General features: G+C 46.1%; 1 protein-coding gene across 1 annotated transcript; it reads right to left on the reverse strand.

Annotated features, from left to right (window-relative positions):
- Positions 1-21588: 21588 nt before the first annotated feature.
- On the reverse strand, positions 21589-99436 carry LOC138674665 (beta-1,3-galactosyltransferase 1-like). The gene is made up of 2 exons (XM_069762479.1): positions 99245-99436; positions 21589-22679 (listed from the first exon to the last, which is right to left on the reverse strand). The coding sequence occupies exons 1-2, from the start codon at positions 99434-99436 to the stop codon at positions 21723-21725; spliced, it is 1149 nt and encodes a 382-aa protein (XP_069618580.1). The 3' UTR covers positions 21589-21722.
- Between the last annotated feature and the right edge of the window lie 44743 nt (positions 99437-144179).

The following is a 144179-nucleotide window of genomic DNA, read 5'->3' on the forward strand; positions in this document are numbered from 1 at the left end:
GTGTATAAGAAATATAGGATTCGGAGATATAATGGAGCTGATAAAACATGATCAAAGGTTACCTGAGTCGAGAGGATGGAAAGGAAAGCAGCATAAAGATGTAATTGTGTCAGTGTCCTGCGCCGTTTCGCGTTTACCGCTTCTTCATAAAGGGCGTTTTGTTAATAAAATATTGTTATATTTTACTAATTCTTGCATCACTTCTTACTTTATTAGGTAAACTTTGGTATTTAGATAGATCAGGTAGGGAAGGTGGGCGAGATGAAAGATTATTAGTTAAGATTTGTCCACATTGAGTTTGAGGAAGCGAGAGGAGAAGGAGGATATGGCCGATAGACACTGGGATTCTGGAGAGCAGAGAGGTGACATCTGGGCCAGAGAGGTAGATCTGAGTGTCATCAGCATATAGATGGTACTGGAAGCCATGGGACTTTGAGTTGTCCCAGGCCGAGTGTATAGATTGAGAAGAGAAGGGGTCCTAGGACAGAGCCTTGAGGGACACCAACAGAGAGAGGGCGAGATGAGGATGTAGTGTGGGAGACGCTGATGTGTTGAAGGCAGAGGACAGGTCTAGAAGGAGGAATATAGAGAATTGTCTGTTAGCTTTGACTGTTAAGTCGTTAGTAATTTTGGTCAGGGCAGTCTCTGGAATGCTGGGGACAGAAGCCAGATTGTAGGTTGTGGAAGAGCGAGTTAGATACAAGGTGAGAGGAAAGTGCTGCTCAATGAATTTGGGAGCAAAGATATGGGGCGATAGCTGGACATAGCTCTCTGGTCAAGGGATGGCTTTTTGAGGATAGGTGTGACTGGCATGTTTGAAAGCAGAGGGGAAGGTACCAGAAGTCAGATTGAAGAGATAGGTTAGGGATGGGATTAGTGCAATGGTGAGGTTGGGAAGGAGGTGGGATGGGGTCAAGTGCACAAGTGGTGAGGTGTGATTTGGAGAGAAGATGAGCAAGCTGTCCTTCAGTGATTTTGAAGAGGGAAGTTATGGGGTTTGGGCATTGGTCTGGTATACAAAGGGGTTGTGATGGTCAGACAACGAAGACTTGCCTTGTTTGGTCTATCTTATTTTAGAAGTGCATGGCAAAGTCCTCGGCAGAGATTAGGGAACTCGGAGGGGGCAGTGGTGGGCGGAGGAGGGAGTTAAGTGTTGAACAACTGTTTGGGGTTGTAGGATAGGGAAGATACGAGGGTTGTGAAGTAGGCCTGTTTAGCAGAGGTGAGAGCTGATTTGAATGCGAGTTGCTTGTTTGAGTGCAGTGAAATCATCTTGCGAGTGTTTTCTTCCAACGCCGTTCTGCAATTCTGGATACTTCCCGAAGCTTTTTAGTGATGTTATTGTGCCAGGGTTGTCTACTGATTTGTCGCACTCTGCTGTGAATGACAGGGGCGACCGAGTTGATGCCTGATGCGAGAGTGGCATTGTAGAAACTAGTGGCAGTGTCTGTCGTGGAGTGAAGATATGGAGGACAGCGGTAGGAGAGCGACAGTGCGAGTGTCTAGGGGTGTGCATGTTGCTGGACATGGGTGACAGGTGAGAAGGACAGTGATGAGAAAGTGAGCAGATGGTGGTCAGATAGAGGGGAGGTTGTGAAGTTAGATAGGGAGCAGAGACTGGTGAATACCAGGTCTAATGTATGTTCGTCTGGGTGGCTGAGGAGGACCACTGAGCAAGTCCAAAAGATGAAGTAAGGGACAGAAGTTTGGAGGCTGCAGACTGGTGGGTGTCAATGGGGATGTTGAAGTCACCCATGATGATGGTGGGAATGTGAAGAAGCCAGGTGGAGAATTGGTCAATAAAGGCAGTGGTCAGGCCTGGAGGTCAGTATATGACGGCCATTTGGAGGGAGAGTAGATGCGCACAGAGGGGAGGATAAGGGAGGGTAGAGGTGGGATTGGGTTAAAGGTGCAGTTTGAAGAAAGGAGAAGGTCCACTCCTCCATTTCTGTTGCCAGGGCGAGGTGAGGGTGAAGTGGAGGCTGCCATAACATAGCGCAGCAGGGGAGGCTGTGTCAGAGGGTGTCAGCCATGTTTGGTGAGGCCCAGGAAGGACAGATTACGAGAGGTAAAGAGGTGAATCACGTGGAGTTTATTGCAGACGGAGTGGAGATGGAGCAGGGTGGTGGGCATCAAGGGCACGGATTTGAGGTGGGCAAGACTTTGGGTGTTTATATTGGGTTGGGAGCGATAGAAGGGGGTAATAATGGGAGGTATGAGATGTGGGGGTCCAGGATTGGGAGATATGTCACCAGCAGTGAGGAGAGACAGCAGGTGGGAGGAGAGTGGGCGGCTTGTTTTGTGTTTTATTAGGAGAGATCTGAGGTTGAGGAACAGGTCAGGTGGGGAGGCAGGAGAGATTGGGGGGGTTTAAATAGATGGACGGTGCCAACACTGATCGTGGCTGATGCAGCAAGTTGTCGAGTATAGTGCACAGCCGACAGCTGCTGGATTGTCACCTGTATGGGGATGTTATTCTCTTATATCTCAGGTCAGTAAAAAGACATTGATGGTCATTAAAGGGGTTAATATTCCTCAAAGGGGTCCTGACTCCAGTTCCTAATGGACACTTCGGAAGAGGATTCTACTTCCCTCTTTTTGAGGAGGCAAGTAGATTTTTGTCTTCGGATTATTGTAAACCGAAATTAGTTAAATCAGTTTCTAAAACCTTTCAAAAATGGAAACTAAAGTGACATGTAAAAGTTTGGGTACCCCCGGTCAAAATTATTAGTATGAAGGTGAACCAAGTTGAAGATGAAATTAACTCTAAAAAGGTCTAAAGATAACACCTCTCCTTTGAAATTTTAGGCAAAATATATAATTTTTTTTTTTTTAACATAAAAATTACAAAAAAGAAAATGGACTGATACAAATGTTTGGGCACCCTTGGAGATTGGGTTGCTCATAACTCTTACCAAGCTTACAGACTTTAACCCCTTTCCGATGTTGGGCGTAATAATAGTTTCACAGAAAAACCCCCAAAAATACTTTAAAAAAATATCTTTATTAATCAATTAATTAAAAACCTAGTGCATACAAAACCATCATCAGATAATTGACACTTGAAAATAGAAAAAGAACCTAGGGAGGTGCCTATCCCTAATAGCCTATCACTTGTAAATACCCTACCTGCCAGCGGAGGTTGGCACCCTAAACCTGCGCAATGGCGCCCCCGTTCACTGTCGACTATCCCTTCTGTCCTAATATTCCCTATATGAGAAGGGAGGAAAAGGTGTATATGTGTGGTCCTGAAAGGTAGGAAAAAATGGAAGGTGGAAACTCCCTTGAACTCACCCTTCCTACCAGCGGAGGTTGGCACCCCCCCCCCCCCCCCCCCCCCGCTCCTCGATGGCTGTCCCAAAAATGATTGCCCTATTGAAAAAATATATCGGAGCCTTTCTGTTTGCACTGTAGGGTACTGAAATGTGAGAACGTGGTGAGCCAGGGGGAGAAAAAAAAAAAAGGAAGGGGGTGGGGTTTTGCAGAGGATGTAATAATCCACAGAATCACTATATTATCTCATTATGATCTGATTTTAGACAGTCCTGGACCTCAATATAAGAAAAAGACACAGGATGCCGATCTAAATAAAGGGCACTCAGCCTCAATGATATAGAATATATTGCACAATACCCACAGTATTAATGGAACAAATCCCAGATTACATACAGATACTCATACATAAACAATAAGGCTACTTTCACACTAGCGTCGGAATCTCCCCGTCGCAATGCGTCGGGGAGAGATTCCGACGCTAGCATTTGCTGCATTGCACAATGGGTGCAGCGGATGCATTTTTCCGGCGCATCCGCTGCCCCATTGTAAGGTGCGGGGAGGTGGGGGCGGAGTTCCGGCCGCGCATGTGCGGTCGGAAAAAGCGGTCCGTCAGGAGAAAAAAACGTTACATGTAGCGTTTTTTGCTCCCGACGGTCCGCAAAAGCACGACGCATCCGTCGCTCGACGGATGCGACGTGTGGCAATCCGTCGCAAATGCGTCGTCAATACAAGTCTATGGGGAAAAAACGCATCCTGCAAGCACTTTTGCAGGATGCGTTTTTTCTGCAAAACGACGCATTGTGACGGATTGCAGAAAACGCTAGTGTGAAAGTAGCCTAACTGCATCCCAAAGATACCTGGTTGAAACACTTTTTCTCAGTGGGGCCATGAAACAAACAGATATGTCTCTCAGACTTCCAAATTCAAAGACCTTCAATTGATCATAAAGAGACCAATCTCTCAGATTTGACAAACTTTAGAACTCACATTTCAATGGCTAGGCATAGAATAAAGAATACAATCAGTCTCATAACTCTAACTCGACGCGTTTCTCCTCCCTGAGGAGGTTCATCAGGAGTGTATTCAAATGATATCAGAGACCGTTACTTAGCTTTACGATGTCCATCACGATGCAGGACACCATCACCTGGTATATACCTTCCAGATAAAGTGCCTATGGTCAAGTGTCTAGACTGCACCATATAAAGACTCAATTGATTGACAGATGGAATGCACCTGAACCTCTCCGTGTGCACGCACATGTCCGAGCAAAGGGATCCGCCATATTCAAAGGGTACTCCGCCCACTGTAGCCACTCATTGGCCAGCGTATGTATCCTCTGTCGGAAGCATTCCCTCAAGTCATGCCGGTACATTCGTGTTTCATATGGCGCAGGCGCATTAGAGTTCATTTGCGTCTCATACCGCGCAGTCACCTGATGGCGCTGGTATACAAATATACATCTGTGTTTCATCTAGCGCAGGCGTATCAGAGTCAATTTGTCTCTCATCCCGCACAGGCGCTTAATAGCCCATTCCAGTCAGCCTAGCGCAGGCGCAATGAAGTGGATTAACAACTGTTCCCAAGCAGGCGCACAGTGGCATGTTCGAGTTCGTCTTTATCCACTTCCGTGCACGTGCACAGAGGTTCCCCTGTTTATGATGCCTCCCACAACGTCAGAGATCACTTGAGTGTATCAGAATGCGCCGAAGCACGGAAAAAACCGCCATGCACCAATTGGCGCAGGCATAGAAAGATCCATCACTATCCCATTCAGTGCACCTATACGGAGATCCCTTTTGCACCTTATATTACCCGCATCCTCCATAATTTGGTATATGTGTTAGACATCAAAATGTCTATTTTACATGGGGCTAGCATATATACAGCCAAATAGATGTGGGGAAATAGATCTACCAGTAATGTTGCATATGCTAACCACGTTATATATGTAGAAACGGCAGCCCGTTCTACTGAATACCAACATACTCCCACATTATGTACATTTAGATTTTTTTTTTTTAAAATAAGAATATAATATGTATCAGAAATTATCCCTTCATTTAAAGACATGTAAAATTTCCATAATTTATCTACAGTTAGGGCCAGAAATATTTGGACAGTGACACAATTTTCGCGAGTTGGGCTCTGCATGCCACCACATTGGATTTGAAATGAAACCTCTACAACAGAATTCAAGTGCAGATTGTAACATTTAATTTGAAGGGTTGAACAAAAATATCTGATAGAAAATGTAGGAATTGTACACATTTCTTTACAAACACTCCACATTTTAGGAGGTCAAAAGTAATTGGACAAATAAACATAACCCAAACAAAATATTTATATTTTCAATATTTTGTTGCAAATCCTTTGGAGGCAATCACTGCCTTAAGTCTGGAACCCATGGACATCACCAAACGCTGGGTTTCCTCCTTCTTAATGCTTTGCCAGGCCTTTACAGCCGCAGCCTTCAGGTCTTGCTTGTTTGTGGGTCTTTCCGTCTTAAGTCTGGATTTGAGCAAGTGAAATGCATGCTCAATTGGGTTTAGATCTGGAGATTGACTTGGCCATTGCAGAATGTTCCACTTTTTGGCACTCATGAACTCCTGGGTAGCTTTGGCTGTATGCTTGGGGTCATTGTCCATCTGTACGATGAAGCGCCGTCCAATCAACTTTGCAGCATTTGGCTGAATCTGGGCTGAAAGTATATCCCGGTACACTTCAGAATTCATCCGGCTACTCTTGTCTGCTCTTATGTCATCAATAAACACAAGTGACCCAGTGCCATTGAAAGCCATGCATGCCCATGCCATCACGTTGCCTCCACCATGTTTTACAGAGGATGTGGTGTGCCTTGGATCATGTGCCGTTCCCTTTCTTCTCCAAACTTTTTTCTTCCCATCATTCTGGTACAGGTTGATCTTTGTCTCATCTGTCCATAGAATACTTTTCCAGAACTGAGCTGGCTCCTTGAGGTGTTTTTCTGCAAATTTAACTCTGGCCTGTCTATTTTTGGTATTGATGAATGGTTTGCATCTAGATGTGAACCCTTTGTATTTACTGTCATGGAGTCTTCTCTTTACTGTTGACTTAGAGACAGATACACCTACTTCACTGAGAGTGTTCTGGACTTCAGTTGATGTTGTGAACGGGTTCTTCTTCACCAAATTAAGTATGCGGCGATCATCCACCACTGTTGTCATCCGTGGACGCCCAGGCCTTTTTGAGTTCCCAAGCTCACCAGTCAATTCCTTTTTTTCTCAGAATGTACCCAACTGTTGATTTTGCTACTCCAAGCATGTCTGCTATCTCTCTGATGGATTTTTCTTTTTTTTCAGCCTCAGGATGTTCTGCTTCACCTCAATTGAGAGTTCCTTTGACCGCATGTTGTCTGCTCACAGCAACAGCTTCCAAATGCAAAACCACACACCTGGAATCCACCCCTGACCTTTTAACTACTTCATTGATTACAGGTTAACGAGGGAGACGCCTTCAGAGTTAATTGCAGCCCTTAGAGTCCATTGTCCAATTACTTTTGGTCCCTTGAAAAAGAGGACGCTATGCATTACAGAGCTATGATTCCTAAACCCTTTCTCCGATTTGGATGTGGAAACTATCATATTGCAGCTGGGAGTGTGCACTTTCAGCCCATATTATATATATAATTGTATTTCTGAACATGTTTTTGTAAACAGCTAAAATAACAAAACTTGTGTCACTGTCCAAATATTTCTGGCCCTAACTGTATATAGGATCTTCAATCACTAACCTATAACCACAGATATATAAACCCGTTCCCCAGAATAAAGGTCAAAAGAACTAGTGGCCAGAGAAAGGAGGAGATCCTCCCACGCCATAAATGTAATCTATTCATATGGTAAAAAAAAAAGGTTTTAAGTCAATATTTGAGTCGGAAGTCATAAAAGATGTTTATCGTCACCAGGTAAGAGTGCCTAGTGAACATACAATTTAGTTGTTCCCCACAATAGAGGACGATCGATGTTACTTAGCCTTTTTCGGCTGATAGCAAAAAGCTTAAGATCTTACAGGGAATCACACAATATGGGATTCATAGGAAGCATCCGAAATTCATCTGCTCATTCAAGCCCATAGGTGAAACAGTGTTCATCCTATGTATCCACCTCAGCTCCTTTTGCAGAATCCTTTTATCCAAATTTCCTCCCCTTATTGATGGGTTAATAACTTCAATGGCACAAAAAGAGAAGGATTTAAGGTCACCACCATGTATCTCACGTATATGTCTTGATATAGGGGTATGCCTTGCATGTTTAATATACCCGATGTCCTTGATGTCTGTATCTGCCAATAAAATATCCCAATATCTAGCCAAAATATCTATAACTTCTGATGAATGATCATCATAGTTCCCTATAAGTCTCAATAGGAGATCAGTATCATTACTAGGTTTGGGTTGAAGAAGGTTTGTCCTTGATAGGGGCTCAACTTGCTTAAAAGCATCATGTAAGATGTTCCTTGGATAGTCTCTCCCTATAAATCTATCCTTGAAGTTACGTGCCTAATGGTAAAAAGTTGTGTCAGATGAACAGTTTCTCTTAACCCTCAAGTATGACGAATCTTCCTCCCCAAAAATAATGGTGTCCTCCCACCAGCCCAGGAGCAGGTTGGCATAGGTGGGGGCACAGGGGCTGCCCATTGCCATACCCCTGAGCTGGTGGTAAAACTTACCGTCAAATAAAAAATAATTATGGGTGAGTATATAGTTAAGTAACTGGACAAGGAACCGGTTATGCTCCTCAAAATGGGTCCCTCTAGTCCTCAGAAAAAAATCAACAGCCCTCAATCCCATATCATTGGGAATACTGCTGTACAACGCTTCAACGTCGATGGATGCCAGATAGGTGTTTTCCTCAACGACAATGTCCTCAATCTTTAGCAGTAGATCAGATGTGTCAAGTATATAGGAAGGTAAGGCGGTTACAAATTGTCTCAATATTTTATCAATATAGATGCCGCAATTTTGAGAGATTGAGTCATTGCCTGACACAATTGGCCTACCTTTTAGTGGTGAAAGACCCTTGTGTACCTTTGGGAGGGTGTAAAACACTGGTATTGTTAGTGTATTCTGTACCATAAAGTCCCTTTCGTTTTTAGATAATAGTCCCCTACTGTATGCATCTGATAGTAAATCATTTAGTTCCATGTTGAATCTTTCTGTAGGCTATAAAGGCACAGATGATTGGCCTCGGGGAGACCACAACATCCAACACCGCGGAGACACCATCACGTGTTTCTCAACGCAGTGATTCCAGAATCTTTCTGTAGGGTCAGTCCGTAGCAAACCATAAGTAGATGTGTCCATCAGAATTTTCAATCAGACATCTCTATATTTCATATAGTCCATAATTACAAGGTGACCACTCTTGTCAGATGGTTTTATTACTAGCTCCTTTTTTGTAGACAGAGTATCGAGAGCCCTCCTCTCATCATACGAGAGGTTGGATTGTCCTGCTTTCCTTTTACCATTAAGTTTCTTTAGGTCATTGACCACCAGTTGAGTGAAAATGTCAATGCTAGTATTCATAGACAAGGGTGGCATCCTAGTACTGTTTGGTCTCAGCTCAGTAAATGGACCAACCCTCATTGGTCTAGAATTCTCATTCAGTAAATCTGTCAGGATCCTTACATCCGTGAGGTCCATGATGTCAATTCCCAAAGCCATACATTCAGCTTGGTCATGATTTTTAAAGAACTTTTTCCATTTCAGCTTTCTTGCAAACAGATGTACATCCTTGATCCAATCAAATTCATTGAATCTAACAGTGGGTACAAACCCAAGTCCCTTGTTCAATTCTGATATTTCAAAGTCAGAGTATATGATGAAAGATTTATAATTTTATTATCATCATGTCCACTAGTTAATATCTTGTAGTCCCCAATCTCTCCCTTAACTGATAGGGGAAATTCCTTCTCTCTTAAAAAGAAGAGGATGTAGAGGGCACAGAGGTGGTGGGCGCCCCGGGTGATGACATTTGGTAGCCCAAACCTCCTCTCATCTGACCAAACCTTCTTCCAGACCTTCCCCATCTTTCTCTCTGTGGTCTATTCCCCTGGTAAGTATTATTGACACTCAAACTCCTTAGTGTCACTTTTCTCACTGTCTGAAACTTCCAGATCAGAGGAAGAAATATTCAAAACCTCCCCTGTCCGATTAGGACCCTCTTCAAACAAGAAGCCAAAAACCTGATTTTCCTTAAAGTCCCGACTATCCTTACTGAATTGTTTGTGTTTTCTGTATTTTATGTCTGCCTGGAATCTTTCTATATTCATTTGTAGAGATGATTCACGTCTACCAAGTGGGAGAAGGAGAGTGGGCGGCTTGTTTTGTGTTTTGTTAGGAGAGATCTGAGGTTGAAGAACAGGTCAACGGAGGAGGTCAGGAGGGAAGGAGAGATTAGGGGGGGTTTAAACAGATATGGACGGTGCCAACACTGATCGTGGCTGATGCAGCAAGTTGTCGACTATAGTGTACAGCCGACAGCTGCTGGATTGTCACCTGTATGGGGATGTTATTCTCTTATATCTCAGGTCAGTAATAAGACATTGACGGTCATTAAGGGGGTTAATGGAGCGCCCCCAGACACAGGGCCACAGGTCACTCGGTACCGGTCCCTTCTGTCTCAGTTCTGGGGTTGTCACGGTGGCTGGACCCGGTCCGTGACCCTGCTAAGGGGCGTCCAATAAAAGGTGATAGGAGTCTGTCAAGGTTTCGTGACACCACCTGTGGTGTTCGGTCAGGGTGGCCGACGCTGCTGTGGGGTCCGCTGGGGTGATGGAATGGCAGCTGGATGGTGTACCTTCCCACAGGTGAAGTATGTCCCCAGGGCTTCCCAGTAAGGTGGATGGTGATGGTGTGAGGTACAGACAATAACGAGGACACAAGGTTGCAGTCTCTTTACCTCTTTACTGAAGACTTCAGGATCCGCAATCCAGAGCACAGTTAACAGGGCTATCTGAGACCGGCCGGTCCGAAGGCACATCCAGAGTTCCCTTTGCAGGTGGAAATCGTTGCCTACCAATAGTGCCTGTGTGTTGTAGTACTACCCTGCTGAGCATTTCGGTATAGTCCTCACAACTTCTGTTCTAGTTCATTCGTTCATTCTTTCTAGTTCTTTCTCTTTCTTTCTATTTCGTTCCAGATGTTACTAGTTTCTCGTCCCCCAGGTATGTTATGGCTAGGACGCACCCGTATGACGGGAAGGCTCGGAGCTCTTCCGGGACCCTAGAGACGCCCCTCTCCACGTGTTGCCCCCTATGTCTGCGTAGGAAATTTAAGGTAGACAGCCAACCTATAATTAACTGTCCTGCGGAGTTTGAAGTAAGGCATAGAGTCAGTTACTTCCTCGGTGTTCCGGCCACCGGCTACGCGCCTCAGTAGGATGTTGCCGTTCTCAGGGCACGACTCCTACTGGCTCTCCTTTGTGCTTGATCTAGTTTCTCACTGTTCCACAATATCCTTCGCTTCGTGTTTCTTTCTTAGGATACCGCCGCAAGGTAGTGCAGGCGCAGTTCCGTAACGTTCTGTTCTGTTCGCTAGGTACCTGCCAGGTTCCCACGCCTGACAGGGACCCCCCTGAATCTTCTCCCTGCAACACCCCATGCCTCGGGATGTTGCCTGAATCCAACCCAGTCAGCTTCTGACTAACTTCCTATCCAACCCCAAGTTTTACCAGTGTGAGGAGTGGCCCAATAAATAAAGCCTTTTTCTCCCCCTAGTGGCCGGAGTGTGTAGTGTAATGTGTGCTGGTGATACCTGGTCAGTAGAATTCCTTCATTGCCATCAGACGTACCATCACTCCCCTTAGCGGCAGAGTGTCATACTGCAACGACCAGATCTCTGGGGTGCTGCATTAATATTCCTCAAAGGGGTCCTGACTCCAGTTCCTAACGGACACTTCGGAAGAGGATTCTACTTCCCTCTTTTTGAGGAGGCAAGTAGATTTTTGTCTTCGGATTATTGTAAACCGAAATTAGTTAAATCCGTTTCTAAAACCTTTCAAAAATGAAAACTAAAGTGACATGTAAACGTTTGGGTACCCCCGATCAAAATTATTATTATGCACAGTGAAGCAAGTTGAAGATGAAATGGACTCTAAAAAGACCTAAAGATAACACCTCTCCTTTGAAATTTTAGGCAAAAAATATATATATATTTTTTTAACATAACAATCACAAAAAAGAAAATGGACTGATGCAAATGTTTGGGCACCCTTGGAGATTTGTGTGCTCATAACTCTTACCAAGCTTACAGACTTTAACCCCTTTCCGACGTTGGGCGTAATAATATATCCATGCTGGACTCCAACATGTACTTCCGCTAATTGTGCCGTAAATGCGCCCACCGGTGCCCCGTCACGTGATTGCAGGTCACTGATGGGTTGGCATGACGAAGAGAGGTCTCCTGCAGACTTCTATGGTTGTCACTGCCGGATTGCTATGAGCGCCACCCGGTGGTCGGCGCTCATAGCAAGTGAGTAATTCTACTACATACATGCCTGTATGTAGCAGAGCCGATCGGGTAATGGTGGCTTCTAGTCTCCCATGGAGACTATTAAAGCATGACAATAGTAAAAAAAAAAAAATTAAAAAAATATAGAAGTTCAAATCACCCCTTTTTGCCCCTTTCAAAATAAAACAGTAAAATAAATCAAACACATTTTGGTATTGCGGCGTTTAGAAAGGATTAACCTGATCGCTAAACGCCTTAGCACGAAAAAGTCAAAACGCCAGTCTTGCGTGTTTTTGTCACCGCGACATTGCATTAAAATGCAATCTTTTGATTGCCCGTTATTGCATCTGCACCAAAATGGTATCATTAAAAACATCAGCTCGGCGCGCAAAAAATAATCCCTCACCCAACCCGAGATCACAGATAATGGAGACGCAACGGGTATCGGAAAATGGCGCTTTTCCAAACTTTGTTAAAAAAAAAAAAATTCACCACTTAGATAAAATTGCAATTTTTTTGCAATTTCACCGCCCTTGGATTTTTTTTTTCTTTCTGTTTTTGAGTACACGACATAGTTAAACCAATGGTGTTGTTTGAAAGTACAATTCGTCCTGCAAAAAAAAAAGTTCTCACATGGCTATTTTGACTTAAAAAAATAGAGTTATGGCTCTGGGAAGAAGGGGAGCAAAAAAAAGAAAAGACAAAAATACCTCTGGTCATGAAGAGGTTAATTAGCCTGATAGGGTTATGGCTTGTTCATTATTATCATTAGAAAAGGCCGGGTGATGCAAAATTCCCAGCTTTATAAAAAAACAGCCTCTAGCCAAAAGTACTGCAGATGTGGGTTCTTCTAAGAAGCTGCCTAACGTTATGAAAATGGTAGAGGCCTACAAAGCAGGAGAAGGCTATAAGAAGCTAGCAGAGCTTTTTGAAGTTACCCTTTAGTTCAGTGTTTTTCAACTCTAGGCCTCAAGACCCACCAACAGGTCAAGTTTTCAGGATATCCTTAGTATTGCACAGGTGATGGAATCATTGTCTGAGGAGGTACTGCAATTATCACCTGGACAATACTAAGGAAATCCTGAAAACAGGACCTGTTGGTGGCTCTTGAGGACTGGAGTTGAGAAAAATGACAGGTAACAGGAACAGTGAAGGTCAAGATAAAGTCTGGAAGACCAAGAAAAGTTTGTGAGCTGCTCGTAGGATTGCTTGAGAGGCAAATCAGAACCTCTGCTTGACTGTAAAAGCTCTTCAGAAAGATTTAGCAGACTCTGGAGGTGTGGTACATTGTTCTACTGTTTAGAGACAAATGCACAAATATGGCCTTCATGGAAGAGTCATCAGAAGAAAACCTCTCCTGCGGCTTAGCAAAGGAAATGTGTCATCTTTAACTTTAACCCTTTTAGAGTTCATTTCAGCTTCAACTTGCTTAACTGTCCACAATAACAGTAATTTTGACTAGGGGTGCCCAAACATTTACATGCAACTGTATAGGCTGAGCAGTAAAACTAGTTTTTTTCCAGGGTGCTTCATGGCCATGGTCAGATCTCTAGGATGCCTATTTTGTGCCACTTTTTTTGGACCACCAAAATTATCTGAGGGTGGCAGTAAATATTTAGGGGTTTTACTTCATTTACAGTTTCAGGCCGTACTTTTCATCTTCTCCATTACCCTAAAGGCATTTACAAAAGTAGTGGCAGAAACTCAGCACCTGTCAGAGGGTAAAAAACTTTTTTGATAGTGTGAAAAATTGAATGCAGTTGGGCGGTAAACCAGGTCTGCGATATTTTGACATCTGTGTATGTTGGCTGAATTGAAAAAAAAAAAAAAAAGATTCCTGAGAACACATTTTCCTGGGTATCTTTTTTTTCAAAAAAAGCAATCAATGCTGTATCTGATCTTTGATCTTGTCAGGAATCACATAATTTCCTTAAGAAGAGCTATATCTGTATTAGGAGTCCTAAATAGTGCGGAGCGAACGTGCCAGTGTCTAACATTGTCTTGAGTTTGAGTCCCGGAGGCTGCATGTCTCGTGCCTGTTTGACAGCCGCAACCCATGCAGAGATTTTCCTGTTTGTTAGACATTCCTTGCATGTGTTGTGGCTGTTGAACAGCCGTGAGATATGCAGCCGAGGGGACTCGAAACCTATTATTTGAGCACGTCGAAGTCAGTCCCTACCCCAGTTATTAAATTAACTCTGGATAAAACTTTAGATTTGTTAACAGACTTTGGCTGCCTCAGTATCTATTATGTATTCAAAAAATGTTAAAAAAAACAAACAAAAAAAAACATTATCTGTGATATACTGATGCAATGTCTTCAATTTTTCAAAAATGGACACTTCCGTATCCGGAAGTTGTGTTTCTTTGTTTTTAGTATGTAGATGATTTATTGCTTTGCAGTTCTGATGAAATATGTCAGGAGTCCTCTATCTTCCTTTTTTGTTTCATAGCAGAACAGGGATATAAGACTTTTTACCTAGGACACTGCCTGTCGCGAGGCACCAAACATCTCACAGAGTTTAAGGATGGTCACAATATAGCAGCTTAAGTTACCCCAACATCATGGTCTACAAACAGAGGTGTCAAACTGCATTCCTCGAGGGCCGCAAACCAACCGTGTTTTCAAGATTTCCTTAGCATTGCACAAGGTGCTGCAATCATTATGTGTGTAGGTGATTAAATTATCACCTGTGCAGTACAAGGAAATCCTGAAAACATGACCTGTTTGCAGCCCTCGAGGAATGCAGTTTGACACCCCTGGTCTACAACAAAGACCTGTGGCTTATTCTTCAGCCAGACTGGACCCAGTTACCAGGGGTTCAACCTCTTGTTTCAGAGACAGTGGTGTACCGCTTCCTCCATCATTCTCCCTCTTCGATCTGAAATCTCGGCGCATCATGTGCGATGACATCACTACAAGGCGCCCATCAACTGTGTGAGGGGCACTTTTTGTCGGCATCATACTTTTTGGGGTGCAATGCTAGGAAAATTACTTTGAAATGGCAGCAAAGTTGTGAGATATGCTCCTGTTACCCGGCCTAATATATATATATATATTTTATTTTTTAACTACTGTTATCGGGCCCCATGATTTCTATGTATGCCCCTGGTTAGAGCCATTTCTGCGGTTCAAACCTTTTTTTTGAGGATGGATCCAGATTATAAGATGCTGGACGATTCTCCACTGGATATACTGTGATGACACCAGATGAGGTAATAAAAGCTGAACTACTCTCTCCTCTGTGGCATAGGGGGCAGAGATTAAGGCATTGACTGAAGAATGTAGAGTGGCAAAGGGTAAGATGGCCAGTGTGTATGCAGACAGTAGATCATTGTTAATATATGAGAAACCTATAAAAGGTGCAAAGAACATAAGGGCCTTGATGGAGGCTCTCCTGACTAACATAGTAACATAGTAACATAGTAACATAGTTAGTAAGGCCGAAAAAAGACATTTGTCCATCCAGTTCAGCCTATATTCCATCATAATAAATACCCAGATCTACGTCCTTCTACAGAACCTAATAATTGTATGATACAATATTGTTCTGCTCCAGGAAGACATCCAGGCCTCTCTTGAACCCCTCGACTGAGTTCGCCATCACCACCTCCTCAGGCAAGCAATTCCAGATTCTCACTGCCCTAACAGTAAAGAATCCTCTTCTATGTTGGTGGAAAAACCTTCTCTCCTCCAGACGCAAAGAATGCCCCCTTGTGCCCGTCACCTTCCTTGGTATAAACAGATCCTCAGCGAGATATTTGTATTGTCCCCTTATATACTTATACATGGTTATTAGATCGCCCCTCAGTCGTCTTTTTTCTAGACTAAATAATCCTAATTTCGCTAATCTATCTGGGTATTGTAGTTCTCCCATCCCCTTTATTAATTTTGTTGCCCTCCTTTGTACTCTCTCTAGTTCCATTATATCCTTCCTGAGCACCGGTGCCCAAAACTGGACACAGTACTCCATGTGCGGTCTAACTAGGGATTTGTACAGAGGCAGTATAATGCTCTCATCATGTGTATCCAGACCTCTTTTAATGCACCCCATGATCCTGTTTGCCTTGGCAGCTGCTGCCTGGCACTGGCTGCTCCAGGTAAGTTTATCATTAACTAGGATCCCCAAGTCCTTCTCCCTGTCAGATTTACCCAGTGGTTTCCCGTTCAGTGTGTAATGGTGATATTGATTCCTTCTTCCCATGTGTATAACCTTACATTTATCATTGTTAAACCTCATCTGCCACCTTTCAGCCCAAGTTTCCAACTTATCCAGATCCATCTGTAGCAGAATACTATCTTCTCTTGTATTATCTGCTTTACATAGTTTTGTATCATCTGCAAATATCGATATTTTACTGTGTAAACCTTCTACCAGATCATTAATGAATATGTTGAAGAGAACAGGTCCCAATACTGACCCCTGCGGTACCCCACTGGTCACAGCGACCCAGTTAGAGACTATACCATTTATAACCACCCTCTGCTTTCTATCACTAAGCCAGTTACTAACCCATTTACACACATTTTCCCCCAGACCAAGCATTCTCATTTTGTGTACCAACCTCTTGTGCGGCACGGTATCAAACGCTTTGGAAAAATCGAGATATACCACGTCCAATGACTCACCGTGGTCCAGTCTATAGCTTACCTCTTCATAAAAACTGATTAGATTGGTTTGACAGGAGCGATTTCTCATAAACCCATGCTGATATGGAGTTAAACAGTTATTCTCATTGAGAATAAGCATGGCATAGTGAAACGTAAAGCTCACACTTGAGCTGATATCAATGAAGCCAGTTGAAATGCAGATTCAGCCACCAAGGAAGCAGTGAGGAGATCTAGAGTCAAAAGTTTAGTACCAATGCAGATCAAGAACAGAAGGAGAACTCCTACAGAAGGAGTGGGAGACGCGGGGAGCCCAGCTCTATGTGGAAGGTTTGTGGAAAAAGTGTGATAAGCTTTGTCTATCACAAACTCTCAATGATGGCCCAAATATCTCATAAGTAACACTACATGTGGTCACTGGTTTCACCTTACGAGACATCTCCAGGTTGGGACTGATGATTAGAAAATAGAAACTCCTCCAGAACTCCTAAAGAAGGAGTGGGAGACGCGGGGAGCCCAGCTCTATGAGGAAGGGTTGTGGAAAAAGTGTGATAAGCTTTATCTATCACAAGCTCTCGATGATGGCCCAAAATATCTCATAAGTAACACTACATGTGGTCACTGTTTTCACCTTACAGGACATCTCCAGGTTGGGGCTGATGATTGGAAAATAGCTGAAATATGGAAGAAACTGGAACACCATGCAAAGAATCACGGTGAGAGAAAAATTCTCTATCCTAAACCAGCCAATTGGTTCCAGATTCTAAGCATGCGCCTCTCAGGAAGCAAACGAACCTGAATGTAACTAGTATTGTGCTATGCTACATCCAAGACCTAAACTAATTTACCTATAATTGTTTTTTTTTGTCTTGCTCCTTAATGTAACAAATTTTATTTTTTTGTTTGTCCTTGGGTACCAATGGTGCTTTCCCAATCACTTATGACTAAAGTGAAAAGAAAATGGCAAAAGTTTGCTTTTATGGTCAGGACATTGATCATTTGAAATCTATCTTTTCTCGAACATTAGCAAAAAACGTGCAACGTTCTGTAGACCGTGAGAAGCTTATGGAAATACGAGAACTGTCGATAAATTAGTATAAATACAGGATCCTTAATTGTCAATTTCTGTTTGTGTTACAGTTGATACATACCTGCATTTAATTTAGATGGCATCTAGAGGTTGTAAGTATCCGGCGGATGCATTTTGCTGCATTTGTGGCAAATATATAAAAACACAAGCTAAAAGATACAACATGGCGGCATCTTCTAAGATGTGTGAAGCCTACAGAGCCTACTTCGGCATGCCTGTAGGGGATCAAGACAAACCATGGGCGCCTCATTTCGCATGTGAATACTGCAAGAGAACTCTTGAGGGTAAGGTGAACTATTGTTGATGGCTAAAATATCAAGATTTTAATTTTTTTAAATTCCTCATTACAGCTTAAAAGAACTTTTGTTAAAATAAGTTCAACATTTTTTTGCTGCTATAGAAGAACATGTATAATTGTATATCATACAGTTCAATAGACTTATATATTTTCAGGATATAAAGGACTTTGAACGATGCGACCAAGGACAGTATAACGAGAACATGATGGGAGACTATATTTGGGGGTTGATTCGTGAAAGTGATTTGCAGTATAATCGTAAATCGACAAAAGCTACTCACTTCTAAACCGCTCTTGCTCATCTTGGCCAATATTAAATGCATATACAATGTTTTTGTAAAAAGAAATGATGAACATTTTCGATTTCCCTATGCACATACGTAAAACTGAATATTTCATTGTCCTGGTCACAAAAGCAAAGTCTATAATTAAATAGTTTTAAGGATGGATCCAGATGCCAAGATGCTGGATGATTCTCCACTGGATATACTGTGATGAGGTCATAAAAGCTAACTCCAGTATATATTCCAGGATATATATATATTCCAGTAACTGGAATTCAGCACTTAAAAGCTGGAGACAAAAATTGTGTTACATAGTGTTATTATTTTTTGCTCCTATTAAAAAAAAAGTTGCATGATCTGTTAAAATATCACGCACAACACTTAATGTTTGAACACAAATTTGACAGGAAAATAAAACATCCGCCATCACACATAATGCAACCATCCGGACTACAAAAACCATGCCTATGATGACAAGCAGAGATGTTGGGGTGGTAGGGAAGTTAAAAAAGACAAAATAGAATTCTAATAGCCACATTTTAGAAGAATTTGGTGCAATGTAAAACAATCAATCTTCATACTAAAAGATAAGCAGAAAAATTATCGCAAATGAAAATTAGACTTTTTTTTCCCAGTATGTATGTATGTAAATGTAGAGAAAAGCAAAATCTATATGTTGACTGTAAGTCACATAGACAATACCACTATAAATTATATATAACAAAGCATAAGTGGAAAAAATAAAACGTAACTTTTATTGTAACTAAAGCCACACAAAAACAAAACCAAACAAAACACCCAAGTGAATAAAAATTGGGACAAAGTCTCAATCCAGTGGTATGGTAACCATAGAGACTGGTTATCCCCTAACAGGATTATATGGTTTCACCTATAAGATATTAGTGAAATCAAATTAAACTAGGTTATAACCTGTAAAGAAGCTGAAGTCAGGAAACCATATATAACACTCAGCATCATATACCTAGTTACATGTAAAAACAATGGTTTGCCAGCAGTAGAAGCATATGATATGGCCAGTACTACTGGTGGCTATATGTATGGTACAAAAAGGAACAATCTCACCAGTTCCAAGGTGTAGGCAAAGGAGCACCGGATAGCCTCTGGTCAGGGGATGATCCGGAAAAGAAGAGACGACAGCCCCATAGGGACTGACATAGGGACTATCAATAATCTATCCCCAAAGCTCCTGCCCTTACAAGGGCAGTCCACAGCTACCCCTGTATAATTGGGTGGACATAGTAAGGACTTAGGCATGATAAGATAATACTGACTGTGTCACACCAAAACGAGGACGTAAAAACAAAGGCGAAGGGGAGTAATTCAGATGAAGCAGCTATAATTAATTTGATCATTCAGGCCTTGTGGACTCACTGTGTTCAAATAGAAAGTCCACTTGGCCTCGCGTTGTAACAACAGTTGATCCCAGTCACCTCCCCGTACAGGTTTTGTTACCTATTCAATGGCCATAAATTTAAGATGTCTGGCCTGGCCATTATGCATGGTGTTGACATGCCGAGAGACAGAAGTATCTCTCCCATGTTCCACGTCACCAATGTGTTCCAAAACTCTTCTGTTAAACTCCCTGATGTTCTTTCCAACATATTCAATACCACAGACGCAGGATACCTTGTAGACCACCCCCCTGGTGCTGCAATTCATGAACTGATTAATTTTGTAGCTTTTACCCGTGACGTTACTCACAAAATTCGTGCCTGTGCCAATATATTGGCAGGCCGTACAATGACCACATTTATAACAGCCCGTTACATTGCTTCTAAGCCAGGTCTCATTAACAGGACTAACAAAATGACTGCGAACCAGTCTGTCATTGAGCGAACGGGCCTTCCTGTAGGTAATAGCGGGGGTGTCACTGAGGTAGTTGGAGGTGTCAGAGTCCATTTGTAAAATGGACCAATGTTTTTTAATAATCTCCCTTACATGCATAGCCCCATTGTCAAAGGTAGTGATAAAACGTACTGCATCATTATCCTGCGTCTTGGTAGTGGGATTCAAAAGTACTGTTCTGTCTCTGCTCCTCACCTCATGGTAAGCCTTCTTAAGAATTGTGGATGGGTACCTTCTATCTTGAAAATTGCTCCTCAATTCCCTTGCATGGGCCTCAAAGGTTGCATCATCCGAGCTCAGAAGCAAGGGAATTGAGGAGCAGAAGAGTGAGTCCACAAGGCCTGAATGATCAAATTAATTATAGCTGCTTCATCTGAATTACTCCCCTTCGCCTTTGTTTTTACGTCCTCGTTTTGGTGTGACACAGTCAGTATTATCTTATCATGCCTAAGTCCTTACTATGTCCACCCAATTATACAGGGGTAGCTGTGGACTGCCCTTGTAAGGGCAGGAGCTTTGGGGATAGCTTATTGATAGCCCCATAGGGACTGACATAGGGACTGTCGTCTCTTCTTTTCCGGATCATCCCCTGACCAGAGGCTATCCGGTGCTCCTTTGCCTACACCTTGGAACTGGTGAGATTGTTCCTTTTTGTACCATACATATAGCCACCAGTAGTACTGGCCATATCATATGCTTCTACTGCTGGCAAACCATTGTTTTTACATGTAACTAGGTATATGATGCTGAGTGTTATATATGGTTTCCTGACTTCAGCTTCTTTACAGGTTATAACCTAGTTTAATTTGATTTCACTAATATCTTATAGGTGAAACCATATAATCCTGTTAGGGGATAACCAGTCTCTATGGTTACCATACCACTGGATTGAGACTTTGTCCCAGTTTTTATTCACTTGGGTGTTTTGTTTGGTTTCGTTTTTGTGTGGCTTTAGTTACAATAAAAGTTATTTTTTTTTTTCCACTTATGCTTTGATATATGTATGTAAATGTACCTGGGTACTTAAAGGTAACGTCCAGTATTATAAGGGTCTGGTTTTATTCCAGGGGCAGTTCTGTGTAGTCTCAGGTATTGTCACTTATCTCTGAGTGTAATGCTTGGACTAAATGTGGTAAGACTTATTAAATTCCTGGAAACTTGCACCAAAGTTGTTTGGACACTGGGTTTGTTCTTGACTTCTATATTATAGTCTCTCTTGTCATCCGATCCAACTATCGAGTGTGACAAGATGAAGTGTGATTTTTTTTTTCAATGTTAGTTCATGACTAGTGAGCAAGTGTGCTCGTTACTCGAGTTTTCCGAGCAGCTCGGGTGTTCTCCGAGTATCTTGGGCATGCTCGTAGATTATATATGTGTCCCAGCAGCTGCATGATTTGCGGCTGTTAGACAACCTGAACACATGCACGGATTGCCTGTTAAGAAATCCCCACATGTATTCAGGCTGTCTAGCAGCCGCAAATCATGCAGCCGCGGGGACTCAAACATAATCTACGAGCATGCCCAAGATATTCGGAGAACACCCGAGCATGCTCGCTCATCACTATTCACGACCACAAGGTTCTGCTCAATGCATGAAAATGATGTTCCACTACATCTGCATGCCTCTTGTGTTATAGTGAGGCATCAGTCCTGGAAATCTTTTTTTTTTTTAATGCTGTATTAGGTATTGTACCTCATAAGAGCCATTCGATGGCACACACAGTTCTCATGGGTATGGGTCTGTCATATGAGACCTCTGCAGAGGATATATCTATGTATTTGACACAGTGATTTGCATGAAGATCAAGTCAATTCTTGCTACAAGTCTCCACTGCTACCGAAAAATCAGGCCAAATGTTCAACAGTTCCTTTGGAGTAAAGCGGTGGACGGTGACGAGCCTCGTGAACTTACACCTGTCATAAGAAACGCTTTCTCCTATAAACCATTTTTCTGAAAGTTCAAAGATTTTGACTCCTAATTTTTGTAAACACATTCCTACGAAAACATCTTCAAAAGGGAATATCTGCATACTTGCTGCCGCCAAGTATATCTTTTTTGCCATGTCCCCAGAAAAAACATACCCTGTTCCCGAACAGAAGGGTGGGTAGAACTTTTTGGAGTAGGTTTTGGTGGACATGTACCATTTATTGTCCTTTTCTCTGTGCGGTAAACCATTATGCACAATCATCCCCGTAAAAAAGTTTTTCTTGGGTGAACTTTGAGGCTGCAAGATTCTGTCCACTAGAAACCAAGGGTTGAAGAACATATCTGAATCGATTTTCATGATGTAATTTACTTTTGGACACAAACGACTGGCCCACTCTATGCCCATCAAAGTCTTGATTGTCAAGTTGTAGTAAGAGTCCAAGAAGTCTTGCATTATGATGTCATGAAACTGGTGACTTTCTCTGATCACTTTCTCATCGTGACTCTTCGACCTTCCCAAGAGGAAAAGCCTAATGATATGGACATCATTGACCAAAGATTCATTGGCCCAGGTGTTCCGCAAGATGTTTCTGGTGTGGACCTCTTGAGGAGCTGAAGGAATGAGCAATAATAAGAATGGTGCCCCTTCTTTACATTTCTCCTTTTCTTCTAAGACATACGGATAAAAGGGGGTGATGGCCCTCTGAGGAACCCTGGAGTAAATCTTTTCATCTTCAGTCCTCCAGTCACATGTATATGCAAGAATTAATACAACCAATGTAACAGATAAGAAGACTATCTTCGAGCAGACAGGAGGAATGGGCAACTTGGCGGCTTCCTGTGAAGAATAATGGATAGATCAATTAGAACTTCTCATTCTTGGAGATATTTCAATCATCCCATAGTTCACATCATCAATGAACCAATACATCCAACTCTACTACATAACATAACTCTAGAAATATTTGTCTTGATTGGCACTGCTTTCCCATAATGGCATGGAGATCTCTTTGGACTTTATTGTTTCTTTTCTCTAATTAGATGATCTTCATCAAAAACGGGCAACTCAATTCCAACCTGAAATATGTAGCAATCTTACACAAATAAAAAAAAACCTTTTGATATAGAGATCTATCACCTCACCGTCATTAGGAAACAAAAACCCATTTTTTTCCTATACTTTTTAGATGTAGGGTTCTCCCCTGAACCCGGATGGGATAACAGGAAACATTTAGTGTCCCACTTTCCTCCTATGTATCCTGATCTTTTCATTTAAGCACAATTATAACCAACTCCATGCTGCCACATAGTGCACAGGTAACAATGCCCAGTTAATAAACCCAAGGGCTGTACAAAATTTATTTCAAAATTTCATATAAAAGTATTGAACTCCAACCTCAATGACCTTCAAGGACCTTTTTGTGCTGACCTGGAATGCTGGCTGTGAATCAGACCTTTTCACTAGAAATGAGTGAACCAGCTCAAGGCAATCAAATTTGTCCTACATTTTGCAAAAAAATTGCCTGAATTCAAATTTTTTTAATGATGGCGCTGGAAGGGGATTATGTGACTTTATGACGTCGGCGCTAAAGGGCTGTGCTGCAGGGAAAAGGTGAGGGCCAGGTGAGGATAATTTTTTTATTTTATTTTGGTTTTACTAGTTTATGATGCTGCGAGTCTCTCTAGCCATATTCTAAGGCTGCGTTTACACGTCCGTTTACGGATCACAGTGTACTGACCAACTGTGGAACTCTGACCCAAACTAACAGTCTCATAGGCATACAGTGGCTTGCGAAAGTATTCACCCCCTTGGCTTTTTCCCTAGTTTGTTAGAGCCGTAAAAATAAAAAATCAAATTTTTTCACAAAAATGATCTTTTCGCCCCCAATTTTTTATTTTCTCAAGGGTAACAGGAGAAATTGGACCCCAAATGTTTTTGTCCAATTTGTCCTGAGTACGCTGATACTTCATATGTGGGGGGGAATCACCGTTTGGGCACATGGGAGAGCTCAGAAGGGAAGGAGTGCCATTTGGAATGCAGACTTTGATGGATTGGTCTGCAGGCCTCACGTTACATTTGCAGAGCCCCTGATGTACCTAAGCATTAGAAACCCCCACAAGTGACCCCATGTTGGAAACTAGACCCCCAAGGAACTTATCTAGATGTGTTGTGAGAACTTTGAACCCCCAAGTGTTTCACTACAGTTTATAACGCAGAGCCGTGAAAATAAAAAATCTTTTTTTCCCACAAAAATTATTTTTTAGCCCCCGGTTTTGTATTTTTCCAAGGGTAACAGGAGAAATTGGACCCCAAAAGTTGCTGTCCAATGTGTCATGAGTACGCTGATACCCTATATGTTGGGGTAAACTCCTGTTTGGGCACATGGGAGAGCTCGGAAGGGAAGGAGCACTGTTTTACTTTTTCAACGTAGAATTGGCTGGAATTGAGATCGGACGCCATGTCGCGTTTGGAGAGCCCCTGATGTGCCTAAACAGTGGAAACCCCCCAATTATAACTGAAACCCTAATCCAAATACACCCCTAACCCTAATCCCAATGGTAACCCTAACCACACCTCTAACCCTGACACACCCCTAACACTAATCCCAACCCTATTCCCAACTGTAAATGTAATCCAAACCCTAACCCTAACTTTTGCCCCAACCCTAACTGTAGCCCCAACCCTGTTGTGAATTCTGTTGTCAAGCTCCCTCCTGTGGTCATGAATGGTACTTCGGCTGGTTCTGTCCATGGGCTTCCTCTGGTTGTTGTGAGTGGAGCTGCGGCTTCTGAGTTTCCTTCCACAGGTGACGAGGTTAATTCGTTAGCTGGCTGCTCTATTTAACTCCACTTAGATCATTGCTCCATGCCACCTGTCAATGTTCCAGTATTGGTCTAGTTCTCTCCTGGATCGTTCTTGTGACCTGTCTTCCCAGCAGAAGCTAAGTTCCTGCTTGTTTTTCTCTGGTTTCCTATTTTTCTGTCCAGCTTGCTATTTTGATTTTTGTCTTGCTTGCTGGAAGCTCTGGGACGCAGAGGGAGCGCCTCCGCACCGTGAGTCGGTGCGGAGGGTCTTTTTGCGCCCTCTGCGTGGTCTTTTTGTAGTTTTTTGTGCTGACCGCAAAGTTACCTTTCCTATCCTCTGTCTGTTCAGTAAGTCGGGCCTCACTTTGCTAAATCTATTTCATCTCTGTGTTTGTAATTTTCATCTTTACTCACAGTCATTATATGTGGGGGGCTGCCTTTTCCTTTGGGGAATTTCTCTGAGGCAAGGTAGGCTTTATTTTTCTATCTCTAGGGCTAGCTAGTTTCTTAGGCTGTGTCGAGTTGCATAGGGAGCGTTAGGAGCAATCCTATATTATTAGTAACTATCAGAACACCACAGGAATAGATCAGTGTACAAATGTCCAGAGACTGACACTAATAGTAAATGCAAAAGTTTATTAAACATATACAAGGGGATCAATAAATAGCACACATGGAAACAGGGGTAACGGACACTCCCACAAATAGCACTGGCAGGGAAGGGGCATGTAAACCAATACAGAGAGACAGTAAATATTTATACCCAAGCGTAAAAAATATCCATATTGCACAGTGGCCAAGTCTCCAGTACCATACCTTATCGTATCACAGGTTCACATACGTGTTCCCGCCCTCCCCGACGCGCGTTTCGGAAGCGTGGAGACTTCCTTCCTCAGGGGGCATGGGACCACAAAGAGCCACCGCCAGATAAAGGCATAAACCGGAAGTGTGCGCCGGCCGGCCAGAGAGGCGCCGCCTACCCGCGGCCGGCGCACACTTCCGGTTTATGCCTTTATCTGGCGGTGGCTCTTTGTGGTCCCATGCCCCCTGAGGAAGGAAGTCTCCACGCTTCCGAAACGCGCGTCGGGGAGGGCGGGAACGCGTATGTGAACCTGTGATACGATAAGGTATGGTACTGGAGACTTGGCCACTGTGCAATATGGATATTTTTTACGCTTGGGTATAAATATTTACTGTCTCTCTGTATTGGTTTACATGCCCCTTCCCTGCCAGTGCTATTTGTGGGAGTGTCCGTTACCCCTGTTTCCATGTGTGCTATTTATTGATCCCCTTGTATATGTTTAATAAACTTTTGCATTTACTATTAGTGTCAGTCTCTGGACATTTGTACACTGATCTATTCCTGTGGTGTTCTCTTTGTGGACTTCAGTGTGTCCGTATACGTCCTGTTATATACTATGGGTTATGTCGATTACTATGTGGTGTACTAACATGATGTCCCATAGTTGTTTGTGGTTCCTTGCTTATTATTAGTAACTATCAGGTCATTCCGTGTGCTCTTAACCACCAGGTCCATTATTGTCCTTACCACCAGGTCATAACAGTACAGGTGGCCCAAAGTATTAATGCATCTCAATAGAGGGATAAGAGAAGTTCTGAGACCATTTTTTTTTCTATGCAGTGTGTTTTGTCTCTCTTTTCCCCTTTACCTCTGGGTGGTTCAGGATACAGGTGTAGATATGGACATTCAAGGTCTGTCCTCTTGTATATATAATCTCACTGCAAGGGTACAAAACATTCAAGATTTTGTGGTTCAGAATCCGATGTTAGAGCCTAGGATTCCAATTCCTGATTTGTTTTTTGGGGATAGATCTAAGTTTCTGAATTTCAAAAATAATTGTAAATTGTTTCTTGCTTTGAAACCTCGCTCCTCAGGTGACCCTGTTCAACAAGTGAAAATCATTATTTCTTTGTTACGTGGCGACCCTCAAGACTGGGCATTTTCCCTTGCGCCAGGAGATCCGGCATTGCGTGATGTTGATGCGTTTTTTCTGGCGCTCGGATTGCTTTATGATGAACCTAATTCAGTGGATCAGGCAGAGAAAATCTTGCTGGCTCTGTGTCAGGGTCAGGATGAGGTAGAAATATATTGTCAGAAGTTTAGGAAGTGGTCTGTACTCACTCAGTGGAATGAATGTGCGCTGGCAGCAATTTTCAGGAAGGGTCTCTCTGAAGCCCTTAAGGATGTCATGGTGGGATTTCCCATGCCTGCTGGTCTGAATGAGTCTATGTCTTTGGCCATTCAGATCGATCGACGCTTGCGTGAGCGTAAAGCTGTACATCATTTGGCGGTATTATCTGAGCATAGACCTGAGCCTATGCAATGTGATAGGACTTTGACCAGAGCTGAACGGCAAGAACACAGACGTCGGAATGGGCTGTGTTTTTACTGTGGTGATTCCACTCATGCTATCTCCGATTGTCCTAAGCGCACTAAGCGTTTCGCTAGGTCTGCTTCCATTGGTACGGTTGTTATGAATAGGTAATTCAGAACCACATTGGACCTTGAAGTTCAGAGCACACAAAGTGACCTGACAATAAGTAAAAAACATAGGACGAGCTCTGAGACGTGGGAACTCTGCTGACCGCAATCCCTAATCCTATCACACCACACTAGAGGTAGCCGTGGATTGCGCCTAACGCTCCCTATGCAACTCGGCACAGCCTGAGAAACTAGCTAGGCCTGAAGATAGAAAAATAAGCCTACCTTGCCTCAGAGAAATTCCCCAAAGGAAAAGGCAGCCCCCCACATATAATGACTGTGAGTTAAGATGAAAGTACAAACCCAGAGATGAAATAGATTTAGCAAAGCGAGGCCCGACTTACTGAATAGACCGAGGATAGGAAAGATAGCTTTGCGGTCAACACAAAAACCTACAAACAATCACGCAGAGGGGCAAAAAGACCCTCCGCACCGACTAACGGTACGGAGGTGCTCCCTCTGCGTCTCAGAGCTTCCAGCAAGCAAGAAAAACAAATAAAAGCAAGCTGGACAGAAAATATAGCAACAAAAGTAACACAAGCAGAACTTAGCTTATGCTGAGCAGACAGGCCACAGGAACGATCCAGGAGGAAGCAAGACCAATACTAGAACATTGACTGGAGGCCAGGATCAAAGCACTAGGTGGAGTTAAATAGAGCAGCACCTAACGACTTAACCTCATCACCTGAGGAAGGAAACTCAGAAGCCGCAGTACCACTTGTGACCACAGGAGGGAGCTTGATCACAGAATTCACAACAGTACCCCCCCCCTTGAGGAGGGGTCACCGAACTCTCACCAGAGCCCCCAGGCCGACCAGGATGAGCCATATGAAAGGCACGAACAAGATCGGCAGCATGGACATCAGAGGCAAAGACCCAGGAATTATCTTCCTGACCATAACCCTTCCACTTAACCAGATACTGGAGTTTCCGTCTCGAAACACGAGAATCCAAAATCTTCTCCACTATATACTCCAACTCCCCCTCCACCAAAACCGGGGCAGGAGGATCAACAGATGGAACCATAGGTGCCACGTATCTCCGCAACAATGACCTGTGGAATACGTTATGGATGGAAAAAGAATCTGGAAGGGTCAAACGAAAAGACACAGGATTAAGAACCTCAGAAATCCTATACGGACCAATGAAACGAGGCTTAAACTTAGGAGAAGAAACCTTCATAGGAATATAACGAGATGACAACCAAACCAAATCCCCAACACGAAGTCGGGGACCCACACAGCGTCTGCGATTAGCGAAACGTTGAGCCTTCTCCTGGGACAAGGTCAAATTGTCCACTACATGAGTCCAAATCCGCTGCAACCTGTCCACCACAGTATCCACACCAGGACAGTCCGAAGACTCAACCTGCCCTGAAGAGAAACGAGGATGGAACCCAGAATTGCAGAAAAACGGCGAAACCAAGGTAGCCGAGCTGGCCCGATTATTAAGCTGGTCCGATTATTAAGGGCGAACTCAGCCAACGGCAAAAAGGACACCCAATCATCCTGATCAGCAGAAACAAAACATCTCAGATATGTTTCCAAGGTCTGATTGGTTCGTTCAGTTTGGCCGTTTGTCTGAGGATGGAAAGCCGAGGAAAAAGACAAATCAATGCCCATCCTAGCACAAAATGCTCGCCAAAACCTCGAAACAAACTGGGAACCTCTGTCAGAAACGATGTTCTCTGGAATGCCATGTAAACGAACCACATGCTGGAAGAACAACGGCACCAAATCAGAGGAGGAAGGCAATTTAGACAAGGGTACCAAATGGACCATCTTAGAGAAGCGATCACAAACTACCCAAATGACCGACATTTTTTGAGAGACGGGGAGATCCGAAATAAAATCCATAGAGATATGTGTCCAAGGCCTCTTCGGGACCGGCAAGGGCAAAAGCAACCCACTGGCACGAGAACAGCAGGGCTTAGCCCGAGCACAAATCCCACAGGACTGCACAAAAGAACGCACATCCCGCGACAGAGACGGCCACCAAAAGGATCTAGCCACTAAATCTCTGGTACCAAAGATTCCAGGATGACCAGCCAACACCGAACAATGAACCTCAGAGATAACTTTATTCGTCCACCTATCAGGGACAAACAGTTTCTCCGCTGGGCAACGATCAGGTTTATTAGCCTGAAATTTTTGCAGCACCCGCCGCAAATCAGGGGAGATGGCAGACACAATTACTCCCTCTTTGAGAATACCCGCCGGCTCAGGCAAACCCGGAGAGTCGGGCACCAAACTCCTAGACAGGGCATCCGCCTTCACATTTTTAGAGCCCGGAAGGTACGAAACCACAAAGTCAAAACGGGAGAAAAACAGCGACCAACGAGCCTGTCTAGGATTCAACCGTTTGGCAGACTCGAGATAAGTCAAGTTCTTGTGATCAGTCAAGACCACCACGCGATGCTTAGCTCCTTCAAGCCAATGACACCACTCCTTGAATGCCCACTTCATGGCCAACAACTCTCGATTGCCAACATCATAATTTCGCTCAGCAGGCAAAAACTTCCTGGAAAAGAAGGCGCATGGCTTCATCACCGAGCAATCCGCACCTCTTTGCGACAAAACAGCCCCCGCTCCAATTTCAGAAGCATCAACCTCAACCTGGAACGGAAGCGAAACATCTGGTTGACACAACACAGGGGCAGAAGAAAAACGACGCTTTAACTCTTGAAAAGCTTCCACAGCAGCAGAAGACCAATTGACCACATCAGCACCCTTCTTGGTCAAATCGGTCAATGGTTTAGCAATACTAGAGAAATTACAGATGAAGCAACGATAAAAATTAGCAAAGCCAAGGAACTTTTGCAGACTCTTCAGAGATGTCGGCTGAGTCCAATCATAAATGGCCTGGACCTTAACAGGGTCCATCTCGATAGTAGAAGGGGAAAAAATGAACCCCAAAAATGAAACCTTCTGAACACCAAAGAGACACTTTGATCCCTTCACAAACAAAGAATTAGCACGCAGGACCTGGAACACAATTCTGACCTGCTTCACATGAGACTCCCAATCATCCGAGAAGACCAAAATATCATCCAAATATACAATCAGGAATTTATCCAGGTACTCTCGGAAGATGTCATGCATAAAGGACTGAAATACTGATGGAGCATTGGCAAGTCCGAATGGCATAACTAGGTACTCAAAATGGCCCTCGGGCGTATTAAATGCAGTTTTCCATTCATCGCCCCGTTTAATACGCACAAGATTATATGCACCACGAAGATCTATCTTGGTGAACCAACTAGCCCCCTTAATCCGAGCAAACAAATCAGATAGCAGCGGCAAGGGGTACTGAAATTTGACCGTGATTTTATTTAGAAGGCGGTAATCAATACAAGGTCTCAGCGAACCATCCTTCTTGACCACAAAAATGAACCCTGCTCCCAATGGCGATGACGACGGGCGAATATGACCCTTCTCTAAAGATTCTTTTACATAACTCCGCATAGCGGCGTGCTCAGGTACAGATAAATTAAACAGTCGACCCTTAGGAAACTTACTACCAGGAATCAACTCGATAGCACAATCACAATCCCTATGCGGAGGTAGGGCATTGGACTTGGGCTCATCGAATACATCCCGGTAATCAGACAAGAACTCTGGGACCTCAGAAGGGGTGGATGATGAGATAGACAGAAATGGAACATCACCATGTACCCCCTGACAACCCCAGCTGGACACAGACATAGATTTCCAATCTAATACTGGGTTATGGACTTGTAGCCATGGCAACCCCAACACGACCACATCATGCAGATTTTGCAACACCAGAAAGCGAATATCCTCCTGGTGCGCAGGAGCCATGCACATGGTCAGCTGGGTCCAATACTGAGGCTTATTCTTGGCCAAAGGCGTAGCATCAATTCCTCTCAATGGAATAAGACACTGCAAGGGCTCCAAGACAAACCCACAGCGCCTAGCAAACTCCAAGTCCATCAAATTCAGGGCAGCGCCTGAATCCACAAATGCCATGACAGAATAGGAAGACAAAGAGCAGATCAAAGTAACGGACAAAAGAAATTTCGACTGTACCGTACCAATGGTGGCAGACTTAGCGAACCGCTTAGTGCGCTTAGGACAATCGGAGATAGCATGAGTGGAATCACCACAGTAGAAACACAGCCCATTCTGACGTCTGTGTTCCTGCCTTTCAGCTCTGGTCAAAGTCCTATCGCACTGCATAGGCTCAGGTTTATGCTCAGATAATACCGCCAAATGGTGCACAGATTTACGCTCACGCAAGCGTCGACCGATCTCAATGGCCAAAGACATAGACTCATTCAGACCAGCAGGCATAGGAAATCCCACCATGACATCCTTAAGGGCTTCAGAGAGACCCTTTCTGAAGATTGCTGCCAAAGCACATTCATTCCATTGAGTGAGCACAGACCACTTTCTAAACTTCTGACAATAAATCTCTATCTCATCCTGACCCTGACACAGAGCCAGCAAATTTTTCTCTGCCTGATCCACTGAATTAGGTTCATCGTACAGTAATCCGAGCGCCAGAAAAAACGCATCAATATTACATAATGCAGGATCTCCTGGCGCAAGGGAAAATGCCCAGTCTTGAGGGTCGCCACGTAATAAAGAAATAATGATCTTAACTTGTTGAACTGGGTCACCAGAGGAGCGAGGTTTCAACGCCAGAAACAGTTTGCAATTATTTTTGAAACTCAGAAATTTAGCTCTATCTCCAGAAAACAAATCAGGAATAGGAATTCTTGGTTCTAACATAGAATTCTGAGCCACAAAGTCTTGAATATTTTGTACTCTTGCAGTGAGAAGATCCACACATGAAGACAGACCTTTAATGTCCATCACCACACCTGTGTCCTGAACCACCCAAATGTCTAGGGGAAAAAAAGGCAAAACACAGTGCAAAGAAAAAAACATGGTCTCAGAACTTCTTTTTTCCCTCTATTGAGAAGCATAGTACTTTGGGCCTCCAGTACTGTTATGAATAGGTAATTCAGAACCACATTGGACCTTGAAGTTCAGAGCACACAAAGTGACCTGACAATAAGCAAAAAACATAGGACGAGCTCTGAGACGTGGGAACTCTGCTGACCGCAATCCCTAATCCTATCACACCACACTAGAGGTAGCCGTGGATTGCGCCTAACGCTCCCTATGCAACTCGGCACAGCCTGAGAAACTAGCTAGGCCTGAAGATAGAAAAATAAGCCTACCTTGCCTCAGAGAAATTCCCCAAAGGAAAAGGCAGCCCCCCACATATAATGACTGTGAGTTAAGATGAAAGTACAAACACAGAGATGAAATAGATTTAGCAAAGCGAGGCTCGACTTACTGAATAGACCGAGGATAGGAAAGATAGCTTTGCGGTCAACACAAAAACCTACAAACAACCACGCTGTTCTGTCTCCGCCATCTAATATTGTTACCCTGATTATTTGCTTGCATAATTGCAGTTTCCTCAGTATACAGTATTGATATATTCATGCCTTTATTCATCTGTGATGCTTTGGCTCCCTCTAGCGGTCAGAGTTATGTTGGCAGTTCAATCTTGTTTTTGTATTATCCATGTCTGATTCTCCTCCTCCTTTGCAATGCATTATGGTAGCTCAGCCTCCATTTCCCTCCATTTTTCCTTTCACTTTCTTCAGTCTGCCTTCAATGAAAGATGCTTCACTTCATCCCCCTTGCGATTGCATTGCCGGTATGTCTTTATGCTTCCTCTAGATATTTCTGCTCCATATTAGCCTAGCCTAGCCAGTTGTACTCCCAGTTCAGTTTCTAGCCTTCTAAATGTTATGCATAATGTATATCATGTGTATTATGTATCTGTTCTATACCATGCACTGATACTATGTATATCATTGTTCACAGTTTCACCGCATCAATATACCACTACGTTTAATAAAGCACAGACTCAACCACAGTCTCCTTATTGGACCCCGGTATAGCGGTTTAGCTGACTGTATAGCTACGTATGAGCCTGCCTCAGCTAGTGAGGACAGAACAGTGAAACGGCAATCATCCAACTGGTGGGATTCATCAGTGAAACGGCAGCCATCCAACTAGTGGGATTCAAGTCACCGGCTACTCAGAGACTAAATACAGCTACGGCAATCTCTGCACAGCCAAGCACTTTCCCAAGACACCATGTCTCACAAATCGCATAGGACAAGATCTGTTACTTCCGTCTCCTCAAAGACAACATCCATCAGCAGCGCTGTCGCCATTGCCCGCGCAAATGCTGAAGCTGCCAAAATACAAGCGAGCTTTGCTGACCAAGAGATGCAACTTAAATTAGAAAAAGCACGCATAGATGAAGAGAGAGCCGATCAAGAGAGAAGGTCGCGCTTAGAGAGAGCCGATCAAAAGAGAAGGTCGCAGTTAGAGAAGGCACGTGTGGATGCCACCTTAGAAAGCCTAGCTGCAAAAAGGGAAGCTGCCGCAGCCCTCGCCGAAGCAGAATCGCTAGAAGCCGCGCAAAATCCCAAGCTGCATAGCCAAAGCAGTACGTCGAGTCTGGAGTTTCCACTGCAAGACTCACCACAACGCACATCTCAGTATGTTAATGACCTTCCTGATCCAAACTATAACCCTGAACCAGTACCAAAACCAGAATACGACACCTCCAGCAAAGTGAGCGAGAGTCGTCACGAGGCTCAGGACAGAAACAAACTCGAAAATGTGAGGCAAAACAACTCTGCTAATGACTACCTTGCCCCTCGTCAGGTAACCAACGTGGATCACCCTGCTGACACACCGTACATCAGGCCGAAGCAATACGACACCGGCTGGCGCCACCATGAGGACACTAACAGGTACGAACGCACCTCACATCACTATCAGGGCGACCCATCACCAGTATACTCTGCTGACAACCGGTTCACGACAGAATTTGCCAAGTTCTTCACACGACGTGAACTGGTTGCCAAGGGACTCATGAAATTCACTGACCGAGCTGAAGGTTACAGAGCTTGGAAAGCTTCCTTCCAAAATGTCATTAGAGACTTGGGGCTACAACACAGGGAAGAGATAGACCTGTTAGTCAAATACCTGGGAGAAGAGTCAGTCAAACACGCAGTAAGGATCAGAGACATTAATATAAACCGCCCTGAGACTGGCCTCAAAGAGATCTGGAAAAGGCTGGATGAGTGTTACGGCTCAGCAGAAGTAATAGAAAGAGCCTTGTTCAAAAGAATCGATGACTTTCCTAAAATATCTAACAAAGGTCTCCAGAAACTTAGAGAGCTAAGCGACTTGCTAAAGGAAGTCCAAGTTGCCAAATACGAGGACGACCTACAGGGACTTGCATTTCTCGACACAGCCAGAGGTGTTAACCCTATAGTCCAGAAGTTGCCCTACAATCTACAGGAGAGGTGGCTCACACATGGTTCCACGTACAAATACAAACACAGCGTTCCATTCCCTCCCTTCTCCGTTTTTGTTGACTTCATACACCAACAAGCAAGAATTAGAAACGATCCCAGCTTTGACTTTGCAATATCATATGCCACACTGTCACCACCTGCAAATCCACGCAGAACATCTGTGGAAGTACACAAGACTTATGTTTCTTCTCCAGGTTCTAATTACAGGTCTGCTGGCTGCTCCCAATCAGAGACAAAGGTGCAGGACCCTGACAAGCAGTGCCCACTTCATCAGAAGCCTCATCCTCTCCTGAAATGCAGAGCCTTCAGAGGAAAATCTATGCCAGATCGCAGAAGCTTCCTGAAAGAAAACGGTATCTGCTACAAGTGCTGCTCGTCCACAGCTCATCTCGCCAAGGATTGCAAGGTCAGTGTAAAATGCACAGAATGTGGCACCACAGATCATAACACCGCTCTACACCCTGGCCCAGCTCCATGGAGTACACAAAACACGCCAGCTGACAGTGAGCATGGCGGGGAGGAAAGGAACACTGATACAGCTACGCCAGAGATCACTTCACAATGCACCGAGGTCTGCAAAGGGACAATAGACAGTAGGTCCTGTTCAAAAATATGCCTCGTCAAAGTATACCCGAAGGGCCATAGAGACCAAGCTGTAAGACTGTATGCTATCTTAGATGACCAAAGTAATCGATCCTTGGCTAGATCAACGTTCTTTGACCTATTCAACATCAAAGGGCCAAGCACTCCCTACTCCTTAAAGACGTGTGCAGGTACTGTGACAACAGCAGGCAGGAAAGCTACTGACTACCAGATCGAGTCTTTAGACGGACAATTCTGCCTACCACTACCTACGATCATCGAATGTAACCAGATCCCAGACAACAGATCTGAAATCCCTACGCCAGATGTAGCAATCCATCATGCTCACTTAAAACAAATAGCACACCTCATACCGGAACTCGATCATCAGGCCCAGATAATTCTGCTGTTGGGGAGAGATATCCTACAGGTTCATAAAGTGAGACGTCATATCAACGGACTCCACAATGCTCCCTATGCCCAAAGGCTAGACCTAGGATGGGTCATAATTGGCAACGTATGCTTGGGACGCATGCACGCCCCATCTTCTGTGACAAGCATGCTGACAAATACATTGGAGAAAGGACGTCCATCTCTGTTTCAACCTTGTAACAATGAGTTCCATGTCAGGGAACTGCCACACAGCATCCAACTACCTGATCATTTAATAGACTTTACTCACGACAGCAGTATAGTGTCGGGAAGCTATGAGGATCAGTTAGGGGGCACAGTCTTCCAGAGAACTAAGCAGGACAACCAAGTGGCAATGTCGGTAGAGGACAAGTTGTTCTTAGAGGTAATGGTCAAGGGACTCGTTAAAGATGAGACCAACAGCTGGGTCGCACCTCTTCCCTTCAAAACCCACAGACCACGTCTACCGAACAACAGAAATCAGGCATTACAACGTTTCTCCTCTCTCATTTGTAATCTGCAAAAGAAACCAGAGATGAAAGATCACTCCTTCATGTCAAAGATTTTTGAAAACCGTCACGCAGAACTAGCTCCCACTCTCAAAGACTCTGAAGAATGCTGGTTCCTACCCATATTCGGAGTATACCACCCTAAGAAACCAGGCCAGATCAGAGTCGTGTTTGATTCCAGTGCTAAATTTAATGATGTCTCCCTGAATGACGTTCTGCTGACAGGACCAGACCTCAATAACAAACTACTGGGTGTACTTATGCGCTTCCGTAAGGATTCCATTGCCTTCATCGCTGACATCCAGCAAATGTTCCATTGTTTCCTTGTGAGAGAGAGAGAGACAGGAACTTCCTAAGATTCTTCTGGTACAGAGACAATGATCCTACTAAAGAAGTCACAGAGTATCGCATGAGAGTGCACATCTTTGGCAACAGTCCTTCACCTGCAGTCGCCATTTACGGACTCAAAAGGTCAGCTCAGGAAGGAGAACCAGAATACGAAGCAGATGTCAGACAATTCATAGAAAAGGACTTTTATGTCGACGACTGTCTAAAAGCCATGCCTTCAAATGAGACTGCCATCAGTCTTCTCAGGAGAGCTCAGGACATGCTTGCCTGCTCGAACCTTAGGCTTCATAAAATAGCCTCAAACAGCCAAGAACTCATGGAAGCGTTCCCTTCTCAAGACCTATGTAATGGTCTCAGAGACCTGGACCTGGGGTCAGACCCCGCACCAATGCAACGCAGCCTCGGGCTTCTCTGGAATCTACAATCAGACACTTTCACCTTTCAGGTCAGCCAGGAAGAAAGGCCTTTCACACGTAGAGGCGTCCTGTCTACCATCAACAGTCTGTACGACCCCTTGGGTTTCGCAGCTCCTGTTACTATACAAGGCAAGGCCCTACTAAGAGACTTAACTAGGGAAACATCTGACTGGGATACACCTCTGCCACCTGATAAGAGGATCCAGTGGGAAGAGTGGAAGAACTCGTTAGCGGCACTCTCCAACTTGCATATGCCAAGACCATACACCCCTGTGCCATCTACTGAGATACAGAGCCAAAGACTGTACGTATTTGCAGATGCTTCTGTCAAAGCAATTGCCGCTGTTGCCTACCTCAAAACTGTAGACTCCAAATGTCAGTGCCACATTGGTTTCGTCATGGGAAAGGCCAAACTCGCACCACAACCAGAGCACACTATACCCAGGTTAGAGCTTTGTACCGCAGTCTTAGCCGTTGAGTTAGCGGAGTTCATCGCATCCGAAATGGATATCGACCTGACACAAGCCAAGTTCTACTCAGACAGCAAAGTAGTCCTGGGATATATCCACAACGAAACCAGGCGATTCTACGTTTATGTCAATAACAGAGTGCTACGAATCAGGAGATCAGTTCACCCACAGCAGTGGCATTACATACCCACAGACCAGAATCCCGCAGATCATGCAACTAGAGCAGTTGACGCAAGTCGACTAGGAAGCACAACGTGGCCCTCTGGACCAAAACTATTGTACATTGAGGAATGTTTTCCAGACACCTTTGAACTAGTAGGAGAGGACTCAGATGCTGAAATCCGCCCTCAGGTGTCTACACTACATACAATGACCTCTGTTATCCAGCTTGGATCTTGCAGGTTCGACAGATTCTCAAGTTGGAAGTCACTTACTCGAGCCATTACCTGCCTGACTCATATAGCTCGCTCATTCGGGACCACCAGAACTCGTGACATGGAAAAATCTAAAGGAGCAGCGAGGCTTACCCACGAAAGCCTAATCACCTTCATGGCTGAAGCTGCAGCTATAATCAATGCAAGACCCCTGGTTCCAGTTCCTAACGACCCTGAGGAGCCCTTGTTATTGACTCCAGCTACTTTACTTACCCAGAAAACAGGACTGTCCAGTGCCCCTCCAGGAGGATTCGACGCGAAGGACCTCTACAAGCGCCAATGGAGACAGGTACAAAGTCTTGCAAATACTTTCTGGGACAGGTGGCGCAAACAATATTTGTCTACCCTGCAGCCACAGACGAAGTGGCAATCTACTAAACCTAATCTGAACATAGGTGACCTTGTTCTTGTGAAATACTGTCAAATTAATCGGAACCAGTGGCCACTTGGCCTAGTTACCGCAACGTTCCCGAGCAAGGACGGCAACGTCCGCAAAGTTGAGCTAAGGATGACCAAAGGGAATGAACCTAAGACATTTTCCAGACCGGTATCTGGACTGGTCCTATTGTTGCCTTAGGAAGAAAGGAGTAGTGACATCCGTTGATGCCAGACGGGGAGAGTTCTGTCTCCGCCATCTAATATTGTTACCCTGATTATTTGCTTGCATAATTGCAGTTTCCTCAGTATACAGTATTGATATATTCATGCCTTTATTCATCTGTGATGCTTTGGCTCCCTCTAGCGGTCAGAGTTATGTTGGCAGTTCAATCTTGTTTTTGTATTATCCATGTCTGATTCTCCTCCTCCTTTGCAATGCATTATGGTAGCTCAGCCTCCATTTCCCTCCATTTTTCCTTTCACTTTCTTCAGTCTGCCTCCAAGGAAAGACGCTTCACTTCATCCCCCTTGCGATTGCATTGCCGGTATGTCTTTATGCTTCCTATAGATATTTCTGCTCCATATTAGCCTAGCCTAGCCAGTTGTACTCCCAGTTCAGTTTCTAGCCTTCTAAATGTTATGCATAATGTATATCATGTGTATTATGTATCTGTTCTATACCATGCACTGATACTATGTATATCATTGTTCACAGTTTCACCGCATCAATATACCACTACGTTTAATAAAGCACAGACTCAACCACAGTCTCCTTATTGGACCCCGGTATAGCGGTTTAGCTGACTGTATAGCTACGTATGAGCCTGCCTCAGCTAGTGAGGACAGAACACACGCAAAGGGGCAAAAAGACCCTCCGCACCGACTAACGGTACGGAGGTGCTCCCTCTGCGTCTCAGAGCTTCCAGCAAGCAAGAAAAACAAATAAAAGCAAGCTGGACAGAAAATATAGCAACAAAAGTAACACAAGCAGAACTTAGCTTATGCTGAGCAGACAGGCCACAGAAACGATCCAGGAGGAAGCAAGACCAATACTAGAACATTGACTGGAGGTCAGGATCAAAGTACTAGGTGGAGTTATATAGAGCAGCACCTAACGACTTAACCTCATCACCTGAGGAAGGAAACTCAGAAGCCGCAGTACCACTTGTGACCACAGGAGGGAGCTTGATCACAGAATTCACAACATACGGTACAGTCAAAATTTCTTTTGTCCGTTACTCTGATTTGCTCTTTGTCATCCTATTCTGTTATGGCATTTGTGGATTCAGGCGCTGCCCTGAATTTGATGGACTTGGAGTTTGCTAGGCGCTGTGGTTTTTTCTTGGAGCCCTTGCAGTATCCTATTCCATTGAGAGGAATTGATGCTACGCCTTTGGCCAAGAATAAGCCTCAGTACTGGTCCCAATTGACCATGTGCATGGCTCTTGCACATCAGGAGGATATTCGCTTTTTGGTGTTGCATAATCTGCATGATGTGGTCGTTTTGGGGTTGCCATGGCTACAGGTCCATAATCCAGTATTGGATTGGAAATCTATGTCTGTGTCCAGCTGGGGTTGTCAGGGGGTACATGGTGATGTTCCATTTTTGTCTATTTCGTCATCCACCCCTTCTGAAGTCCCGGAGTTTTTGTCAGATTACCAGGATGTATTTGATGAGCCCAAATCCAGTGCCCTACCTCCTCATAGGGATTGCGATTGTGCTATCAATTTGATTCCTGGTAGTAAGTTTCCTAAGGGCCGACTGTTCAATTTATCTGTGCCAGAGCACGCCGCTATGCGGAGTTATGTAAAGGAATCCTTTGAGAAGGGTCATATTCGCCCGTCGTCGTCACCATTGGGAGCAGGGTTCTTTTTTGTGGCCAAGAAGGATGGTTCGCTGAGACCTTGTATTGATTACCGCCTTCTTAATAAGATCACAGTCAAATTTCAGTACCCTTTGCCGCTGCTGTCGGATTTATTTGCTCGTATTAAGGGGGCTAGTTGGTTCACCAAGATAGATCTTCGTGGTGCGTATAATCTTGTGCGTATTAAACAGGGCGATGAATGGAAAACAGCATTTAATACGCCCGAGGGCCATTTTGAGTACCTGGTTATGCCATTCGGGCTTTCCAATGCTCCATCAGTATTTCAGTCCTTTATGCATGACATCTTCCGAGAGTACCTGGATAAATTCCTGATTGTATATTTGGATGATATTTTGGTCTTCTCGGATGATTGGGAGTCTCACGTGAAGCAGGTCAGAATGGTGTTCCAGGTCCTTCGTGCGAATTCTTTGTTTGTGAAGGGGTCAAAGTGTCTCTTTGGAGTTCAGAAGGTTTCATTTTTGGGTTCCATTTTTTCCCCTTCTACTATCGAGATGGACCCTGTTAAAGTCCAGGCCATTTATGATTGGACTCAGCCGACATCTGTGAAGAGTCCGCAAAAGTTCCAGGGCTTTGCTAATTTTTATCGTCGCTTCATCAGTAATTTTTCTAGTGTTGCTAAACCGTTGACTGATTTGACCAAGAAGGGTGCTGATGTGGTCAATTGGTCTTCTGCGGGTGTGGAAGCTATTCAGGAGTTGAAGCGTCGTTTTTCTTCTGCCCCTGTGTTGTGCCAGCCAGATGTCTCGCTTCCGTTTCAGGTCGAGGTTGATGCTTCTGAGATTGGAGCAGGGGCTGTTTTGTTGCAAAGAAGTTCTGATGGCTCGGTGATGAAACCATGTGCCTTCTTTTCTAAAAAGTTTTCGCCTGCTGAGCGCAATTATGATGTTGGCAATCGAGAGTTGTTGGCCATGAAGTGGGCATTCGAGGAGTGGCGTCATTGGCTTGAAGGAGCCAAGCATCGCGTGGTGGTCTTGACAGATCACAAGAATTTGACTTATCTCGAGTCTGCCAAACGGTTGAATCCTAGACAGGCTCGATGGTCGTTATTTTTCTCCCGTTTTGATTTTGTGGTTTCGTTCCTTCCGGGCTCTAGGAATGTGAAGGCTGATGCCCTGTCAAGGAGTTTTGTGCCTGACTCTACGGGTGTTCCTGAGCCGGCGGGTATTCTCAAAGAGGGGGTAATTTTGTCTGCCATCTCCCCTGATTTGCTGCAAAAATTTCAGGCTGATAGACCTGACCATTGCCCAGCGGAGAAACTGTTTGTCCCTGATAGATGGACTAGTAGAGTTATCTCTGAGGTTCATTGTTCGGTGTTGGCTGGTCACCCTGGAATCTTTGGTACCAGAGATTTGGTGGCTAGATCCTTTTGGTGGCCGTCTTTTTCGCGGGATGTGCGTTCTTTTGTGCAGTCCTGTGGGACTTGTGCTCGGGCTAAGCCCTGCTGTTCTCGTGCCAGTGGGTTGCTTTTGCCCTTGCCGGTCCCGAAGAGGCCCTGGACGCATATTTCTATGGATTTTATTTCGGATCTCCCCGTCTCTCAAAAGATGTCGGTCATTTGGGTGGTTTGTGATCGCTTCTCTAAGATGGTCCATTTGGTACCTTTGTCTAAATTGCCTTCCTCCTCTGATTTGGTGCCATTATTTTTCCAGCATGTGGTTCGTTTACATGGTATCCCGGAGAACATCGTTTCTGACAGAGGTTCCCAGTTTGTTTCAAGGTTTTGGCGATCCTTTTGTGCTAGGATGGGCATTGATTTGTCTTTTTTCTCAGCTTTCCATCCTCAGACAAATGGCCAAACCGAACGAACTAATCAAACTTTGGAAACATATCTGAGATGCTTTGTTTCTGCTGATCAGGATGATTGGGTGTCCTTTTTGCCGTTGGCTGAGTTCGCCCTTAATAATCGGGCCAGCTCGGCTACTTTGGTTTCGCCGTTTTTCTGCAATTCTGGTTTCCATCCTCGTTTCTCTTCAGGGCAGGTTGAGTCTTCGGACTGTCCTGGTGTAGATACTGTGGTGGATAGGTTGCAGCAGATTTGGACTCATGTGGTGGACAATTTGACATTGTCCCAGGAGAAGGCTCAATGTTTCGCTAACCGCCGGCGCTGTGTGGGTCCCCGACTTCGTGTTGGGGATTTGGTTTGGTTGTCGTCTCGTTATGTTCCTATGAAGGTTTCCTCTCCTAAGTTTAAGCCTCGTTTCATTGGTCCGTATAAGATTTCTGAGGTTCTCAATCCTGTGTCGTTTCGTTTGACCCTTCCAGCTTCTTTTGCCATCCTGTTGTGAATTCTGTTGTCGGGCTCTTTCCTGTGGTCATGAATGGTACTTCGGCTGGTTCTGTCCATGGACTTCCTCTGGTGGGTGTTTCTGAGTTTCCTTCCACAGGTGACGAGGTTAATTCGTTAGCAGGCTGCTCTATTTAACTCCACTTAGATCTTTGCTCCATGCCACCTGTCAATGTTCCAGTATTGGTCTAGCTCACTCCTGGATCGTTCTTGTGACCTGTCTTCCCAGCAGAAGCTAAGTTCCAGCTTGTATTTCTTTGGTTTGCTATTTTTCTGTCCAGCTTGCTATTTTTATTGTTGTCTTGCTTGCTGGAAGCTCTGGGACGCAGAGGGAGCGCCTCCGCACCGTGAGTCGGTGCGGAGGGTCTTTTTGCGCCCTCTGCGTGGTCTTTTTGTAGGTTTTTGTGCTGACCGCAAAGTAACCTTTCCTATCCTCGGTCTGTTCAGTAAGTCGGGCCTCACTTTGCTAAATCTATTTCATCTCTGTGTTTGTATTTTCATCTTTACTCACAGTCATTATATGTGGGGGGCTGCCTTTTCCTTTGGGGAATTTCTCTGAGGCAAGGTAGGCTTTATTTTTCTTTCTTCAGGGCTAGCTAGTTCCTTAGGCTGTGCCGAGTTGCATAGGGAGCGTTAGGCGCAATCCATGGCTATTTCTAGTGTGTTTGATAGGATTAGGGATTGCGGTCAGCAGAGTTCCCACGTCCCAGAGCTCGTCCTTTATTATCAGTAACTATCAGGTCATTCCGTGTGCTCTTAACCACCAGGTCCATTATTGTGGTTCAGGACACAGGTGTAAACATGGACATTCAAGGTCTGTCCTCTTGGATGGATAATCTCACTACAAGGGTACAAAACATTCAAGATTTAGTGGTTCAGAATCCGATGTCAGAGTCTAGGATTCCAATTCCTGATTTGTTTTTTGGTGATAGATCTAAGTTCTTGAATTTCAAAAATAATTGTAAATTGTTTCTTGCCTTGAAACCTCGCTCCTCAGGTGACCCTGTTCAACAAGTAAAGATCATTATTTCCTTGTTACGTGGTGACCCTCAAGACTGGGCATTTTCCCTTGCGCCAGGAGATCCGGCATTGCGTGATGTTGATGCGTTTTTTCTGGCGCTTGGATTGCTTTATGACGAACCTAATTCAGTGGATCAGGCAGAGAAAATCTTGCTGGCTCTGTGTCAGGGTCAGGATGAAGCAGAGATATATTGTCAGAAGTTTAGAAAGTGGTCTGTTCTCACTCAGTGGAATGAATGTGCCCTGGCAGCAATCTTCAGAAAGGGTCTCTCTGAAGCCCTTAAGGATGTCATGGTGGGATTTCCCATGCCTGCTGGTCTGAATGAGTCTATCTCCTTGGCCATTCAGATCGATCGACGCTTGCGTGAGCGTAAAGCTGTGCACCATTTGGCGGTACTATCTGAGCATGGGCCTGAGCCTATGCAATGTGATAGGACTTTGACCAGAGCTGAACGGCAAGAACACAGACGTCGGAATGGGCTATGTTTTTACTGTGGTGATTCCACTCATGCTATCTCCGATTGTCCTAAGCGCACTAAGCGGTTCGCTAGGTCTGCCACCATTGGTATGGTACAGTCTAAATTTCTATTGTCCGTTACTCTGATTTGCTCTTTGTCATCCTATTCTGTTATGGCATTTGTGGATTCAGGCGCTGCCCTGAATTTGATGGACTTGGAGTTTGCTAGGCACTGTGGTTTTTTCTTGGAGCCCTTGCAGTATCCTATTCCATTGAGAGGAATTGATGCTACGCCTTTGGCCAAGAATAAGCCTCAGTACTGGACCCAATTGACCATGTGCATGGCTCCTGCACATCAGGAGGATATTCGCTTTTTGGTGTTGCATAATCTGCATGATGTGGTCGTTTTGGGGTTGCCATGGCTACAGGTCCATAATCCAGTATTGGATTGGAAATCTATGTCTGTGTCCAGCTGGGGTTGTCAGGGGGTACATGGTGATGTTCCATTTTTGTCTATTTCGTCATCCACCCCTTCTGAAGTCCCGGAGTTTTTGTCAGATTACCGGGATGTATTTGATGAGCCCAAATCCAGTGCCCTACCTCCTCATAGGGATTGCGATTGTGCTATCAATTTGATTCCTGGTAGTAAGTTTCCTAAGGGCCGACTGTTCAATTTATCTGTGCCAGAGCACGCCGCTATGCGGAGTTATGTAAAGGAATCCTTTGAGAAGGGTCATATTCGCCCGTCGTCGTCACCATTGGGAGCAGGGTTCTTTTTTGTGGCCAAGAAGGATGGTTCGCTGAGACCTTGTATTGATTACCGCCTTCTTAATAAGATCACAGTCAAATTTCAGTACCCTTTGCCGCTGCTGTCGGATTTATTTGCTCGTATTAAGGGGGCTAGTTGGTTCACCAAGATAGATCTTCGTGGTGCGTATAATCTTGTGCGTATTAAACAGGGCGATGAATGGAAAACAGCATTTAATACGCCCGAGGGCCATTTTGAGTACCTGGTTATGCCATTCGGGCTTTCCAATGCTCCATCAGTATTTCAGTCCTTTATGCATGACATCTTCCGAGAGTACCTGGATAAATTCCTGATTGTATATTTGGATGATATTTTGGTCTTCTCGGATGATTGGGAGTCTCACGTGAAGCAGGTCAGAATGGTGTTCCAGGTCCTTCGTGCGAATTCTTTGTTTGTGAAGGGGTCAAAGTGTCTCTTTGGAGTTCAGAAGGTTTCATTTTTGGGTTCCATTTTTTCCCCTTCTACTATCGAGATGGACCCTGTTAAAGTCCAGGCCATTTATGATTGGACTCAGCCGACATCTGTGAAGAGTCTGCAAAAGTTCCAGGGCTTTGCTAATTTTTATCGTCGCTTCATCAGTAATTTTTCTAGTGTTGCTAAACCGTTGACTGATTTGACCAAGAAGGGTGCTGATGTGGTCAATTGGTCTTCTGCGGGTGTGGAAGCTTTTCAGGAGTTGAAGCGTCGTTTTTCTTCTGCCCCTGTGTTGTGCCAGCCAGATGTCTCGCTTCCGTTTCAGGTCGAGGTTGATGCTTCTGAGATTGGAGCAGGGGCTGTTTTGTTGCAAAGAAGTTCTGATGGCTCGGTGATGAAACCATGTGCCTTCTTTTCTAAAAAGTTTTCGCCTGCTGAGCGCAATTATGATGTTGGCAATCGAGAGTTGTTGGCCATGAAGTGGGCATTCGAGGAGTGGCGTCATTGGCTTGAAGGAGCCAAGCATCGCGTGGTGGTCTTGACAGATCACAAGAATTTGACTTATCTCGAGTCTGCCAAACGGTTGAATCCTAGACAGGCTCGATGGTCGTTATTTTTCTCCCGTTTTGATTTTGTGGTTTCGTTCCTTCCGGGCTCTAGGAATGTGAAGGCTGATGCCCTGTCAAGGAGTTTTGTGCCTGACTCTCCGGGTGTTCCTGAGCCGGCGGGTATTCTCAAAGAGGGGGTAATTTTGTCTGCCATCTCCCCTGATTTGCTGCAAAAATTTCAGGCTGATAGACCTGACCGTTGCCCAGCGGAGAAACTGTTTGTCCCTGATAGATGGACTAGTAGAGTTATCTCTGAGGTTCATTGTTCGGTGTTTGTTGGTCACCCTGGAATCTTTGGTACCAGAGATTTGGTGGCTAGATCCTTTTGGTGGCCGTCTTTTTCGCGGGATGTGCGTTCTTTTGTGCAGTCCTGTGGGACTTGTGCTCGGGCTAAGCCCTGCTGTTCTCGTGCCAGTGGGTTGCTTTTGCCCTTGCCGGTCCCGAAGAGGCCCTGGACGCATATTTCTATGGATTTTATTTCGGATCTCCCCGTCTCTCAAAAGATGTCGGTCATTTGGGTGGTTTGTGATCGCTTCTCTAAGATGGTCCATTTGGTACCTTTGTCTAAATTGCCTTCCTCCTCTGATTTGGTGCCATTATTTTTCCAGCATGTGGTTCGTTTACATGGTATCCCAGAGAACATCGTTTCTGACAGAGGTTCCCAGTTTGTTTCAAGGTTTTGGCGATCCTTTTGTGCTAGGATGGGCATTGATTTGTCTTTTTTCTCAGCTTTCCATCCTCAGACAAATGGCCAAACCGAACGAACTAATCAAACTTTGGAAACATATCTGAGATGCTTTGTTTCTGCTGATCAGGATGATTGGGTGTCCTTTTTGCCGTTGGCTGAGTTCGCCCTTAATAATCGGGCCAGCTCGGCTACTTTGGTTTCGCCGTTTTTCTGCAATTCTGGTTTCCATCCTCGTTTCTCTTCAGGGCAGGTTGAGTCTTCGGACTGTCCTGGTGTAGATACTGTGGTGGATAGGTTGCAGCAGATTTGGACTCATGTGGTGGACAATTTGACATTGTCCCAGGAGAAGGCTCAACGTTTCGCTAACCGCCGGCGCTGTGTGGGTCCCCGACTTCGTGTTGGGGATTTGGTTTGGTTGTCGTCTCGTTATGTTCCTATGAAGGTTTCCTCTCCTAAGTTTAAGCCTCGTTTCATTGGTCCGTATAAGATTTCTGAGGTTCTCAATCCTGTGTCGTTTCGTTTGACCCTTCCAGCTTCTTTTGCCATCCTGTTGTGAATTCTGTTGTCGGGCTCTTTCCTGTGGTCATGAATGGTACTTCGGCTGGTTCTGTCCATGGACTTCCTCTGGTGGGTGTTTCTGAGTTTCCTTCCACAGGTGACGAGGTTAATTCGTTAGCAGGCTGCTCTATTTAACTCCACTTAGATCTTTGCTCCATGCCACCTGTCAATGTTCCAGTATTGGTCTAGCTCACTCCTGGATCGTTCTTGTGACCTGTCTTCCCAGCAGAAGCTAAGTTCCAGCTTGTATTTCTTTGGTTTGCTATTTTTCTGTCCAGCTTGCTATTTTTATTGTTGTCTTGCTTGCTGGAAGCTCTGGGACGCAGAGGGAGCGCCTCCGCACCATGAGTCGGTGCGGAGGGTCTTTTTGCGCCCTCTGCGTGGTCTTTTTGTAGGTTTTTGTGCTGACCGCAAAGTAACCTTTCCTATCCTCGGTCTGTTCAGTAAGTCGGGCCTCACTTTGCTAAATCTATTTCATCTCTGTGTTTGTATTTTCATCTTTACTCACAGTCATTATATGTGGGGGGCTGCCTTTTCCTTTGGGGAATTTCTCTGAGGCAAGGTAGGCTTTATTTTTCTTTCTTCAGGGCTAGCTAGTTCCTTAGGCTGTGCCGAGTTGCATAGGGAGCGTTAGGCGCAATCCATGGCTATTTCTAGTGTGTTTGATAGGATTAGGGATTGCGGTCAGCAGAGTTCCCACGTCCCAGAGCTCGTCCTTTATTATCAGTAACTATCAGGTCATTCCGTGTGCTCCTAACCACCAGGTCCATTATTGTGGTTCAGGACACAGGTGTAAACATGGACATTCAAGGTCTGTCCTCTTGGATGGATAATCTCACTACAAGGGTACAAAACATTCAAGATTTAGTGGTTCAGAATCCGATGTCAGAGCCTAGGATTCCAATTCCTGATTTGTTTTTTGGTGATAGATCTAAGTTCTTGAATTTCAAAAATAATTGTAAATTGTTTCTTGCCTTGAAACCTCGCTCCTCAGGTGACCCTGTTCAACAAGTAAAGATCATTATTTCCTTGTTACGTGGTGACCCTCAAGACTGGGCATTTTCCCTTGCGCCAGGAGATCCGGCATTGCGTGATGTTGATGCGTTTTTTCTGGCGCTTGGATTGCTTTATGACGAACCTAATTCAGTGGATCAGGCAGAGAAAATCTTGCTGGCTCTGTGTCAGGGTCAGGATGAAGCAGAGATATATTGTCAGAAGTTTAGAAAGTGGTCTGTGCTCACTCAGTGGAATGAATGTGCCCTGGCAGCAATCTTCAGAAAGGGTCTCTCTGAAGCCCTTAAGGATGTCATGGTGGGATTTCCCATGCCTGCTGGTCTGAATGAGTCTATGTCCTTGGCCATTCAGATCGATCGACGCTTGCGTGAGCGTAAAGCTGTGCACCATTTGGCGGTACTATCTGAGCATGGGCCTGAGCCTATGCAATGTGATAGGACTTTGACCAGAGCTGAACGGCAAGAACACAGACGTCGGAATGGGCTATGTTTTTACTGTGGTGATTCCACTCATGCTATCTCCGATTGTCCTAAGCGCACTAAGCGGTTCGCTAGGTCTGCCACCATTGGTATGGTACAGTCTAAATTTCTATTGTCCGTTACTCTGATTTGCTCTTTGTCATCCTATTCTGTTATGGCATTTGTGGATTCAGGCGCTGCCCTGAATTTGATGGACTTGGAGTATGCTAGGCGCTGTGGTTTTTTCTTGGAGCCCTTGCAGTATCCTATTCCATTGAGAGGAATTGATCGCTTCTCTAAGATGGTCCATTTGGTACCCTTGTCTAAATTGCCTTCCTCCTCTGATTTGGTGCCATTGTTTTTCCAGCATGTGGTTCGTTTACATGGCATTCCGGAGAACATCGTTTCGGACAGAGGTTCCCAGTTTGTTTCGAGGTTTTGGCAAGCCTTTTGTGCTAGGATGGGCATTGATTTGTCTTTTTCCTCGGCTTTCCATCCTCAGACAAATGGCCAAACCGAACGAACTAATCAGACTTTGGAAACATATCTGAGATGCTTTGTTTCTGCTGATCAGGATGATTGGCTGTCCTTTTTGCCGTTGGCTGAGTTCGCCCTTAATAATCGGGCCAGCTCGGCTACTTTGGTTTCGCCTTTTTTCTGCAATTCTGGTTTCCATCCTCGTTTCTCTTCAGGGCAGGTTGAGTCTTCGGACTGTCCTGGTGTAGATACTGTGGTGGATAGGTTGCAGCAGATTTGGACTCATGTGGTGGACAATTTGACATTGTCCCAGGAGAAGGCTCAACGTTTCGCTAACCGCCGGCGCTGTGTGGGTCCCCGACTTCGTGTTGGGGATTTGGTTTGGTTGTCGTCTCATTATGTTCCTATGAAGGTTTCCTCTCCTAAGTTTAAGCCTCGTTTCATTGGTCCGTATAAGATTTCTGAGGTTCTCAATCCTGTGTCATTTCGTTTGGCCCTTCCTGCTTCTTTTGCCATCCATAATGTGTTCCATAGGTCGTTATTGCGGAGATACGTGGCGCCTGTGGTTCCATCCGTTGATCCTCCTGCCCCGGTGTTGGTTGAGGGGGAGTTGGAGTATGTGGTGGAGAAGATTTTGGATTCTCGTGTTTCGAGACGGAAACTCCAGTACCTGGTCAAGTGGAAGGGTTATGGTCAGGAAGATTATTCCTGGGTTTTTGCCTCTGATGTTCATGCTGCCGATCTGGTTCGTGCCTTTCATTTGGCTCATCCTGGTCGGCCTGGGGGCTCTGGTGAGGGTTCGGTGACCCCTCCTCAAGGGGGGGGGTACTGTTGTGAATTCTGTTGTCGGGCTCCCTCCTGTGGTCATGAATGGTACTTCGGCTGGTTCTGTCCATGGACTTCCTCTGGTGGGTGTTTCTGAGTTTCCTTCCACAGGTGACGAGGTTAATTCGTTAGCAGGCTGCTCTATTTAACTCCACTTAGATCTTTGCTCCATGCCACCTGTCAATGTTCCAGTATTGGTCTAGTTCACTCCTGGATCATTCTTGTGACCTGTCTTCCCAGCAGAAGCTAAGTTCCAGCTCGTATTTCTTTGGTTTGCTATTTTTCTGTCCAGCTTGCTATTTTTATTGTTGTCTTGCTTGCTGGAAGCTCTGGGACGCAGAGGGAGCGCCTCCGCACCGTGAGTCGGTGCGGAGGGTCTTTTTGCGCCCTCTGCGTGGTCTTTTTGTAGGTTTTTGTGCTGACCGCAAAGTAACCTTTCCTATCCTTGGTCTGTTCAGTAAGTCGGGCCTCACTTTGCTAAATCTATTTCATCTCTGTGTTTGTATTTTCATCTTTACTCACAGTCATTATATGTGGGGGGCTGCCTTTTCCTTTGGGGAATTTCTCTGAGGCAAGGTAGGCTTTATTTTTCTTTCTTCAGGGCTAGCTAGTTCCTTAGGCTGTGCCGAGTTGCATAGGGAGCGTTAGGCGCAATCCATGGCTATTTCTAGTGTGTTTGATAGGATTAGGGATTGCGGTCAGCAGAGTTCCCACGTCCCAGAGCTCGTCCTTTATTATCAGTAACTATCAGGTCATTCCGTGTGCTCTTAACCACCAGGTCCATTATTGTCCTGACCACCAGGTCATAACACCATCCATAATGTATTCCATAGGTCATTGTTGCGGAGATACGTGGCGCCTGTGGTTCCATCCGTTGATCCTCCTGCCCCGGTGTTGGTTGAGGGGGAGTTGGAGTATGTGGTGGAGAAGATTTTGGATTCTAGTATTTCGAGACGGAAACTCCAGTACCTGGGCAAGTGGGAGGGTTATGGTCAGGAAGATAATTCCTGGGTCTTTGCCTCCGATGTTCATGCTGCCGATCTGGTTCGTGCCTTTCATTTGGCTCGTCCTGGTCGGCCTGGGGGCTCTGGTGAGGGTTCGGTGACCCCTCCTCAAGGGGGGGGTACTGTTGTGAATTCTGTTGTCAAGCTCCCTCCTGTGGTCATGAATGGTACTTCGGCTGGTTCTGTCCATGGGCTTCCTCTGGTTGTTGTGAGTGGAGCTGCGGCTTCTGAGTTTCCTTCCACAGGTGATGAGGTTAATTCGTTTGCTGGCTGCTCTATTTAACTCCACTTAGATCATTGCTCCATGCCACCTGTCAATGTTCCAGTATTGGTCTAGTTCTCTCCTGGATCGTTCTTGTGACCTGTCTTCCCAGCAGAAGCTAAGTTCTTGCTTGTTTTTCTCTGGTTTGCTATTTTTCTGTCAAGCTTGCTATTTTGATTTTTGTCTTGCTTGCTGGAAGCTCTGGGACGCAGAGGGAGCGCCTCCGCACCGTGAGTCGGTGCGGAGGGTCTTTTTGTGCCCTCTGCGTGGTCTTTCTGTAGTTTTTTGTGCTGACCGCAAAGTAACCTTTCCTATCCTCTGTCTGTTCAGTAAGTCGGGCCTCACTTTGCTAAATCTATTTAATCTCTGTGTTTGTAATTTTCATCTTTACTCACAGTCATTATATGTGGGGGGCTGCCTTTTCCTTTGGGGAATTTCTCTGAGGCAAGGTAGGCTTTATTTTTCTGTCTCTAGGGCTAGCTAGTTTCTTAGGCTGTGTCGAGTTGCATAGGGAGCGTTAGGAGCAATCCACGGCTATTTCTAGTGTGTGTGATAGGATTAGGGATTGCGGTCAGCAGAGTTCCCACGTCTCAGAGCTCGTCCTATATTATTAGTAACTATCAGGTCATTCCGTGTGCTCTTAACCACCAGGTCCATTATTGTCCTTACCACCAGGTCATAACACAACCCTAACCCTAGCCCTAACCCTAGCCCTAACCCTAGCTCCAACCTTAACCCTAGCTTTAACACTAACCCTAGCCCCAACCCTAACCCTAACTTTAGCCCCAACGCTAACCCTAACCCTAATGGGAAAATGGAAATAAATACATTTTTTTAATTATATTATATTTCCCATAATTAAGGGAGTGATGAAGTGGGGTTTGATTTACTATTTATAGTGGGTATTTTAGCGGATTTTTATGATTGGCAGCTGTCACACACTAGAAGACGCTTTTTATTGCAAAAAAATAGTTTTTGCGTCTCCACATTTTGAGAGCTATAATTTTTCCATATTTTGGTCCACAGAGTCATGTGAGGTCTTGTTTTTTGCGGGACGAGTTGACGTTTTTACTGGAATCATTTTTGGGCACATGACACTTTTTAATAACTTTTTATTCCAATTTTTGTGAGGCAGAATGACCAAAACCCAGCTATTTATGAATTTCTTTTGGGGGGGCGTTTATACCGTTGCGCGTTTGGTAAAATTGATAATGCAGTTTTATTCTTCGGGTCAGTACGATTACAGCGATACCTCAATTATATCATTTTTTTATGTTTTTACACTTTTATACGATAAAAACTATTTTATATAAATAATAATTATTTTTGCATCGCTTTATTCTGAGGACTATAACTTTTTTATTTTTTCGCTGATGATGCTGTATGGCAGCTCGTTTTTTGTGAGACAAGATGACGTTTTCATCGGTACCATGGTTATTTATATCCTTCTTTTTGATCGCGTGTTATTCCACTTTTTGTTCGGCGGTATGATAATAAAGCGTTGTTTTTTGCCTCGTTTTTTTGTGACAATGTTCACTGAAGGGGTTAACAAGTGGGACAGTTTTATAGGTGGGGTCGTTACGGACTCGGCGATACTAAATATGTGTAGTATTATTGTTTTTTTTATTTAGATAAAGAAATGAATTTATTTGAACAATTTTTTTTTTATTTAGGAATTATTATTATTATTATTTATTTTTACACGTGTGAATTTTTTTTAAACTTTTTTGCATTGTCCCAGGGGAGGACATGACACTATAGGGTCAGATCGCTTTGCTGACACTTTGCAGTGCATTGTGTCAGATCAGCGATCTGACAGGCAGGGCTTCAGGCTTACCAGCGCTTGCTCTGAGCAGGCGCTGGTAAACCACCTCCCTGAAGGACCCGGAAGTAGCCCCGTGGCCATTTTGGATCCGGGCCTGCAGGGAGGAGGAGGTAGGAGACCCTTGGAGCAACGCGATCACATCGTGTTGCTCTGAGGGTCTCAGGGAAGCACGCAGGGAGCCCCTTCCCTGCGCGATGCTTCCCTATGCCACCGGAACGCTGCGATCATCTTTGATCGCAGTGTGCCGGGGGTTAATTTGCCAGGAGTGGTCCATGACCACTCCTGGCACATAGTGCCGGATGTCAGCTGCGATAGCTGACACCCGGCCGCGATCGGCCGTGCTCCCCCCGTGAGCGCGGCTGATCACGCTGGACGTACTATTCCATCATTGGGAAGTAGGGTCCACCCCACATGGACGGAATAGTACGTCCAATGGTAGAAAGGGGTTAAGCAAGGCCCAGAAGTAGTTCCTTGACCTGGTAGTGCTAAGCTTGGGGATGGACGTTGATCAATACTTTGCAGCAATCACTAAATAATGTGTTGAGCTTCGGGGCTTCTGCTCTGTATATTACTATACCTGTACGCTGCCAGAGCAGACCTCAGCTGACGGATGGAGATTTCAGGCATCAGACCCCCACCGACCTTATATTTAACGTAAGGGTCATCAATATATATGTCTCGGGCTGCTTCTTTAAAGTTCTGGTTGGGAGTCTTAATTAATTTTTGGTATTAATTTTTGGTGCAACTGCTGTAACTATACCCTAAACATCAAACAACTAATGTAAAAAATTACTAGATTTGTCCTGCACCCAGCTGCAATTATGAATGTGACCAGTAGTTGGTAGCATCACACAGTTACCCGTCTTAGCTATAAAACTTCTTGGAGACTTCACGTTTAGAAACTACATTGATCTCTCACTACGATCTTCAATAACATTACCCCCGCCGAGCTATCTGTTGCCAATATTTTATTTTAGGAGGTTGACCTCAACTTCTTCCATAAATCAGGGTGCCGAGTTGCTGCAAAAACCTTAGGATTGGATTATAATACTGCATTTGCCCAGCATGGGAACATGCAATCACTTGATTATTACCAGTATGGTTGCATCGACATCAGGCCCTCATTTAAGGGTAAATTTCTTACAAGCATTTTCTTGTCCAATATTATTAGGGAATTGCCTTATAAGCATTTTCCTAACGTAGCGCTATTACAAAAGGTACAAAGGGCAACAACCAGAAAAAAAAAAATTCTTACCGCCACCATAAAAAGAATAAACACACCAAAATTGTAGCTTTTTCAGTGTACAGACTAACAAAAATTGGCATAAAAAGCGATCAAAAAGGCTTATAGAAAAAATAATGGTAACAGTGAAAATGCCATCTTGACCTTCAGGGAGTGTGTCCCATTTACCCAGCCTAGTTTGAGACTCCTGCTTTAAGAGGGGGTGTACTTTGTGCCCCTCTCCCCCTGTCCCCCAATAACATAGGACCTGGTCACCACTATTAAAAACTCTTAAAAATAAAATTCTGTTTATTTTTTATTTTCTTTATCACCTCATCTGTAAAAGTCCAGTCTATCAAAATAGTAGTTAACCCCCATTCGGAAATGCAATAAACAAAAATATTGTAACGCTAAAATTATAAGATAGCAGTACACTTGGTTTTCATGGTTAATGAGACATGTTGCTCCCTGCAGTATTTAAAATCTGAAAATGTAAAAACTCTTTAATCATGCTTCATATTTTATGACACTAAAATGTTTAAATATTTGTAATACAAATGTAACTATTAATATGTTGCTTTTAATTGTTTTACTTTTTTATGATACAGTTCTCTGAAGAATGGGTGAATGACATCCAAAGTTTACTACAAAGGTGAGGTTGTGGAAGACAGTTTCATGTCACACATCATGCACCATGGCAAGACTGATCACAGCAACAAGACACAAGGTAGTTATACTGCATCAGCAAGGTGTCTCCCAGGCAAAGATTTCAAAGTAGGTTGGGGTTTGAAGATGTGCTGTTGAAGCTGTTTTGAAGAAGCACCAAGAAATAGGCAATATTGAGGATTGTAGACACAATAATCAGTGAAAAAAACTTGATGCAACAGATGAAAATCACATCATGTTTACTTCCCTTCATAATCAGAAGATGTCCAGCAGTGCCATCAGGTCAGAATGGGCAGCAATTAGTGGGACCCAGTGAGTCAATATGTTAAAACTTTGGCTGCAACAGAAAGCAGATTGTTCTCCAAAAGGATAAAGTGCAACACAAAAATGAGTATCCACAGGCAACAGTGAAGCATGGTGGAGGGTCTTTCCAATTTGGAGCTTCACTTAAGCAAATGATGTTTGAGATTTGGTGAGGATTAATGGTATGTTCAATGCTGAGAAATACTGTCAGATACTTACCCATCCTGCAATACCATCAGGAGACGTCTGGCTCCAAATTTATTCTACAGCAGGACAACTCCTAACATACAACCAAAGTCATTAAGATCTATCCAGTGTATAGAAAATAAAGGGGTCCTGGAAGTGATGATATGTCCCCCACAAAGCCGTGATCTTAACATTATGGAGTCTTGTATTCTGTAAAGAAACAATAATTTGCACAAGCCTATATCTATAGAAGCTCTGTGGTTAGTGACAACCTCTCTGCTGAGTTCTTTCAAAAAACTCTAGCACAAACAACTTCTGCAGCACAAACAACTTCTGCAGCACTTTGCAGGTATAAGAGGACCATGCCGAAACAAAAAAAAAAAAAACTTTATAGAATAACACATGATTCTTCACATACCAAGAAAACAAAGCAATGGAAAAGTTGAGTTACCATAGTGAATTACCATACCATAGGGAACACCGCTGCAATCAAGCTTTCTCACTGCACAAAACTGGAGGAAAGAAAGGGAGAAGACAAGGTAAGCTGAAAAAAGTGGAAATAAAAGACATTGGAAACAATTTAGGGGCAGATAAGAAGAGGTTAGAAATGCACAACTGATCCACTATGAAAAAGAATCCAGCAGTTACAAGTGAATGATAAAGTCCATCAGCTTTCTCACCTTTTGCTGTGACATAGGGTATACGTGAGTTCCGTGACCTGGAAAAATTACCCCAACCCCCTTAACCCCTTCATGACCCAGCCTATTTTGACCTTAATGACCTGGCCGTTTTTTGCAATTCTGACCAGTGTCCCTTTATGAGGTAATAACTCAGGAACGCTTCAACGGATCCTAGCGGTTCTGAGATTGTTTTTTCGTGACATATTGGGCTTCATGTTAGTGGTAAATTTAGGTCAATAAATTCTGCGTTTATTTGTGATAAAAACGGAAATTTGGCGAAAATTTTGAAAATTTCGCAATTTTCACATTTTGAATTTTTATTCTGTTAAACCAGAGAGTTATGTGACACAAAATAGTTAATAAATAACATTTCCCACATGTCTACTTTACACCAGCACAATTTTGGAAACAAAATTTTTTTTTGCTAGGAAGTTATAAGAGTTAAAATTTGACCAGCGATTTCTCATTTTTACAACGAAATTTACAAAACCATTTTTTTTAGGGACCACCTCACATTTGAAGTCAGTTTGAGGGGTCTATATGGCTGAAAATACCCAAAAGTGACACCATTCTAAAAACTGCACCCCTCAAGGTACTCAAAACCACATTCAAGAAGTTTATTAACCCTTCAGGTGCTTCACAGCAGCAGAAGCAACATGGAAGGAAAAAATGAACATTTAACTTTTTAGTCACAAAAATTATCTTTTAGCAACATTTTTTTTATTTTCCCAATGGTACAAGGAGAAACTGAACCACGAAAGTTGTTGTCCAATTTGTCCTGAGTACGCTGATACCTCATATGTGGGGGTAAACCACTGTTTGGGCGCACGGCAGGGCTTGGAAGGGAAGGAGCGCCATTTGACTTTTTGAATGAAAAATTGGCTCCACTCTTTAGCGGACACCATGTCACGTTTGGAGAGCCCCCGTGTGCCTAAAAATTGGAGCTCCCCCATACGTGACCCCATTTTGGAAACTAGACGCCCCAAGGAACTTATCTAGATGCATAGTGAGAACTTTGAACCCCCGGGGGCTTCACAAATTGATCCGTAAAAATGAAAAAGTACTTTTTTTTCACAAAAAAATTCTTTTAGCCTCAATTTTTTTCATTTTCACATGGGTAACAGGATAAAATGGATCCTAAAATTTGTTGGGCAATTTCTCATGAGTACGCCGATACCTCACATGTGGGGGTAAACCACTGTTTGGGCACATGGTAAGGTTCGGAAGGGAAGGAGCGCCATTTGACTTTTTGAATGAAAAATTATCTCCATCGTTAGCGGACACCATGTCGTGTTTGGAGAGCCCCCGTGTGCCTAAACATTGGAGCTCCCCCACAAATGACCCCATTTTGGAAACTAGACCCCCCAAGGAACTTATCTAGATGCATATTGAGCACTTTAAACCCTCAGGTGCTTCACAAATTGATCTGTAAAAATGAAAAAGTACTTTTTTTTTCACAAAAAAATTCTTTTCGCCTCAGTTTTTCATTTTCACATGGGCAATAGGATAAAATGAATCCTAAAATTTGTTGGGCAATTTCTCCCGAGTACGCCGATACCTCATATGTGGGGGTAAACCACTGTTTGGGCACACGGCAGGGCTCGGAAGGGAAGGCGCGCCATTTGACTTTTTGAATGGAAAATTAGCTCCAATTGTTAGCGGACACCATGTCGCGTTTAGAGAGCCCCTGTGTGCCTATGCATTGGAGCTCCCCCACAAGTGACCCCATTTTGGAAACTAGACCCCCCAAGGAACTTATCTAGATGCATATTGAGCACTTTAAACCCCCAGGTGCTTCACAGAAGTTTATAATGCAGAGCCATGAAAATAAAAAATAATTTTTCTTTCCTCAAAAATGATTTTTAGCCTGGAATTTCCTATTTTGCCAAGGGTAATAGGAGAAATTGGACCGCAAATGTTGTTGTCCAGTTTGTCCTGAGTACGCTGATACCCCATATGTGGGGGTAAACCACTGTTTGGGCGCACGGCAGGGCTCGGAAGGGAAGGCACGCCAATTGGCTTTTTAAATGGAAAATTAGCTCCAATCATTAGCGGACACCATGTCACGTTTGGAGAGCCCCTGTGTGCCTAAACATTGGAGATCCCCCACATATGACCCCATTTTGGAAACTAGACCCCTAAAGGAACTAATCTAGATGTGTGGTGAGGACTTTGAACTTCCAAGTGCTTCACAGAAGTTTATAACGCAGAGCCATGAAAATAAAATAAAAATTTTATTTTCTCTAAAATGATTTTTTAGCCTGCAATTTATTATTTTCCCAAGGGTAAAAGGAGAAATTTGACCCCAAAAGTTGTTGTACAGTTTCTCCTGAGTACGCTGATACCCCATATGTGGGGGTAAACCACAGTTTGGGCACATGTCGGGGCTCGGAAGTCAAGTAGTGACATTTTGAAATGCAGACTTTGATGGAATGCTCTGCGGGCGTTACGTTGCGTTTGCAGAGCCCCTGATGTGGCTAAACAGTAGAAACCCCCCACAAGTGACCCCATTTTAGAAACTAGACCCCGAAAGGAACTTATCTAGATGTGAGGTGAGCACTTTGAACCCCCAAGTGCTTCACAGAAGTTTATAACACAGAGCAGTGAAAATAATAAATATGTTTTCTTTCCTCAAAAATAATTTTTTAGCCCAGAATTTTTTATTTTCCCAAGGGTTACAGGAGAAATTGGACCCCAAAAGTTGTTGTCCAGTTTCTCCTGAGTACGCTGATACCCCATATGTGGGGGTAAACCACTGTTTGGGCACACGTCGGGGCTCAGAAGGGAAGTAGTGACTTTTGAAATGCAGACTTTGATGGAATGGTCTGCGGGCGTCACGTTGCGTTTGCAGAGCCCCTGGTGTGCCTAAACAGTAGAAACCCCCCACAAGTGACCCCATTTTGGAAACTAGACCCCCCAAGGAACTTATCTAGATATGTGGTGAGCACTTTGAACCCCCAAGTGCTTCACAGACGTTTACAACGCAGAGCCGTGAAAATAAAAAATCATTTTTCTTTCCTCAAAAATGATGTTTTAGCAAGCAATTTTTTATTTTCTCAAGGGTAACAGGAGAAATTGGACCCCAGTAATTGTTGCCCAGTTTGTCCTGAGTACGCTGATACCCCATATGTGGGGGTAAACCACTGTTTGGGCACATGTCGGGGCTCGGAAGTCAAGTAGTGACGTTTTGAAATGCAGACTTTGATGGAATGGTCTGCGGGCGTCACGTTGCGTTTGCAGAGCCCCTGGTGTGCCTAAACAGTAGAAACCCCCCACAAGTGACCCCATTTTGGAAACTAGACCCCCCAAGGAACTTATCTAGATATGTGGTGAGCACTTTGAACCCCCAAGTGCTTCACAGACGTTTACAACGCAGAGCCGTGAAAATAAAAAATCATTTTAATTTCCTCAAAAATGATGTTTTAGCAAGCAATTTTTTATTTTCTCAAGGGTAACAGGAGAAATTGGACCCCAGTAATTGTTGCCCAGTTTGTCCTGAGTACACTGATACCCCATATGTGGGGGTAAACCACTGTTTGGGCACACGTCGGGGCTCGGAAGGGAAGGAGCACCATTTGACTTTTTGAATGAAAGATTGGCTGGAATCAATGGTGGCGCCATGTTGCGTTTGGAGACCCCCTGATGTGCCTAAACAGTGGAAACCCCTCAATTCTAACGCCAACACACCCCTAACCCTTATCCCAACTGTAGCCGTAACCCTAACCACAACCCTAACCGCAACACACCCCTAACCACAACCCTAACCCCAACACACCCCTAACCCTAACCACAACCCTAATTCCAACCCAACCCTAACCCTAAGGCTATGTACCCACGTTGCGGATTCGTGTGAGATTTTTCCGCACCATTTTTGAAAAATCCGCGGGTAAAAGGCACTGCGTTTTACCTGCGGATTTACTGCGGATTTCACCTGCGGATTCCTATTGAGGAATAGGTGTAAAACGCTGCGGAATCCGCACAAAGAATTGACATGCTGCGGAAAATACAACGCAGCGTTTCCGTGCGGTATTTTCCGCACCATGGGCACAGCGGATTTGGTTTTCCATAGGTTTACATGGTACTGTAAACCTGATGGAACACTGCTGCGGATCCGCAGCGGCCAATCCGCTGCGGATCCGCAGCCAAATCCGCACCGTGTGCACATAGCCTAATTCTAAAGGTATGTGCACACGCTGCGGAAAACGCTGCGGATCCGGAGCAGTTTCCCATGAGTTTACAGTTCAATGTAAACCTATGGGAAACAAAAATCGCTGTACACATGCTGCGGAAAAACTGCACGGAAACGCAGCGGTTTACATTCCGCAGCATGTCACTTCTTTCTGCGGATTCCACAGCGGTTTTACAACTGCTCCAATAGAAAATCGCAGTTGTAAAACCGCAGTGAAATGCGCAGAAAAACCGCGGTAAATCTGCCATAAATCCGCAGCGGTTTAGCACTGCGGATTTATCAAATCCGCTGCGGAAAAATCCGCAGAGGACCAGAATACGTGTGCACATACCGAAACCCTAACCCTAACCCTACCCCTAACCCTAGCCCTAACCCTAGCCCTACCCCTAGCCCTAACCCTACCCCTACCCCTAACCCTACCCCTAACCCTAACCCTAGTTCTAACTCCAACCTTAGTGAAAAAAAAAAAAAATTCTTTATTTTATTATTGTCCCTATCTATGGGGGACAAATGGGGGGGGTCATTTACTGTTTTTTTATTTTGACCACTGTGATAGATTATATCACAGTGATCAAAATTCACATTGGAACGAATCTGCCGGCCGGCAGATTCGGCGGGCGCACTGCGCATGCGCCCGCCATTTTGGAACATGGCGGCGCTCGGGGAAGAAGACGGACGGGACCCCGCCAGGATCGGTAAGTATAAGGGGGGGAGATCAGGGCACAGGGGGGGGAGATCAGGGCACGGGGGGGCGTCGGAGCACGGGGGGGGAGGGATCGGAGCATGGGGGAGAGTGATCGGTGTGCGGGCGGGTGGATCGGTGTGCAGGGGGGGTGGATCGGTGTGCAGGGGGGGTGGATCGGTGTGCAGGGGGGGTGGTTCGGAGCACGGGGGGGGATCGGAGTGCGGGGGGGTTTGATTGGAGCACGGGGGGGTGTGATTGGAGCACGGGGGGAGCGGGCAGGAGGACGGGGGAGCGGAGCACAGGACGGAGGGGAGCGGGCCACAGATCGGGGGGCTGGGGGGGCGATCGGTGGGGTGGGGTGGGGGCACATTAGTATTTCCAGCCATGGCCGATGATATTGCAGCATCGGCCATGGCTGGATTGTAATATTTCACCATTTTTTTAGGTGAAATATTACAAATCGCTCTGATTGGCAGTTTCACTTTCAACAGCCAATCAGAGCGATCGTAGCCACGAGGGGGTGAAGCCACCCCCCCTGGGCTAAACTACCACTCCCCCTGTCCCTGCAGATCGGGTGAAATGGGAGTTAACCCTTTCACCGGATCTGCAGGGACGCGATCTTTCTGTGACACAGCATATGCGTCACAGGTCGGATTGGCACCGACTTTCATGACGCATACGCTGTGTCACAGGTCGGGAAGGGGTTAAACAGGCCTCTTAACAATCTAAAGAATAAACTTCTAACGTACTCAAAACAGCAGACGGAGACATATGTTGGATTTAATTGGCCACAGCAGCCATTTTATTAAATAAAAGATAACAGAACTTTTATGACAACCCAGAATAGGAGGGGCGGTCCTCGAAGCCCCAAAGTTATAAAACTCAGTATCCCAAAAACTCCACAATGTTCAGCCCAGGATGAGTCTTACCCCCAGCCGTAAAGCACCAGCTCAGGGATAGATAACAACCAATCCTGGTCCACCGAACCCACCCCCATGCCAGGGGCCCATAAATCCACCTCACGCGGGATAACCGTACCGCGCCTTGTTAAATTCTCTCATGGGGTGTCCAGGACCTCTCGAGATCCCCACCCCATTGAACCACGATTTACCATTTCCACCGACTTCGAGGACCTCCACCCCCACCACGAACACGAATGGCCTGACACCTTAGCCATTCATGTCCCTCCACACCTTCAAGCTTAATTCAATGCCACTACGGATAGCCAAACACCACATATCATTTCCCACCGCGTTCAGGTGCACGCCATCAGCTCTCCAGTAAGCTCCTTGACCCGATTCCAAGTCCACATGTCTCACGGCCAACGCGCCATTCCTCACCATAAACCGAGATATGGCCCTCTTTATTTTGATCCGGGCCCTGTTCACCCCCTCGTGTGATCTAGCACCTCTCCATCTTTTACGGGGAATGATGTCGGACCACACCAACAACACTTTTGGAAACATGACCCAGAACCTCAGGATATCGAATTTGATATCCTTAATCAGCTCCCTACAAGACCGTTTAGCCAAATCATTCCCCCCTAAATGTATCACCACGATCTCCGGCACTCTATCCAGTCTAACAAAACGATGAAATTCAGGTAACCATTCCTTCCACACCATCCCCCTTTTACCGATCCATCGTAAAGTCACTGTCTCTCGAGAAAGACCCAACTGGCGACCGTCCGGACGAACCGCAGCACGCAACGCGGCCCATACAACATACGAATGCCCCATGATCCAGACGAGCATCGGATCAGGCCCTGCAACACAGAAAGAAAGGCAACAAACAATTAACTTAACACAGCTTCTAACTCACAATAGGTTTGGGCGAACATACGACTGGAATCTTGAAGATTCCCACCTCCCAATTCTCCGAACCACATCCTCACCAAGGCCCCACCTAGCGGCCTCAGTCGCTGCCCCGATCCTGAAGGAGTGACCACTATATTGTGTTGCAGGTAAGCCCGCTGCCGCCAAACATTTCCTAAAAACAGAAATAAACTGAAAACGGGACAAGAAAGACCCATTTTCGTGCACCAGGAATGGCTCGTCTAACACCCCGCCCTTTGCCATGTACTTCTTCACGGATGCCACCGGGCACACCGGGGATCCTTCAACATTGAACAACACCACTTTGCACCCTTTCCCATACACGTCCGTTTTTGAAGCCTTAATAAACACCACCACCTTATTCCCTTCGACATCCACGTTTTCTCTTAACAAAATACCTTTTTTACTAACGGACGGGCTAACCAACTCACCTAACCGAAATGCCCCAAAAAAGGCCAAAGAAAAGGCTGCACGGAACAGAACCACTTCCCATTTGGAAAAACACACCTCTTGCAACTTCCGCTCAATGGCTGAGAGCACCTCATAAGATACGGGTCGCCGACCGTCCGAAGCCTTCCAGCCTTTCTTCCAACCCCGAACAACTTGCCGAACCAAGAAGGATTTCGTTATATCCTTACCCCCCCTCCATTTAAGGTTGAAGGCTAGCCCCGCCAGAAACTTATTCAAACGTGTCACAGACCAACCTGCCTCCCAATGATGACCTAAGAACAACAACAAACCATACTCCTCCTCCATATCCTGATCCATACTTGACATCCAGGATTCCCACAAGCTCCAAGCCTGATTATAATGAGACCAAGATGAATCCGCGAGCGATTTGGTAAATAACTCTGTTACGGCCCTCGCGGCATGTTCCACAACTCCACTGGACAATCCCGGCCCGCGCTCTCCGCCTGTGGTGCCAAATCCCGGAAAAGCTGCCACTGAAATTGAGAAAGAGCAACAACTATTGGATCAGGCGCTGACAAGCTAACTTCAGATACAATCCATAAGTTAAACTTAAGACCCAGGAAAACCAAGTGCTGCAAGACCTTCACTACTGCAGGCGTAGCCGCTGACAACGAGTTTACCGCCGTCACCGTTCCAACATGCTCACAATGAAAAGAAATCTTCAAATTCCTCAATTTGTCACCCCACAGGGCCAACGCAACTACCCTGGGGAACAAATGCAACAGTAGCCGGTTGTTTGTTAACCCCTCCTCCTTCCATTCTTCTGGCCAAGCCGCTGCTGACCAGCTACCATGAAAGAAAAGACCAAAGCCACTCATTTCAACGACATGCACCAAAATGCCCAAGGAGGTAGCATCTGCCACCGGCTGAATCCACAGAGATCTGCCATTGTACTCGTCAAGAAAATCCGCCCACATCTTCAAATCGTCCCGAAACTCTTTCTTTATCCTGATGAAATGCAAAGGGGACTTTACCCCTACTGTTGCCAAGGATAGGCGGCGGCAGAACGCTCGACCCATCGGCATGATCCTACATGCAAAGTTCAATTTCCCTAACAACGATTGCAAACTGCGCAAATTTATCTTCTTCAAACCAATCGTATTAACCACATCTTGGCGCAACGCGGTAACCTTGTCTGCAGGTAGCCTACATTCCATTGCTACCGTGTCGATTTCAATGCCTAGGAAGCTCAACACTGTCACCGGACCAACTGTTTTATCCTCCGCCAAAGGCACCCCGAAGTTTTTTGTCACACTCTCCATTGTATGCAACAAAATCGAACAATCTGCTGATTCCGCTGGCCCTATAAACAGAAAGTCATCCAGATAGTGCGAACATGAGCGTATCCCAGACACATCTTTCACCACCCATTCTAGGAACGTGCTGAAGGCCTCAAAGTAAGCACATGAAATCGAGCAACCCATGGGAAGACAACGATCAACAAAGAAGCCGCCATCCCAAAAACAACCCAATAAATGCAAACTGTCAGGATGAACTGGCAACAAGCGAAAGGCCGCCTCGATGTCGTTTTTTGCCAACTTAGCCCCCTTTCCACATGCTCGAACCCACTCCATCGCTGAATCGAATGATAAGTACAACACCGAACTCAACTCGGGATCAATACCATCATTAACCGAAGATCCCTTCGGAAACGACAGGTGATGGATTAACCTAAATTTATTAGGTTCTTTCTTAGGGACCACGCCAAGAGGTGACACCCTCAGATTTGCAATCGGAAGGGCGACAAACGGGCCTGCCATTCTTCCCAGAGCAACTTCCTTATTCAACTTCTCCGACACGACCTCCGGGAATTGTAACGCCGATTTCAAATTTTTTCTTTTTAAACTAACATCCTGCTCAACATAAGGGATTTTGAAACCCTCCTTAAAACCGTCGCGCGATAAAACTGCAGCTGACCTATCAGGGTATCTACTTAGAAAGGCCTCCATCACGACCCACTGCACTGGAGTCACCCCTTTTGTCAGCTGAATCTCCAACTTTTTGCCTGTTACCCCTGAAACATTTTGAAGCGCTATGCACCCCCCCGCAGGTTGAACACTCGTGCCTATATTTACACTTGCTCCCGAATCTGCATACGCCATCATTGAAGGCGAAACACAGTCCCTTCTGCAAAGCCGCCGAGTGTCCTGACTGCCCTGAACTCCCGGCGCCCCTGTGAAAAGGCTGGCTGGTCTGACCTAAACGGGACGGGACCATAACTCTCATCCACAACGCTATGTCCTTGTGATCCCACCTGATACTTGGCCTAAAAGCCTTACGCTGACGAAACTGTTCGTCATAGCGTAACCAACCCTGTCCCCCATAGGTCCTGTAAGCCTCCCCTATGGCATCTAAGTAACAAAATAATGCCAAGCAATTTTCCGGGGCCTTCTCCCCGATTACGCTAGCCATAATAGCGAAAGCTTGCAGCCAATTTGAAAATGATCTGGGAATCAGCCTATATCTCCGTTTCTCCTCATCTTCTTTTTTAGAGTCCTCCCTTCTAGGTCTATCCAAATTAAATCTCTCTAGGGGTAAAAGAGAAAATATTTCTATGTACTCCCCTTTCCAGATTTTTTCCCTAACCTCCTGTTTTAAATGTGCCCCTAACGGGCCCTCGAAGCAGACATAGACCTCCCCCCTAGCCGCATCGTCTAGTTGCGGTACATCCTCCTTTGCCTTATCCTGCAAATCTCCTTCACCTGATGCATCAATTCCTGACCCGGGCCCTGTGGATAGCGCTGATGCTGTTCCGTCCTTCTCCCTTGATGAGCTCCCCGTGTCTGCCGCAGGACCCGCACTGCTGGATGTACCCGTAACTTCAGACAACTGTCTAGACCCCTCAAACGACCCCGTATTTCCCAACCAAGCAGCTGACGGCAAAGACCCCCTGCTAAGACCGGACCCCCACAAGCCCGCTAGCTCCCCTAAACCTCTAAGGATTAAACCCATACCCCCGCTAGCAACTCCCGAAGTAATGTCACTATTCCTAGCTTCAGGGGAAACTATGTCTGGCAAATTAAAGATAGGGAAAATGTTCTCACCTAGCTGCCTGGGTGCTGTGAGCCCAGCAGCCGAAGATCCAGCTCCCAGCCGAAAGTGTCCTGCATCCCGACCGGCTTGATCCGCAATGTTGCCCGCCGAACTCCTGGCGGCCGTATCCATGTCCTGGCGACCCGGTGATGCCGTCGTCTGCCCTGGTGCTGCGGAAGGGGAAAAGGCCGAGCCAGCATCCTGCCGCCCGATGGAAGATGTGCGGCTCCTTGCCACGGATATGTCCCCGGCACTGCGTCCCGAAGCGACGGAATGTCGCCTGCCGGAATCCGGAAAATTTCCGCCACCACCAGCAGAGGACGCAGATCCAGGAAAGTTCCGGCCATCACCAGCAGAGGGCGCAGATCCAGGAAAATCCCGGCCATCACCAGCAGAGGGCGCTGCTGCAGGAAAATCCCGGCCAACACCAGCAGAGGGCGCTGAAGCTGTAATAGCCAGGCCACCACCAGCAGAGGGCGCAGAACTTGCAATATCCAGGCCACCACCAGCAGAGGGAGCTGCTGCGTTGAAGACTCCAGAGCTGTGCGCTGCAGAAGGCCGCACGCTGATGCCAGGGCCAGCCGACTGCCGCCCGCATAATCCCCGGCGCTGAGGGGCCATCGCACCTGACCACCGTCTCCTCGGCTGTCGCTGCCTCCCACGCTGAGCGGCGCCAGCGGGCATGCTGGCGGCCGCAGTACCGGCTCCTGCTCCTGCCGCCCCACGTCGCCCGGACACTGAAGGAGGGGAGGAAGGATCCACCCCCCATTGTAGGCCCCGCCGCACTGGAGGATTCCTCCCGGCGCCGCGCTGTGAGGTGGAGGGAACAGCGCTGCTTACCGGAGGGTCCGCAGAGGGGCTCCTATTTCGGCGCCGGGCCCTGGGGATGATGTCCGGGCTTAGGCGCGCCGGAGGCCTAGTCCTCCGCGGCCGGCGCCCGTCCTGCGGTGCCAGCGATGGTGCTCCCGATGTCCCCTGGAGAAGGCTGTTAACGGATGCATTCAGCCAATCTGTCCCCTGGGAGCTGGCTGCCGTCCGGAGACGCTGGAGGATCGCTTCAACGTCCATTCTGGTAAGTGTGACAGAGATTCCTCACTTGTCACGCAGGCACCTAAAATGGATGCCTGCGTGAGGAGTGTGCCCCTTTTTTATGTGCCCCCTCCCCGCAGTCCCCTAGTTCCACCCCTTATTTTCAAAAAATGCCCCTAAAGCCACCCCTCGAGTTCCCAGTTAACCCCTTACAACCGTATCCCTTCTAACTGCTCCAGCTCCCCAGGTCCCACGTAACCCCGTCATGACGGCCTCCCCTTACGTGCCGTGGGCCCCCAGTACGGCCTTTCTTGCTGAGGCTGTGTCTGTATAAGAATCAGCAGAAGAATCAGTCTTGTAAGGTAATCCTCCCGACTTCTCTTATTGATGGATCAGTCTCGATAACAGGCAATGACATTTTTTTACAACCTTCAGCTAAATCCATAGCCATGATGACTTGATGGATGAAAGATCTGTAGGAAGATTGACCTTGTGCAAGCCTAGATAGGTGCGCCAATGTCTTATCTTAATAAATAATAATAACATTTTTTATAATGCCAACATATTCCGCATCACTTTACAGTTTTGCACACATTATCATCGCTGTCCCTGATATGGCTCACAATCTACATTCCCTATCAATATGTATTTGGAGTATGGAAGGAAACCGGAGAACCCGGAGGAAACCCACGAAAACACGGGGAGAACATACAAACTCCTTGGTGTGAAGCCATCAGGTTGCTGGTCTTCAACTTCGCTCTGTTCCTTCTATTCTTCCAGCCATGGTGTCCTTCAGCGATTGCTCTCTTCATATTTTGTGTCGAAAGTAGGCAAGTCGTAGGTTGGCGATCGTTGATTTGTTCCAAAATCGATTTGTTTGATCTTACCATCCATGGTATTGATAGCATCCTTATCCAGCACATTTTGACGGCGTTGATTCTTCTTCTGTCTTGTTTTTTTATCATCCATGTTCCAACAGAAAAGACCAAACTACAGGTCCTTCTCAAAAAATTAGCATATAGTGTTAAATTTCATTATTTACCATAATGTAATGATTACAATTAAACTTTCATATATTATAGATTCATTATCCACCAACTGAAATTTGTCAGGTCTTTTATTGTTTTAATACTGATGATTTTGGCATACAACTCCTGATAACCCAAAAAACCTGTCTCAATAAATTAGCATATTTCACCCATCCAATCAAATAAAAGTGTTTTTTAATAACAAACAAAAAAACCATCAAATAATAATGTTCAGTTATGCACTCAATACTTGGTCGGGAATCCTTTGGCAGAAATGACTGCTTCAATGCGGCGTGGCATGGAGGCAATCAGCCTGTGACACTGCTGAGATGTTATGGAGGCCCAGGATGCTTCAATAGCGGCCTTAAGCTCATCCAGAGTGTTGGGTCTTGCGTCTCTCAACTTTCTCTTCACAATATCCCACATATTCTCTATGGGGTTCAGGTCAGGAGAGTTGGCAGGCCAATTGAGCACAGTAATACCATGGTCAGTAAACCATTTACCAGTGGTTTTGGCACTGTGAGCAGGTGCCAGGTCGTGCTGAAAAATGAAATCTTCATCTCCATAAAGCATTTCAGCCGATGGAAGCATGAAGTGCTCCAAAATCTCCTGATAGCTAGCTGCATTGACCCTGCCCTTGATGAAACACAGTGGACCAACACCAGCAGCTGACATGGCACCCCACACCATCACTGACTGTGGGTACTTGACACTGGACTTCAGGCATTTTGGCATTTCCTTCTCCCCAGTCTTCCTCCAGACTCTGGCACCTTGATTTCCGTATGACATGCAAAATTTGCTTTCATCAGAAAAAAGTACTTGGGACCACTTAGCAACAGTCCAGTGCTGCTTCTCTGTAGCCCAGGTCAGGCGCCTCTGCCGCTGTTTATGGTTCAAAAGTGGCTTTACCTGGGGAATGTGGCACCTGTAGCCCATTTCCTGCACACGCCTGTGCACGGTGGCTCTGGATGTTTCCACACCAGACTCAGTCCACTGCTTCCTCAGGTTCCCCAAGGTCTGGAATCGGTCCTTCTCCATAATCTTCCTCAGGGTCCGGTCTCCTCTTCTCGTTGTACAGCGTTTTCTGCCACATTGTTTCCTTCCAACAGACTTACCATTGAGGTGCCTTGATACAGCACTCTGGGAACAGCCTATTTGTTGAGAAATTTCTTTCTGGGTCTTACCCTCTTGCTTGAGGGTGTCAATGATGGCCTTCTTGACATCTGTCAGGTTGCTAGTCTTACCCATGATGGGGGTTTTGAGTAATGAACCCGGCAGGGAGTTTATAAAAGCCTCAGGTATCTTTTGCATGTGTTTAGTTAATTAGTTGATTCAGAAGATTAGGGTAATAGGTCGTTTAGAGAACCTTTTCTTGATATGCTAATTTATTGAGACAGATTTTTTGGGTTATCAGGAGTTGTATGCCAAAATCATCAGTATTAAAACAATAAAAGACCTGACAAATTTCAGTTGGTGGATAATGAATCTATAATATATGAAAGTTTAATTGTAATCATTACATTATGGTAAATAATGAAATTTAACACTATATGCTAATTTTTTGAGAAGGACCTGTATGTACCAGCGGTGCCTTCATCGCCAGTGAAATGTTTCTTGATTTGAAGACCTTGTCGAGTGACTTCATTGTTGATTTGCCCACAGCTATTCTCCTATTGAATTCCGGGTTCATCGATGCAACTTGAGTGATCATAGATCCGAGTAGGTTAAAGCCCTTTATAATTTCCAGTTCATCACCGTCCATCTGAAATATGTCTCGGTCGTTCAGTAAATTTTTTAAAAGGGATAAACCTAGTGGCTATGATGATGGAGCATTTTTTTTTTCACTTGAAGTACAATCTTTGTAAAGGAATATTATTACTCTTTTGAAAGTGGCTGCATTGGTAATCCTATTACTTTGCATACCTTTGACAGTGACCATTTAAGAAGCAAAATAGTAACGACACTTAGACGGCTTCCTGTTAACCAGGGCCGGAATGGCCATCGGGAAGTTCTGGCAAATGCCAGAAGGGCCGATGGCAGTAGTGGGCCGCTCGAGTGTGCCGCTATTGGCACACTCCCCCCGCTGTCGGCACACTCCCCCCGCTGTCGGCACACTCCCCCCCCCCCCCCGCTGTCGGCACACTCCCCCCGCTGTCGGCACACTCCCGGCCCCGCATTCAACTATACTGGCGTCATAGATGCCGGTACAGTTGAATGCAATGATGGGGAGGGAGCGTTTGCTGTCGCTCCCTCTCCCATCATTCCCCGCTCTGTCTGCCGCTTACACTGCGGGTGCGCGATGACGTCATATCATCGCGCACCTGCTGTGTGACCTGGCGGGCAGATTGCAGCTGCTGAGACCGGAGCCAGGAGCAGCGCGGGGCAAGAGGAAAGGTGAGTAGAGTCAGTGTTTTTTTTTTTATGGCATGGCTGCATTACATTCTATGGGGCTGGGCAGCGCTGCATTATATTGTATGGTGGCTGTGCTGCATTACATTCTATGGGGATTGGCTGCATTACATTCTATGGGGGCTGGCTGCATTACATTCTATGGGGCTGTGCTGCATTACATTCTATGGGGATTGGCTGCATTACATTCTATGGGGGCTGGCTGCATTACATTCTATGGGGCTGTGCTGCATTACATTCTATGGGGCTGTGCTGCATTACATTCTATGGGGGCTGGCTGCATTACATTCTATGGGGCTGGGCAGCGCTGCATTATATTGTATGGTGGCTGTGCTGCATTACATTCTATGGGGACTGGCTGCATTACATTCTATGGGGTCTGTGCTGCATTACATTCTATGGGGGCTGGCTGCATTACATTCTATGGGGCTGTGCTGCATTACATTCTATGGGGGATGTGCTGTATTACATTCTATGGGGCTGTGCGGCATTACATTCTATGGGGTCTGTGCTGCATTACATCCTATGGGGGCTGGCTGCATTACATTCTATGGGGCTGGGCAGCGCTGCATTATATTGTATGGTGGCTGTGCTGCATTACATTCTATGGGGACTGGCTGCATTACATTCTATGGGGTCTGTGCTGCATTACATTCTATGGGGGCTGGCTGCATTACATTCTATGGGGCTGTGCTGCATTACATTCTATGGGGCTGTGCTGCATTACATTCTATGGGGCTGTGCTGCATTACATTCTATGGGGACTGGCTACATTACATTCTATGGGGGCTGTGCTGCATTACATTCTATGGGGTTGTGCTGCATTACATTCTATGGGGCTGGCTGCATTACATTCTATGGGGCTGTGCTGCATTACATTCTATGGGGCTGTGCTGCATTACATTCTATGGGGCTGTGCTGCATTACATTCTATGGGGGCTGTGCTGCATTACATTCTATGGGGGCTGTGCTGCATTACATTCTATGGGGCTGTGCTGCATTACATTCTATGGGGTTGTGCTGCATTACATTCTATGGGGACTGGCTACATTACATTCTATGGGGCTGTGCTGCATTACATTCTATGGGGCTGTGCTGCATTACATTTTATGGGGCTGTGCTGCATTACATTCTATGGGGGCTGTGCTGTATTACATTCTATGGGGTTGTGCTGTATTACATTCTATGGGGACTGGCTACATTACATTCTATGGGGCTGTACTGCATTACATTCTATGGGGCTGTGCTGCATTACATTCTATGGGGCTGTGCTGCATTACATTCTATGGGGGCTGTGCTGCATTACATTCTATGGGGCTGTGCTGCATTACATTCTATGGGGCTGTGCTGCATTACATTATATGGGGACTGGCTACATTACATTCTATGGGGCTGTGCTGCATTACATTCTATGGGGCTGTGCTGCATTACATTTTATGGGGCTGTGCTGCATTACATTCTATGGGGTTGTGCTGCATTACATTCTATGGGGCTGGCTGCATTACATTGTATGGGGCTGTGCTGCATTACATTCTATGGGGCTGTGCTGCATTACATTCTATGGGGCTGTGCTGCATTACATTCTATGGGGGCTGTGCTGCATTACATTCTATGGGGCTGTGCTGCATTACATTCTATGGGGTTGTGCTGTATTACATTCTGTGGGGCTGTGCTGTATTACATTCTATGGGGCTGTGCTGTATTACATTCTATGGGGCTGTGCTGCATTACATTCTATGGGGCTGTGCTGCATTACATTCTATGGGGGCTGTGCTGCATTACATTCTATGGGGCTGTGCTGCATTACATTCTATGGGGCTGTGCTGCATTACATTATATGGGGACTGGCTACATTACATTCTATGGGGCTGTGCTGCATTACATTCTATGGGGGCTGTGCTGCATTACATTCTATGGGGCTGTGCTGTATTACATTCTATGGGGTTGTGCTGCATTACATTCTATGGGGCTGGCTGCATTACATTGTATGGGGCTGTGCTGCATTACATTCTATGGGGCTGTGCTGCATTACATTCTATGGGGCTGTGCTGCATTACATTCTATGGGGGCTGTGCTGCATTACATTCTATGGGGCTGTGCTGCATTACATTCTATGGGGTTGTGCTGTATTACATTCTATGGGGCTGTGCTGCATTACATTCTATGGGGGCTGTGCTGCATTACATTCTATGGGGCTGTGCTGCATTACATTCTATGGGGGCTGTGCTGCATTACATTCTATGGGGCTGTGCTGCATTACATTCTATGGGGCTGTGCTGCATTACATTCTATGGGGCTGTGCTGCATTACATTCTATGGGGGCTGTGCTGCATTACATTCTATGGGGCTGTGCTGCATTACATTCTATGGGGGCTGTGCTGCATTACATTCTATGGGGCTGTGCTGCATTACATTCTATGGGGCTGTGCTGCATTACATTTTATGGGGCTGTGCTGTATTACATTCTATGGGGCTGTGCTGTATTACATTCTATGGGGGCTGTGCTGCATTACATTCTATGGGGCTGTGCTGTATTACATTATATGGGGTTGTGCTGTATTACATTCTATGGGGCTGTGCTGCATTACATTCTATGGGGTCTGTGCTGCATTACATTCTATGGGGCTGTGCTGCATTACATTCTATGGGGACTGGCTACATTACATTCTATGGGGGCTGTGCTGTATTACATTCTATGGGGCTGTGCTGCATTACATTCTATGGGGCTGTGCTGCATTACATTCTATGGGGGGCTGTATTACATTCTATGGGGACTGTGCTGCATTACATTCTATGGGGCTGTGCTGCATTACATTCTATGGGGGCTGTGCTACATTACATTCTATGGGGGCTGTGCTACATTACATTCTATGGGGCTGTGCTGTATTACATTCTATGGGGATGTGCTGCATTACATTCTATGGGGGGTTGTATTACATTCTATGGGGCTGTGCTGCATTACATTCTATGGGGCTGTGCTGCATTACATTCTATGGGGGCTGTGCTGCATTACATTCTATGGGGCTGTGCTGTATTACATTCTATGGGGTTGTGCTGTATTACATTCTATGGGGCTGTGCTGTATTACATTCTATGGGGCTGTGCTGTATTACATTCTATGGGGGCTGTGCTGCATTACATTCTATGGGGCTGTGCTGTATTACATTCTATGGGGTTGTGCTGTATTACATTCTATGGGGCTGTGCTGCATTACATTCTATGGGGCTGTGCTGCATTACATTCTATGGGGCTGTGCTGCATTACATTCTATGGGGCTGTGCTGCATTACATTCTATGGGGGCTGTGCTGTATTACATTCTATGGGGCTGTGCTGTATTACATTCTATGGGGGCGGGGCTGTACTGCATTACATTCTATGGGGGCTGTGCTGCATTACATTCTATGGGGTTGTGCTGTATTACATTCTATGGGGGCTGTGCTGCATTACATTCTATGGGGCTGTGCTGTATTACATTCTATGGGGCTGTGCTGCATTACATTCTATGGGGCTGGCTGCATTACATTCTATGGTGGCTGGCTGCATTACATTTTATGGGGGATGTGCTGCATTACATTCTATGGGGCTGTGCTGCATTACATTCTATGGGGCTGTGCTGCATTACATTCTATGGGGGCTGTGCTGTATTACATTCTATGGGGCTGTGCTGTATTACATTCTATGGGGGCTGTGCTGTATTACATTCTATGGGGCTGTGCTGCATTACATTCTATGGGGGCTGTGCTGCATTACATTCTATGGGGACTGGCTGCATTACATTCTATGGGGCTGTGCTGCATTACATTCTATGGGGGCTGTGCTGTATTACATTCTATGGGGCTGTGCTGTATTACATTCTATGGGGGCTGTGCTGTATTACATTCTATGGGGCTGTGCTGCATTACATTCTATGGGGGCTGTGCTGCATTACATTCTATGGGGACTGGCTGCATTACATTCTATGGGGCTGTGCTGCATTACATTCTATGGGGGCTGTGCTGTATTACATTCTATGGGGCTGTGCTGTATTACATTCTATGGGGGCTGTGCTGTATTACATTCTATGGGGCTGTGCTGCATTACATTCTATGGGGGCTGTGCTGTATTACATTCTATGGGGCTGTGCTGCATTACATTCTATGGGGGCTGTGCTGCATTACATTCTATGGGGGCTGTGCTGTATTACATTCTATGGGGCTGTGCTGCATTACATTCTATGGGGGCTGTGCTGCATTACATTCTATGGGGACTGGCTGCATTACATTCTATGGGGCTGTGCTGCATTACATTCTATGGGGGCTGTGCTGCATTACATTCTATGGGGCTGTGCTGCATTACATTCTATGGGGGCTGGCTGCATTACATTCTATGGGGGCTGTGCTGCATTACATTCTATGGGGGCTGTGCTGTATTACATTCTATGGGGCTGTGCTGTATTACATTCTATGGGGGTTGTGCTGTATTACATTCTATGGGGCTGTGCTGCATTACATTCTATGGGGGCTGTGCTGCATTACATTCTATGGGGGCTGTGCTGTATTACATTCTATGGGGCTGTGCTGCATTACATTCTATGGGGGCTGTGCTGCATTACATTCTATGGGGACTGGCTGCATTACATTCTATGGGGCTGTGCTGCATTACATTCTATGGGGGCTGTGCTGCATTACATTCTATGGGGGCTATGCTGTATTACATTCTATGGGGCTGTGCTGCATTACATTCTATGGGGGCTGTGCTGTATTACATTCTATGGGGCTGTGCTGCATTACATTCTATGGGGGCTGTGCTGCATTACATTCTATGGGGGCTATGCTGTATTACATTCTATGGGGCTGTGCTGCATTACATTCTATGGGGGCTGTGCTGCATTACATTCTATGGGGCTGTGCTGCATTACATTCTATGGGGCTGTGCTGCATTACATTTTATGGGGCTGTGCTGCATTACATTCTATGGGGGCTGTGCTGTATTACATTCTATGGGGCTGTGCTGCATTACATTCTATGGGGCTGTGCTGCATTACATTCTATGGGGGCTGTGCTGCATTACATTCTATGGGGGCTATGCTGTATTACATTCTATGGGGCTGTGCTGCATTACATTCTATGGGGGCTGTGCTGTATTACATTCTATGGGGCTGTGCTGCATTACATTCTATGGGGGCTGTGCTGCATTACATTCTATGGGGGCTATGCTGTATTACATTCTATGGGGCTGTGCTGCATTACATTCTATGGGGGCTGTGCTGCATTACATTCTATGGGGCTGTGCTGCATTACATTCTATGGGGCTGTGCTGCATTACATTCTATGGGGCTGTGCTGCATTACATTCTATGGGGGCTGTGCTGCATTACATTCTATGGGGCTGTGCTGCATTACATTCTATGGGGCTGTGCTGTATTACATTCTATGGGGCTGTGCTGCATTACATTCTATGGGGCTGTGCTGTATTACATTCTATGGGGCTGTGCTGCATTACATTCTATGGGGCTGTGCTGCATTACATTCTATGGGGCTGTGCTGCATTACATTCTATGGGGGCTGTGCTGTATTACATTCTATGGGGCTGTGCTGCATTACATTCTATGGGGCTGTGCTGCATTACATTCTATGGGGGCTGTGCTGCATTACATTCTATGGGGCTGTGCTGCATTACATTCTATGGGGCTGTGCTGCATTACATTCTATGGGGACTGAGCTGTGATGCTGGATACAGCTGTAATTATATGTTATATAGTCGTGTTACACTCCCGTCACTTCTTGTAACCTACAAGTGTACAAAGATATTATACCGTCACCATGTGACAAGTGGGCGTGTGTAACTTCAAATGCCAGGGCTGAATTTTAGTCCCAGTCCGGCCCTGCCTGTATCTCACATTCAGTTGGCCGTGGTGTTACAAGGAAACGTAAACCACACCTGAATCTGGCATTCGGTTGGCTGTGCATGAGTTGCACACAGAAAACCAAAAGAAAAATGGACACTTGAGCTAAAAATTTAGAAATTTATTTCAGAATATTATTAAAAAATGTAGAACAACAATAATGAAGGTAATAATAAACGATACAGAAGATAAGAGAAGTCAACACACTAGTGCCACGTACAGATAGCCACAAAGATAATAAACAATAAATGCATAAACAAGATAATGATGAAAGACTATTGCTATCATATAAAGTCTATAGAGCCCCCCCCAAAAAAATAGACAATTTAGTATATGGCATCCATGGGTCTAGTACGGAGAACACCAAACATATGAAGAAAATAATGATAACCAGTAAATGTATGTAAAATATCAAATCAGAAATAATGAAAAAAATATACAAATATAGCAATTAACTTCACACAAAATCAATCTCTCATGGAAAAAAGGCTCATAACGCAAGACTAAATATAAAGGGAGGTTCATATACAAGATAAGACTATGGTAAAGTGCAAAGTGCAGCATCTAAATAAATATAAAGGTTGATTTTGTGTGAAGTTAATTGCTATATTTGCATATTTTTTCATTATTTCTGATTTGATATTTTACATACATTTACTGGTTATCATTATTCTTTTCATACGTTTGGTGGTCTCCGTACTAGACCCATGGATGCCATATACTAAATTGTCTATTTTTATTTTTTTTGGCTCTATAGACTTTATATGATAGCAATAGTCTTTCATCATTATCTTGTTTATGCATTTATTGTTTATTATCTTTGTGGCTATCTGTACGTGGCACTAGTGTGTTGCCTTCACTTATCTTGTGTATCGTTTATTATTACCTTCATTATTGTTGTTCTACATTTTTTAATAATATTCTCAACTAAATTCCTAAATTTTTAGCTCAAGTGTCCATTTTTCTTTTGGTTTTCTGTATATGTATTATGGCGGAGCGTATATAGTATTTGCCCCAAATAGTCGGTTTAATGAGTTGCACACAGTTGTTTCTTGGGAAAATTTTCATAAAAAAGGGAACTTTTGGCCACAATCTCAAATGCAAATCACGTTGAATATATCATAATTAACCTTCCAAAGTTATTCAATATCATAGCACTAAAACATCTAGATGTATTTTAATCAATCCAGAGAGCAGCCAAGCGGCATCGTCTATGGCTGTCAGAAGTAGGGTTTAAGAGATTGTTGTCAATTAGAAAATGACCTGTTGTTTAAATCAGGCTTTTGAGTTACGGGATTTTTCTTAAAAAAGAAAGTGCTACTCACTAAATTAGAATATCTTCAAAAAGTGAATTTATTTCAGTCCTTCAATACAAAAAAATTGGAACTCAAATATTATATAGAGTCATTACAAACAGAGTGATGTATTTCACGTGTTTATTTCTGTTAATGTTGATGATTATGGCTTACAGCCAATGAAAACCCAAAAGTCATTATCTCAGTAAATTAGAATAATTAACAAAAAAACCTGCAAAGGCTTCCTAAGCATTTAATAAAGGTCCCTTAGTCTGTTTCTGTAGGCTCCACAATCATGGGGAAGACTGCTGACCTGACAGATGTCCAGAAGGCAGTCACTGACACACTTCACAAGGAGGGGAAGCCACAAAAGGTCTTTGGTAAAGAAGCCGGCTGTTCACAGAGTGCTGTATCCAGGCATATTACCGGAGAGTTGAGTGGAAGGAAAAAGTGTGGTAGAAAAAGGTGCACAAGTAAGCTCTCCCCAAGGCTGTGATGCGGTGTTTTGACACGTTACCCCAGCGCCCAATCGCCCGGCGCCTTCAGACAAACTGAACACGAAGAGGCAGTCTAAAAGAGCCTCAATCATGACTGGTCTAGAAGTAGTACAGCCATTGACTTCAAAAAGTTATAGTAACATAGTAACATAGTAACATAGTTAGTAAGGCCGAAAAAAGACATTTGTCCATCCAGTTCAGCCTATATTCCATCATAATAAATCCCCAGATCTACGTCCTTCTACAGAACCTAATAATTGTATGATACAATATTGTTCTGCTCCAGGAAGACATCCAGGCCTCTCATAGTAACATAGGCCTCTCATAGTAACATAAGAGTAACATAAGTACTATAAGCAAAGGACCCAAAACTGAAGTCTTTCTGCATCCTGACAGTAATACGATTGGTAGCATCTAGTGCCAGGCAGCTGCTGCAAAAGCCAAACTTAACCGTGCATAAGTTGGGGTGTAACTGAAGCACAGCAAAGTTTCACTCCGGTAGTAATTGTATTCATACTGAAGTATTACAATGATGCTTACCTCATTTGCAGCTGCTCCCATGGACGAGGGGATAGAAGTTTGTCAGATCAGCGGGGAAAGCTATTACCCAGGCTATGCTAGATCCAGCAGCCAGTATAACTGCATCAGCTGAAAGGGACAGGGGATTGGGTAGATTTTGGAAGCAACATCCAGAATCAGCATTCCTCAAAGAGACGGTATTAGCAGGATCATTCGGGGTTGATATACCGAATTACAGAGCTCACTGAATAATGGTGACAGCGGTCTTGCGATCAGACCTATAAACTAACATTAAATTATCCTATCAAAAAAAGCTTGGAGAACTTCTTAATAAAATAAAAAATTCTTTATTAAACACAATAATTAATAAAACACATAGATTGTAAGTAGTACATGGTTAGACAATACATGACACCTTCAAGTGAGAAGTGGTATCATGTATTGTCTAATCGTGTACTACTTACAATCTATGTCTATTGTTGATTTTATTAAGAAGTTCTCCAAGCTTTTTTGATAGGATAATTTAATCGTTGATTTAGGAGAAATAGTATTTTGTGCCCAAAACTATCGGATATATATACTATAAACGAACTTGTTGACTGTGTATTTTGGCACTATGTTCTTCACGCGAGACAGCAAGGCTGTTGTACCAAATAAGTCCCTGCATGGCCTTGGTTGGTGTTTTTGCTCAACCTCACCAGATTGTACAAAGGAGGAGCACACTATGGCAGTAATATGCCCTTTTTCTTTATTCTTGATAGATCAGCTTTGTGCAGCATCGGACTGGAGCACCTTGGGCCCACCAGAGCCAAATCTTTCTTGGGGCCCACTATGTAGCTACATAGAAATACATTTATACAAGACCACCAATTGAGCGGTAAAACACGCTAAGATCACAGTATAATATAAGGTAGTACACATCTTAATTATGTAACAGGGGTTGGGGTAGCCCCATCATAGAATATAAAGTAGCCTCCTTCATGGAATATAATGCAGCCCCCTCATAGGGTATAATACAGCACCCCACAAAATATAATGCAATTCCCTCATAAGGTATAATGCAGCTGTAATAGTATGCAGGTACTGAGTGTGTCACCACGGAACAGACAGACCAACAGTTGAGGGGTTTAATAACAGGAATCAGGTTCTCCTCGCAGGGAGGAAGCAATGGAAAATAACTAGCAATAAAACATTGCAAAAATATGGGAGTCAAACAATGTAACAGATGTAAGCAAGATTTCTTGCGAAAAGAACACTTATCAGTCTGATGATGACTTGCTTGAAGGGTCGTCTTCTCCAACGTAGGCGCAGAGAAACAGCGGCACTTGTCATCCCTCTGTTATACGTGGGCTGAGTAGTCTCTAGGAGCCCGCTGCCTGGGGTTTCGGAATCAGGGGCTCTGCACTGCTAAGTCTCTCACCAGGAACCAGGGACTCTGCACTGATATCGTGGGTACCAGGGATCACAGTACTGATACCGTGGGCTACCAGGGTGTCGCAGTCTCTGCATGGGCCAATATCTCTACACGGGTCTCAAAGCGTCCCTCTCCAGTCACAGCAGAGTCCGCTTTCATGTACTCACCAGATGCAGTCTTTCTGGGCAATCTCTGTTGTGAATTCTGTGGCAGAGCTCCCTCCTGTGGTCACAAGTGGTACTTCGGCTGATTCTCTCTGTGAGCTTCCATTGGTGGAGGAAAGTGGTACTGCGGCTTCTGAGTTTCCTTCCTCAGGTGATGTGGTGAAGTCGTTAGGTGCTGCTCTATTTAACTCCACCTAGTGCTTTTATCCTGGCCTCCAGTCAATGTTCTAGTATTGGACCTGTTTCCTCCTGGATCGTTCCTGTGGCCTGCTGCTCTGCATAGCTAAGATCTGCTTTGCTATTTTGTTTGCTGTTTTTTTCTGTCCAGCTTGTCTATTTGTTTTTTCCTGCTTGCTGGAAGCTCTGGGACGCAGAGGGTGTACCTCCGTGCCGTTAGTTCGGTACGGAGGGTCTTTTTGCTCCCTTTGCGTGGTTTTTGTAGGGTTTTGTGTTGACCGCAAAGTTACCTTTCCTATCCTCGCTCTGTTCAGAAAGTCGGGCCTCACTTTGCTAAATCTATTTCATCTCTACGTTTGTCTTTTCATCTTAACTCACAGTCATTATATGTGGGGGCTGCCTTTTCCTTTGGGGTATTTCTCTGAGGCAAAGTAGGCTTATTTTCTATCTTCAGGCTAGCTAGTTTCTCAGGCTGTGCCGAGTTGCATAGGGAGCGTTAGGCGCAATCCACGGCTGCCTCTAGTGTGGTTGGAGAGGATTAGGGATTGCGGTCAGCAGAGTTCCCACGTCTCAGAGCTCGTTCTATGTTTTTGGGTTATTGTCAGGTCACTGTATGTGCTCTGACCTCTATGTCCATTGTGGTACTGAATTACCTTATCATAACAGTACTGGAGGCCCAAAGTACTAATGATTCTCAATAGAGGGAAAAAAGAAGTTCTGAGACCATTTTTTTTTCTCTGCACTGTGTTTTGCCTTTTTTTTCCCCTAGACATTTGGGTGGTTCAGGACACAGGTGTAGCGATGGACATTAAAGGTCTGTCTTCATGTGTGGATCAGCTCACGGCAAGAGTACAAAATATTCAAGACTTTGTGGTTCAGAATTCTATGTTAGAACTGAGAATTCCTATTCCTGATTTGTTTTTTGGAGATAGAACTAAATTTCTGAGTTTCAAAAATAATTGTAAACTATTTCTGGCTTTGAAACCTCGCTCCTCTGGTGACCCAGTTCAACAAGTTAGGATCATTATTTCTTTTTTGCGTGGCGACCCTCAGGACTGGGCATTTTCTCTTGCGTCAGGAGATCCTGCATTAAGTAATATCGATGCGTTTTTCCTGGCGTTCGGATTGCTGTACGATGAACCTAATTCAGTGGATCAGGCAGAGAAAAACTTGCTGGCTCTGTGTCAGGGTCAGGATGAGATAGAGGTATATTGTCAGAAATTTAGAAAGTGGTCAGTACTCACTCAATGGAATGAAGGTGTGCTCGCAGCTATTTTCAGAAAAGGTCTCTCTGAAGCCCTTAAGGATGTTATGGTGGGATTTCCTATGCCTGCTGGTCTGAATGAGTCTATGTCTTTGGCCATTCAGATCGGTCGACGCTTGCGTGAGCGTAAATCTGTGCACCATTTGGCGGTATTACCTGAGCTTAAACCTGAGCCTGTGCAGTGCGATAGGACTTTGACCAGAGTTGAACAGCAAGAACACAGACGTCTGAATGGGCTGTGTTTCTACTGTGGTGATTCCACTCATGCTATCTCTGATTGTCCTAAGCACACTAAGCGGTTCGCTAGGTCTGCCACCATTGGTACGGTACAGTCAAAATTTCTTCTGTCCGTTACCTTGATCTGCTCTTTGTCATCCTATTCTGTCATGGCATTTGTGGATTCAGGCGCTGCCCTGAATTTGATGGACTTGGAGTATGCTAGGCGTTGTGGGTTTTTCTTGGAGCCCTTGCAGTGTCCTATTCCATTGAGAGGAATTGATGCTACGCCTTTGGCCAAGAATAAGCCTCAGTACTGGACCCAGCTGACCATGTGCATGGCTCCTGCACATCAGGAGGTTATTCGCTTTCTGGTGTTGCATAATCTGCATGATGTGGTCGTGTTGCGGTTGCCATGGCTACAAGTCCATAATCCAGTATTAGATTGGAAATCCATGTCTGTGTCCAGCTGGGGTTGTCAGGGGGTACATGGTGATGTCCCATTTCTGACTATTTCGTCATCCACCCCTTCTGAGGTTCCAGAGTTCTTGTCTGATTACCGGGATGTATTTGATGAGCCCAAGTCCGATACCCTACCTCCGCATAGGGATTGTGATTGTGCTATCGATTTGATTCCTGGTAGTAAATTCCCAAAAGGTCGACTGTTTAATTTATCTGTGCCTGAGCACGCCGCTATGCGGAGTTATGTGAAGGAGTCCTTGGAGAAGGGGCATATTCGCCCGTCATCGTCGCCATTAGGAGCAGGGTTCTTTTTTGTAGCCAAGAAGGATGGTTCACTGAGACCTTGTATAGATTACCCCTTCTAAATAAGATCACGGTTAAATTTCAGTACCCCTTGCCGTTGTTATCTGATTTGTTTGCTCGGATTAAGGGGGCTAGTTGGTTCACCAAGATAGATCTTCGTGGTGCGTATAATCTTGTGCGTATTAAGTGAGGCGATGAGTGGAAAACTGCATTTAATACGCCCGAGGGCCATTTTGAGTATCTAGTAATGCCATTCGGACTTGCCAATGCTCCATCAGTGTTTCAGTCCTTTATGCATGACATCTTCCAAGAGTACCTGGATAAATTCCTGATTGTGTACTTGGATGACATTTTGATCTTCTCGGATGATTGGGAGTCTCATGTGAAGCAGGTCAGAACGGTGTTTCAGGTCCTGCGTGCTAATTCTTTGTTTGTGAAGGGATCAAAGTGTCTCTTTGGTGTTCAGAAGGTTTCATTTTTGGGGTTCATCTTTTCCCCTTCTACTATCGAGATGGACCCTGTTAAGGTCCAAGCCATCCATGATTGGACTCAGCCGACATCTCTGAAAAGTCTGCAAAAGTTCCTGGCTTTGCTAATTTTTATCGTCGCTTCATCTGCAATTTTTCTAGTATTGCTAAACCATTGACCGATTTGACCAAGAAGGGTGCTGATGTGGTCAATTGGTCTTCTGCTGCTGTGGAAGCTTTTCAAGAGTTGAAGCGTCGTTTTTCTTCTGCCCCTGTGTTGTGTCAACCAGATGTTTTGCTTCCGTTCCAGGTCGAGGTGGATGCTTCTGAGATTGGAGCAGGGGCTGTTTTGTCGCAGAGAAGTTCTGATTGCTCGGTGATGAAACCATGCGCCTTCTTTTCCAGGAAGTTTTCGCCTGCTGAGCGAAATTATGATGTGGGCAATCGAGAGTTGCTGGCCATGAAGTGGGCATTCGAGGAGTGGCGTCATTGGCTTGAAGGAGCTAAGCATCGCGTGGTGGTCTTGACTGATCATAAGAACTTGACTTATCTCGAGTCTGCCAAGCGGTTGAATCCTAGACAGGCTCGTTGGTTGCTGTTTTTTGCCCGTTTTGACTTTGTGATTTCGTACCTTCCGGGCTCTAAAAATGTGAAGGCGGATGCTCTGTCTAGGAGTTTTGTGCCCGACTCTCCGGGTTTATCTGAGCCGGCGTGTATCCTCAAAGAGGGAGTAATTGTGTCTGCCATCTCCCCTGATTTGCGGCGGGTGCTGCAAAAATTTCAGGCTAATAAACCTGATCGTTGCCCAGCGGAGAAACTGTTTGTCCCTGATAGGTGGACGAATAAAGTTATCTCTGAGGTTCATTGTTCGGTGTTGGCCGGTCATCCTGGAATCTTTGGTACCAGAGAGTTAGTGGCTAGATCCTTTTGGTGGCCATCTCTGTCGCGGGATGTGCGTTCTTTTGTGCAGTCCTGTGGGATTTGTGCTCGGGCTAAGCCCTGCTGTTCTCGTGCCAGTGGGTTGCTTTTGCCCTTGCTGGTCCCGAAGAGGCCTTGGACACATATCTCTATGGATTTTATTTTAGATCTTCCCGTCTCTCAAAAGATGTCAGTCATTTGGGTGGTCTGTGATCGCTTCTCTAAGATGGTCCATTTGGTACCCTTGTCTAAATTACCTTCCTCCTCTGATTTGGTGCCATTGTTCTTCCAGCATGTGGTTCGTTTACACGGCATTCCAGAGAATATCGTTTCTGACAGAGGTTCCCAGTTTGTTTCGAGGTTTTGGCGAGCCTTTTGTGGTAGGATGGGCATTGACTTGTCTTTTTCCTCGGCTTTCCATCCTCAGACTAATGGCCAGACCGAACGAACCAACCAGACCTTGGAAACATATCTGAGATGCTTTGTTTCTGCTGATCAGGATGACTGGGTGTCCTTTTTGCCTTTGGCTGAGTTCGCCCTTAATAATCGGGCCAGCTCGGCTACCTTGGTTTCGCCGTTTTTCTGCAACTCTGGGTTCCATCCTCGTTTCTCTTCAGGGCAGGTTGAGTCTTCGGACTGTCCTGGTGTGGATACTGTGGTGGACAGGTTGCAGCAGATTTGGACTCATGTAGTGGACAATTTGACCTTGTCCCAGGAGAAGGCTCAACGTTTCGCTAATCGCAGACGCTGTGTGGGTCCCCGACTTCGTGTTGGGGATTTGGTTTGGTTATCTTCTCGTCATATTCCTATGAAGGTTTCCTCTCCTAAGTTTAAACCTCGTTTCATTGGTCCATATAGGATTTCTGAGGTTCTTAATCCTGTGTCTTTTCGTCTGACCCTTCCAGATTCTTTTTCCATACATAACGTATTCCATAGGTCATTGTTGCGGAGATACGTGGCACCTATGGTTCCATCTGTTGATCCTCCTGCCCCGGATTTGGTGGAGGGGGAGTTGGAGTATATTGTGGAGAAGATTTTGGATTCTCGTGTTTCAAGACGGAAACTCCAGTATCTGGTTAAGTGGAAGGGTTATGCTAAGGAAGATAATTCCTGGGTCTTTGCCTCTGATGTCCATGCTCCCGATCTTGTTCGTGCCTTTCATATGGCTCATCCTGGTCATCCTGGGGGCTCTGGTGAGGGTTCGGTGACCCCTCCTCAAGGGGGGGGCACTGTTGTGAATTCTGTGGCAGAGCTCCCTCCTGTGGTCACAAGTGGTACTTCGGCTGATTCTCTCTGTGAGCTTCCGTTGGTGGAGGAAAGTGGTACTGCGGCTTCTGAGTTTCCTTCCTCAGGTGATGTGGTGAAGTCGTTAGGTGCTGCTCTATTTAACTCCACCTAGTGCTTTTATCCTGGCCTCCAGTCAATGTTCTAGTATTGGACCTGTTTCCTCCTGGATCGTTCCTGTGGCCTGCTGCTCTGCATAGCTAAGTTCTGCTTTGCTATTTTGTTTGCTGTTTTTTTCTGTCCAGCTTGTCTATTTGTTTTTTCCTGCTTGCTGGAAGCTCTGGGACGCAGAGGGTGTACCTCCGTGCCGTTAGTTCGGTATGGAGGGTCTTTTTGCCCCCTTTGCGTGGTTTTTGTAGGGTTTTGTGTTGACCGCAAAGTTACCTTTCCTATCCTCGCTCTGTTCAGAAAGTCGGGCCTCACTTTGCTAAATCTATTTCATCTCTACGTTTGTCTTTTCATCTTAACTCACAGTCATTATATGTGGGGGCTGCCTTTTCCTTTGGGGTATTTCTCTGAGGCAAGGTAGGCTTATTTTCTATCTTCAGGCTAGCTAGTTTCTCAGGCTGTGCCGAGTTGCATAGGGAGCGTTAGGCGCAATCCACGGCTGCCTCTAGTGTGGTTGGAGAGGATTAGGGATTGCGGTCAGCAGAGTTCCCACGTCTCAGAGCTCGTTCTATGTTTTTGGGTTATTGTCAGGTCACTGTATGTGTTCTGACCTCTATGTCCATTGTGGTACTGAATTACCTTATCATAACAAATCTCCCTGTATTTGTCCTCTGACTGGGAGCTCTCTCTCACTCCTGGTGCGCAGCTGCACCCTGCTCTGACCGCTGCTCATGCTACTCACGCTCCTCTGTTCCTTGCGCGCGAGCCTTTCCCGCTCTGCCCAGCTTCCTTCCTGTCCCAGTCTCTAAGTCTGCCCCCTGGGGAACCTGTAGCGCAGCTCAATGGTTCCAGGCACAGAGCCGAGAAGGTAACCGCCCCCGGACGCTTCTTGTGCTTCACCTCCTTACACATCCCCTATATAATATAATGTAGCACCCTCATATAGTATAATGCAGCCCCTCCACAGAATATAATGTAGCCCCCTCGGAGTATTAATCAACCCCCTCATAAGGCAGCCCCCCATAGAATATACTGTAGCCCCCTCATAGGGCATATTGCAGCTCCCCTCATATAATATGATGTAGCCCCCTGAGAGAATGCAGCCCCCCACATATAATATAATACAGCCCCTCCACAGACTATATTGTAGCCCCCTCAGAGTATAATGCAACCCCATCATAAGGCAGTTCCCCATAGACTATACTGTAGCCCCCTCATAGGGCATAATGCCATTCCCCTCATATAGTATGATGTAGCTCCCTGAGAGAATGCAGCCCCCACAAAATTATAATATAGCCCCCTCATAGGGTATAATGCAGTCCCCCTGAAAGGGTATAATGCAGCCCCCCTCCACCACCATCATTGTTCTCCCCCCTCCACCCCCATCATTGTACTCATCACTAGCTTCATCATTGCCTTTTCACCCATCACCTCCATCATTTCCTCCTCCCCCACACCGCCATTTTTGTCCTTTACACCACAACCATCATTGCTTTTTCCTCCACCACCCCATCATTGCCCATTCCACCACCACCATCTTTGCCTCCCCCCACCATCATCATTGCCTTCTCCCCAACACCCCATCATTGCCTCCTCATTACCATCATCATCATTGCCTCCCCCACCACCATCTTCATTGCCTCCCCACCACCATCATCATCATCCTTTCCACCACAGCCATCATTGCCTTCTCCCCCACCACCCCATCATTGCTCATTCCACCACCACCATCATTGCCTCTCCCCACCACCATCGTTGCCTTCTCCCCACCACCATCATTGCCTCTCTCACCATCATCATCATTGCCTCCCCACCTCCATCATCATTGCCTCCCCCAACATCATCATCATTGCCTCCCCACCACCATCATTGCCTCCCCCACCACCATCATCATCATAATTGCCTCCCCCACCACCATCATCATTGCATCCACCACCACCATCATTGCCTCCCCACCAGCCTCATCGCCTCCCCCACCACAATCATCATCATTGCCTCCCCCACCACCATCATCATCACCTCCCTCACCACATCATCATCATTGCCTCCACCACCATCATCATTGCCTCCACTACCATCATCATTGCCACCCCTACCACAATCATCATCGTTGCCTCCACCACCATCATCATTGCCTCTCCCACCACCATCATCATCATCATTGCCTCCACCACCATCATTGCCTCCCCCACCACCCCCATCATTGCCAATCTCCAATACACACACATATACCACTCTCACAGATATAGCACCACACACAGACAGCACCGCACCACTGTCTCTCTCACACACACATACACAGCACCGCATCACATACACACACACGCAGGCAGGCAGATACACCACACAGCACCTACTCACCTCTCTGCACATTCCCCGCAGCCGCAGCACATACCGGCAGCTTGAGCTTCCTCTCCCCTAATCAGCCGTTCTGAATGATGACGTCATCCAGCCATGCTGAGTCAGACAGGAAGTGCCGGGCAGCAGACAGGAAGGAGCATGGCACCGGATCACTGCAGCTCTGTTCCGGTCCCAAGCTCCAGGGCCCCGATTCAGCAGCATTGGTGGGTAGTGTTAGCCTCAGCATGCGGCTAACACTGCCCGCTATTAAATTGAAAGAGTATTCACTCCTCTCAATGCCCATGGGGTGTGGGGAAGCGTGAATATTCTTTTCTCTTTAGCAGCGGGGAAAAGCTCCTGTCTCCAGCTGCTGCTCTCTGGCACCAGAAGGACCCCCCTTGACTCAGGGTCCCCATAGCAGCTGGATGTGCCGCTATTAGCGACATGCCACTGGCTGGGGGGGCCCCTGGAGCAGAAGGGGCCCTAGGCAGATGCTGGCCAATATGTCAGCAGGTGTCAGTGCCTGGGCCCATCGGAGAATCCTCCGGTTCTCCGGTGGGCCAGTACTATCCTGGTTTTGTGTAGCTTGGGCACTTGGATACATATAAGTAGTGGTAGTGATGTCAGATGATGATGAGGTGTCATCCTCCTCACTAACACCTTTTGACACTGGGTAGGATTATCACCAGGTACTGTCCAACAAGTCATCATTAACCATATCACCAGTGACCTAAATATCAAAAACAATAAAGGGAATCAAGCTTTAAGTGTATAGTAAATTATTAATACTGCCACACAGTGATTACATGAATATACAGTATACAGGAAAGAAATTATACTGCCATACAGTGACTAAATAATATCACCATGCAATGACTAGACAATACCTTCATACAGTGACTGAATAATACTGACACACAATAGGTGAATACTACCCACATACAGTTACTGAAAAATAGCACCATAAAGTTATAAGATAATTCCACTTCAATATGACTAATACAACAAAAGAGTGAATGAAAATTACTGCTGTATAGTGCTATATAAAAAAATACAGTAACCAAATAATACCATCAAACAGTAACTAAATACTATCACACTGTGACCAAATTATACCATTATTAGGGACAAGCGAACCTGAACTGTAAAGTTCAGGGTCCGTACCTGACACCTAGTGTCCTGTACTGAACCCCTAGTGTTCAGTACTGAACCCTGAGCATGGACTTTTGACAGGATGTCTGGTTTTATGTTCAGGTTCAGATGCTAATTAAAGTCTGCTGAAAGGCTCTATCTATATATATACCGTATTTTTCGCTTTGTAAGACGCTCCGGATTATAAGACGCACCCCAAATTTTGAGGAGAAAAATAGGAAAAAACTATTTTTTAATAAATTGGTGGGGCGTCTTATAATCCATGCGTCTTATTACTTACCAGGGGTTGTGGTTGTGGTGGATCAGGGTCCCAGGCTCGTTGCCGGAGGCAGGAGTGGAGCATTGCTGCAGGCTGGGATGAGGGGGTCTGCAGGGGGCTCCTGTGCTGCAGGGGGGCTCCTGTGCTGCAGGCTGGGATGAGGGGTCTGCAGGGGGCTCCTTTGCTGCAGGCTGGGATGAGGGGTCTGCAGGGGGCTCCTTTGCTGCAGGCTGGGATGAGGGGTCTGCAGGGGGCTCCTGTGCTGTAGGGCTGTCTCCGGTGCTGCGGGGGGCTCTGGCGACATTTTGTGAAAGACCAGAGCCCCCCGGCAGTTCTTCCATGCGTTCCAGTATGACTAATTCCGGGAAAATGGCCGCCGGAATCTCGAGAGATGAGATCTCAGCGCTGAAATCTCATCTCCCGAGATTCCGGCGGCCATTTTCCAGGAGTCAGTCATACTGGAACTAACTCCGGGAAAATGGCCGCCGGAATCTCGAGAGATGAGATCTCAGCGCTGAAATCTCATCTCCCGAGATTCCGGCGGCCATTTTCCCGGAATTAGTCATACTGGAACGCATGGAAGAACTGCCGGGGGGCTCTGGTCTTTCACAATATGTCGCCAGAGCCCCCCGCAGCACCGGAGCCTTCAGCATCACCCGGGGCAGCAGCGGACAACCCCGGCAGTGGCGGCGGACGACAGCGGCGGCAGGCTGTAGCGGCGGCGGACACCCCCTCCTCCCAGCCTGTAATGGTAAGCGGTATATCCGCTTTGTTAGACGCACCCACATTTCCCCCCCAAATTTGGGGGAAATAAAGTGCGTCTTACAAAGCGGAAAATACGGTATATATGCCGGATCATGAGTGTCACCGCCATTATACTTGTATTAGTGTAAGGACAGGGTGTTGCTGGAGTGAGGGAGAAAATTAGACTGCACTCTGCACCCATATCTGTGAGAGTACTGTGCCAAAAAGCTACTGTGTGTACACTGCACCCACATCTGTGGGAGTACTGTGCCAAAAAGCCCTCTGTGTACACTCCCTGCCTGTCAAAGCACTGTGCCTTTAAGCCTCTGTGTGTACTCTACAATCCTGCCTGTTGGAGTACTGTGCCTTTATGCCTCTGTGTGTACTCTGCACCCCTGCCTGTGGGAGTCATGTGCCTTTAAGCCTCTGTGTGTGCTCTGCAACCCCGCCTGTGTGAGGACTGTTCCAAAAAGCTTCTACGTACTCTGCAGCCGTGTCTGTACGAGTAGTGTGCCCCCCCAAATTTTCTACCCTGTAGCCGTCTCTTTCCCATTTGTGGGCCGAAAAAATTATTTAATTCTACTGCTGTGTATAGACGAGTAGTGTGTCTAAAAAATGTTTCTACTCTGCAGCCATATTTTTGTGAGTAGTATGTCTAAAAAAAAAATTCTAGTATGCAGCAATCTGTTTCCCATTTGTGGGCCAAAAAGCCTCTGTTTATACTATACCAAAAAGCCTCTGGGAGTACTGTGCCAAAATGCCTGTTTGTCCTGTATGAAAAGCCTGTAGGAGTACTGAGAATACAGATAATAAATGGGAAATGTTTAAGAACATCCTAAATAGGCAGTGTAAGCGGTTTATACCTTGGGGGAATAAAAGGACTAGAAATAGGAAAAACCCAATGTGGCTAAACAAAGAAGTAAGACAGGCAATTAACAGTAAAAAGAAAGCATTTGCACTACTAAAGCAGGATGGCACCATTGAAGCTCTAAAAAAACTATAGGGAGAAAAATACTTTATCTAAAAAACTAATTAAAGCTGCCAAAAAGGAAACAGAGAAGCACATTGCTAAGGAGAGTAAAACTAATCCCAAACTGTTCTTCAACTATATCAATAGTAAAAGAATAAAAACTGAAAATGTAGGCCCCTTAAAAAATAGTGAGGAAAGAATGGTTGTAGATGACGAGGAAAAAGCTAACATATTAAACACCTTCTTTTCCACGGTATTCACGGTGGAAAATGAAATGCTAGGTGAAATCCCAAGAAACAATGAAAACCCTATATTAAGGGTCACCAATCTAACCCAAGAAGAGGTGCGAAACCGGCTAAATAAGATTAAAATAGATAAATCTCCGGGTCCGGATGGCATACACCCACGAGTACTAAGAGAACTAAGTAATGTAATAGATAAACCATTATTTCTTATTTTTAGTGACTCTATAGCGACAGGGTCTGTTCCGCAGGACTGGCGCATAGCAAATGTGGTGCCAATATTCAAAAAGGGCTCTAAAAGTGAACCTGGAAATTATAGGCCAGTAAGTCTAACCTCTATTGTTGGTAAAATATTTGAAGGGTTTCTGAGGGATGTTATTCTGGATTATCTCAATGAGAATAACTGTTTAACTCCATATCAGCATGGGTTTATGAGAAATCGCTCCTGTCAAACCAATCTAATCAGTTTTTATGAAGAGGTAAGCTATAGACTGGACCACGGTGAGTCATTGGACGTGGTATATCTCGATTTTTCCAAAGCGTTTGATACCGTGCCGCACAAGAGGTTGGTACACAAAATGAGAATGCTTGGTCTGGGGGAAAATGTGTGTAAATGGGTTAGTAACTGGCTTAGTGATAGAAAGCAAAGGGTGGTTATAAATGGTATAGTCTCTAACTGGGTCGCTGTGACCAGTGGGGTACCGCAGGGGTCAGTATTGGGACCTGTTCTCTTCAACATATTCATTAATGATCTGGTAGAAGGTTTACACAGTAAAATATCGATATTTGCAGATGATACAAAACTATGTAAAGCAGTTAATACAAGAGAAGATAGTATTCTGCTACAGATGGATCTGGATAAGTTGGAAACTTGGGCTGAAAGGTGGCAGATGAGGTTTAACAATGATAAATGTAAGGTTATACACATGGGAAGAGGGAATCAATATCACCATTACACACTGAACGGGAAACCACTGGGTAAATCTGACAGGGAGAAGGACTTGGGGATCCTAGTTAATGATAAACTTACCTGGAGCAGCCAGTGCCAGGCAGCAGCTGCCAAGGCAAACAGGATCATGGGGTGCATTAAAAGAGGTCTGGATACACATGATGAGAGCATTATACTGCCTCTGTACAAATCCCTAGTTAGACCGCACATGGAGTACTGTGTCCAGTTTTGGGCACCGGTGCTCAGGAAGGATATAATGGAACTAGAGAGAGTACAAAGGAGGGCAACAAAATTAATAAAGGGGATGGGAGAACTACAATACCCAGATAGATTAGCAAAATTAGGATTATTTAGTCTAGAAAAAAGACGACTGAGGGGCGATCTAATAACCATGTATAAGTATATAAGGGGACAATACAAATATCTCGCTGAGGATCTGTTTATACCAAGGAAGGTGACTGGCACAAGGGGGCATTCTTTGCGTCTGGAGGAGAGAAGGTTTTTCCACCAACATAGAAGAGGATTCTTTACTGTTAGGGCAGTGAGAATCTGGAATTGCTTGCCTGAGGAGGTGGTGATGGCGAACTCAGTCGAGGGGTTCAAGAGAGGCCTGGATGTCTTCCTGGAGCAGAACAATATTGTATCATACAATTATTAGGTTCTGTAGAAGGACGTAGATCTGGGTATTTATTATGATGGAATATAGGCTGAACTGGATGGACAAATGTCTTTTTTCGGCCTTACTAACTATGTTACTATGTTACTATGTTACTGTGCCAAAAGCCTCTGTGTGTAATGTACCAAAAAGCATCTGGGAGTACTGTGCCGAAAGCCTCTGTTTGCCCTATGGAGACAACACTGTACCAAAAAGTATGATAGCTCCTGAGAATGGAGGCCTACAAGTGAGTGTGATGAACCCCACATCTGACAGCACACTGTTACTGGGACACTGTTTTCCTGTAAAGTGCCAGAGCCAGAAGGTAACCAAACAGCAGCTCGGTCATGTCCACTGTTCGTGTCAACTTTACAGCTGTATTGCCGCCAGATGTACGTCCATGTGTATATGTACAACGTGGCACAGCTGTGAAGGTGCTCAAAAAGAAGGTTCCCACACCAGATAAATATTGAAGAAAAATCTTTTGGCCCTCACCTTGTAAAGAAGAACAATTTTATTAGCAGTCACTGGTGATAAACGTTTCGGTCATACTGCTGACCTTCTTCAGTATACCAATTGTTTCTAAGATGTCTGGATAGTTGATACGTTGAAAAAAATGTATATTATTAACACCATAAAAAGTAAGAAGTCCTAGTTGGGTTCAAAGATAGCCCCTCATGTGAGCCCAATCTTATTCTTGCATAGGGTGCAAATATCTTTTCCTAATGGTGAATCTTTGATATACAGTTAGGTCCATATATATTTGGACAGAGACAACATTTTTCTAATTTTGGCTATAGACATTACCACAATGAATTTTAAACAAAACAATTCAGATGCAGTTGAAGTTCAGACTTCCAGCTTTCATTTGAGGGTATCCACATTTAAATTGGATGAAGGGTTTAGGAGTTTCAGCTCCTTAACATGTGCCACCCTGTTTTTAAAGGGACCAAAAGTAATTGGACAATTGACTCCAAGGCTATTTCATGGGCAGGTGTGGGCAATCCCTTCGTTATATCATTCTCAATTAAGCAGATAAAAGGCCTGGAGTTGATTTGAGGTGTGGTGTTTGCATTTGGAAGGTTTTGCTGTGAAGTAAACAGTCGGTCAAAGGAGCTCTCCATGCAGGTGAAACAAGCCATCCTTAAGCTGCGAAAACAGAAAAAACCATCCGAGAAATTGCTGCAATATTAGGAGTGGCAAAATCTACAGTTTGGTACATCCTGAGAAAAAAAGAAAGCACTGGTGAACTCCTCAATGCAAAAAGACCTGGGCGCCCACGGAAGACAACAGTGGTGGATGATCGCAGAATAATCTCCATGGTGAAGAGAAACCCCTTCACAACAGCCGACCAAGTGACCAACACTCTCCAGGAGGTCGGCGTATCAATATCCAAATCTACCATAAAGAGAAGACTGCATGAAAGTAAATACAGAGGGTTCACTGCACGGTGCAGCCACTCATAAGCATCAAGAATAAAAAGGCTAGACTGGACTTTGCTAAAAAAAATCTAAAAAAGCCAGCACAGTTCTGGAATAACATTTTTTGGACAGGTGAAACCAAGATCAACCTCTACCAGAATGATAGAAAGAGAAAAGTATGGCGAAGTCGTGGTACAGCTCATGATCCAAAGCATACCACATCATCTGTAAAATACGGTGGAGGCAGTGTGATGGCTTGGGCATGCATGGCTGCCAGTGGCACTGGGTCACTAGTGTTTATTGATGATGTGACACAGGACAGCAGCAGCCGAATGAATTCTGAGGTATTCAGAGCCGCCATACTGTGTGCTCAGATCCAGCCAAATGCAGCAAAACTGATTGGTCGTCGTTTCATACTACAGATGGACAATGACCCAAAACATAAAGCCAAAGCAACCCAGGAGTTTATTAAAGCAAAGAAGTTGAATATTCTTGAATGGCCAAGTCAGTCATCTGATCTCAACCCATTTGAGCAGCATTTCACTTGTTAAAGACTAAACTTCAGACAGAAAGGCCCACAAACAAACAGCAACTGAAAACCACCACACTGAAGGCCTGGCAGAGCATCAAAAAGGAGGAAACACGGCGTCTAGTGATGTCCATGAGCTCAAGACTTCAGGCAGTCATTGCCAACAAAGGGTTTTCAAACAAGTACTAAAAATAAACATTTTATTTAAAATTATTCAAATCTGTCCAATTACTTTTGGTCCCTTTAAAAACAGGGTTGCTCATGTTAAGGAGCTGAAACTCCTAAACCCTTCATCCAATTTAAATGTGGATACCCTCAAATGAAAGCTGAAAGTCTGAACTTCAACTGCATCTGAATTGTTTTCTTTAAAATTCATTGTGGTAATGTCTATAACCAAAATTAGAAAAATGTTGTCTCTGTCCAAATATATATGGACCTAACTGTACGCTGCACAGACTTGAGCGCGGGACCAATGGGACATTTGCCACTATCAGTGGTGGGTAGTGGTGTCTCCTGCCATCAGGAAACGCGGTGTCCACCGCTTGTTCCGGTACGTCAAACTCTGTGACAACTAACTCTGTCTCACCCATGGTTCAGTCTTGCCATAAAAATTCCTGTGGAACTTGGCATTACGCCATGGTGTCCTTATCGCCGAGTTTTCTCTGTACAATCAGAGTCCATGTGTTCCTCCTGTTGCTGTTCTGCCACAACAGCCTTCATCGTTGATCATCCAGGCCAAGGCCTCTCAGGATCCAGTTCACCTGGTGAGACACAACATTAGAGACAATAAGTTGCTGTTGACTGATTTTCCTTTTTTTTTTTTGCACGTTTTTACTTAGAATAGTGTCGAAACAGACTTTGGATCACAGGAAACCAGTAGGCTTGTCCTTCCATAATGGCTCCTAAAAATGGCACATGCGAGGTTCATTGTATTTTAGGATGTAATACCAAGACTTACCTGTAGATGTCAAGGAAGTAAAATAAATATTGATGGAAATAATTTTGTTTTTTTATTTCAATTTTCATGGTAACTGAGAATGTTTGCTATGAATATTAGAGAAATTGCAATTGGGTATAAACCAAAGTGACAAATACAAGTGTAAAATCTTTAATAATGGCCATGAAAAGCATAATATGCAGAGCGGCAGTGGAGAAAATCTCTCTTAGCAGAAGACTTCATCCACTATAAGTTCATGCTCAAAACCTATAACTCTGCCCTTCATCTGGCCAAACAATCCTACTTCACCACCCTCTTCATCACCTCACTATCCAACAACCCAAAATGACTTTTTGAAACCTTAACTCCCTCCTGAAAGCTAAAGTACAGGCCCCCATCACCAACCTCAGTGGTGAGGATCTGGCCACTTATTTCCAAGAAAAAATCAACCACATCCATCAGGATATCTCAGCCCAATCTCCTCAGTGCCTGGATCCCCTTCCCTGCCGCACCTCAAGCTCATTAGACATCTTTGAGACTGTTTCAGAAGAAGAAGTTTCCAAGCTCCTCGCTTCTGCTCGGCCTACAACCTGCAATAGTGACCCCATTCCTTCACATCTCCTGCAGTCTCTCTCACCAGTGGTCACCACTCACCTGACTAAAATATTTAACCTCTCTCTTTCTTCAGGTATCTTTCCCTCCTCATTTAAACATGCCATCATTACCCCTTTACTTAAAAAGCCATCCCTGGACCAGAACTGCACGGCTAACTACAGACCTGTCTCTAACCTTTCCTTCATCTCTAAACTCCTGGAACGCTTGGTCCACTCCCGTCTAATCTGCTATCTCTCAGATAACTCTCTTCTCGACCTCGTACAATCTGGTTTCCGCCCTTTACACTCCACTGAAACTGCCCTCACTAAAGTCTCTAATGATCTATTAACAGCAAAATCCAAAGGTCATTGCTCCCTGCTGATTCTCCTGGATCTCTCTGCCGCATTTGACACTGTGGATCACCGTCTCCTCCTCACCATGCTCCGCTCCATAGGCCTCAAGGACACAGCCCTCTCCTGGTTCTCCTCCTACCTCTCTGACCGCTCCTTCACTGTATCTTTTGCTGGCTCCTCTTCCTCTCCTCGTCCCCTTACTATCGGGGTTCTGCAGGGCTCAGTCCTAGGCCCCCTCCTCTTCTCTCTATACACTGCCCCTATTGGACAAACAATCAGCAGATTTGGGTTCCAGTATCATCTCTATGCTGACAACACCCAATTATACACTTCTTCCCCTGAGATCACCCCTACCCTAATTCAAAATACCAAGGATTGTCTGTCTGCTGTCTCTAACATCATGTCCTCCCTCTATCTGAAACTAAATCTCTCCAAAACTGAACTACTTGTGTTTCTCCCTTCTAATAAACTCACTCTACCCAACATCGAAATTACCCTGGAGGGTTCAACCATAACTCCCAAGCAGCATGCCCGCTGTCTTGGGGTCATATTCCCCTTTGAAACTGCTAAGACTTACTGTCGCTCTTATTCATTCTCGTCTGGACTACTGCAACTCTCTTCTGATCGGTCTCTCTCTTACCAAATTTTCTCCTTTCCAATCCATCTTGAATGTGACAGCCAGGCTCATATTTCTGTCCAGCCGCTTTACCGATGCCTCCATCTTGTGCCAGTCATTACACTGGCTCCCATTCGCTAAAGGGTCCAGTATAAACTCATTTCTCTCACCCACAAAGCTCTCCACAGTTCTGCACCGCCTTATATCTCCTCTCTCATCTCCGTCTATCGCCCTACACGTGCCCTCCATTCTACAAATGAACTAAGACTAACATCCCCCGTAATCCCAACCTCGCACCTCCGTCTCCAAGACTTCTCTCGTCCTGCACCAGCTCTCTGGAATGCACTTCTCCAGACGATCAGACTCATACCTAGCCCCGACCTATTCAAGCGCGCTTTGAAAACCCATCTCTTCAAAAAAGCCTACCACATCAACTACTCAGTAAACTAACTTTGCCCTGTTCCCTCCTTCCAAATATTATTCTGAATCTGCAGCCTACTATTCATCTGTCTCTACACCCTCCATGCACACGATAACTGCACTTGATACTTGACTATTGCACTTAAACACATGGACTGATGACCGCATCATGCAGCTTTATATGAATATCCCTATTTATTATAATTGCTAGACCTGAAATAACAAGCACTTTTCACCTATTGTGTCCCCCCCATTTCCTTGTAGATTGTAAGCTTGCGAGCAGGGACCTCACAACTAATGTCACTGTTTAAATTGTCTTAACTTGCATTGAATTTATTGTCTGTACATGTTCCCGCTTAATTGTAAAGTGCTGCGGAATATGTTGGCGCTATATAAATAAAATTATTATTATTATAATTAAAAAAAGAGCAAAAAATCTATAAGAATTCGCACATTTGACATACATTTTTTTTTGGCTCCAAAGCATCTAACATACAAAATGAAAATAATAGCAAGAAGTAGGTTTTTCTAACATATCTCTGGGCACGTTAGTCCTCATCATGGATTCGCAATAGGGGCATACCCAATAGAAATCAGTAAAAATAAGGTTCACATTAACCCATAGCGACTGCGAAGTATATGAAAGTCATTGATAGATTGGAATATTACAGTGCGGTTTGGGTGGTACAAGTCCGTAACTTTTTTAAGAGGCTGGTGGACCCTGTTGCATTAATCCATTTGTTGTTTTGTCTTTTGACCTTTTTGGGTCGGATTTGTTGTAAAAGCAATATTCTGTCCCCGGGGCCTGTGGCTGCAAATATGGCTCTGTGAGATGCTGAATCTCTTCACAATACTTACAATTGGCGATGGTCGCAGATAGCTTAACACAGCTGCAGGCACACGTTATGAAGAATTCAGAAGATACTTTGATTTCTTTAAGAATCCTTTTTGAATGCATAAACAGCAGCAGGTAAAAAAAGACTTTCTTCAGACAGGCTGAAAGTACATGTGCCTCTAATGAAGTCAAGATGGAGACTGAGACACAGGGAGAAGAAGAAGGAAGTGACATGACACCCAAAAGAGGGAGACAGGGAGACAGAAGGGAAAAACGTCATGGAAAGGGAGGATTTAAGCTATGCAAAACACTAGAACACATAGCAACAATAAACAATATGAGAGACTGCAATACAGCATGTAAAATGTACAGGACAGTCTGTAAAATGTCTCATTCATGGGACATAAGACTCCCCATCTGAAATCTTTAGATTTCATAATTCTTATGATGTCCTGTGGGGATGTCACTGTAGACCTGAAAAACAAAAGAAAACAAGCATGCAAGTAATAACAACAACGACAGTTGTAGTACAATTGGCATGGTCCAATCTTCAGTTGGAGACATGAAGTCCTCAAAAGCGTGATATTCCGAGTTCAAACGTAAACCCATCTTCAGATTGGGGAAGCCGCAACATGCAAACACTTCCACCAACCAAGAATCCGCTGGAGAAAGTTCACATGTTCGAATGTTCCAACACAGCTGGAGGAATATATGGCGGTAGGCTCCCCTCCGTGAGCTGTGTCCATAAACAATGACTTTCATGTGATGTCCTCCTTTGCTAAAAGTAACACAAGCTCAGTGACTGGACGGAAGAAAATACGAGTTGAACCGCCTTTCGTAACCTTGACTTCTACCTTACGGATCTTCCCGTCATTGCTTGGTGTAGTCTTGGTGATAAGACCTATTGGCCAGTCGTTGCGATGAGCTTCTTTATCTTTAAGGAGGACGAGGTCTCCCTCTTGGAGATTAGGTTTTGCAGTCTGCCATTTGTGACGGCTTTGAAGCAAGTGCAGGTATTCAGTTTTTCCAGTGGTGCCAAAAGACATTGGGCAAGTATTGCACCTGTTTCCACTGACGTTTGTAAATGTCCCCATCCACAAACTTCCCTGGAGGGATTGCGGCAGCTCCAACCTTCTGAGTAAGAAGTGTAGCAGGAGTAAGGATCATTGGTGCATCAGGGTCCGATGTTACTGGTGCCACTTTACTGTCTGTGTAGAAGGTAAATGAATCAATAGCAATGTCCATTTCATCCTTTATAGCTTCAGCTAACTCCACTGCCAGAACGGCGGCACAAACTTCGAGTCTTGGAACAGAGTGAGCAGGTTTCGGGGTTAGTTTTGTCTTATCGAGGATGAATCCTCAATGCACCTTGTTACTGGAGCGCCCCCAGGGCCGCGGGTTGCTTGGTACCGCTCCTCTCTGTCTCAGTTCTAGGATTGTCACGGTGGCTGGACCCAGTCCGTGACCCTGCTAAGGGGCGCCCAATGAAAGGGTAGTGAAAGTTGTTAGGTGTTTGTGACGCCACCTGTGGTGTTCGGTCAGGATGACCGACACTGCTTGGGGTCCGCTGGGGTGATGTGATGGCAGCTAGATGGTATACCTTCCCACAGGTGAAGTGAATCCCCAGGGCTTCCCAGTGGTGTAGGTGGCGATGGTGTGAGGCGCAGTTAATAACGAGGACACAGGGTTGCAGTCTCTTTACCTCTTTACTGGTGACTTCAGGATCCTCAATCCGGAGCACTGTTAACAGGGTTGGCTGAGACCGGCCAGTCCGAAGGCACTTCCAGAGTTCCCTTTGCAGGTGGAAATCAGTGCCTACCACTAGCGCCTGTGTGTTGTAGTCCTTCCCTGCTGAGCATTCGGGATAGTCCTCACAACTGTCGTTTCTGTTCTGATGTTCTGCTTCGTCCCCCAGTTTGTTATGGCTAGGACGCACCCGTATGACGGGTATGGAAAGCCGAAGAAAAAGACAAATCAATGCCCATCTTAGCGCAAAAGGACAGCCAAAACCTCGAAACAAACTGGGAACCTCTGTCCGAGACGATGTTCTCTGGAAAGCAATGCAAACGAACCACATGCTGGAAAAACAATGGCACCAAATCAGAGGAGGAAGGCAGTTTAGATAAGGGTGCCAAATGGACCATCTTAGAGAAGTGATCACAAACCACCCAAATGACCGACATCTTTTGAGAAACAGGGAGATCAGAAATAAAATCCATGGAAATATGCGTCCAGGGCCTCTTTGGGATCGGCAAGGGCAAAAGCAACCCACTGGCACGAGAACAGCAGGGCTTAGCCCGAGCACAAATCCCACAGGACTGCACAAAAGAACGCACATCCCGTGACAAAGAAGGCCACCAAAAGGATCTAGCCACCAAATCTCTGGTACCAAAGATTCCAGGATGACCAGCCAATACTGAACAATGAATCTCCGAGATAACTCTACTAGTCCATCTATCAGGGACAAACAGTTTCTCCGTAGGACAACGGTCAGGTCTATCAGCCTGAAACTTTTGCAGCACACACCGCAAATCAGGGGAAATGGCAGACAAAATTACCCCTTCTTTAAGAATACTCGCCGGCTCCGGAACACCCGGAGAGTCAGGCACAAAACTCCTTGACAGGGCGTCAGCCTTCACATTCTTAGATCCCGGAAGGTATGAAACCACAAAATCAAAACGGGAGAAAAAGAGCGACCATCGATCCTGTCTAGGATTCAACCGTTTGGCAGACTCGAGATAAGTTAAATTCTTGTGATCCATCAAGACCACCACGCGATGTTTAGCTCCTTCAAGCCAATGTCGCCACTCCTCGAATGCCCACTTCATGGACAACAACTCCCGATTGCCCACATCATAATTGCGCTCAGCAGGTGAAAATTTTCTAGAAAAGAAGGCACAGGGTTTCATCACCGAGCCATCAGAACTTCTTTGCGACAAAACAGCCCCTGCTCCAATTTCAGAAGCATCAACCTCCACCTGAAAAGGGAGCGAAACATCTGGCTGGCACAACACAGGGGCAGAAGCAAAACGACGCTTCAACTCCTGAAAAGCCTCTACAGCCGCAGAGGACCAATTGACCACATCAGCACCTTTCTTGGTCAAATCAGTCAACGGCTTAGCAACACTGGAAAAGTTAGCGATGAAGCGACGATAAAAATTAGCAAAGCCCAGGAACTTCTGCAAGCTCTTCACAGATGTCGGCTGAGTCCAATCGTAAATGGCCTGAACTTTAACAGGGTCCATCTCGATAGTAGAAGGGGAAAAAATAAAAACCCAAAAATGAAACCTTCTGAACTCCAAAGAGACACTTTGACCCCTTCACAAACAAGGAATTCGCACGAAGGACCTGGAACACCATTCTGACCTGCTTCACATGAGATTCCCAATCATCCGAAAAGACCAAAATGTCATCCAAATATACAATCATGAATCTATCCAGGTACTCTCGGAAGATGTCATGCATAAAGGACTGAAACACAGATGGAGCATTAGAAAGCCCGAATGGCATAACCAGGTAATCAAAATTGCCCTCGGGCGTATTAAATGCTGTTTTCCATTCATCACCCTGTTTAATTCGCACAAGATTATACGCACCACGAAGATCTATCTTGGTGAACCAACTAGCCCCCTTAATCCGAGCAAATAAATCAGACAGCAGCGGCAAAGGATACTGAAATTTGACTGTGATCTTATTAAGAAGGCGGTAATCAATACAAGGTCTCAAAGAACCATCCTTCTTGGCCACAAAAAAGAACCCTGCTCCCAATGGTGACGACGACGGACGAATATGACCCTTCTCCAAGGATTCCTTTATATAACTCCGCATAGCGGCGTGCTCTGGCACAGATAAATTAAACAGACGGCCCTTAGGAAACTTACTACCAGGAATCATATCAATAGCACAGTCGCAATCCCTATGAGGAGGTAGGGCACCAGATTTGGGCTCTTCAAATACATCCCGGTAATCTGATAAAAACTCAGGGACTTCAGAAGGAGTGGAAGGTGAAATTGAGAGCAATGGAACATCACCATGTACCCCCTGACAACCCCAGCTGGACACAGACATAGATTTCCAATCCAATACTGGATTATGGACCTGTAGCCATAGCAACCCCAAAACGACCACATCATGCAGATTATGCAACACCAAAAAGCGAATATCCTCCTGATGTGCAGGAGCCATGCACATGGTCAATTGAGTCCAGTACTGAGGCTTATTCTTGGCCAAAGGCGTAGCATCAATTCCTCTCAATGGAATAGGATACTGCAAGGGCTCCAAGAAAAAACCACAGCGCCTGGCAAACTCCAAGTCCATCAAATTCAGGGCAGCGCCTGAATCCACAAATGCCATTACAGAGTAGGACGACAGAGAGCAAATCAGAGTAACGGACAAAAGAAATTTAGACTGTACCGTACCAATGGTGGCAGACCTAGCGAACCGCTTAGTGCGCTTAGGACAATCGGAGATAGCATGAGTGGATTCACCACAGTAAAAACACAGCCCATTCCGACGTCTGTGTTCTTGCCGTTCAGCTCTGGTCAAAGTCCTATCACACTGCATAGGCTCAGGCCTATGCTCAGAGAATACCGCCAGATGGTGCACAGCTTTGCGCTCACGCATGCGCCGATCGATCTGAATGGCCAAAGACATAGACTCATTCAGATCAGCAGGCATGGGAAATCCCACCATGGCATCCTTAAGGGCTTCAGAAAGACCCTTTCTCAAAATTGCCGCCAGGGCACATTCATTCCACTGAGTAAGCACAGACCACTTTCTAAACTTCTGACAGTACACCTCCGCTTCATCCTGACCCTGACACAAAGCCAGCAAGATTTTCTCTGCCTGATCCACTGAATTTGGTTCATCATAAAGCAATCCAAGCGCCAGAAAAAACGCATCAACATCACGCAATGCCGGATCTCCTGGCGCAAGGGAAAATGCCCAGTCTTGAGGGTCACCACGCAACAAAGAAAAAATGATTTTTACCTGTTGAACGGGGTCACCAGAGGAGCGGGGTTTCAAAGCTAGAAACAGTTTACAATTATTTTTGAAATTCAAGAACCTAGATCTATCCCCAGAAAATAAGTCAGGAATAGGAATTTTAGGCTCTAACATAGCATTCTGAACCACAAAATCTTGAATGTTTTGTACCCTTGCAGAGAGATGATCCATACAAGAGGACAGACCTTGAATGTCCATATCTACACCTGTGTCCTGAACCACCCAAAGGTCTAGGGGAAAAGAAAGACAAAACACAGTGCAAAGAAAAAAAAATGGTCTCAGAAGTTCTCTTATCCCTCTATTGAGATGCATTAATACTTTGGGCCAGCTGTACTGTTATGGACCTGGTGGTTAGGAGCACCCGGAATGACCTGATAGTTAAACCTCATACAGGACGAGCTCTGGGATGTGGGAGCTCTGCTGTCCGCAAGCCCTAATCCTATCACACACACTAGAAATAGCCGTGGAGCGCTCCTGACCAGACCTAGGCACCTCGTCACAGCCTAAGAACTATCTAGCCCTAGAGATAGAAAATAAAGCCTACCTTGCCTCAGAGAAATTCCCCAAAGGTAAAGGAAGCCCCCCACATATATTGACTGTGAGTAAAGATGAAAGTCACAAACGCAGAAATGAAACAGGTTTCAGCAAAGGGAGGCCAGACTTACTAAATAGACAGAGGATAGGAAAGGTAACTTTGCGATCAGCACAAAAACCTACAAAAGACCACGCAGAGTGTGCAAAAAAGACCTCCGCGCCGACTCACGGTGCGGAGGGGCCACTCTGCATCCCAGAGCTTTATACCTGTTCCTCAATAGGAATCCGCAGGTGAAATCCGCACAAAAAACACTGGAAATCCGCGGAAAATCCGCAGGTAAAACGCAGTGCCTTTTACCCGCGGATTTTTCAAAAATGATGCTGAAAAATCTCACATGAATCCGCAACATGGGCACATAGCCTTAGGGTTAGGGTTGGAATTAAGGTTGTGGTTAGGGTTGTGATTAGGGTTATGGCTACAGTTGGGATTAGGGTTAGGGGTGTGTTGGAGGTAGAATTGAGGGGTTACCACTGTTTAGGCACATCAGGGGTCTCCAAACGCAACATGGCGCCACCATTGATTCCAGCCAATCTCATATTCAAAAGTCAAATGGTGCTCCCTCAATTCCGAGCCCCGACGTGTGCCCACACAGTGGTTTACCCCCACATATGGGGTACCAGCATACTCAGGATAAACTGCGCAACAAGTACTGGGGTCCAATTTCTCCTGTTACCCTTGTGAAAATAAAAAAATGCTTGCTAAAACATCATTTTTGAGGAAAGAAAAATGATTTTTTATTTTCACGGCTCTGCGTTGTAAACGTCTGTGAAGCACTTGGGGGTTCAAAGTGCTCAGCACATATCTAGATAAGTTCCTTGGGGGGTCTAGTTTCTAAAATGGGGTCACTTGTGGGGGGTTTCTACTGTTTAGGCACATCAGGGGCTCTGCAAATGCAACGTGACGCCCGCAGACCATTCCATCAAAGTCTGCATTTCAAAACGTCACTACTTCCCTTCCGAGCCCCGATGTGTGCCCAAACAGTGGTTTACCCACCACATATGGGGAACCAGCATACTCAGAACAAACTGGGCAACAACTATTGGGGTCAAATTTCTCCTGTTACCCTTGTGAAAATAAAAAATTGCTTGCTAAAAATCATTTTTGAGGAAAGAAAAATGATTTTTTTTATTTTCACGGCTCTGCGTTGTAAACTTCTGTGAAGCACTTGGGGGTTCAAAGTGCTCACCACATATCTAGATAAGTTCCTTGGGGGGTCTAGTTTCCAAAATGGGGTCACTTGTGGGGGGTTTCTACTGTTTAGGCACATCAGTGGCTCTGCAAACGTAACATGATGCCCACAGAGCATTCCATCAAAGTCTGCATTCCAAAACGTCACTACTTCCCTTCTGAGCCCCGACGTGTGCCCAAACAGTGGTTCCCCCCACATATGGGGTATCAGCGTACTCAGGACAAACTGGACAACAACGTTTGGGGTCCAATTTCTCCTGTTACACTTGTGAAAATAAAAAATTGTGGGCTAAAAAATAATTTTTGAGGAAAGAAAAATGATTTTTTATTTTCACGGCTCTGCGTTATAAACTTCTGTGAAGCACTTGGGGGTTTAAAGTGGTCACCGCACATCTAGATTAGTTCCATGGGAAGTCTAATTTCCAAAATGGGGTCAAATGTGGGGGAGCTCCAATGTTTAGGCACACAGGGGCTCTCCAAACGCGACATGGTGTCCGCTAACGATTGGAGCTAATTTTTCATTCAAAAAGTCAAATGGCACTCCTTCCCTTCCGAGCCCTGCCGCGTGCCCAAACAGTGGTTTGCCCCCACATGTGAGGTATCACTGTACTCAGGAGAAATTGCCCAATAAATTTTAGGATCCATTTTATCCTGTTGCCCATTTAGAAATGAACAAATTGAGGCTAAATAAATTTTTTGTGAAAAAAGGTACTTTTTTATATTACGGATCAATTTGTGAAGCACCTGGGGGTTCAAAGTGCTCACTATGCATCTAGATAAGTTCCTTGGGGGGTCTAGCTTCCAAAATTGGTTCACATGTGGGGGAGCGCCAATGTTTAGGCACACAGGGGCTCTCCAAACGTGACATGGTGTCATCTAACGATTGGAGATAATTTTTCATTCAAAAGTCAAATGGCTCTCCTTCCCTTCCGAGCCTTACCATGTGCCTAAACAGTGGTTTACCCCCACATATGAGGTATCGGCGTACTCAGGAGAAATTGCCCAATAAATTTTAGGATCCATCTTATCCTGTTGCCCATGTGGAAATGAACAAATTGAGGCTAAAAGATATTTTTTGTGAAAAAAAAGTACTTTTTTATATTACGGATTAATTTGTGAAGTACCTGGGGGTTCAAAGTGCTCACTATGCATCTAGATAAGTTCTTTGGGGGGTCTAGTTTCCAAAATAGGGTCACTTGTAGGGGAGCTCCAATGTTTAGGCACACAGGGGCTCTCCAAACGCAACATGGTGTCTGCTAAAGATTGGAGTAAATTTTTCATTGAAAAAGTCAAATGGCGCTCCTTCCCTTCCGAGCCCTGTCGTGCGCCCAAACAGTGGTTCTCCCCCACATATGGGGTATCGGTGTACTCAGGACAAGTTATACAATAACTTTTGGGGACCAGTTTCTCTTTTTACCCTTGGGAAAATAAAAAAAATGTTCCTAAAAGATCAATTTTGTGACTAAAAAGTTAAATGTTCATTTTTCCTTCCATGTTGCTTCTGCTGCTGTGAAGCACCCGAAGGGTTAATAAACTTCTTGAATGCGGTTTTGAGTACTTTGAGACGTGCAGTTTTTAGAATGGTGTCATTTTTTGGTATTTTCAGCCGTATAGACCCCTCAAACTGACTTCAAATGTGAGGTGGTCCCTAAAAAAATGGTTTTGTAAATTTTGCTGTAAATTGAGAAATCGCTGGTCAAATTTTAACCCTTATAACTTCCTAGCAAAATAACATTTTGTTTCCAAAATTGTGTTGATGTAAAGTAGATATGTGGGTAATGTTATTTATTAACTATTTTGTGTCACATAACTCAATTTTAGCCAAATTTCCATTTTTTTCACAAATAAACACAAAAATTATCGACCTAAATTTACCACTAACATGAAGCCCAATATGTCACGAAAAAGCAATCTCAGAACCGCTAGGATTCGTTGAAGCGTTCCTGAGTTATTACCTCATAAAGGGACACTGGTCAGAATTGCAAAAAACGGCCAGGTCATTAAGGTCAAAATAGGCTGGGTCATGAAGGGTTTAATATCCTAAAGCAGACCGAGGCTGCGTTGCATGGGAGGAACGTCAGAACCCAGAACAAGATCCCTTACACCAGCAGCATGATCCTCAGATGGAAATGCTTTCATTACCTTTTTATTGTTGGAGATGATCTTGTAGTCTATGACCTTGTTGCGGACGTCATTGTCTTTGTGCCATAGGAGTATGAGGTAGTTTCTGCTGTCTTCTCTCACGATAAAACAATGAAACATTTGTTGAATGTCGGTCATTACTGCGACAGGTTCTTGTCTGAAGCAAATCAGTACTCCTATAAGGCTGTTGTTTAGATTAGGCCCAGTGAGGAGCAGGCTATTTAGGGAGATGCCTTCATACTGAGCACTGGAATCAAACACCAATTTGGTCGGGTTTGCGAAGATGGCAGACAGGAAAGGATGGGAGACACCAGCATTCTTCACCTTCTTTAATGGGGGTGCGGGTTCTGCGTGACTCCTGTCAAAGATATTCTCCATGAAGTCGGCAAAATATTTCTCCATCTCTGGCCTTCTTTTTAAGGTGCGCTTTAGGGATGAAAACCTTGCCGTTGCTTGTTGCAGATTATTAGGTAGTCTTGTTCTTGGAGAACGAAAAGGTAAAGGTGCTACCCAGCTATTTGAATTGTCTTGGGCGAATTCCTTTTCCATAATCTTTATGAACTCTTTGTCCTCCATTGCAGGTGCTAGCTGGTTGTCTTCTGTTGTAGAGTTGAACACTGTTGACCCAAAGTCATCATTGCAGGACAGGAATATGTTCATGTCGTCAGAGGTTTCTTTCTTCCACTTGTTATCGTTTATCTTCTCTTTCACCCAGTAATGATGTGTTCAAGAAAAGCACATCCAGCCCATGAATGGCAGCACTTCCCAGGACTCACATTCAAAGATGATATTTCATATTTTTTTTATTTCATAACTTAAATTAGAAGAGATACTCGCTTACTCATCCTGTGTGAGCCTTACTCTGGCTCTCTCACGTGGATCCACCCGAGGCAAGCTGCAAGCCCTGTATATTGAAAAGTATCTCAGAGGGAATTTGGAGGATACACGGTCTAAAGCCATTTTAGTCTTTTATCAGGTGAGTGCATAAAATTGTGCACCCTTTAAAGACTATAATATTGTGTTTACGCACTTAGGGCGCCGCGATTTGTCTGTTCTTCTCTCCCAAACAGGGTTTTTTTGTATACCAGTAATGATGTGGGCATGGTTGAAAGTAAGTGCTGCAACCTTTTGGTAGGATGTGAGACTTAAATGAGGAAATCCTCATGGATCTCATCTTTCCTATACAGATATTGCCTATGATAACCCAGCCTAGGTCAAAGCGTTGAGCAAATGGAGTGTCGTGTGGCCCGTTGATTTCCTGACGTACCTTGTGTAGTCGCAGAATGTCTCTGCCAAGCAAGATCAGAATGTTTGCACTGTTGTCAAGAGCTGGTATCTTGCCTGCCAAAGTCCTTAGAAGAGGGTGATGGAGTGCAGCCTCTGGAGTTGGGATTTCCTCTCTGTGGGACGGTATCTGGTTGCATTTGACCAGAGTGGGTAAGGGTATCTCCACATTGTTCTCAAGAGAAGACACCATGAGTCCATTGGCTCTTCTCTCACAGACCTCCGTAACACCGCTGCAGGTGCCCATGGTGTAGGGGTTAGAGTTTCCATTTAAGTCAAACAAGAGTTCTGACCTTGCAAGTGACCGGTTGCTCTAATCGTCCAGGATAACATACACCCTTGCAGTTTTCTCTGGTCGAGCCTTGGGATACACATTCACCAGGCATATCTTTGCACACGACTTGTCCCAGAGGTATTCTCCACAGACTTCTGTGCATGAAGAAGATATTGTGATAAAACTCACTGTTTGAACAGCATCCTCCCCGCCTTGCCTTGTGGTGGGGGAAGGTGTAAGCTGTGCAGTGTTAGACTGGGATGGATGGAGCGCTTGCACATGCTCCTCACTGTCGCACTCCAAACACTTAATAAATATTTTACAGTCCTTAGCAAAGTGTTCAGTAGAAACGCAGCACCTGTAACATATCCCAAAGTTCTTCAGAAGCTCTTTGCGTTCCTGGAGTGGTGTCTTTCTGAAGCCGAAGCACTTCTTTAAGGGGTGAGGTTTCTTGTGAATGGGACACATACAATTAGGATTCTCAACCTTCTTACCTTTGTTGCTCTTATCTTGTGATACTGTAGGTGTAGGAAGAACATCAGTCTTCTTGACGGACACTGGAGCTCAGCGGTTCCTGTAGTTAAGACGTGGACTCTCATGTTTAGGAGATGAAACAGGGTCGCTGTGTTCTCCATAGGAAAAACTTGGATCAGTCTTACACTCTGCAATATTTTTGATGAACTCGTAGAAGTAGGAAAATGGAGGGAAGGAGACTTGGTTTTCCCTTTTGTATTTTGATCCAAGCATGGCCCACTTATTTTGGATATTGGACAGCAGCTTGGAAACTATTGGGGTTACTCCATGAGCAGTGTCCAGGTAGCTCAGGCCAGGCAGGTACGGGTCTGCTTTGGCCAGCTGAAGCTCTCACAGGAGGTCGCTGAGCTCTTGGAACCTTGTACTGTCCTTACTAGGTAGCTTTGGAAAATCCTCTATTCACTTGAACAGGGCCTTTTCTATGGCCTCAGGACTGCCATAGCTTCTTTCTAGCCTCTTCCATGCAGCGGTGAGACCCGCGATAGGATTACTGATGTGGACAAATTTAAGTCTCTTGACCCGATCCGTGGATTGTGGCCCAAGCCACCTGATTAGCAGGTCTAGCTTTTCAGCGACGTTGATGCAGAGGTCACTGATTGTGGTTTTAAAGGTACATTTCCAACCCCTGTAGTTCTCAGGTTTATCGTCAAACTTTGTAAGACTGGTCTTAGTTAGATCACGCCCAATCATGTACCTTGCAAAGCCAGTCATATCGGCATTCTTCAATTTTGGAAGGACCGTTGCTGGCTGGGTAGCATTGTTCATATAGTCTGTGCTTTGACCTGGGAATGCGGGAATATATGGGGCAGCGTAGGAGTTCAGTCCATTAACTGGCTTAATGAGTTTAGTTTCTGCCACACATGGGACTGGAATTGTGTGACTGACCGGAGTGTGGTGACTTGCCTGCATATTGGCCTGCACATATGTTTCTGTGTATAAGGATTGGTGTGGTGCAGGTTTCCGGTACATTCCGGTGCACAGAGGAGGATCAGGATGCAGGGTTGGCAACGTATTGTACTGACCTTGGATGCAGGATGCGGGTAAACACTCTGTGTCCTGTTGTCTCAGGGGAGCATCTATGTGGTCAGGAAGGATTGGAGGAGCAAGGGGAGCGCTGTATTGGCCTTGTACATAGTCTCTAGTACGCTTAAGAGGGTCTTCAGAATCAAAATGACTTAAACTGACACTGTCTCTTTGGCTCCCAATGATGGCTTGTTCCAGGACCTTTAACCTTGCCATGGCTGTGGCGTGTTCGCATTCCTTCTCTAAGGCCTCTATTTCTGCTTTTCTTTTCTTCTCTAGGGCCTCTATTTCTGCCTTTCCTTCGCTAGGGCCTCTATTTCTGCCTTTCTTTCCTTCTCTAGGGCCTCTATTTCCATGTCAGCATTCTTTTGAGCGAAAGCAGCTTGTATTTTAGTGGCCTCAGCTTCTGCACGTGCTCTTATGAGTAGTGATTAGCGAAAAATACTCGTTACTCGAGATTTCTCAAGCATGCTCGGGGGTCCTCCGAGTATTTTTTAGTGCTCGGAGTTTTAGTTTTTAGCGCCGTAGCTGAATTATTTACATCTGTTAGCCAGCATAAGTACATGTGGGGGTTGCCTGGTTGCTGATGTAGATGTAGATGTAAATCATTTAGCTGCGGCGCTAAAAATTAAAACTCCGAGCACTACAAAATACTCGGAGGACCCCCGAGCATGATCGAGAAATCTCGAGTAACGAGTATATTCTCTCATCACTACTTACGAGCTGTTTGCTGAGGGTTGAGGATTTTGAAGAGCGTGACTTAGATGATCGCTTTGACAGGCTGAGCCGGAAATACAAGATGACATCTCGGCTATTAGCGCGATTCTTGCCTCTGTCTTGGCTTTTATATCGCTCACCATACTTTCTCTCTCAGAGTTAAGTTGTTGGAAAGCTTGCAGCTCTTTGCAGGGAACTGACGGGTTAAGTCTCTGAAACACGGAGATGCACTGATCTGCCTTTTCTGCATACAGTTGATAATCTGAACACAGTTGTGCAAGGGTTCCTTCTGGTGGTCCTTCGAGAGAAGCAGGCTGAGACAGGCTGTCTATGTGACTCAGCAGTTTTTGCCATTGCTCTGCTATAGCATGGAGAATATCACATTTACTGGATTCTAGATTCTCCCTTACTTTCCATGTGGGCTTTGTGGGACGTTTAGCCTTCTCACTAGATGATGGCTCAAGTTCTATGCACTCTTCCTCTAACAATGGGTCTGGCAGAGACCGTGTAGTCATTCCTTCAGCCATCCTGATTCACAGGGAGAAGGGGGGCTGTATAGTCTCTTATATGCTGAGAGCGGATGCTCTGCAGGAAGTTCTGTAGCTTTATAGGAGCTGTGGGTGGCTTTACAGATGAATCTGGTAAATCTTTTTTACTATTCTGTCCTTGGCGCCTGTGGCTGCAAATATGGCACTGTGAGATGCTAAATCTCTTCACCCTACTTGCAATTGGTGACGTTCGCAGATAGCTTAACTCAGCTGCAGGCACACATGTTATGAAGAATCCAGAAGACACTTTGATTTCTTTAAGAATTCTTGTTGAATGCATAAACAGCAGCAGGCAGGGGTGGATTATCAGAGGGTCAATATGGGCGGTAGCCCAGGGCCCAGTGGTCTGGGGGGGCCCTGGGCTACCGCACTGTTGACCCTCTGATCATCTGTGATTCGAATGCCGCTGCCGGCGGCCGCCGCCGGCATTTATGTGCCCGCCCACGGCCCCCTGCCGTAGCCGGTGGGCAGAGAGAGGGGGCCCGCATCGGGCCCCTTCTCATCTGCTCACCGGGCCCCTTCCGGCGCTGCGGCGGTTTCCTATTGATGTGCGGGCAGGCGCCCGCACGTCAATAGTTAACACCAGCCGCCAGCCAATTGGAGGCTGGCGGCTGACGTCGGCCGCAGGCGCACACGTCGCCGGCGTCTGACGTCATTGTCAGTCGCCGGCGAGTGTGCTCTGTTGGAGGGAGCTCACCGCGGCGCTGGAGCGAGGACAGGTGAGGAGACTGTTTTTTTTTTTTTTTTTTTTTTACAACGGTGGACTGGACACACTTAGGGCAATGCTGGAGGACACTGGGGCAGATGGCTGGAGGACACTGGGGCAGATGGCTGGAGGACACTGGGGCAGATGGCTGGAGGACACGGGGCAGATGGCTGGAGGACACTGGGGCAGATGGCTGGAGGACACTGGGGCAGATGGCTGGAGGACACTGGGGCAGATGGCTGGAGGACACTGGGGCAGATGGCTGGAGGACACTGGGGCAGATGGCTGGAGGACACTGGGGCAGATGGCTGGAGGACACTGGGGCAGATGGCTGGAGGACACTGGGGCAGATGGCTGGAGGACAGTCACTGGGGCAATGCTGGAGGACACTGGGGCAGATGGCTGGAGGACACTGGGGCAATGCTGGAGGACATTGGGGCAGATTGCTGGAGCTGGAGGACACTGGGGCAATGCTGGAGACACTGGGGGAAATGCTGGACATACTGGGGGAAATGCTGGACATACTGGGGCAGATTTCTGGACACTCTGGTGGTAATATTCTGGACACACTGTCTGGGGGCAATGCTGGACGCACTGGGGCAGATTGCTGGACACACTGTCTGGGGGCAATATGCTGGACACACTGGGGGTAATATGCTGGACACACTGGGGCAGATTGCTGGACACACTGGGGCAGATTGCTGGACACACTGTCTGGGGGCAATGCTGGACACACTGGGGGCAATATGCTGGAGACACTGGGGCAGATTGCTGGACACTGGGGCAATATGCTGGACATACTGGGGCAGATTGCTGGACACAATGGGGGCAGGACTGGAGGCATGGGCAGAATGTAGACACGGGGCATGATTGGAGACATGGGGCAGAATGAAAGACATGGGGCAGGATTGGATCATGGGGCAGGATGGATACGATGGAGACATATGGGGCAGGATGTGGAGATCATATGGGGTAGAATGGATACTCATGAGGGCAGGATGCGAGAACATATGGCTGGAGCCAGGAATGAGACACACGGGGCCAGGATGTGGAATATTATTACCATAGGGGCTAATTTAGGGATATTATTACTGCAGTGATGTATTTATTTTATTTTTTGAGTATACTGTTTTAAATGGGGGTCGGTCCTGTTACTGTGCAGAGTGACACTATATCACCTTTTTTTCTTCATGTGGTGTAATGTAGAAGTTGTGAAAAATTAAGTAATGTGTTCTGCAAGCGGAGCTCGAGATAACTGTGTTATTTCCTGCAGAAACGAGTCCTGGCTGGAAGAAATGATGGCGGTCTGTGCTGGCTGAAAGATGAAGAACTTCACCTAGAGACGTCACTGGTGAGTCAGTGTTACCTATACACTGACACTATACACTGTATACTATATAGAGGTCCTGTGTATAATGTCACCAGTGATCTCTGTATTACCTCTACACAGACACTGCATACTAAGTACAGATCTCCTGTGAATACTGGCACTTATGGTGATAGTATTGTGTTGTTGTTTTTTACTGATCAGAATTGTAGTATTCAGTCACTATGTGGTGGTAATATGTGGTCTGGAAATGGTGTTGTGGTATTTGTCCCTTGTATGTGATATTATTCGATCACTGTGGTTGTAATTTGTGGTCTGGTCACGGTGCGGTGGTATTTGTTCCTTGTATGTGATATTATTGGTCAAAATATACCTAAATTGTATTGCAGATTCTAACAAATATTTAATAGGTTACAGTAGAGTAGGGCCCGGCCATTTTTCTGGAATAATCTGGTTCGGGTATATCATGACCCCCGTCACATGACCCCCGTCACATGACCCCCGTCACATGACCCCCGTCACATGACCCCCGTCACATGACCGGGGGGGGGGCCCACAGTGTCTGAACAGCCCGGGGCCCTGGCTACCCTTAATCCACCCCTGGCAGCAGGTAAAAAAGACTTTCTTCAGACAGACTGAAAACACATGTGCCTCTAATGAAGCCAAGATGGAGACTGAGACACAGGGAGCAGAAGAAGGAAGTGACATGACACCCAGCAGAGGGAGACAGGGAGACAGAAGGGACAAAGTACATGGAAAGGGAGGTTTTAACCTATGCAAAACCCTAGAACACATAGCAACAATAAACAATATGAGAGACCAAAATACAGCATGTATAATGTACAGGACAGTCTGTAAAATGTCTCATTCATGGGACATAACAACCAATGATGTTCTGGAATTTAAATCTGAAAACTTTCTGCATTCCTGAAGGCAATAAACACATTTTATTGCCAAGCATTTATTTTTATTGCATTATGAACGGAATAAAAGCATAAAAACATAGTTAAAGTAGTTGTCCAAGACATTAACACTGATTGGTGGGCGTGCAACATGCGGCAAACAGTCGATCACCTCTTCCTGGTGTTGGCTGTACCTGAAATTACTCAGTTACGGAGCCTATTTTTTTTGCAATACAAAATTTTATTTGCTTTCTTTGCAGATGACTGACGCTGAATACTGCCATGAAAGGCAAGTTTCTAAAATAAAGTTTCCATTGATGTCACTTCAATAGCAAAGGGAGTGTTGTCCATTGTGGCTCGTAGATTGGATTCGTTAGTTTTGGCTTCTATATGATGTTCAAATGCCCTATTAGGGGTCTTGATAGGACAACCCCTTTAACAATTATAAAAATTCATATGTACATAGTCAATGATCATAGGAATTGTTGGTGAATTTTGCTCATAACAATTGGATTTTTATCAAAAGTAATTAAGCTATGTGGTTGGACATGTTTGGATATTAACGTGATAAGTGGCATCATAGGTGTCTGGTAGCCCCACTGGTTCCATCCTACCTTAACATAGAAACATTCTTTTCCCCTAAAAGTCTAACCAAACATTTATCAAGTCACAACCCTTATGTTACGCCGCCTAATACTTACCTTTCTGGCCGGCGTGCTCCCGACGCTCCTCCTCATCCAAATTATCCGGTGTTCGTCCCTTCGGCGGTCCGTGCATACACCGCTGGGGCTTCTGGGAGGTCGTGACCCTATGGCTCCGCCCCCCAATATGGCGGTGCCCGTCAGATACTTCTTCCCTGCGTCGACCCAGGTAAGACGCCTTAGTGTCTGTTGTTGTCGCTGGTTGTGGCTTGCGCTTCCTTAGATTCCTTTGGCTCCTCTGTCTCTGCTTTGGTTCTTTACTCATTGTCTCTGCCTTTTTTTTCAGCCCATGTCTCTGCCGTTTTTGCCAGTTCCTGTGTCTTTACCGTCCCTGCCAGTCCTGTGTCTCTACCGTCCCTGCCAGTCCTGTCTCTCTGTCATTCCTGCCAGTTCTTGTGTATTTGCCGTTCCTGCCAGACCCTGTCCCTGCTGTCCCTACCAGTCTGGTGTCTCAGCCATTCCTGCCAGTCCCTGTGTCTCTACCGTCCCTGCCAGTCCCTGTGTTTCTGCCATCCCAGCCAGTCCTGTGTCTTCTGTTGTGAATTCCGCTCTTGGGCTCCCTCCGGTGGTTGTAAGTGGCACTTTTGTGAGTTCTGCTCTTGGGCTCCCTCCGGTGGTTTTAAGTGGAATGGCTGCTCCTTGGATTTAGCTGTCAGCAGCTGCTTCCACTGTGGACTTATCCGTTCTGTGCTTTCTATGTTTGTCCAGCTTGTCAGTATGAATTAATTCTGTGATGCTGGAAGCTCTGGGAAGCAGATTTACCCTCCACACCTTTAGTCAGGTGTGGAGATTTTTGTAAACTCTGTGTGGATTTTTTAAAGTGTTTTATACTGACCGCACAGTATTCCATCCTGTCCTATCTATCTAGCTAGACTGGCCTCCTACTCCTGATTTGTTTTTTGGGGACAGATCCAAGTTTTTGAACTTTAAAAATAACTGCAAATTGTTTTTTGCTTTGAAACCCTGTTCTTCTGGTGATCCCATTCAGCAAGTTAAACTCATCATATCCTTGCTGCTTGGTGACCCTCAGGACTGGGCATTCTCCCTGGAATCAGGGGATCCGGCATTGCTGAATGTAGACGCATTTTTTCAAGCGCTCGGATTATTGTATGACGAACCTTAATTCTGTGGATCATGCAGAAAAAACCCTGTTGGCCTTGTGTCAAGGTCAGGAAGCGGCAGAATTATACTGCCAGAAATTTAGGAAATGGTCTGTGCTCACTAAATGGAATGAGGATGCTCTGGCTGCTATTTTCAGAAAAGGTCTTTCTGAAGCCCTTAAAGATGTTATGGTGAGCTTCCCTACGCCTACTGGTTTGAGCGAATCTATGTCTCTAGCCATTCAGATTGATCGGCGTTTGCGCGAGCGCAAAGCTATGCACCATATGGCAGTGTCCTCTGAGCAGAGTCCTGAACCTATGCAATGTGATAGGATTTTGACTTGAACAGAATGGCAGGAATTCAGACGTCAGAATAGGCTGTGTTTTTACTGTGGTCGCTAGGTCTGTTACCATCAGTACTGTACAGCCTAAATTTCTTTTATCTGTGACCCTGATTTGCTCATTGTCGTCCTTTTCTGTCATGGCATTTGTGGATTCAGGCGCTGCCCTGAACTTAATGGACTTAGAATTCGCCAGGCGCTGTGGTTTTTCCTTGCAGCCTTTGCAGAGCCCTATTCCTTTGAGGGGCATTGATGCTACTCCATTGGCCAAGGATAAACCTCAGTACTGGACGCAGATGACCATGTACATGGCTCCTGCACATCAGGAAAATTGCCGTTTTCTGGTGTTGCATAACCTGCATGATGTTGTTGTACTGGGTTTTCCATGGTTACAGGAACATAATCCGGTGCTGGATTGGAAAACTATGTCTGTGACTAGTTGGGGTTGTCAAGGGGTACATAGTGACGTTCCTTTGATGTAAATTTCCTCTTCCCCCTCTTCTGAGGTCCCTGAGTTTTTGTCGGATTTCCAGGATGTATTTGATGAGCCCAAGTCCAGTTCCCTTCCTCCACATAGGGACTGTGATTGTGCTATTAACTTGATTCCTGGTTGTAAGTTCCCTAAGGGCCGACTTTTCAATCTGTGCCAGAGTATGCCGCCATGCGGAGCTATGTTAAGGAATCTTTGGAGAAAGGGCATATTCGGCCGTCTTCGACACCATTGGGAGCCGGTTTCTTTTTTGTTGCTAAGAAGGATGGCTCCTTGAGACCCTGTATAGATTATCGTCTTCTTAATAAGATCAAATCAAATTCCAATACCCCTTGCCTTTGCTTTCTGATTTGTTTGCTCAGATTAAGGGGGCTAGTTGGTTTACTAAGATTGACCTCCGAGGGGCATATAATCTTGTTCGTATTAAACAGGGTGACGAATGGAAAACTGCATTTAATACGCCCGAAGGCCATTTTGAATACCTTGTGATGCCATTCGGGCTCTCTAATGCTCCATCTGTGTTCCAATCCTTAATGCATGATATTTTCCGCAATTATCTTGATAAATTCATGGTTGTATATTTGGATGATATTTTGATTTTTTCCGATGATTGGGAGTCTCATGTGAAGCAGGTCAGGATGGTGTTCCAGATCCTTCGTGATAATGCTTTATTTGTGAAGGGGTCTAAGTGCCTATTCGGAGTTCAGAAGGTCTCTTTTTTGGGCTTCATTTTTTCTCCCTCGTCTATGGAAATGGATCCTGTTAAGGTCCAAGCTATTCATGACTGGATTCAACCCACATCTGTGAAGAGCCTTCAAAAATTTTTGGGCTTTGCTAATTTCTATCGCCGTTTCATTGCCAACTTTTCCAGTGTGGTTAAGCCCCTTACTGATTTGACGAAGAAAGGCGCTGATGTGACGAATTGGTCCTCTGCGGCTGTTGAGGCCTTTCGGGAGCTTAAACGCCGATTTACTTCTGCCCCTGTGTTGCGTCAGCCGGATGTTTCTCTTCCTTTTCAGGTTGAGGTTGACGCTTCTGAGATTGGGGCAGGGGCCGTTTTGTTTCAGAGGGATTATGATGGTTCTTTGATGAAACCGTGTGCTTTTTTTTCCAGAAAGTCTTCACCTGCAGAATGCAATTATGATGTCGGCAATCGGGAGTTGTTGGCTATGAAGTGGGCGTTTGAGGAGTGACGACATTGGCTTGAGGGAGCTAAGCACTGCGTTGTGGTCTTGACCGATCATAAGAATCTGATTTACCTCGAGTCGGCCAAGCGGCTGAATCCTAGACAGGCTCGATGGTCCCTGTTTTTCTCCCGTTTTGATTTTGTGGTCTCGTATCTTCCGGGATCTAAGAATGTTAAGGCTGATGCCCTTTCTAGGAGTTTTTCGCCTGATTCTCCTGGAGTCCTTGAGCCGGTTGGCATTCTTAAGGAAGGGGTGATTCTTTCTGCCATCTCCCCTGATTTGCGGCGGGTGCTTCGGGAATTTCAGGCTGATAGGCCTGACCGCTGTCCAGTGGGGAAGCTGTTTGTTCCTGATGGATGGGCAAGTAAGGTGATTTCTGAGGTTCATTGTTCAGTGTTGGCTGGTCATCCTGGGATTTTTGGTACCAGAGATTTGGTTGCTAGGTCCTTTTGGTGGCCTTCCTTGTCACACGATGTGCGTGCTTTTGTGCAGTCCTGTGGGACTTGCGCCCGAGCCAAGCCTTGCTGTTCCCGCGCTAGTGGGTTGCTTTTGCCTTTGCCGGTCCCTGAGAGGCCCTGGACGCATATTTCCATGGATTTTATTTTGGATCTTCCTGTTTCCCAGAAGATGTCTGTTATCTGGGTTGTTTGTGACCGGTTCTCTAAAATGGTCCATCTGGTACCTTTGCCTATGTTGCCTTCCTCCTCAGATTTGGTTCCATTGTTTTTTCAGCATGTGGTTCATTTGCATGGCATTCCGGAGAATATTGTGTCTGACAGAGGTTCTCAGTTTGTCTCTAGGTTTTGGCGGGCCTTTTGTGCTAGGATGGGCATTGATTTGTCTTTTTCTTCGGCGTTTCATCCTCAGACTAATGGCCAAACTGAGCGAACTAATCAGACCTTGGAGACCTATTTGAGATGCTTTGTGTCTGCTGATCAGGATGATTGGGTGGCTTTCTTGCCATTGGCCGAGTTTGCCCTTAATAATCGGGCTAGTTCGGCTACTTTGGTTTCACCTTTCTTTTGTAATTTTGGTTTTCATCCTCGTTTTTCTTCTGGGCAGGTTGAGCCTTCTGATTGTCCTTGTGTGGATGCTGTGGTGGACAGGCTGCAGCAGATTTGGACTCATGTGGTGGAGAATTTGACGTTGTCTCAGGAAAGGGCTCAACGTTTTGCTAACCGCCGTCGGTGTGTTGGTCCCCGGCTTCGTGTGGGGGATTTGGTTTGGTTGTCTTCTCGTCATGTTCCTATGAAGGTTTCTTCCCCTAAGTTTAAGCCTCGGTTTATTGGTCCTTATAAAATTTCTGAAATTATTAATCCGGTGTCTTTTCGTTTGGCTCTTGCAGCCTCTTTTGCCATTCATAATGTTTTCCATAGATCTTTGTTGCGGAGATATGTGGTGCCCGTTGTTCCCTCAGTTGATCCTCCTGCCCCGGTGTTGGTTGAGGGAGAGTTGGAATATGAGGTTGAGAAAATTTTGGATTCTCGTTTTTCGAGGCGGAGGTTTCAGTATCTTGTCAAGTGGAAGGGTTATGGCCAGGAGAATAATTCTTGGGTTGTTGCCGCCGATGTCCATGCCACCGATTTGGTTCGTGCTTTTCACTTGGCTCGTCCTGATTGGCCTGGGGGCTCTGGTGAGGGTTCGGTGACCCCTCCTCAAGGGGGGGGGGGTACTGTTGTGAATTCCGCTCTTGGGCTCCCTCCGGTGGTTGTAAGTGGCACTTTTGTGAGTTCTGCTCTTTGGCTCCCTCCGGTGGTTTTAAGTGGAATGGTTGCTCCTTGGATGGATTTAGCTGTCAGCAGCTGCTTCCACTGATTGTCTTTTCTGCTCGGCTATTTAGCCTGGCTCTTTCCTTCAGCTTGTGCCACTTGTCAATGTTTCCTGGTTGGATTCACATCTCTTTGGATTTCCCTGTTATCCTGACCAGTTCAGCAAAGCTAAGTCCTTGCTTGCTCTTTTCTGTCCACAGGTTGTGGACTTATCCGTTCTGTGCTTTCTATGTTTGTCCAGCTTGTCAGTATGAATTAATTCTGTGATGCTGGAAGCTCTGGGAAGCAGATTTACCCTCCACACCTTAAGTCAGGTGTGGAGATTTTTGTAAACTCTGTGTGGATTTTTTGTAGTGTTTTATACTGACCGCACAGTATTCCATCCTGTCCTATCTATCTAGCTAGACTGGCCTCCTATGCTCATCCTAGTTTCATTCTGTGTATGTCTTTTCCCTCTCCACTCACAGTCATTACTTGTGGGGGGCTATCTATCCTTTGGGGATTTTCTCTGAGGCAAGATAGTTTTCCTGTTTCTATCTTTAGGGGTAGTTAATTCTCAGGCTGTGACGAGGTGCCTAGGGAGTGTTAGGAGCATCCCACGGCTACTTCTAGTGTTGTGTTGAGCTTAGGGACTGCGGTCAGTACAGATACCACTTCCTTCAGAGCTCGTTCCATGTTGCTTATAAACCACCAGATCATAACAGTCTTCGCTGTCCCAGCCACTCTGGTGTCTCGGTCGCTCCTGCCACCTCTGTGTTCTCTGCCATCCCTGTTGGACCTGTGCCTCTGCTGTTTTGTCACCATTGAGGCCCTGACTTCTTCCCATCTTCACCTCTTCCTAGGTCCAGTCTTTAGTCTCCCCTTTGGCTCCAGTAGAGTTGAGCGACCTTGACCTTTTTAGAGTCGAGCCGGGTTTTGCGAAACCCGACCATCTCAAAAGTCGGGTCGAGTGAAATCGGCCGATTATGACGTAAAGTCGGGATCGACCGAAACACGAAACCCAATGCAAGTCAATGGGGCAGCATAGTCGGCAGTGAGTGAGGGCCAGGAAAACACCTAGAGTGCCCATTTTAATGTCAAAACCATCCATTCTTCTTAATGAAGCTTGTCAAGCGTAATTTACCTTATAATAATTGGAAGGCATTTGAAATTGGGGGTCATTTGGCTAAAGTTGTGGTGGGTAGGGCTGGTTCAAGTAATTAGTGGGCCCAGGAAATCTGGACCACGTCACGGCAGTGGAGCAGGGAGAGGTAAGTATTTCAACTTTGCAAGTGCTGTGAACCTGAGCAAGCAGGGGGGGCCCACTCGTTGGCATTGGCACTGGCACAGGGCCCCTCAAAGTACAGCGGTGTGTTTGCACGGCGGGGGCGCCTCCCACCGGCAGCAACACTTTTGCGTACTATGAGAGGCCCTGCGCCAGTGACGTCGCCAACTAGTATTCCTCCCCCCACCTGATGAAGGAACCTGCACTTTCATCTGCACCTTCCTCTTTGTCCCCGTGTAAGGTGGTATGGTATGCGGGAAGAGCAACCTGACTTTCAGCAGGGTCACAATGTTGTTGTGTAGCGTGCACGGGGAATGTTGCGTTATGGGTCAATGTACCAGCAGACTCATCTATCACTGGCTGGGCAATGGGCAGGATGAGGAGGAAACACAGATATAGGCCCAAAGAATAAAGTTGGCTAAATGCAGTTCAAAATTGGTAACACAGGAATAACCAGGGGGCATTGCAGTGGAGGACAACTGGAATGAGAGGCTGACACAGAGAGTAGGCCCAAATCAGTAAGTAGTCGAAATGCAGTTCAAAATTGGCAACCGTAGTAAACAGGCGGCACAGCTTTGTTCAGTGGAGGAGAACAGCAAGGAGTGGCAGACACCGATAGTAGGCCCCAACCCAACTAGTAGGCCAAATGCAGTCTAACATTAACAACTACTTAACGAGCGCCTGAAAACGGAATTTCAGGACAGGAAACCAGGAGAACAGCAAGGAGCGGCAGACACTGTTAGTAGGCCCCAAACCAACTAGTACGCCAAATGCAGTTGTTCCATTTAACCACAATTTAATGAGAGCCTGAAGATAGAAGCTCAGGAAAGGCAACCTGGAGAACACCTTGGAGTGGAACACACCATCTCTCTCCACCCCATACCCATTTTGTAGGCCTAATGCAGTGTAGTTTTCTACAACTACTAAACGAGAGTCGGAAGACCGAAGCAATGGCAAGGAAACCTGGGGAACACCTTGGAGTGTAACACACCATCTCTCTCCACCCGATACCCATTTTGTAGGCCTAATGCAGTGTAGTTTTCTACAACTACTAAACGAGAGTCGGAAGACCGAAGCAATGGCAAGGAAACCTGGGGAACACCTTGGAGTGTAACACACCATCTCTCTCCACCTGATACCCATTTTGTAGGCCTAATGCAGTGTAGTTTTCTACAACTACTAAACGAGAGTCGGAAGACCGAAGCAATGGCAAGGAAACCTGGGGAACACCTTGGAGTGTAACACACCATCTCTCTCCACCCGATACCCATTTTGTAGGCCTAATGCAGTGTAGTTTTCTACAACTACTAAACGAGAGTCGGAAGACCGAAGCAATGGCAAGGAAACCTGGGGAACACCTTGGAGCGTAACACACCATCTCTCTCCACCCGATACCCATTTTGTAGGCCTAATGCAGTGTAGTTTTCTACAACTACTAAACGAGAGTCGGAAGACCGAAGCAATGGCAAGGAAACCTGGGGAACACCTTGGAGTGTAACACACCATCTCTCTCCACCCGATACCCATTTTGTAGGCCTAATGCAGTGTAGTTTTCTACAACTACTAAACGAGAGTTGGAAGACCGAAGCAATGGCAAGGAAACCTGGGGAACACCTTGGAGTGTAACACACCATCTCTCTCCACCCGATACCCATTTTGTAGGCCTAATGCAGTGTAGTTTTCTACAACTACTAAACGAGAGTCGGAAGACCGAAGCAATGGCAAGGAAACCTGGGGAACACCTTGGAGTGTAACACACCATCTCTCTCCACCCGATACCCATTTTGTAGGCCTAATGCAGTGTAGTTTTCTACAACTACTAAACGAGAGTCGGAAGACCGAAGCAATGGCAAGGAAACCTGGGGAACACCTTGGAGTGTAACACACCATCTCTCTCCACCCGATACCCATTTTGTAGGCCTAATGCAGTGTAGTTTTCTACAACTACTAAACGAGAGTCGGAAGACCGAAGCAATGGCAAGGAAACCTGGGGAACACCTTGGAGTGTAACACACCATCTCTCTCCACCCCATACCCAATTTGTAGGCCTAATGCAGCCTACTTTCCGACAACTACTAAACGAGAGCATGAAGATCGAAGCTCAGGAAAGGCAACCTGGGGAACACCTTGGAGTGTAACACACCCTCTCTCTACACCACGGAAGGGCTGATTCTTAGTAAGGAAGGCTGTCGGAAAGAAGCAGGGCGCGTCCGAGGGTGATTATATTCTTATTAGGTATATCCTCACCCTCGGACGCGCACTGCTTCTTTATTTGTAATGAATGTTTATTTGCAATGTGGTTTTGACTTACTCTATTTTTTTGGTAAATAATGATTTTATTATTTTCATTGTTTTGCATCTTCTTGGCAATAATATAAAGAAGACGCGACAGGACAACACTCGGTGGATGCCATATCTGTGTTTTAAATTGAAAAAAACTTTCAGTTAACTACTTGCAGGAGAAAGTTATTGTAGCTGGTGGCCATTTTTAGTACTGTACCAGATTTTTGTTGTATGTGTTTGTTTTTAATGTTAAAATGTCTGCATTTGATATCTCTCCAGTATTTTCTTTTTTATAAGCAAAATACTTATTTTTATATTTTCTGATGTTGGTTCAAGGGGTACACGGGCAGCAGTAGACAGGTCAGTGGAGGCCTAGTGGAAGGAGGGACCGCAGACAGGCTTTGAAGGCCTAACATAATAAATTGGGCTGGCTGTAGGCAATTTAAAATTGGTTCCAGGGGAACACGGGCAGCAGTGGCTTGGTCAGTGTAGTAGTAGTGGAAAGAACGGGCCGCAGACAGGCTTCGAAGGCCTAACATAACAAAAATTGGGATGTAGGCAATTTACAATTGGTTCCAGGGGAACACGGACAGCAGTAGACAGGTCAGTGGAGGCCTAGTGGAAGGAGGGACCGCAGACAGGCTTCGAAGCCCTAACATAATAAATTGGGCTGGCTGTAGGCAATTTAAAATTGGTTCCAGGGGAACACGGGCGGCAGTAGACAGGTCAGTGGAGGCCTAGTGGAAGGAGGGACCGCAGACAGGCTTCGAAGCCCTAACATAATAAATTGGGCTGGCTGTAGGCAATTTAAAATTGGTTCCAGGGGAACACGGGCAGCAGTAGACAGGTCAGTGGAGGCCTAGTGGAAGGAGGGACCGCAGACAGGCTTCGAAGCCCTAACATAATAAATTGGGCTGGCTGTAGGCAATTTAAAATTGGTCCCAGGGGAACACGGGCAGCAGTGGCCTGGTCAGTGTAGTAGTAGTAGTGGAAAGAACGGGCCGCAGACAGGCTTCGAAGCCCTAACATAATAAATTGGGCTGGCTGTAGGCAATTTAAAATTGGTTCCAGGGGAACACGGGCGGCAGTAGCCAGGTCAGTGTAGTAGTAGTGGAAAGAACGGGCCGCAGACAGGCTTCGAAGGCCTAACATAACAAAAATTGGGCTGTAGGCAATTTAAAATTGGTTCCAGGGGAACACAGGCGGCAGTAGACAGGTCAGTGGAGGCCTAGTGGAAGGATGGACCGCAGACAGGCTTCGAAGCCCTAACATAATAAATTGGGCTGGCTGTAGGCAATTTAAAATTGGTTCCAGGGGAACACGGGCAGCAGTAGACAGGTCAGTGGAGGCCTAGTGGAAGGAGGGACCGCAGACAGGCTTCGAAGCCCTAACATAATAAATTGGGCTGGCTGTAGGCAATTTAAAATTGGTTCCAGGGGAACACGGGCGGCAGTAGCCAGGTCAGTGTAGTAGTAGTGGAAAGAACGGGCCGCAGACAGGCTTCGAAGGCCTAACATAACAAAAATTGGGCTGTAGGCAATTTAAAATTGGTTCCAGGGGAACACGGGCGGCAGTAGACAGGTCAGTGGAGGCCTAGTGGAAGGAGGGACCGCAGACAGGCTTCGAAGCCCTAACATAATAAATTGGGCTGGCTGTAGGCAATTTAAAATTGGTTCCAGGGGAACACGGGCGGCAGTAGACAGGTCAGTGGAGGCCTAGTGGAAGGAGGGACCGCAGACAGGCTTCGAAGCCCTAACATAATAAATTGGGCTGGCTGTAGGCAATTTAAAATTGGTTCCAGGGGAACACGGGCAGCAGTAGACAGGTCAGTGGAGGCCTAGTGGAAGGAGGGACCGCAGACAGGCTTTGAAGCCCTAACATAATAAATTGGGCTGGCTGTAGGCAATTTAAAATTGGTTCCAGGGGAACATGGGCGGCAGTAGCCAGGTCAGTGTAGTAGTAGTGGAAAGAACGGGCCGCAGACAGGCTTCGAAGCCCTAACATAATAAATTGGGCTGGCTGTAGGCAATTTAAAATTGGTTCCAGGGGAACACGGGCGGCAGTAGACAGGTCAGTGGAGGCCTAGTGGAAGGAGGGACCGCAGACAGGCTTCGAAGCCCTAACATAATAAATTGGGCTGGCTGTAGGCAATTTAAAATTGGTTCCAGGGGAACACGGGCAGCAGTAGACAGGTCAGTGGAGGCCTAGTGGAAGGAGGGACCGCAGACAGGCTTTCGAAGCCCTAACATAATAAATTGGGCTGGCTGTAGGCAATTTAAAATTGGTTCCAGGGGAACACGGGTGGCAGTAGACAGGTCAGTGGAGGCCTAGTGGAAGGAGGGACCGCAGACAGGCTTCGAAGCCCTAACATAATAAATTGGGCTGGCTGTAGGCAATTTAAAATTGGTTCCAGGGGAACACGGGCGGCAGTAGACAGGTCAGTGGAGGCCTAGTGGAAGGAGGGACCGCAGACAGGCTTCGAAGCCCTAACATAATAAATTGGGCTGGCTGTAGGCAATTTAAAATTGCTTCCAGGGGAACACGGGCAGCAGTAGACAGGTCAGTGGAGGCCTAGTGGAAGGAGGGACCGCAGACAGGCTTCGAAGCCCTAACATAATAAATTGGGCTGGCTGTAGGCAATTTAAAATTGGTTCCTGGGGAACACGGGCGGCAGTAGCCAGGTCAGTGTAGTAGTAGTGGAAAGAACGGGCCGCAGACAGGCTTCGAAGCCCTAACATAATAAATTGGGCTGGCTGTAGGCAATTTAAAATTGGTTCCAGGGGAACACGGGCGGCAGTAGACAGGTCAGTGGAGGCCTAGTGGAAGGAGGGACCGCAGACAGGCTTCGAAGCCCTAACATAATAAATTGGGCTGGCTGTAGGCAATTTAAAATTGGTTCCAGGGGAACACGGGCAGCAGTAGACAGGTCAGTGGAGGCCTAGTGGAAGGATGGACCGCAGACAGGCTTCGAAGCCCTAACATAATAAATTGGGCTGGCTGTAGGCAATTTAAAATTGGTTCCAGGGGAACACGGGCGGCAGTAGACAGGTCAGTGGAGGCCTAGTGGAAGGAGGGACCGCAGACAGGCTTCGAAGCCCTAACATAATAAATTGGGCTGGCTGTAGGCAATTTAAAATTGGTTCCAGGGGAACACGGGCAGCAGTAGACAGGTCAGTGGAGGCCTAGTGGAAGGAGTGACCGCAGACAGGCTTCGAAGGCCTAACATAAGAAAAATGTCAATACAATGGTATTGACAGTGCCAGGCATTGAAGGATGTCAGCGCATAGACTAAACATTGGTGGAGCTGTGAGAGAAAATTTTGCAAGTCGTAGAGCACTGTTTGACCTGGGGGAGGACTGTCTTGTGGCCGGCGGTACAGGCCCAGGGCCCCTCATATTACAACGGTGTGTCTGACGTTGGGTGCGCACCACCACCGCCAGACACTTTATTGTACTATGAGGGACCTAGTGGCAGTGCCGTCGACCAAAAGCGGGCACACCCACCTCTTCAGACAAACAGTACTCTCACGGGTGCTGGCGCCAAGTGGCGATACCATGGCCCCGTGTGGGGACTTTGGCCATTTAGGGAGGTGTTAACATGTCGGATGCTGGACAATCAGGTGCTGCAAATTACGAGATTGGAAAAGTCGTTCAGAATAGTCCACAGGCAAGACCTTTACATAGGAAAGCTAGGTGTCAGCCGGGCAAGGTGGGGCAAAAGATTTCGAAATCCAGTTGTGGTTCATTTTAATGAAGGTTAGATCATCTACATTTTGGGTAGCCAGACGAGTCCTTTTTTCTGTTAGTATTGAACCTGCAGCACTGAATACTCTTTCTGATAGGACACTAGCCGCCGGGCAAGCAAGCTCCTGCAATGCATATTCTGCCAATTCTGGCCAGGTGTCTAATTTTGATGCCCAGTAATCAAATGGGAATGACGGTTGAGGGAGAACGTCGATAAGGGATGAAAAATAGTTAGTAACCATACTGGACAAATGTTGTCTCCTGTCACTTTGAATTGATGCTGCAGTACCTGTCCTGTCTGCGGTCATAGCAAAATCACTCCACAACCTGGTCAGAAAACCCCTCTGGCCAACGCCACTTCTGATTTCTGCCCCTCTAACTCCTCTGGTCTGCTGGCCCCTGCAGCTCGTGTGAGAACGATCACGGGCGCTGTGTGCAGGGAATGCCAGAAGCAAACGGTCAATAAGAGTTGATTGTTTGGTTGCTAATATTAGTTCCAAGTTCTCATGTGGCATTATATTTTGCAATTTGCCTTTATAGCGAGGATCAAGGAGGCAGGCCAACCAGTAATCGTCATCATTCATCATTTTAGTTATGCGTGTGTCCCTTTTGAGGATACGTAAGGCATAATCCGCCATGTGGCCCAAAGTTCCAGTTCTCAAATCTGTGGTTGTGTTTGGTTGAGGGGCAGTTTCAGGCAAATCCACGTCACTTGTGTCCCTCCAAAAACCACAACCCGGCCTTGCCGCGCCAACAATTTCCACTGGCCCCGGAAAAGCTTCCTCATTAAAAATATAATCATCCCCATCATCCTCCTCGTCCTCCTCCTCCTGTTCGCCCGCTACCTCGTCCTGTACACTGCCCTGGCCAGACAATGGCTGACTGTCATCAAGGCTTTCCTCTTCCTCAGCTGCAGACGCCTGATCCTTTATGTGCGTCAAACTTTGCATCAGCAGACGCATTAGGGGGATGCTCATGCTTATTATGGCGTTGTCTGCACTAACCAGCCGTGTGCATTCCTCAAAACACTGAAGGACTTGACACATGTCTTGAATCTTTGACCACTGCACACCTGACAACTCCATGTCTGCCATCCTACTGCCTGCCCGTGTATGTGTATCCTCCCACAAAAACATAACAGCCCGCCTCTGTTCACACAGTCTCTGAAGCATGTGCAGTGTTGAGTTCCACCTTGTTGCAACGTCTATGATTAGGCGATGCTGGGGAAGGTTCAAAGAACGCTGATAGGTCTGCATACGGCTGGAGTGTACGGGCAAACGGCGGATATGTGAGCAAAGTCCACGCACTTTGAGGAGCAGGTCGGATAACCCCGGATAACTTTTCAGGAAGCACTGCACCACCAGGTTTAAGGTGTGAGCCAGGCAAGGAATGTGTTTCAGTTGGGAAAGGGAGATGGCAGCCATGAAATTCCTTCCGTTATCACTCACTACCTTGCCTGCCTCAAGATCTACAGTGCCCAGCCACGACTGCGATTCTTTCTGCAAGAACTCGGACAGAACTTCAGCGGTGTGTCTGTTGTCGCCCAAACACTTCATAACCAATACAGCCTGCTGACGTTTGCCAGTAGCTGCCCCATAATGGGAGACCTGGTGTGCAACAGTGGCAGCTGCGGATGGAGTGGTTGTGCGACTGCGGTCTGTGGACGAGGTCTCGCTTCTGCAGGAGGACGAGGAGGAGGAGGAGGGGGTGCGAACGGCTACAGCCAACTGTTTCCTAGACCGTGGGCTAGGCAGAACTGTCCCAAACTTGCTGTCCCCTGTGGACCCTGCATCCACCACATTTACCCAGTGTGCCGTGATGGACACGTAACGTCCCTGGCCATGCCTACTGGTCCATGCATCTGTTGTCAGGTGCACCTTTGTGCTCACAGATTGCCTGAGTGCATGGACGATGCGCTCTTTAACATGCTGGTGGAGGGCTGGGATGGCTTTTCTGGAAAAAAAGTGTCGACTGGGTAGCTCGTAGCGTGGTACAGCGTAGTCCATCAGGGCTTTGAAAGCTTTGCTTTCAACTAACCGGTAGGGCATCATCTCTAACGAGATTAGTCTAGCTATGTGGGCGTTCAAACCCTGTGTACGCGGATGCGAGGCTAAGTACTTCCTTTTTCTAACCATAGTCTCATGTAGGGTGAGCTGGACTGGAGAGCTGGAGATCGTGGAACTAGCGGGGGTGCCGGTGGACATGGCAGACTGAGAGACGGTGGGAGATGGTATTGTTGCCGCCGGTGCCCTAGATGCAGTGTTTCCTACTACGAAACTGGTGATTCCCTGACCCTGACTGCTTTGGCCTGGCAAAGAAACCTGCACAGATACTGCAGGTGGTGCAGAAAATGGTGGCCCTACACTGCCGGAAGGGATGTTGCGTTGATGACTAGCTTCATTGGCCGAGGGTGCTACAACCTTAAGGGACGTTTGGTAGTTAGTCCAAGCTTGCAAATGCATGGTGGTTAAATGTCTATGCATGCAACTTGTATTGAGACTTTTCAGATTCTGCCCTCTGCTTAAGGTAGTTGAACATTTTTGACAGATGACTTTGCGCTGATCAATTGGATGTTGTTTAAAAAAATGCCAGACTGCACTCTTTCTAGCATCGGATACCTTTTCAGGCATTGCAGACTGAGCTTTAACCGGATGGCCACGCTGTCCTCCAACAGGTTTTGACTTTGCCACGCGTTTTGGGCAAGATACGGGCCCGGCAGATGGAACCTGTTGCGATGTTGATGCCTGCTGCGGCCCCTCCTCCTCCTCTTCAGAACTGCTGCCGCCTGCACCCTGTTCCCCCAATGGCTGCCAATCGGGGTCAAGAACTGGGTCATCTATTACCTCTTCTTGTAGCTCGTGTGCAACTTCGTCTGTGTCACCGTGTCGGTCGGTGGTATAGCGTTCGTGATGGGGCAACATAGTCTCATCAGGGTCTGATTCTTGATCATTACCCTGCGAGGGCAATGTTGTGGTCTGAGTCAAAGGACCAGCATAGTAGTCTGGCTGTGGCTGTGCATCAGTGCACTCATAGTAACATACATAGTAACATAGTTAGTAAGGCCGAAAAAAGACATTTGTCCATCCAGTTCAGCCTATATTCCATCATAATAAATACCCAGATCTACGTCCTTCTACAGAACCTAATAATTGTATGATACAATATTGTTCTGCTCCAGGAAGACATCCAGGCCTCTCTTGAACCCCTCGACTGAGTTCGCCATCACCACCTCCTCAGGCAAGCAATTCCAGATTCTCACTGCCCTAACAGTAAAGAATCCTCTTCTATGTTGGTGGAAAAACCTTCTCTCCTCCAGACGCAAAGAATGCCCCCTTGTGCCCGTCACCTTCCTTGGTATAAACAGATCCTCAGCGAGATATTTGTATTGTCCCCTTATATACTTATACATGGTTATTAGATCGCCCCTCAGTCGTCTTTTTTCTAGACTAAATAATCCTAATTTCGCTAATCTATCTGGGTATTGTAGTTCTCCCATCCCCTTTATTAATTTTGTTGCCCTCCTTTGTACTCTCTCTAGTTCCATTATATCCTTCCTGAGCACCGGTGCCCAAAACTGGACACAGTACTCCATGTGCGGTCTAACTAGGGATTTGTACAGAGGCAGTATAATGCTCTCATCATGTGTATCCAGACCTCTTTTAATGCACCCCATGATCCTGTTTGCCTTGGCAGCTGCTGCCTGGCACTGGCTGCTCCAGGTAAGTTTATCATTAACTAGGATCCCCAAGTCCTTCTCCCTGTCAGATTTACCCAGTGGTTTCCCGTTCAGTGTGTAATGGTGATATTGATTCCCTCTTCCCATGTGTATAACCTTACATTTATCATTGTTAAACCTCATCTGCCACCTTTCAGCCCAAGTTTCCAACTTATCCAGATCCATCTGTAGCAGAATACTATCTTCTCTTGTATTAACTGCTTTACATAGTTTTGTATCATCTGCAAATATCGATATTTTACTGTGTAAACCTTCTACCAGATCATTAATGAATATGTTGAAGAGAACAGGTCCCAAAACTGACCCCTGCGGTACCCCACTGGTCACAGCGACCCAGTTAGAGACTATACCATTTATAACCACCCTCTGCTTTCTATCACTAAGCCAGTTACTAACCCATTTACACACATTTTCCCCCAGACCAAGCATTCTCATTTTGTGTACCAACCTCTTGTGCGGCACGGTATCAAACGCTTTGGAAAAATCGAGATATACCACGTCCAATGACTCACCGTGGTCCAGTCTATAGCTTACCTCTTCATAAAAACTGATTAGATTGGTTTGACAGGAGCGATTTCTCATAAACCCATGCTGATATGGAGTTAAACAGTTATTCTCATTGAGATAATCCAGAATAACATCCCTCAGAAACCCTTCAAATATTTTACCAACAATAGAGGTTAGACTTACTGGCCTATAATTTCCAGGTTCACTTTTAGAACCCTTTTTGAATATTGGCACCACATTTGCTATGCGCCAGTCCTGCGGAACAGACCCTGTCGCTATAGAGTCACTAAAAATAAGAAATAATGGTTTATCTATTACATTACTTAGTTCTCTTAGTACTCGTGGGTGTATGCCATCCGGACCCGGAGATTTATCTATTTTAATCTTATTTAGCCGCTTTCGCACCTCTTCTTGGGTTAGATTGGTGACCCTTAATATAGGGTTTTCATTGTTTCTTGGGATTTCACCTAGCATTTCATTTTCCACCGTGAATACCGTGGAGAAGAAGGTGTTTAATATGTTAGCTTTTTCCTCGTCATCTACAACCATTCTTTCCTCACTATTTTTTAAGGGGCCTACATTTTCAGTTTTTATTCTTTTACTATTGATATAGTTGAAGAACAGTTTGGGATTAGTTTTACTCTCCTTAGCAATGTGCTTCTCTGTTTCCTTTTTGGCAGCTTTAATTAGTTTTTTAGATAAAGTATTTTTCTCCCTATAGTTTTTTAGAGCTTCAATGGTGCCATCCTGCTTTAGTAGTGCAAATGCTTTCTTTTTACTGTTAATTGCCTGTCTTACTTCTTTGTTTAGCCACATTGGGTTTTTCCTATTTCTAGTCCTTTTATTCCCACAAGGTATAAACCGCTTACACTGCCTATTTAGGATGTTCTTAAACATTTCCCATTTATTATCTGTATTCTCATTTCTGAGGATATTGTCCCAGTCTACCAGATTAAGGGCATCTCTAAGCTGTTCAAACTTTGCCTTCCTAAAGTTCAATGTTTTTGTGACTCCCTGACAAGTCCCCCTAGTGAAAGACAGGTGAAACTGCACAATATTGTGGTCGCTATTTCCTAAATGCCCAACCACCTGCAGATTTGTTATTCTGTCAGGTCTATTAGATAGTATTAGGTCTAAAAGTGCTGCTCCTCTGGTTGGATTCTGCACCAATTGTGAAAGATAATTTTTCTTGGTTATTAGCAGAAACCTGTTGCCTTTATGGGTTTCACAGGTTTCTGTTTCCCAGTTAATATCCGGGTAGTTAAAGTCCCCCATAACCAGGACCTCATTATGGGTTGCAGCTTCATCTATCTGCTTTAGAAGTAGACTTTCCATGCTTTCTGTTCTGACTCCATGTCAGATTCAACTTGTAATGGGCATGGACTGTTAACTGCTTCACTTTCTAAGCCAGGGATGGTATGTGTAAAGAGCTCCATGGAGTAACCCGTTGTGTCGCCTGCTGCATTCTTCTCTGTTGTTGTTTTTGCTGAAGAGGACAAGGAAGCGACTTGTCCCTGACCGTGAACATCCACTAACGACGTGCTGCTTTTACTTTTACCAGTTTCACGAGAGGAGGCAAAAGAGCTAGAGGCTGAGTCAGCAAGATAAGCCAAAACTTGCTCTTGCTGCTCCGGCTTTAAAAGCGGTTTTCCTACTCCCAGAAAAGGGAGCGTTCGAGGCCTTGTGTAGCCAGACGACGAACCTGGCTCCACAGCTCCAGACTTAGGTGCAATATTTTTTTTCCCACGACCACCTGATGCTCCACCACTACCACTACCCTCATTACCAGCTGACAATGAACGCCCCCGGCCACGACCTCTTCCACCATACTTCCTCATTGTTTTAAAAACGTTACCAAACTAACGGTATTTGTTGCTGTCACACAACTTACACGGTGAGCTATAACTTCAGTATGATTTAGCTACCCCTTTACAGGTGGGTGAGACCACAACGAAAATCAGGCACAATGTTACACACTCTGTTGTTGGTGGCAACAAATGAGAGAGATGCCACACACGCAGGACTGTCACTGAAGCACAAATGTAAATATTAATCTCCCACTGATTTGTTTGTTTTTTTTTAAAAGGGAGACTTTAGAAAAAAAAAATAATAAAAAAAAATGATTTTTTAAGGAAGAATTTATAAACCAAATAAAATTAAATGATTGTTTCAGGGAGAATTTAGAAAACAAATAAAAAAAAAATAGGCTTTCTATGGCCCACTGAGTGAGAGAGGATGCACACAGGAGTCAGGAGTGGCACACAATCCCAGAGGCCAATATTTATCTCCCACTGATTGATTTAGTGATTTTTTCAGATAGATTTTGGAACCCAAATCAAGCAAAAAAATTAATAGGCTTTCTATGGCCCACAATTGGAGAGAGAGAGAGATGGCACACCCAGGAGTCAAGACTGGCACACAAGCAGAAAGGGCAATATTAATCTCCCACTGATTTGATTTTTTTTTTTTTTTCAGGGAGACTTTAGAAAAAAAAATACAAAAAAATGAATTTTTCAGGAAGAATTTAGAAACAAAATAAAATAAAATGATTGTTTCAGGGAGAATTTAGAAAACAAATAAAAAAAAAAATAGGCTTTGTAGGGCCCACTGAGTGAGAGAGGACGCACACAGGAGTCAGGAGTGGCACACAAGCCCAGAGGCCAATATTTATCTCCCACTGATTGATTTAGTGATTTTTTCAGGTAGATTTTGGAACCCAAATCAAGCAAAAAAATTAATAGGCTTTCTATGGCCCACAATTGGAGAGAGAGAGAGATGGCACACCCAGGAGTCAAGACTGGCACACAAGCAGAAAGGGCAATATTAATCTCCCACTGATTTGATATTTTTTTTTTATTTCAGGGAGACTTTAGAAAAAAAAAATACAAAAAAATGAATTTTTCAGGAAGAATTTAGAAACAAAATAAAATAAAATGATTGTTTCAGGGAGAATTTAGAAAACAAATTAAAAAAAAATAGGCTTTGTAGGGCCCACTGAGTGAGAGATGACGCACACAGGAGTCAGGAGTGGCACACAAGCCCAGAGGCCAATATTTATCTCCCACTGATTGATTTATTGATTTTTTCAGGTAGAATTTAGAACCCAAATCAACCCAAAAAATAAATAGGCTTTCTATGGCCCACTATTTGTGAGAGAGATGGCACGCTCAGGACTGGCACACAAGCCCAGAGGCCAATATTAATCTCCCACTTTTTTTTTTTTTCCAGGGAAAATTTATAAACCCAATAAAAAAAATAATAAATAGGCTTTCTATGGCCCACTATCTGAGAGAGAGAGATGGCACGCTTAGGACTGGCACACAAGCCCAAAGGCCAATATTAATCTCCCACTGATTGATTTATTGATTTTTTCAGGTAGAATTTAGAACCCAAATAAAGCAAAAAAAAAAAAAAATGGGCTTTCTACGGCCCACTGAGTGAGTGATGATGCACACAGGAGTCAGGAGTGGCACACAAGCCCTGAGGCCAATATTTTTCTCCCACTGATTGATGTAGTGATTTTTTCAGGTAGATTTTATAACCCAAATCAAGCAAAAAAATAAATAGGCTTTCTATGGCCCACTGAGTGAGAGATGACACAGACAGGGATGGCACTCTAGCAGAAATGTCAATCTTAATCTCCCACAAAAAAAAAAAAAAAACAGGGAGTGTCCTTCAATTACTATCTCCCTGCAGTAATCTCAGCCAGGTATGGCAGGCAGCAATAAGGAGTGGACTGATGCACAAATTAAATAAAAAGTGTGGACAAACAAACAAGATAGCTGTGCAGAAAGGAAGGAACAAGAGGATTTGTGCTTTGAAAAAAGCAGTTGGTTTGCACAGCGGCGTACACACAGCAATGCAGCTATCAGGGAGCCTTCTAGGGCAGCCCAATGAGCTACAGCGCTGAGGGGGAAAAAAAAAAAAATGTAGCTTCCACTGTCCCTGCACACCGAAGGTGGTGTTGGGCAGTGGAAATCGCTACAGCACAAGCGGTTTGGTGGTTAATGGACCCTGCCTAACGCTATCCCTGCTTCTGACGAAGCGGCAGCAACCTCTCCCTAAGCTCAGATCAGCAGCAGTAACATGGCGGTCGGCGGGAACGCCCCTTTATAGCCCCTCTGACGCCGTGGACAGGGCTGCCACTAGAAATTTCGGGGCCCCATACTGGCAAAATTTTCGGGGCCCCCTTGAGACTCCGCCCAGGCTCCACCCCAGCCCCGCCTCCAGGTTCCACCCCTCGAACTGTCCACAGTCCCACCGCTCTCTCTTGGAAAATCTCCACTTCTCACCTATCACACATTGACAGTTCCCATCACCAGATCACACATATAGCCAGCAGCTTTTGTTTTGGCCAAAAGATTTTTTAATCCGCCACCAGAACACGGTAGACACTTTTGGCCGGGCCCTACTGTACTGTAACCTACTAAATATTTGTTAAAATATGCAATACAATTTAGGTATATTTTTATTTATTTTTCAATTTTTAAAATGACCTATAATACTACATACAAGGAACAAATACCACAGCACTATGACCAGATGACATATTACCACCATAGTGATCGAATAATATAAAATACAAGGAACAAATACCGCTACACCATGACCAGACCACATATTACCACCAATGAGTGAATACTACAATACTGATCAGTAATAAAAAAAAAAAACACAATACTATCACCATCAGTGCCATTATACACAGGAGATCTGTAATTATTAAGCAGTGTCTGTGTACAGGTAATACAGTGATCACCGGTGACATTATACACAGGAGCTCTGTATATAATGTATAGGTAATACAGTGATCACTGGTGACATTGTACACAGGACCGCTGTATATAGTATATAGTGTATAGTGTCAGTGTATAGGTAACACTGACTCACCAGTGACGTCTCTAGGTGAAGTCCTTCATCTTTCATCCAGCACAGACCGCCATCATTTCTTCCAGCCAGGACTCGTCTCTGCAGGAAATAAAACAGTTATCTCGAGTTCCACTTGCAGAATACATTACTTAATTTTCACAGCCTTTACATTACACCTCATAAAGAAGGTGACATAGCATCACTCTGCACAGTAACAGGACCTCCCCCCATTTAAAACAGTATACTCAAAAAATAAAATAAATACATCACTGCAATAATAATATCCCTTAATTAGCCCCTATGGTAATATTCGCCATCCTAGCCCCCGTGTGTCTCATTGCAGGCTCCAACCATATGTTCTCCCATCCTGCCCTCATGAGTATCCATTCTGCCCCATATGATCTCCCCATCCTGCCCCATCTGTCTCCATCGTATCCATCCTGCCCCATCTGTCTCCAATCCTGCCCCATCTGTCTCCATCGTATCCATCCTGCCCCATCTTTCCAATCCTGCCCCATCTGTGTCCAGCACTCTGCCCCATCTGTGTGCAATCCTGCCCCATCTGTGTCCAGCACTCTGCCCCATCTGTGTCCAATCCTGCCCCATCTGTGTTCAGCACTCTGCCCCATCTGTGTCCAATCCTGCCCCATCTGTGTCCAGCACTCTGCCCCATCTGTGTCCAGCATATCTGCCCCATCTGTGTCCAGCACTCTGCCCCATCTCTGTCCAGCACTCTGCCCCATCTGTGTCCAGCACTCTGCCCCATCTGTGTCCAATCCTGCCCCATCTGTGTCCAGCACTCTGCCCCATCTTTGTCCAATCCTGCCCCATCTGTGTCCAGCACTCTGCCCCATCTGTGTCCAGCACTCTGCCCCATCTGTGCCCAGCACTCTGCCCCATCTCTTCCCAGCACTCTGCCCCATCTGTGTCCAGCACTCTGCCCCATCTCTGTCCAGCACTCTGCCCCATCTGTGTCCAGCACTCTGCCCCATCTCTGTCCAGCACTCTGCCCCATCTCTGTCCAGCAATCTGCCCCATCTCTGTCCAGCACTCTGCCCCATCTCTGTCCAGCACTCTGCCCCATCTCTGTCCAGCACTCTGCCCCATCTCTGTCCAGCACTCTGCCATCTCTGTCCAGCACTCTGCCCCATCTCTGTCCAGCACTCTGCCCCATCTCTGTCCAGCACTCTGCCCCATCTCTGTCCAGCACTCTGCCCCATCTCTTCCCAGCACTCTGCCCCATCTCTGTCCAGCACTCTGCCCCATCTCTGTCCAGCACTCTGCCCCATCTCTGTCCAGCACTCTGCCCCATCTCTGTCCAGCACTCTGCCCAGCACTCTGCCCCATCTCTTCCCAGCACTCTGCCCCATCTCTTCCCAGCACTCTGCCCCATCTCTGTCCAGCACTCTGCCCCATCTCTGTCCAGCACTCTGCCCCATCTCTGTCCAGCACTCTGCCCCATCTCTGTCCAGCACTCTGCCCCATCTCTGTCCAGCGCTCTGCCCCATCTCTTCCCAGCACTCTGCCCCATCTCTGTCCAGCACTCTGCCCCATCTCTGTCCAGCACTCTGCCCCATCTCTGTCCAGCACGCTGCCCCATCTCTGTCCAGCACTCTGCCCCATCTCTGTCCAGCACTCTGCCCCATCTCTTCCCAGCACTCTGCCCCATCTCTGTCCAGCACTCTGCCCCATCTCTGTCCAGCACTCTGCCCCATCTCTGTCCAGCACTCTGCCCCATCTCTGTCCAGCACTCTGCCCAGCACTCTGCCCCATCTCTTCCCAGCACTCTGCCCCATCTCTTCCCAGCACTCTGCCCCATCTCTGTCCAGCACTCTGCCCCATCTCTGTCCAGCACTCTGCCCCATCTCTGTCCAGCACTCTGCCCAGCACTCTGCCCCATCTCTTCCCAGCACTCTGCCCCATCTCTGTCCAGCACTCTGCCCCATCTCTGTCCAGCACTCTGCCCCATCTCTGTCCAGCACTCTGCCCCATCTCTGTCCAGCACTCTGCCCCATCTCTGTCCAGCACTCTGCCATCTCTGTCCAGCACTCTGCCCCATCTCTGTCCAGCACTCTGCCCCATCTCTGTCCAGCACTCTGCCCCATCTCTGTCCAGCACTCTGCCCCATCTCTTCCCAGCACTCTGCCCCATCTCTGTCCAGCACTCTGCCCCATCTCTGTCCAGCACTCTGCCCCATCTCTGTCCAGCACTCTGCCCCATCTCTGTCCAGCACTCTGCCCCATCTCTTCCCAGCACTCTGCCCCATCTCTGTCCAGCACTCTGCCCCATCTCTGTCCAGCACTCTGCCCCATCTCTGTCCAGCGCTCTGCCCCATCTCTGTCCAGCACTCTGCCCAGCACTCTGCCCCATCTCTTCCCAGCACTCTGTCCCATCTCTTCCCAGCACTCTGCCCCATCTCTGTCCAGCACTCTGCCCCATCTCTGTCCAGCACTCTGCCCCATCTCTGTCCAGCACTCTACCCAGCACTCTGCCCCATCTCTTCCCAGCACTCTGCCCCATCTCTTCCCAGCACTCTGCCCCATCTCTGTCCAGCACTCTGCCCCATCTCTGTCCAGCACTCTGCCCCATCTCTGTCCAGCACTCTGCCCCATCTCTGTCCAGCACTCTGCCCCATCTCTGTCTAGCACTCTGCCCCATCTCTGTCCAGCACTCTGCCCCATCTCTGTCCAGCACTCTGCCCCATCTCTGTCCAGCACTCTGCCCCATCTCTGTCCAGCACTCTGCCCAGTGCTCTGCCCCATCTCTTCCCAGCGCTCTGCCCCATCTCTGTCCAGCGCTCTGCCCCATCTCTGTCCAGCGCTCTGCCCCATCTCTGTCCAGCACTCTGCCCCATGTCTGTCCAGCGCTCTGCCCCATCTCTGTTCAGCGCTCTGCCCCATCTCTGTCCAGCGCTCTGCCCCATCTCTGTCCAGCGCTCTGCCCCATCTCTGTCCAGCCCTCTGCCCCATCTCTGTCCAGCACTCTGCCCCATCTCTGTCCAGCACTCTGCCCCATCTCTGTCCAGCACTCTGCCCCATCTCTGTCCAGCACTCTGCCCCATCTCTGTCCAGCACTCTGCCTCATCTCTGTCCAGCACTCTGCCCCATCTCTGTCCAGCGCTCTGCCCCATCTCTGTCCAGCGCTCTGCCCCATGTCTGTCCAGCCCTCTGCCCCATCTCTGTCCAGCGCTCTGCCCCATCTCTGTCCAGCGCTCTGCCCCATCTCTGTCCAGCGCTCTGCCCCATCTCTGTCCAGCGCTCTGCCCCATCTCTGTCCAGCGCTCTGCCCCATCTCTGTCCAGCGCTCTGCCCCATCTCTGTCCAGCGCTCTGCCCCATCTCTGTCCAGCTCTCTGCCCCATCTCTGTCCAGCTCTCTGCCCCATCTCTGTCCAGCTCTCTGCCCCATCTCTGTCCAGCACTCTGCCCAGCACTCTGCCCCATCTCTTCCCAGCACTCTGCCCCTTCTCTTCCCAGCACTCTGCCCCATCTCTTCCCAGCACTCTGCCCCATCTCTGTCCAGCACTCTGCCCCATCTCTGTCCAGCACTCTGCCCCATCTCTGTCCAGCACTCTGCCCAGCACTCTGCCCCATCTCTTCCCAGCACTCTGCCCCATCTCTTCCCAGCACTCTGCCCCATCTCTTCCCAGCACTCTGCCCCATCTCTGTCCAGCTTTTTGCCCCTGTGTCCAGCGTTCTTCCCTGGGCCCCCGGATCGCCGCTCTCAAGAAAAAAAAAAAAAAAAGAAGTTCTTCTTACCTGCCACGCTCCTGCGGCGGGAAAAGTCTCCACGCAGCTGCAGCGTGCATGCACTCGCCGGCGACTGACAATGATGTCAGACGCCGGCGACATGCACGCACGCTGCGGCTGACGTCAGCACCTGCCAGCCTCAGATTGGCTGGCGGCGCCGCGGCTGTTAACTATTGATGTGCGGGCCCGCGCCCGCACGTCAATAGCTTTAAACAGCTGCATCGTCGGCGCTAAGGGCCCGGTTCAGCCTGCGGCTGCCGGTAGGGGCCCGGTGAGCAGATAAGACGGGGCCCGATGCGGGCCCCCTCTGCTTACCGGGCCCCATACGCCAGTCACGGCCGTCATGCCCTGATGGCGGCCCTGATCTCTTCCCAGCACTCTGCCCCATCTCTGTCCAGCACTCTGCCCCATCTCTGTCCAGCACTCTGCCCCATCTCTGTCCAGCACTCTGCCCCATCTCTGTCCAGCACTCTGCCCCATCTCTGTCCAGCGCTCTGCCCCATCTCTGTCCAGCGCTCTGCCCCATCTCTGTCCAGCGCTCTGCCCCATCTCTGTCCAGCGCTCTGCCCCATCTCTGTCCAGCGCTCTGCCCCATCTCTGTCCAGCCCTCTGCCCCATCTCTGTCCAGCACTCTGCCCCATCTCTGTCCAGCACTCTGCCCCATCTCTGTCCAGCGCTCTGCCCCATGTCTGTCCAGCGCTCTGCCCCATCTCTGTTCAGCGCTCTGCCCCATCTCTGTCCAGCGCTCTGCCCCATCTCTGTCCAGCGCTCTGCCCCATCTCTGTCCAGCCCTCTGCCCCATCTCTGTCCAGCACTCTGCCCCATCTCTGTCCAGCACTCTGCCCCATCTCTGTCCAGCACTCTGCCCCATCTCTGTCCAGCACTCTGCCCCATCTCTGTCCAGCACTCTGCCTCATCTCTGTCCAGCACTCTGCCCCATCTCTGTCCAGCGCTCTGCCCCATCTCTGTCCAGCGCTCTGCCCCATCTCTGTCCAGCCCTCTGCCCCATCTCTGTCCAGCGCTCTGCCCCATCTCTGTCCAGCACTCTGCCCCATCTCTGTCCAGCGCTCTGCCCCATCTCTGTCCAGCGCTCTGCCCCATCTCTGTCCAGCGCTCTGCCCCATCTCTGTCCAGCGCTCTGCCCCATCTCTGTCCAGCTCTCTGCCCCATCTCTGTCCAGCTCTCTGCCCCATCTCTGCCCAGCACTCTGCCCAGCACTCTGCCCCATCTCTTCCCAGCACTCTGCCCCATCTCTTCCCAGCACTCTGCCCCATCTCTTCCCAGCACTCTGCCCCATCTCTTCCCAGCACTCTGCCCCATCTCTTCCCAGCACTCTGCCCCATCTCTGTCCAGCACTCTGCCCCATCTCTGTCCAGCACTCTGCCCCATCTCTGTCCAGCACTCTGCCCAGCACTCTGCCCCATCTCTTCCCAGCACTCTGCCCCATCTCTTCCCAGCACTCTGCCCCATCTCTGTCCAGCTTTTTGCCCCTGTGTCCAGCGTTCTTCCCTGGGCCCCCGGATCGCCGCTCTCAAGAAAAAAAAAAAAAAAGAAGTTCTTCTTACCTGCCGCGCTCCTGCGGCGGGAAAAGTCTCCACGCAGCTGCAGCGTGCATGCACTCGCCGGCGACTGACAATGATGTCAGACGCCGGCGACATGCACGCACGCTGCGGCTGACGTCAGCGCCTGCCAGCCTCAGATTGGCTGGCGGCGCCGCGGCTGTTAACTATTGATGTGCGGGCCCGCGCCCGCACGTCAATAGCTTTAAACAGCTGCAGCGTCGGCGCTAAGGGCCCGGTTCAGCCTGCGGCTGCCGGTAGGGGCCCGGTGAGCAGATAAGACGGGGCCCGATGCGGGCCCCCTCTGCTCACCGGGCCCCATACGCCAGTCACGGCCGTCATGCCCTGATGGCGGCCCTGGCCACGGACAGCAAGCCAATCACTGCAATGCCCTTCTCTAAGATGGTGGGGACCAGGACCTATGTCATCACGCTGCCCACACTCTGCGTTTACCTTCATTGGCTTAGAAATGGCGCTTTTCGCGTCATTGAAACGCGACTTTGGCGCGAAAGTCGCGTACCGCATGGCCGACCCCGCACAGGGGTCGGATCGTGTTTCATGAAACCCGACTTTGCCAAAAGTCGGCGACTTTTGAAAATGAACGACCCGTTTCGCTCAACCCTAGGCTCCAGCAGTTGCGGCTTCATCCTCCTGGGGCCTGTTCCAAACACTCCCTGTATAGGGGGTGGCTCTATCTGGTCCGCTCATCCTCCGGGGCTCTGTAGCCGTGACCCAGAGGGTCCACTTCTCAGGTTTCTCTCTTCCGAATCCTAATACCTTCTAATGTTGAAACATGACGAGATTACAAAACCCGTAGGGATTATAATCGATTTTGTGCCCATGAAACATATTTTTGGTGCATTTGTAGGTGAAATATTCAATTTGTTCAAACAAATACCAATAATAGCATCTTCTGTGGAAAAGATCAAGATTTCTTGTGCCACTTTACAGACCTTTTGCGCCATATCACCAGAGAACACGTATGCTAGGCCAGAAGGGTACTGATTACTGGTGAGATTATACACAGGAGCTCTGTATACAGTATCAGTGAACAGGTTATACAGTGATCAATGACATTATACACAAAAGCTCTGTATATAGTGTCAGTGTAAAGGTAATACAGTGATCACTGGTGACATTATACACAGGACCTCTGTATATAGTATACAGTGTATAGTGTCAGTGTACAGGTAACATACTGACTCACCGGTGTCGTCACTAGGTGAAGTCCTTCATCTTCACTTTTTATCTTCATCCAGCACAGACCACCATCACTTCTTCCAACCAGGGCTCGTCGCTGCAGGAAATAACATAGTTATCTAGAGCACCGCTTGCAGAACACATTACTTAATTTTTTCCCAACTTCTACACTACACCAGATGAAGAAAAAGAGGTGACATAGTGTCGCTCTGCACAGTAACAGGACCCACTCCCTATTTAAAACAGTATCCTCAAAAAAAAACAAAATACATCACTGCAGTAATAATATCACTTAATTAGCCCCTATGATAATAATATCCTCCATCCTGGCCCCCATGTGTCTCATTCCTACCCCCTGTGTCTCCATCCTGCCCCCTGTGTCTCCATACTGTCCCCTGTGTCTCCATTCTGCCCCATGTGTCATGGTGTGACTCGACCCAATGGATGGTCGGTCTGCTAATGGCACAATACACATAAAACAGGGTTGGTATAGGTGAGAGGAAGGACCTACCCATAGGGAATGGAGAATGGACACCACCTGAGCTCAAACTTGAGCCTGGCCCTGCACTCCCCTAATGCCCTATGCAGGTCCTTCCCCCCTACCGCCATCAGGATACCTCGTCCCTAGTAGTCACCTATTACTGCCGTGGCTAGTGCACTGGCCGGCAAGGAGCACTAGCCTCACCTCTGCAGATAATACTCACAGGGGGAAGTGACAAACACCAAAGGGACAAGGTAGCAAAACCACCACACTTAGCTTATGTACACCGCTGCTAAGCTCCACACTGCAGAAAACAAGAGTGACTGGACTCCAAACACCAGGTGTGGCTGACACCAGAGCGCTGCTCCTGTTAGGCTGGTCTCCAGAAAGGAACTGTATCACCAACAGTCAGCTGATGCATTAGGAGACCTTTTAAAGGATGGTGGGAGTGGTCACCACCTGCATCAGATGACCCAGCAGCACTGCAGTAACATCAGATTGCCAGTGGGGGAAAGAAACTGACATTAACCCCTGATTGTCCAAAAGGAATAAAGTATTAAATTAAGTG

This window comes from Ranitomeya imitator, chromosome 4 (genome assembly GCF_032444005.1).
Source record: "Ranitomeya imitator isolate aRanImi1 chromosome 4, aRanImi1.pri, whole genome shotgun sequence".
Taxonomy (NCBI): Eukaryota; Metazoa; Chordata; class Amphibia; order Anura; family Dendrobatidae; genus Ranitomeya; species Ranitomeya imitator.

Coding starts and splice junctions, on each gene's coding strand:
- LOC138674665 (XM_069762479.1), bottom strand. CDS start 99,436: ATGTCTTTTGGCACCACTGGAAAAACTGAATACCTGCACTTGCTTCAA. Junction 22,680..99,244: donor ATGACGGGAAGATCCGTAAG/GTAGAAGTCAAG, acceptor TATTCTTCACAG/GAAGCCGCCAAGTTGCCCAT.